Raw genomic sequence first — 144,179 nt, 5'->3', positions numbered from 1 at the left:
TGCAGGAAGAAAAATATAAGCCTGCAATTGGAAATCCTTGTGAAAGAGAATATGTACTTCAGTTCAGGAGGTAGGCACAGTTGCCATTATTTTTATAAAAGAGCGATTCTAAAGGAATATATATGTTCACAGTTTGGCTGTACAATAGAAGATCTCAGATTACTGTGCTTTCATACAAGCAAGAAAAAAAACTGACATTCTAGAACTTACTCAGTATTAAGCACTACTTTAGCTGTTTTGTAGGTTTAAATTTATATAATCTATGTATCAATCTCAATCCGAAACTGTTAAGAGATTGCTCAGATAGTAGAGGACAGAGGGAGATCTCATGCAGCTAAGAATGAAGTGAGACATAAAAGTAACAAACCAGGACTATCATAAAGTTGCCTTTTCCTGCTATACCATCACCATGCAGTGGACAGTAAGCCTGGCTTCAGTCTTGGTGTTCATTCTGACCGTAGCCCATCCCCTAAAGCAGTACAGAGATATGGAAAAATAGACCAAGTCCTTACCTGTTATTTTCTCAAACTCTTCCATAACCCATTTCCCACACTGGCTTCAAAAAGAATCATGAACAGAATTTCTCTCTACCTCATCCTGGGTAGTATAAGCAGTATCCAAAGCCTGGTCTCCAATGGAGCCTTAACATATTGAACTCCCACATTGAAATCACTGATGCATATTTTCATTTTTCAGTAGCCTGGTAATACCTTGATGACAGAGATGAATGGGACCTCAGAGACTGTGTGGTCTAATCTCATCTCCCCTCATCCCTTTAGAAACTAGAACCCAGAGAGGGTGAGAAATTACCCAAGGCATTCATAGAACTAAAACCAAATCTCTTTGTTCAGAGCTCTTTCTCTGTTTATATCTCTACAGATTTCTATCCCATAATCCATTTTGTGAAATCTTCTTGCATCATCATTCAGCTCCTAAAACAGTGGCTGACATGTAGTCGGTACTTGATAAATATTTTCTGATTGAGTGAATGAAGTTCTCATCAATCAATCCTGCTTTGCTCAGTACTTGGCAGCTGACTAGCTTCCTCTTGCCCTAGACTTGAGTTTAACTGGTCCCTCCTCCCTGCTGCTCCCAGAGACAAACCTATTACCTGCTCTTCAACTGATATTATACCAGAAAGGATATTATTTTATTTTCATATAAAAAATTCATGCATTCCTTTCTATATGGGAAAAAATTATCTCTACTTTGAATGACCATAGAGAATGTGCAAGCATTTCTATTATTTTTTAAAGGAAAGCAATTTTATCATTTACAAGTGCCTACAGCAAAATCCGACATGCTGTGACAAACACGTACTCTGGGATTGAGACCGTGTATGGAGAAATACTGTTTATCAACTTGTTTACTTGTAAGTGGATATTTCTAAAGGGCCTAAAAACTCGGTTTCTATCAGGGAGATTAAACTTCTTTGTTGGCAGCAGTTTAAACACTTGTTTGTACAACTACATTATTTGACCTACCAATACTCATTACATTAACCCACTAACTGGGATGTTCAGAAAAATATTTTCATTTATCCTATTTCCTGGGGAAAGGAAAGTAAGTCCTTCTCTGATTATTAGTCTCTTCTACTTTGAAAGCCTGGAACTGGGTTTAGGTATTTCAGAATGATTAGAATCTAACAATTGGTAAGTTAAGCAAATTTTTCTTCCAAATTCAAGACTTGATGGGGCCTCTGCATCCTTATTCCGGATATCTTTTGGCTTTTTCCTTCTTTGTTTTCTTATTTCATTGACCAAACAATATTTCTAAGCAGTTATTATTTGCCAGACCCTGGACTGGAGACTCAAAGAACCGGCTGAGCTTCAAGCACCCACTCCACCCCCATCCCCTGCATATTGATTCGCTTCCAGATGATGATGATATAGAACATGTGGGGAATCACTACCCTGACCACATCCTAAAATGAAACCAATAGGAAGGCAGAATGTCTGCTTTTCAGAGTTGCTCAGTTTAGATTAGCTCAGCACACATTTCTTAAGGGTATCAAAGCCTAGGCTATGCTCTGATGATGGAGCAGACTTGTCCTGAAGGGTTTATGAGAGATGCAGATGAGTAAGTAGACGATTAACCCTTGATATCAACAAGCAGAAATGTTATGAGGTCCCCTAGGAAAGGTGCCTAATCTAGACTGGAGAAGGAAAACTTCCAGTGTCAAGATAAAATTGAAGAAGTCTTCCTGGATGGAGTGGCAGGGATGAGAAGGAGTTAGCTAGATGAAAAGAGAGACATTTAGACAGAGCAAACTGCATGAGCAAAGATCTGAAATCTATGAAGGTATTTTTACTTGGCCTTGAAAAATGATGTTAAGGGCAGCAGTTGTAGTCCTGAAGCCATCCCAGCAAGGGATATTCCCAGCAAGGAAAATTTCTTTGCCATCATAGACTTTCTTCTGTGACAGCAGGGGGGTGGGGGGAGGCACCCTCTCCAAGAGTGCCAACATAGAGCTATTTTTTGCCTCTTGAAATGCATATGGCTGCTACCACAGCAGGGGCTCATTTCTTATTTTATGGATTCTCTAAAGCAGATTTTCACCAAGTGTAGTCTGAAGACCACATGAATCGGCATCACATGGGCTACATTTTTAAAAATTTAGTTTCCACCAACCATCATGTATACTGGCTGAACCAAAATCTCTAGTAGTGGGTGCAAGAATATGAATTTTTTAGCAAGCATCCAGCTGAGCATTTGCACACAACAGTTTGGGAATTACTTTCAATAAGGTAGAGCAGGGATTTCCAATCTTAAATGAACATTAACATCACTTAAGGAGGTATTACAACTAAGTAATGCCTGGTCCCACCCCCAGATTTGCTGACTCACATGGCCTTGGGAGTAAGTAGACACACATTTTTCAAAGCTCCACAAGTGACTTTAATGTTCAGCTGGATGCACTCAGTGAATAGTTTGAGAGTAGAAATGGGAGACACAATACATCAAAATGTTTGTAACATACTAAGCACGGTGCTTTGAAGGACATTTATGGCATTAAAGGCATGTGTTGGAAAAGGACAAAAGGTCTCAAACCAATATCTAAGGTTTTTATCTTTAAAAAACTAGAAAAGAAAGCAAAACAAATCCAAAGCAACCAAAAGAAAGGAATCTATACATGCAATGCAAGTCCAATCAAAATCTTAACAGGATTTTTATAGAAATCAACACACTGATTCTAAAATTTCTATAGAAGGGTAAGGGAACCAAAGAATCAAACATTATGTTTTTTAAAGACAACAAAATTGCAGTTCTCATAATACCTGATTTCCAGACTTATTATAAAGCTACAACAATTAAGGCAGTGAAGTAGTGGCAAAAAGATAAACTTATAAATAAATGAAACAAAATAGAAGCCATCATGAAGCCAACATATATGATCAGTGGATTTTGAACAAAAGCATAAAGATTATTCAATGGAGAAAGAATTATCTTTTCACCAAATACCACTTGGAACAATTGGTTATCCATGTGCCAAAACAAACAAACAAACCAAAAACAATGCCAAAACCAAAAAACCCACTCTTCCTATCTCACAGCCTATACAAAAAATTAACTTAAAATGATCATAAGCCTAAATGTAAAAACCTAAAATAACAAAAATTCTAGGAGAAAATCTTCGTGACCCTGGACTAAGTAAAGAGTTATTAGATACACATTGGTTCACAAACTAGCCTCCATATATGGAGGTCAAGGACAGACCATTTCAGATCAGTAAGGAACAGATTCAGTATACGAGAGAACTAACATACAAGGTTTATCTTGGGTAATCACAAGATGAGTAAATCCCTATACCCACCAGCCAGGATCTTCAAAGTTTACTTAGAGGCTTTAACTGGGTTCAGTCATATATTCAGTCCAGATGGTCTCAACAACAACTTACTTTCTCAGGTTACCTCCTTGAAACAGCACCTAGTGTGGGATTGGTGGGTGCAACCTACATCCCAAAGACAGAAGAGGGAGTAAGGAGCCTCTGATTGCCTGGGTCCAGCTGACAGGCCAACCACTGGTCATGTCCTCTTGATTGCCTCCCCCAACAATATACCATCAAGAATACAATCCATAAAGAAAAATTGATTTTTTCCCTCCCTTCCCCTATGTTCATCTGTTTTATTTCTTAAATTCCACATATGAGTGAAATCATATGATGTTTGTCTTTCTTTGACTGAATTATTTCGCTTATCATAATGCTCTCTAGTTCCATCCACATTGCTGCAAATGGCAAGATTTCATTCTTTTTGATGGCTGAGTAATATTCCATTGTGTATATATACTTTCTTTATCCATTCATCTGCTGATGGACATCTGGGCTCTTTCCATAGTTTGGCTATTGTGGATGCATGTGCCCCTTTGAACCACTATGTTTGTATCCTTTGGATAAATACTTAGTAGTACAATTACTGGGTCATAGAGTAGCTCTATTTTTAACTTTTGAGGAATCTCCATACTGTTTTCCACAGTGGCTGCACAAGTTTGCATTCCCACCAACAGTATAAGAGAGCTCCCCTTTCTCTGCATCCTCACCAACATCTGTTGTTTCCTAAGTTGTTAATTTTAGCCATTCTGACCAGTCTGAGGTGGTGGCATCTCATTATAGTTTTGATTTGTATTTTCCTGATGCCAAGTGATAAAATAAGACAAAAACAGAGAGGGAGGAAAGCCATAATAGACTTAATTCTAGGAAATAAATGGAGTGTTACTAGAGGGGAGGTGTATGGGGGAATGGGGTAACTAGGTGATGGGCATTAAGGAGAGCAAATGATGGAATGAGCACTAGGTGTTGTATGCGACTGATGAATCATTAAATTTTACCTTTGAGACTAATATTATAGTATATATTAAATTGAATTGAAATAATTTTTTAAAATAAAAATGGACTAATTGGACTTCATAAAATTAATAATTTATGTTCTTCAAAAGACACTTTCAAGAGAATGAAAAAACAAGTCACAAATTGAGAAAAAAGTTGCAAGTTACATTTCTGTTAAAAGACTTATATCTAGGCCTGGGTGGTTCAGGACGTGATCCTGGGATCCTGGGATCTAGTCCCATATCAGGCTCCCTACAGGGACTCTACTTCTCCCTCTGCCTATGTATCTCACTGTCTCTGTGTCTCTCATGAATAAATAAATAAAATCTTTTTAAAAAGGCTTGTATCTAGAATATATATTTAGAAAACTATCCATCCTCAAAAATAAGAAAATGGGGCAGCGCTGGTGGCTCAGCAGTTTAGCGCTGCCTTCAGCCCAGGGCATGATCCTGGAGACCCAGGATTGAGTCCCATGTCGGGCTCCCTGCATGGAGCCTGCTTTTCCCTCTGCCTGTGTCTCTGTCTCTCTCTCTGTGTCTCTCATGAATAAAAAATAAATAAATAAATAAATAAATAAATAAATAAATAAATAAAGTCTTTAAAAAAAAGAAGCAACCATCTAAAAATAAATAGATGGAAAAAATAGTTGAACAGATACTTTACAGAGATATTTTATACCTATGAATACGATTAAGATAAAACAAACTGATCATACCAAGTGCTAGTGTAGAAGTAAAGCAACTGAAATATGATGGTGGAGATATAAAATGATAACAGCCACTTTTGAAAGGAGTTTTGCAGGGTTTTTTAATTAATAGATTTTATTTTTTCAAATGGTTTTAGATTTATACAGAAATGGAACAGATAACACAGAGTTCCCTTCTCCTGCTGCAGATAGGCTCCCTTATTATTAATATCTTACATTAGTATGGTTCATTGGTTACAATGAACAAACTGATACTTATATATTGCTATCAACTATTCAGATTTCTTCATTTTTTTAATCTAATGTTTCCCCCACCCCATCCCAGGACTCTATCTAGGATATCACATTACATATAGTCATCATGTCTCCTAAGTCTCCTCTTGACTAAGAAAGTATCTCAGAATTGCCTTGTTTTTAGACCTTGGCTATTCTGAGTATTGGTCAAGTATTTTGTAGGATGCCTCTCTGTGGTATTTGTCTGATGTTTTTCTCATGCTTAGACTAAGGTTATGGGATTTTGTGGGGATGATCAAAGGGGAAAGTGCCTTTTTATCACATCATATCAAACCTATATACAATCAACATTGTTGACTATGGACTTGACCTTGATCACCTGCTGAGGGAGTATTTCTCAACTTTAAAATTACTTTTGCTACCCTCTTCCCTTTCCATACTATACCACTTTGGAGGAAATCACCATGTGCAGTCCATACTTCAAGGGTGCTGAGTTAGAGATCCCTTTTTTACAGTGGAGTATCTATACAATTTGTTTTAAATTCTTTTGCCAGAGAGATTTGTCTTTTCCTCCCCATTTATTCAGTCATTTATTCATATTAGTACAGACACTTGGATATTTCTTTTATACTTTAGATTATAATCCAATACTACTCTACTATTTGTGTTGTTGCTCATCATACTGTCCCAACTTTGGCCACTGAGAGGTCTTCCAGTTGGCCCTTATGCCCCTTGGACATACTCTTATCAGTGCTCCAAGCTCATATAGATTCTTTTATATTATATATTTCCTGCTCCAGTCTTAGAATCAGCCATTCATCCAAAGGGCCCTGGTTCCTTTTATTAGAGAATGGTATTATAAATCAAAATCTGGGCACTAGGTGGGTGGATTTTTTTATAGAGTTAAATATTCATTTACCATATGACACAGCAATCCACTTCAAGGTATTTACTGAAGTGAAATGAAAACTTATGTCCATACAAAACCCTCTGTGTGAATGTTTATAGGTTTTCTTTTTTATATTACCACCAAAATCTAATTCAGTTCAAACATAACCCAAATGTACTTCAACCAGGGAATTGATAAAGTACGGTCAATCCATACAATGTAATACCACTCAGCAATGAAAATAAACAAACTAGTTATACACAGAACAACATGTATAATTTTCAAAGGCATTATGCTGAATATAAGCCAGACCTAGAGTTTATATTATAGATTCTCTTTTTAAAAAACAAAAAACAAAAACTTATTTATTTGAGAGAGTGAGAGCAGGAGGGAGGGTCAGAAAGCAAGGGAAAGAGAGTCTTTTAAGCAGACTCCATGCTGAGTGAGCACTGCAGCCTGACAAGGGTCTCCATCTCACGACCCTGAGATCATGACCTGAGCTGAAACCAAGAGTCTGATGCTTCACCGACAGTGCCACTCAAGCACCCCTACCATAGATTCTATTTATACAAAACTCTTGCAGAACCAAAATTATAGCAACAGAAACCAGATCAGTAGTTGCCAGGATCTGGGGCTTGGGTGATTGCCTACAAAGGAGCACAGTAAAATTGGAGGGGGGGTGTGTGTGAAATTGTTTCTGTATCTTATTGTGGCAGTTAAGTGACCATACACACTCATCAAACTCACAAGAGCTATGCCCTAAAAAAGACAGAATTTTACTGTAAATTATACTTTAATTTTGAAAATGGAATAAAAACTGTGAAGAGACTATGTATTAACATGGGGAGGTGCTTGTGTTACAAAGTAAGTGACAAAGAAGAATGTGTCTTATGTTCTAAGCTACTGAAAAGTGCCCAGGCATTGAGGAAGGGATGAAAACCTGAGCACAATGATGACAATTACCTTTGAGTGTAGGATACAGCCATTATTCCCTTTTAGTTTTTATATTAACATTTTATGTTATAACTTTTTAATAATAGAGGCCAGCTTTTTGAAAGGAAGAGTGTCAAGTTGTCCATCAATGTGAGGGACCTTTTTAAATGGCTGCCCTGTAGCTCCCTCATGCATGTGCCCCCCTGGTTTCTGCCTGGTACAGAGCATAAAGCAGCATAAAGCAGGGGTGTATAAATGCAATGACAGCCCTGTGAACAGACAAGTCTCCCTCAGGAATGCCTGCATGCCCATCAGTTAAAAATTTCTTCAATGGGCTGAAAGTGATTCTCTTCCCTTTTATTCTGTCCCTGACCTTTAGTGGTCTTCTCTGTGCTGACGGGGCACTTGCTGGTCTTCATTATAACTGCTGATGAAGTCTGGCTGTGTCATGGTTGTGACCACAAGCCCAAGGCGGCAGATGGAAGATTGTGAGGCCCCTCTTTCACAGCTCATTAAATCACAGAAAGCTGGCCCAAGCTTAATGCCTCACCTGCAGGCATCAGTTGAACATAAATTTGCATTTCTTCCTCTGGGATCAGTATTTAACGGTACTTTTTAATATCCAACCTTGATGTGATCCACATATATCTGTTAAATGGAACTGGAAAAGCACTCATTTATTCTTACCCCCAGCCAAGTCCAGGTTGTAAGCTTCTATCTAAGAGGTCAGTATAATTCCTTGATCAGTACCCACTATGGGCATCCTCTGCTCCACTTCTTTGTTATTCACCACCAGCAATTATTAATTGGGCATCAACTATGGGACACAGTGTGCTTGATCCTGAAGAGGCTACATAGGATAAACAAAGTAGGTGCTGGCCCAAGGAAGCACACAGTCTAGTAGGAATATAGACATAGTCACACATACATACATACGATCTGCAACAAAATACAACATCCAGGTGCCAGCAACCAATGGCTAAGTGCTAGAGAAAGGTTCCAGGGTATCCATCCCAGAGTTGTGCACTCAGAGTAAGAAAGCCAGTAAATCATGTAGGTTATGGCATGGGAAAGTGGATTTTGAAGAGTCCTGATGCCAAGCCAATAAGTTCTGCTTCATCTTTCGGCCTTAGAAGGGAGCTGAAGTGTTTTAACAGGCTCATGAGTAGAGCTGTAAGTTAGAAATGTTATTCCAACAGCCTGGGCTGGATAGAGGGGGTGGACAGTGGACATGAAAATTTCAATACAACAACCATCAGAAGACAAAATTGCAGAAAACTCTCAGAGAACAAAAGAATACATAAAACAGGACAGTGAGGTCATAGACACCAAGAGAATTGCAAGCAGCAAAAGTGAGAAAACAGTTCTGTCATTCGTTGGGAACTGTATGCACCCCTATAGATCCAGGGGGCAGAAGAAATGTGGGGAATACCCAGGAAAGAAGGCCCACTAGGAATTTGGACAGTGATGGTAAAAAAATTTAAATGTCATAAAAAGAAATTTGGACTATTGGGTGGGTAAGAGGGGGGCATTAGAGGCTTTCGAGCTTAGGGATGGGGGTCAGGCACAGCTGAACTGAACTCTAGGACAGCTCGCTTCTAAGCAGGTGCAGAATGAACAGGACCATGACTGTGACCTTCTCACAGCCTGGTGGGTATTGGCACAGCCCTGAGGTTGCATCCCCCTCTGCATTTTCAGTCTAGCCTAAGACTTTCTGCTTTCTGTAGTCACCCATAAATTATGCCTGACTGGCAGAGCCAGCCGTCCTCCCCCACGCACACAGTCTGGCTCCATGTAGGCGGGAGAGTCATTTGTAGGAGTCATCAGGCCATCCCAGGCCCTAGGCACTGCGACCAAACCCATCCTTGAGCTCCCAGACGCTGATTCTGTCTGAAGCAGACTACCACATTCAGAGAATGCAAATTTTTGCCAGCAAGGAACCAAAACAAATGCCATGGAGGAGTGAGGTAAACTGAACACAGGCATCCTTGACTTCCAGTAGTCTTTGGATTCGGGGGAAGTTACTACTGATGCCAATTCTTTTTTTTTTTTTTTAAGATTTTATTTATTTATTCATGAGAGTCACAGAAAGAGAGGCAGAGACACAGGCAGAGGGAGAAGCAGGCTCCCTGTGGGGAGCCTGATGCAGGACTCGATCCCAGGACCCCGAGATCACAACCTGAGCCAAAGGGAGATGCTCAACTGCTGAGCTACCCAGGCACCCCTGATGCCAATTCTTTAAATTGACTATTTAGGCACACAGTTGTCAGCAGAGGGTCTGAGTACCTACTCTGTGATGTATTCTTTCCAATGTGGGATTTGCTTGTGTTTAAGAACCTTTTTTGTTGAATCCATCTGGAAAGCAAAGAATCCTTTCCTGATTTGTTTCCTAGATTTGAGTTTTTGCACATTAGGTTTTTTTTTTTTTTTTAAGTGACAAAAGATGTGAAGCCACATCATTACTGTATGCTGTAAGCCATGAAACATTTCTCAGAGAATGCAAGATGACCTAAACAAACAGAGATGCACCGTGTTCCCGGGTCGCAAGACCCAATATTGTTAACATGTCTATTCTCCCCACATGGATCCATAGATTAAATACAATCCCAATCCAAATCCCAAAGAGATTTTGGGTGTTGAAAGTGACAAGCTGATTCTGGATTTATAGGGTGATATAAAGGTGACATGTCAACTTGAAAATAAAGAGCTTCAATGAGGGGCAAAAGAGCGTTTATTTGGGATCAAAGAATTGCAAATCAGGGAGCACAGATTCAGCTAGAAACCCAAATAGTGTCCCCGATGAGGGGGATGAAAGCAAGGGGATTTTATGAGAAGGAGGAAGAAGGGCAATTATATGACTTATATAAAAGAGGAAAAATACTGTCAGTTGGTACTAATAGGCTGAGCCACCTTTGGTTACACATTGATCAACTATTTCATTGGTGTCAGCAGAGGAAACCATTCCTGATATGAATTTATTAACTACTCTGGCTTCAGAAAGTGCACAGCCAACAACTGTATGATCAGTCGGGATGCCCGATATCCTGCCCGCTTTAATGATTACTTGTAAAATAAATGCCATTTTGCCCAGTCCAAAGGTTCTGGCCCAGTTCAAATAGAGACAAGTAAGGCAGTTTCTTTCTGGGGCCCATTGGCTCCAATCACAGCAACTTTTCACATATACATAGTCATATCTACCTTGAAAAGAACAGAATGCAGCATTTATATTACCTGATTTCAAGACTTATTATAAAGCTATAGTTATTAAGACAGTGTGATGTCATCATAACAATAAACATATAGATTGATAGAACGGAATGGAGAGTTCAAAAACAGAGTTACACATGATAGAGACAAAGGTTCCTGCCTTTGAGAGGTTCAGTATCTACATAAAGATTCTGAGCTTGTGAAAAATGGTGATTCAATGGAATAAACAGTACTAGAGCCCCCATACAGGGTTTTTAACTGAACTGAAGGGATATAGAAAGTTTCCCTTAGGGACGTGGTATCTGGGCAGAGTCCTTAAAGATTAAAGTGTTTGCAAGATGAAGAAGTAAAGGAGTGGCATTCTGGGTAGAACATTTGGGAAAGGACTAAGGCATAAATGGGCATAAGGCAATCTGGTAACTAGATTATCCCACACATGCCAGAATGTAGAGATGAGAGACTATAGAGAAAAAACCAGCAGCCACGTTGTGATATGAACTAAAACAGGCAAGTTGGAATTTATTCCACAGATGATTGAAAACCTTTGAAAGATTTTACACACATTGGTGACATGATTATATTTGGATTTTGGAATATCACTCTGTATGGGAGAATAAAAAACAAACTAGCTAAATTGAGACTGGAGGTAGTAAGACCAGTGGGGATGCTATTCAAACATTCTAGATGGGACAGAGTAGAGCCTTAACCTAAGGTAAAGACAATCGGGTAGGGAGTATAAAGCACATTGGGGAGGTATCCAGAGTCACAATTGTGAGGCTGTGATAACCGATTAGTCTTAGGATGGGGAAGTGGTAGAGAAGAAAGAGGAAAGGACTCACAGTTGGTTTCCTATCAGCTGTAACAGAAAATCTGACTTTTGGTAGCCAATCCTATTCTAGAACAGACACTAGTAGAAAACAAGAAGGTGGGCATCTCATCCTAGACATCCAGTGCAACATCTCATGCCACCCATACCATAGTCAACTGCCATTTGCTTTGCCTATAGGGAGTTCTTAGGGCCTTCCCACCAAATGCATAGAAGGGCATTTATGCAATGAAGGTATAGAATGTACAATGCTAGAATTATGCTTTGGCCTCCATAGGGGTTAAAAGGGGAGCACATTTGGCCAGCAAAAGGAGATACCGGCCTACACCAATCCAAGTTCCCAATTTCCCTTTCCTGGTAAAACTGCAAGGGCCTTACTAGTCTGCAAACGATTTATCTGCCTCAAATCCTGCCAAACTTTGGTCCAGCTCTATCCAGACACGAGACCATAAATGGCTGAAGAAATAACAGGAAAGGAGCAGAGTTGAAAGGCCACTGGGCAACTGTTTTTCTTTAACTCTGTCTAAGATGAATAGTCAGCCAACTTGGGATCAGCCCAGCCACATCCATGCTACCTTTTATTACCCCGTAAGACAACTCATGTGACCTAATCTCAAAGCTGTCACCGACACTAGCAAAGTTCTCAAGAACCTAAAGCCTCACCGATTATATTTCCTAGACCCACCGCTACTGGTTTATGTCTTGTTAAGCCACAAAGAACATTCCGCTGTGCAAAGTCAATGTGTTAAAGTTTTTGTTTTTTTTTAAGGAGGGAAAAAAAGAGGATGAAAATACCAGCAATCTTTCATTTATTTGCCTGATCCTATTTTCACAGAGTTATTACTTACTAAAATCTGTATGTTTTCCTAAACTCCCAATCCCCTTGCAGTTGGGAAGGCCATATAACTAGTTTTGGTCAATAGGCATTTCAAAGCAAATGCATTTTAAAAATAGCTCACAAATCTCCAGCCCACTCTTGCTTTGTCATGTGAACCAGAAGTCATGTTTTCCATGTGGTACAATTGCAAGATGCAAGAAACTGAGATCCTTTAAGTCATCACTTGGGAGGAAATTATCCTAGAAAGCTGGCAGACTCGTGAGTAAGGGATGAGCCTTCATGGATCAAGCCACTGAGACTTGGGGGCTTATTTGTTATTGCACTCAAGCCCAGATTACTCCAACAGATAATGGGCAAAAATCAAGACAGAGACTTAGGCTTCAGATTATCATGAAACAACTTTAATCATTGAATAAAGGTAGAGCAAGAATCAGAGCCAGGTCAGAGCAGAACTAAAGCCAGCTTGCCTGAGTGCAGAGCCACTGGGCTCTCCGCCCTCCTGCCACCTTGGAGCTGGGCTACTCCCAAATCCCTGGATAGTTGTGAGCTGGGGATGGTGTTGAGTAGCCTAGAAGACGGGTAGCCTGGTGGAACTAGAACACAAGGGGGAACCGGCATCTTGCCAAGTGCCACACCAAGCTTTTCCATGTTATAGGAATCCTAAAACATAATCACTTGGCCCATTACTGGAATTGTACAGTCAACACACTCTTTTTGCCATGCAGTGTTCCAAGCTCTATGGTGGATATGACAGTAGCCGAGATAGAGCCTCACTGTGCGCTGAGCTTACATTCCAGATCCACTGAGGGTTAGGATGCCTAGGCTATAATTACAGCCTACCCTAACTATGACCTTGGGCAAGACCCCTCCCCTACCTATGTCTTATTTCTTTAACTGTAAAATAGAATATTTGGACCTGATAATATCTAAAACACTTTATAATGTAGACTATGGCTGAAAGGCCTACTTGTGGGGGCATAAGAGGAAATCTCAAGACTACCAACCATAGAGCCTCTGAACCAGAAAGAGTATGTAGAAAAGTCTGAATACTTAAATTAGAAAGCTTCTGAAAGCCTTGGCCACACCTCTTGACCCAGTTCTACAAAGCCCAATGACGCCACTGGTTCTTTAAATGCATTGTATATTCAAAATTTTCTTTCCCTTGTTCTCTCTGGTTAGATGTAGAAAAGCCCCCCAATAAGCTGGCTAAATTTGAAAATAATCATTCTTAAAACATACTCAAAGGAAGACACTTTGTGAAAACATGAGCTCTTTTCTTATATCAGATAATTGGCTTCAGATAACTGCTTATCTGCACTGAATGAGAATTATGTCCTCAAGAGTTTCTATACCTATTGACTAGGACACTCATCTTCAGGGATTTTTAAACTAAAAAACACATTGCCTCTGTAAACTATTATGCTTGTATTGATTTTTTTCTTCAATCTATATAAAATGTCCCTATTTCCTTGTCACTTGCTGACCAACCTGGTCTTTTTTTATATACCTAATATCAGATTAGTTCAACGCCCTTGCATTGAATTTTGTGTGTGCCCCTCAAAGGGAACATTCTGCCTTTTATTAAAGGATATTGCCTATGAAAATATAGCAAGGATGGCTCTTATAAATGATAGACTACCAAAATTCAATTCACATTCTGCCTGGTACCTTATCTCTCTTTAAGATCAGTGTACAGCGTAGGATGGTAAAAGGAGCACGGGTTTTGTTGTCAGACAAATCTAGTTTTTAATTCTCTCTCTCCTCACTGTTTGCATGGTGCCCTGCTCATGCACTAAATATCTCTGAAACCCATTCCCTCCTGTGCCCTTCTACATCCAGTGCTCTAGTTTATATCTTTATCATCTTCCTTTGGAATTACTTCCCCCATGCCCCTTAAGTGGTCCCGCCCTGGATATATGATGCCTTCCTACCCATCATCCACAGCAAGCAGAATAATTTGTCCAAAGCAGTTCCGCTCAAAATGTGCCCTCAGATGAATAAACAGTTTCTGAAGATGTGACAAAAGAAGAAGCTCATGCCAGAATGGGAATCAACTATATCATTATGCCTGTTATTTAATTCAGGTGACTTTTTTTTTTAAAGCTTTAAAGAAGCAGACGGTTGATGTACATCCTGACACAAGCTTCTTACATGGCCACAGATCACCACTTTTAATACCACTTATCTCAAAAAGCCCAGGTCCCCAGCGTGATGTGTGAGACTCTGTAAGATCTAACATCTGGTCTGTCTGCGGCCCCATGTGTCACCATTGCTCAGCCTCATCTCTTCTGCTCCAGCAACACTGACCTGCCTCTCATCCTCCCCTTCCCCCACCTACAACCCCCCTCCCCAAATATAGCCACACTTGTAAAAAATACACAGTGGTGGATTTCCTCCAGAAAGTCTTTCTATCATCATCATCATCATCCCTGCTCTACTTCCATTGTGTCTTACACATCTCATTTGCTATATTGATCATATTATTTTATAATCATTTATTTATATGCCTCTCCCTAACAAAAAGTTAACTCCTTAAAGAAAAGGTCTGTATTTTACTCATTTCTATTAGTCCAAAAACATAATATAGCTGCTGCCATAACAAATAAATTCTGAGATCTCAGTAGCTTAGCAACTTTTAAGTTCTTTGCCAGATCACACCAAGTCTATGCAAAGGACAGGCAGACAGCCATCCCCAGCGGCTCCCTCCCATGTGGTAATTCAGGAACCCAGACGTTCAGACATGGTGATGAAGCCTAGCCTTGGATGCCTTTTCTGGATCTTGGGCTTTCAGGTAGAGATGATAAAAGAGACCTCAAGAGTAAGATTATACAAGATTTTTTAGTCACCTGCAGGCCCAGGAGGAAAAAAAATAACTGTTCTATGAGCCCCCAACAGCTATAAGAGGTAGGTACTAAAGCAGAGCACCAAGAGAGGTTTCTGGAAGCCATGCTCAGGCTTCTTGGGCATTTGAGTCTGTCCGAGGCGTCTTGAAGAGGGATTTTTGCTACTTCCCTTGCCATTTCAGGCAATAACTGGGATCCTTGACGAAGAACTTTCTAAATCCTTCCCTCATTTATCTTTCCATTTACACTTTTCATTTCCAAGCAGCTTACAGAAGAAAAGTAGAGTCTCACGATCCGTTTATAATGACCCCACATTTTTTTTTCTGTGTGTTCCAGGTCCTTGGCAAAAATTTTAAACTGAGCTCAAGTAACTTCTCATTTTTTACTTAAACCATTCCCCTAAAATCTCTTGATCTAAACCTTAAATGGCACTCTGTAAACAAAACATAAATTCATGGCTCAAACAGCTTAACAAGTGTCCCTTTAAAGGAATAGTATTTAACAGTAAGAGCTAGTAAGAGCTGTTAAATAATCAATCCAAAGTTCAGAATGTTATTCCCTAGATGAGGATCTTAAATGGATCAAAGCACACCACACTCTTGAGGTACAGAACAACCCACTTTAAACACTCCCATGAAAATACAGTCTCTCAGTTAGAAGTTGGGTCAAAGTGTTGCTTCAGTCTGACCCCTCATTGAGGAAAATCACGACTAAGCTATTTGTAACCTGATGAATGTAGCATAAGGAAACATCCAATCAAATTATGTCCACCAGATAGTCTGTAGAAGAAGAGAAACTTTATAAGAGCCTGATTTTGTGGAAATACAGACTTGGAAAGCTATGGGACACAGAATCTTACCTCTCAGATTTACAAAGAACGTGTGAGTTAGGTAGTCCATCCAACTGCCCCCACACAAACCCCTTATCTATCTCTTATGGCTTCCACACCCTGGCTTCAGGCTCAGAAGGCAAATACACATCTTTAACACTACATCCTGACTGCCTTTAACATCTTTAACACCACATCCTGACTGCCTTTGACTTCAACAGAAGTTTATGAAACAAAGAATTGGACCAAAGTCCTCCAGCTGGCCCCACATGACAAGCTGGGACTGGGTCTCCCTTTACACCAGTGGTCTGCCCTACTCTCTGGAAGCCAATATTTAAATAGTTATTTCTACACACTTCATTAATTCACCAGTTTCTTCAATAGACTTTTGAGCACTGATTATGTTCAGGGTACTGGGCCAGCATCCTATAAAGGACTCCTATAAAGCAGAAAACACACATCAAGGAGCTTCTCATCTGATAAGGAGAAAAAAAAACCATAGACACTAATATTTGAAATTCAAAAATATTTACTGGATATCACTTCATGTCAGATATTATGGTAAGCCCTGAGGATTAAAAATAGATGAGATTGAGGCAGACCAACACAATAAAAAATAATCATGTGAATAAAATTTGTGTGAATGAAAGCACTAGGGAGGTATACAGGATAATGGTAATGGTAGTAGCAGTAATAAATGATAATAAAAATAAATAATTAGCACTTAGTAAGTTACTATGAGGTTCCAGGAAACTTTCTTAAGAACCTCATCCTCATTAGAATTTTATAAGTGATAATATTATTACTGTTATTATCCCTGTGATACAATTGAAGAAGTTGAAACACAGAGAGATCAAGTAACTTCTCGGAGGTCTCACAGCATTAAGTGGGATAGACAGGAGTCATATTTGACATCCTGATTCCAGAACAACATTACAGACGAGAAAACGATTGCTTCTGCTGGGGATGTGACTGGGAATGGAACCAGAGAGATGTCCACGGAAGAGATGATATTTTGCTAATTCTTGAAGAAGACTATAGGAAGTTGCAGAAAGAAAAAAGAAATTGCGCTTCCCAGGGAAGAGAAATATGACATACAAAGGCACAAAGGCATGAAAGAGTGTGCCACTCTTTCATGAAGAAGGAGGGTGCAGGGAGCAGTCTGCCCCTGGGTGCAGGCAGTGTTATCATGTGCTAGAAAGGGACCACCCTGGCAGTGATAGAACACCGCTCCCTATCAGGCCAGACAGATACTCCTACCATGCCTCTGGCCTTTGTTAGGTCACTGGTGCCTTCATTTGTTGGCTGGACTTCATGTGGGATGTGGCTTCTGCCTTTGCCATTTTGGTTGGCATCACATGTGGGCATGGGCAGAGATTATTGGGGCATGGAGGAGAACATCTCTGTTCTTCATCTTCTGCTGGAAAATCTTGACTCTTAGAAAATAAGTGTTGTTTACTGGGTTACTGAAAATGATTTTCTGGGAAGTACCATCCTGAGCAGTCAAATGGACAGTTGGCTCATGGATGTGTGTGCGTGCGTGTGTGTCACACCCAAATAACAGGGGTGAGCAGTCCATAACATTAGAGAGGGCTTTATTTTTATTTATTTTATTTTTTAAAGATTTTATTTATTTATTCATGAGAGTCACACAGAAAGAAGCAGAGACATAGGCAGAGGAGCAGCAGGCTCCCCACGGGGAGCTTGATATGGGACTTAATCCCAGGACCCTGGGATCACGACCTGAGCCAAAAGCAGATGCTCAACCACTGAGCCACCCAGGGGTCCCTAAGAGAGGGTTTTATTTATTTTTTAATGATAAATTTATTTTTTATTGGTGTTCAACTTGCCAACATACAGAATAACACCCAGTGCTCATTCCGTCAAGTGCCCCCCTCTCAGTGCCCGTCACCCAGTCACCCCCACCCCCCGCCCTCCTCCCCTTCCACCACCCCTAGTTCGTTTCCCAGAGTTAGGAGTCTTCATGTTCTGTCTCCCTTTCTGATATTTCCCACACATTTCTTCTCCCTTCCCTTCTATTCCCTTTCACTATTATTTATATTCCCCAAATGAATGAGAACATATAATGTTTGTCCTTCTCCGATTGACTCATTTCACTCAGCATAATACCTTAAGAGAGGGTTTTAAATGGAAGACTGGCATAATTACCTCTGTGTTTCACAGAAATTATTTTCATGGTCAGGAGAGAAGGATCAACAAGGTAGGAGCCTATTGAAAGAGACTACTTGGCTGGACAGAGAAAAACTTCCCATGAATATTCCATGATGCCTTTCACCTACGACCCTATTAAATCCATGAACCACAGGGGCCAGTCTCTAAGAAATGCCATGTGGAGGTCAACTTACAAGAAATAATCTTAAAGTAAGTCCACTCTTGACTTGTGTCAAACTGACAAACTTTTCTTTCTTCTCAACTTTGCTATGGCTTCTTTCCCAAGCGCTACACATTTGCTAAAAATCTCTAGAAAAATCTTTCTCTCCACCCTCTTTTTATGCTCCTTCTCTTCCTGCCTTCCTTCTCTGTTCTCTCCCATAGATTTTTGAGTATAAAGAGTAACTTTTTGGAAATAGACTGGGGGGTGGGTGGTACACTTGGCTGCCAATTACAGATTCTTTTTGGCAGAAGAAAAGTTTGAACTCTCTCAAGTTAATAACTGTTTTTTTAAAGATTTTATTTATTATTCTTGAGAGACACAGAGAGAAGCAGAGACCCAGGCAGAGGGAGAAGCAGGCTTCCCGCAGGGAGCCTGATACGGGACTCGATCCCAGGACTCCGGGATCACGCCCTGAGCCAAAGGCAGACACTCAAATGCTAAGCCACCCAGGCGTTAATAATCCTCATTCAATCACACATCCTTATTGGACCAAGTGCTAAGTGAACAGCAGAAAAAGCAAATGCTGTGGGAAATCTAAAGAGAAGATATCAATGTAACCTAATATATGTAGAGACTTATTTACACTTGAATCAAATTTTGTGCTCTTATTAAATACACAAGATATAGTTATCTTATTTCTGCTGGCCTGGATGCTCAAGTAGCAAATAATTCTTTTTTTTTTTTTTTAATTTTTTTTATTTATTTATGATAGTCACAGAGAGAGAAAGAGAGAGAGGCAGAGACATAGGCAGAGGGAGAAGCAGGCTCCATGCACCGGAAGCCCGATGTGGGACTCGATCCCGGGTCTCCAGGATCGCGCCCTGGGCCAAAGGCAGGCGCCAAACCGCTGCGCCACCCAGGGATCCCCTAATTCTTTATTTCTTGTGCTGAATTGTAAACATAAATGTACCAAATTGTCCTGATAACAGAGAGCACACATTTATTTTCATCAATCACTTCTGTTATTTTTTTAAAAATATATATTTTATTTATTTATTCATGAGAGACAGAGAGAGAGGAGGTAGAGACACAGGCAGAGGGAGAAGCAGGCTCCATTCAGGGAGTCTGATGTGGGATTCGATCCCGGGACTCCGGGATCACACCCTGAGCCAAAGGCAGATGCTCAACCGCTGAGCCATCCAGGCATCCCGGTCACTTCTGTTATTAAAACTAAATAAAAACATATACACACTTTTGGCATGCATGATTTTAATTCCTACTCACAAGAGGTAACTAGAATCATGTTTATTTGCAGATAAAGAAATTGAGGTTCATCAAGTTCACTGGATGAGAAAAGTGACAGAGTTAGGATAGCAACTCAGATCTTCTAAAGGCAAACTGTGAGCTCTGCAGACTCAAAGAGCTGTGGTTTTCCTACAAGGCATTTCCTGAGTCTTGATTTACACACACGAGAAGTATTCATTAAATACCAACCACATGGCATCAGCAAAAGCCGGGACCTTTTGATAGACACTTCACAAAGGCAGTAGGACACGTGACTGGGAGCTAGGCTTAGGACATATATTCATTCACTGGCATCATTTTAAGCATCCTTTTGGCCTGTCTTTCTTACTGGGACCAAGGGCCCCTACAAACATAACCTTTTCTAAAGAATAGGAAGAGGAGATTTTGCAGCTTTGCTCAAGCTTTACAGAGTTCCTGGAAGAAACAGAAAAGTGAGCAATGCTCATCCTGGCTACTCCTCAGAGGATTTACAGATAAATAATCCTACTGTCTCCAGTAGCCACTGGATGCAGCACAGACCTACTACTGTCTGTTCTTTTATTCAGCCCTTGCAAAAGCTTGGGTAGTTTCAATAGAGAACAAAACATGTTACATTCAAAAACTCACTTTAGGACACGCCGACACGCTGAACAAATAGAGAACAGACTGCTTTACATATTCAGAGCTGAGCTGGAACACAAAACGCACAAGAAGTTTGTCAAATGCATCATCATTTGTCTGTGGTGAGCAGCAGAAAACTGAGGATGGGAAGTAATCTTTCAGTTAACGGGTCACACAATACGTGCCTGAGCCTGGTTCACAATGATCACTCAAAATAATACTATTTGCCTTAATGGGACAGATGTCTTGAGAGCCTATTTGGGACCAATGTTAGTGTATCTCAATGCAACCCCCTCTCCAGGGGTGAAAATGTCACTGTGGCCAATGGCCTCACCCACTCAGGCACTCAGCTGGTGATATCTAGACCCATGGAAGCTGGGCTTGGAAGGGAAGGACTTTAGTAGCTCTGGCAGGAAACGATGCTGGGATGGAGAAAGGAGAAGATGGCAGCAAGGAGAGTCGAAGAAAGAGAGTAAATACTTTGACTCTAACATGGCCTCATTCCCTAAGCATCACTCAATAATGGGTTAACAGAGGCAAAGGAGTGATCAAATCAATTCCAAATATACCAAAATGTCAACACTGAGCTTTCTCTGAGCCCCTCCTCTGCCTTGATTCCCATAGCAAAGCAAAACCTCCCATACCACTGTCCACTTCTCCTTACTGATTTCATAGGGTATGTCAATTCAGGACTATCTTTAAAGAGAAAGAATTGTATAAACTTCTTATAGGGTGGCCATGCCAAATTCATCAAGTCCGTGATGGACATGGCCTTTTACACTTCTACAAGTTTCCATGGTATGTCAAGTTAAGCCAAGCCCTAGTTAATGGACAGAACATCTTTCTTTCAAATCTCATCTCTGCTTTAGCAATAGGGCTGGGCTTTCTATAAGAATCAATGCTGTTGGAGCCAAGTAAGAATTTGAACAATTAGGAAAAAAGATGGTTCAGCTTTATATGGCAACATTAGGGACTTCACTACATTCCTTTCATTCCAGGACCTCAAGATAAAGTGCTCTATTTGTCTGGTCAGTGTAGGATTCTTGAAAATGCATAAAGAGAAAGAAAGCCAGAGAAAGAGCCAGAGCATTCACTGCCCCTGTTCTCCTACCCTGAAGCAGCCACTGTCCATTCTTAGCTGTCTCTTGTATTTGATACCATACTTGCTGAACAACATGCTAATATGGCTACTTCCTGACGATTTGTCAATTTTAGGTACTATCTACTGACTTATCACCATAGAGAATGAAATGCTTTCTCCTCAAACAAGCACCATATGGGCCTACACATATCCCCCCTCTCTCCACCTTCCTAATACACTTTACCACACTTTCTGGTAAATTAATATTCAATATTGACATGATTATGACCATGGGAATGTTACTTACAGCTGAGACAGAGGTGTTCTAGGAGCATATTTCCTTTCTCACAGAACTTTGCAATTTTCCTAGAAAAAAAATAATTGCTTAGTTTTTTTTAATATGTCTTAGCTTTTTATGCCTATCATACATTTTTCCCTAAGTACTCCAACCGTGAGATGGCAGTGCTCCCAATGTTATCAGGTAGTCTGACAGTTTTCTTCCACACACACAGACACCTTTTGGAGACTTCTCTCCAGAGGCCTATCTTGGCTCCATATTCTGGGCAGGCTGCCTGCCTGCTGCCTGACGTGCATCTTGGGATTTCCCTATGTTGGCACTCTTTAAATGCCCTTCCTCTCTGCTGATAGAATCCTGTTTTCTTGATCACATATGTCTTTTTGTCTCCATCATTTAGTCCTTTATTTCTGTGAGGTGTGTCTGTCAGTAGCTTCACAATAAAGGATGCATAGGCATTAAAAGTATGAGGCCTTGCATGTTTAAAATTATTGGTAGTTTGGCCTCACAGTGATATTTTGGCTGGATATAGAATTATGGAAATGTTTCCTCAAAATTTTGGAGTTATTACCATGTCATCTTCTGGTTTCCCATTATTTTGAAAGAAGTAACAATTTTGATTCTATTTCCTTTTTTATGTGAATTGCTTTTTCTTACTTTTCTGGAAACTATAGCCTGTTCTGAGACAACAATTTGCCTCAATACCGGTCTTTCTGAACATCAGACTCAGCTTTATGTGGCCTTTTCTTTATTTCTTTATTTCTTTATTTTTTATTTATTTATTTTAAGATTTTGTTTATTTATTCACACTCACTCTTGGAGAGTAACAGGCTAGTGTTACTCCACCTAACTCTGGACAAGGGGGACTTCAGACAGAACCCCCACTAACCCAAGGTCAAATTCTAAAGTACCTGTTCCTTTGTTTTTGCAGCCAGAGATGGAGTGAGAGGTACATGACTCTGCTGTTCAGGAAGGTAGTATGGAGGACCTCTACTTCGTATGCACAGAAACCTTCCTGAAAGCAAGAGGAAGAGAAGAGAAAGATAGAGGCCTGCCTGAACCATAGGCCAGGCGAAGGATCAGAAATTACGTCACCTTAGGAAAACAATTCTCATCCTAAACCTAGGATTAATTTGAGCTGCCTATGAGCACTTGTGTGTGTCCTTGGGAGACACGTAAATGTGCATCTGAACACACACCCGTGTCTGTACTGTCCTCAGGTGGCCGGGAGCACGTATCTTCACCTAACACTAGCAGAGCCCTCGTAGCAGACCTGGTTTGCCAAGATCTTTCCTCCCTCACATACCAAGTTTGGGAAATGAACTATTATCTCTTATAAAACTGTTAAGTCCTCAGCCTCACAGATGGCTTGTGTAAGAGGCATTATGGACTACGTGTCTGTGTCCACCCAAAATTCAGATGTTGAAGTCCTAACCCCCAGTGGGATTGTATTAGAAGCTAACTAGGTTTAGATAAAGGGGGAGCCCCCAGGATGAGTTTGGCATACTAAAAGAGAGACTAGTGTTTGTTCTCTTTGTCATGTGAAGGCACGATAGGAAGAAGGCTCTCAGCAAACCAGGAAGAGGGCTCTTACTGGACATTGGATCTGCCAACACTTGAGCTTGGATTCCCAGGCTCCAGAATGATGAGAAATAAATATTTGTTGTCTAAGCCACCCAGTCTAAGCCATCTTATTGTAGCAGCCAGAGCTAAATAAAACCGAAGGGATCTGAAGGATAGATAACTTGAACAAAGCCAACTTCTGTGAGCAGAAGATGCTGATTTCCTTCCAAAGGGGAGCGATGGATCCCAGAGAGGTCAGAGAGAGGCTTCCTCTATGAAAAAGGAAATGAGGGATCCCTGGGTGGCGCAGCGGTTTGGCGCCTGCCTTTGGCCCAGGGCGCGATCCTGGAGACCCGGGATCGAATCCCACATCAGGCTCCCAGTGCATGGAGCCTGCTTCTCCCTCTGCCTACGTCTCTGCCTCTCTCTCTCTCTCTCTCTGTGACTATCATAAATAATTAAAAAAAAAAAAATTTAAAAAAAAAAAAAAAAAAGGAAATGAGATCCCGGGTGGCTCAGCGATTTAGTGCTGCCTTCAGCCCAGGGAGTGATCCTGGAGACCTGGGATCGAGTCCCACATCGGGCTCCCTGCATGGAGCCTGCTTCTCCCTCTGCCTGTGTCTCTGCCTCTTTCTCTCTGTGTGTTTTTCATGAATTAATAAATAAAATCTTTAAAAAAAAAAAGAAAAAAAGGAAAAGGAAATGAGATAGAGAAGCAAGGCAAAGGCAAAGCATGGGGGTGTGCTTCATGTGGGGATCTCTGTGAAGGATCAACCTTTTTCTCTTGCATTGGGTGACAGAGCAGGATTTTAACAACCAGCTTTAAAATTTCTTGCTATGTCCTTGTTACCCCAAATGTTTAATAAAACCCATTACATTATTGCTTCATATTGGTGGTGTTCTGAAAACTAAAAAAGCAAAAGCATCCTGCCCACTGGGGCCAGCATGCTGGAGGCAGCAAGGCAGTGAGGGGGAGAGAGATCCAGGAGAAGAGATGAAGCAGGAAATAATGTGCCAGGTCACCTGAGTACAAAACTCCATGTTTTGGTAATCTACACAGGATTACATGATCTGCCTTTCAATAAGAAAAAATAAGACTATCATTAATTCAAACTTGGACAATTATACTGTGCAGGCAGACAAATATAGTGGAAAGGTGATTAGTTTTAGAGTCAAGTGTTCTGGATTCAAGTCCATGCTCTGCCATATATATCAGCCACAACCTCTCTGAATCTCCTACATAAAATGGGATGATAATCTTGGCCTTATCTCTTCTCAAGGATTTTTGAGAGAATTACACAGGACGATAAATGTCAAAAAATGCTTCACAAGTTGTAAAGTGCTCCATGCATTTGCATGTAAGGGTAACAGAATGCAGAGATACGATGCGGGCAGGCCCCCCCCCCACCCTTGGGCCGGCCCTCTACAGTCCAGCAGCCCCAGGACCAGTGATGGGTGATGGTGGGTGGGCACTGCTGACTCCACCTTCCAGCTCAGCTGTACATCTCAGTGGACTGGGATGACTCAGGGAGCAGCTGAAGCATTTCAAATGCACATCCATCTCCAAATCAAATCTGAACTGGCCACCTAATCCTTTTGTTATCTTTCAGTTTGGAGCATGCTAAGAATGGCAATTATGAAATTTTAAAAGATTCATTGGCACCATTAGAATGAAATTCATCTTCAGAACAAAGACGACTTGCTCGCTTTTGCATACAAATAAAACCGGCACAAAAGCCTGGGATAAATTCCATTTTCCTCTTTGGCAGAGTTTCTGTCCTCTAGAAATAAAAGTAATTCTGAGCGGCAACATGCTTTGCAACTTTATTCTTCTCCACTGGAAATAGCTTGAGCACTGTGAAGGGGATATATGGGGAAATGCTGTATTGAGAATTAGTAGCACTTGTCAAAATAATAACAGTCATTCACTCAATGCCTACTAGGTATTTGGTGCTTTTTCTGGCAGGTCTTTCAATTTGGACAACAATTGTGTGAAAAGAAATGCCATCCCCATTTTATAGAGAAGACTGAGATAGGAGAAGTGAGTCATTTATCCACGGAAACCCAATGCTGAGACAAAGTCAAATACAAGCGATGACTACAAGCCTGGGCTCTTTTCAAAACACACATGGAACCTTCCCTTGAAAAGAAAGGAGGGAAGTCCTTGGCACTCCCACCCCAGTATGCCAGGGCCACGAGTCCTACAGTATCAGTAGGTGGGAAGGTTTGCTCCAAAGCCTTCAGCATCACCCAACCTTATCAGAACTGGCCAAGGAAGCTTCTTTCTCTATGACGCACAGGAAAATATTATAGGGCTTGACTGGGAACAATAGAAAGATGATCAGATTTTTTAGAACGGAAATGAGGTGCCTGCATTGCCAGAAGGGCACCCCATTATTTCTCCCCATAGGCATGGGTCTCCGCACAGTGGGGTGGTAGAGGTGGTCACGTTGATTTTCCTCTGCTGGGTAGTGTGCTTAGGAAAAAGAGCTCTAGATCTAGGGTCGAGCCCCAGCTCCACTATTTATTAGCCTTGTGACCTTTGGCAAAGCACTCAAGCACTCTATCTTAACAGGGCTCCTGGAAGGTTAAATCTGCTCTAACATGGTATCTAGCTCCGCCCGCTGCGTTGACCCCAGAAGCTGTCAGCAGAGTGAGCTTCCGCCACACCTCATTAGTTCACCCCATTTCCACAGCATCAAGGGTTTGATATTTCAAGGTGGTATCACTGAAGCCCAAAACCAAGCTCTGGCAAAATAATTCAGAATAGCATATGGAAAGCAATTAATCTCAGTTTTACTAGAAAGCATCAATTAGAAATGATAAAAGTGTTTGGAGATGCCTAAGCCATCTTAAGGGCACTTGAATGCAATTTGCCAACTTTACAATCGTTTCAAAATTAGAGGACTGCATTTTTGAGAAAGATGTTCAGGAACAAGGACAGACTCCACATCATAAATATTTCAGAGTGTTCTCCTTGCAGGATTGAAAATGCCACAAAAAGAGAGGGTTGCATATGGTCTTCATAGCTCAAGGTGTTTGGGGCGCCTGAGGGGCTTAGCATCTGCCTTTGGCTCAGGGCATGATCCCGGGGTCCTGGGATCGAGCCCTGCATCAGGTTCCCTTTAGGGAGCCTGCTTCTCCCTCTGCCTGTGTCTCTGCCTCTCTCTCTGTGTCTCTTATGAATAAATAAATAAATAAATAAATAATCTAAAAAAAATAGCTCAAGGTGTTTGAACTTACAATATAAATAACCAGTGACTGAGAGGACAATCAGCCTCTCACATATATGAGATGAGACTTTAAAATAATGAAACTGTTTGCAATGACATCCTTCACTGACTTAATCTCAGTGTTAGCAACAGTCTGGGCAGGTATGCCGTCTTCTGTTTTCCTCCTACAGGGGTGTATTGCTCCTCAGAGTCTCCACAAGAATGTGGCCAGTAACTGTCTGTACCCCTCTACTCTCCTAGGTCACAGATGAGACAAGGAGAGCCCTGGCCCCTTCTCCAGAAGGCACTGGGCCTGAGGAGGAGGCCCATGGCAGCTACAGCCCTTCACTACTGCTCCAGGCCTGACCTCATGCCCCACGTAAGGTGATAAAAAATCTGCTTTCCTTGTTATCTTAACTTCTTACTTTGATGTAATTTTAGACTTACAGAAGTAGTATAGGATAATACACTTCGCCCAACTAGCCCTCGCATTAACATCTTGCATAACCATAGTAAAAGTATAAAATTATAAAGCCAGGAAGTTAACATTGCACAACACTCTTCACTAAACTATAGACAGATACTTCACAATAGCAAACAGGGAATATGTATTTTCACATTGTCGGTGTCTTGAAAGTAGATTTCTGAAAGTGACATTGCCAGATCAAAAAGTGAGCGCATGTAGAGCTCTGTCCGGTGTGACCAAAAACCTCTCCAGATGAACTGAACCAGTTTGCATCCCCTCCAGCAACATGAAATCGTAGGCTGTGTTCAACTTTTTAATCTTTGCAAATCTGATAAGTGAGAAATGGTATCTTGTGATATTTTAGTTTTGATCTAATCATGAGTAATTTGAACATTTTTTTTCATATATTTGAGGACCATCTGCTTTGTTTTCATTGTTTTCCCAAGGATAGGCATGGAAGACACGTGTAGTCAAAGTAATCACCCATCCCAGCTGAGTGCGGGCGGAGAATAAAGGTCACAGATTCTCTGGTCCAAAAGTGGGCCATAGCCAGTCATTGCCCCTCTGCTGGCTCTCTGTTTCCGTGCCCTGAGAATGTCCCACTCAGCTAACATATACAAGGAGCCACCCTCTACCCAAGAAACTGAACCCATGAGAATATCATGGGCTTGGGGTCAGTTGAACCTGGTACTTCTTCCAAGGAATGTGGTTTTGGGCAGGCAAATTATTTCACTTTTGTCTGGGTCTCAGTTGCCTTATTTTAAAAATGGAGATCAATGAACTCTATCAATATCACATGGTTGTCACAAAGGTTAAAGGAGGCAATGGATACAAAGCTTCTCCCCCGTGGCCAACAAACGAGAGACCCTTGGGAAATGTTAACTCTCCTGAGTTTCTTTCTCCACCTACACAAGTCATGAAGTAGCCTTTCATTAACTGTAATGAATGCTCTCTTGCCTTGAAACACCTGAGAGAGATGGGTGTCCAGTGAAGTGGCTTGAACCCAGATCTTGCTTCTTTCCCTTGACCATGGAGCAGAACAAGATGGCTCTCAGATAGAATTTAGGTGCTGTATCATCAGATCTGGAAGATAATTGAGGTGGGTAGGGGACAGGGTTGCCAGGCACAGCAAATAAAAACACATATTATAAACAATAAGTTTGAATTTCACACTCTAGGTATGAAAGATACTCATGTAGGATGCTCTCTTAAAATTAGAGACCTCACAATATTATTTTAATCACATTCCCAAAATATGGAGATTTGTTAAGACTGGGGTTACAAGATAAAATACAGGACACTCAAATTTCAGATAAACAATGAATTTTTTTTTTCAGATAAATAGATCCCACATACTGATGTCCTGCATGGGATATACTTACACTAAAAATTATTTGTTGTTGATCTGAAATCCCAATATTTTTTTAAATTTCTTTTTTTTAATTTTTATTTATTTATGATAGTCACAGAGAGAGAGAGAGAGAGGCAGAGACATAGGCAGAGGCAGAGGGAGAAGCAGGCTCCATGCACCGGGAGCCCAACATGGGATTCGATCCCGGGTCTCCAGGATCGCGCCCTGGGCCAAAGGCAGGCGCTAAACCACTGCGCCACCCAGGGATCCCCATGCAATATACTTTAAAAAATGTATTAGTTATCTGAAACTCAAATTTAAGTGGGAATCCTGTATATTATCTGGCAACTCTAGTAGGAGAGCTTTAAATCTCTGAAAATCACTGCTTACTGCCCTATGTGAAAGGCAGGTATCTCTCCATTGTCCACTCTGTGGAGATCACTACACTAGCTTGTGCTACGAGATACCAGAAAAGTAAATGAGGTGGGCAATAAAACCAAATAGAGAAAAACTTCCATGGGTAGAATGTCTGACAGTTGAATCACTTAGGACGTGCTGGAGGCAAATCACAGAAACCCAACTCAACCTGGCATATATAAAAGGTAGACAGAATTGCTCCACGTACCTGAAAATGTAAGGGACACGACTGACTCAAGTGTGCCAACATGAAGGGGTCCGATGGTGTCGTTAAGAATATCTTTTTTTTTTGTTTTCTCCATCTCTCAGCTTTGCTTTTCTGTGTCTGGGCTTCATTTTCAGGCAAGCCCTCCCCATCTGGTGGCAAAGATGGCAAGCAGCAGTCTTAGCTCCTCATCCTTACAATGAATCATCCTACAAAGGGAAGGAGCTCAGCCTCTCTCCCAGTTGCATCTGCAAGAGGCTCATGGAGGACTCTTGAAGGTCTTGGGTCTTGCCCAATCCTGTCACTGCCAAGTGGAAGCAGTAGGCCCAGTGGAGAGCACATGAACGGGTTTCCCAGAGGAGAGATGGTCTTTGCCACCAAAGGAGGCAGGAAAAGGAAAATACACGGGGAATGTAACAAAAGCTGCAGGGACTACATCACTTATGAAAAGTTTGTTAATCCATCAAACCTCCAATACTAAAAAAAGAGAGATTGAGAGAGAGAGATTCTTGCTACTTGCAATGCAAGAATAGCAGGAGAAAGGGCTGGAAGCAGGGATATAATGGGTGAGTGACAACTATGGTTGTCTAAATAAAGCAGTTAGTACTTGTAGGAGTTCAGGGAGAATAAAGAGAATGAAAGGACTGTCTGCCACCCTTTATCAGTCTACCTGAGGTGACGGAGAGAGCCATGTGGGGAAAACCTCCATAAACAATTAGGCATAACAGAAAACAGCGTGGTCCTCAAGTCCACCAAAGATACTACCTGGAACTGTCTATATAAGAGGGGGCTGAGGGTACCTGGGTGGCTCAGCAGTTTAGGGCCTGCCTTCCGCCCATGGCATGATCCTGGAGACCCGGGATCAAGTCCCAAGTCGGGCTCCCTGCATGGAGCCTGCTTCTCCCTCTGCCTGTGTCCCTGCCTCTCTCTCTCTTTCTCTCTCTCACTCTCGCTCTGTGTGTGTGTTTCTCATGAATAAATAATAAAACATCTTTAAAAAGGGGAGGGGGGCTGAAGTCAGATTTAAAACCCAAGTAGAAAGCATCACAACCCCATCCACACTAGTCCCTAAGATGCCCTCACTCCCACAAACAGCTTCAGAAAAGCTGCCTTCTCATCTGATCCTCATGTCCCAGGGAGACCTTTCTGAATAGAAGAATTTGATAATTATTAAATGTTGCAAGCTTGAAACTATTTGCTTTCATGGAAACAACATTTCCAATGACCAATCATCCCTGAAATTAAACAAATAGCTTAATATGATGAGAAATGGGAACCAGGAAGGCAGAGAGGGGAATGCCATATATATATATATAATATATAATATATAATATATAATATAATAATAATATGTATTATTATATTATATATAATATTATATATAATATAATAATACATAATATATATTATATAATAATGTATAATATATATATATATTATGTGTTTATTATGCACTTTACCATTGATACAGTGTTGTTTTTTAGGTAGTCTCCACACCCAGCGTGGTGTCCAATGCAGGGCCTGAACTCATGACCCCTTGAGATCAAGACCTGAGCTGAGATCTAGAGTTAGATGCTTAACTGACTGAGGTGCCCAAGGAATGTCTCAGGAATGCCTTCCATCTTGCAGGAAATAGAAATTGGAACTTACAGTAGAATCCAGATAAGGGGATCTAAAATCTGATGTGCAGAAACCCCTTTCGAGAGAACAGGAAAGATGCCTGTGGCTCTTCTGATGGGAGTGTTGCAGGAAGAGGGAAAGTGTGGTGCAAAAGCCCCAGGCAAGTGCTCAGCAAAATGTGGGAACTCTCAGGTCCATCCCTGCTCTGCACCTGGGTCCTTCCAAGTCTTCCATGGTGTCTCCAACAAGGAGAACAGTTTGCCTCTTATGACATTTGACACATGTGATCTCAAGTACCAGGCCAAGAGTAAGGAAATGCACAAAAATATAACATGGGAAATATCATACTTTGCAATCAGAAGAATTATTACTGTGCTTATAAAATGTAATAGAGGAAAACCTGGGTGAAGTCATGCTGCAAGTTCTCAAGAAAGCATTATTCAAGGAAATATTACCCCTTTTATTTTTTTTAAATTTTTATTTATTATTTATTCATGATAGTCACAGAGAGAGAGAGAGAGGCAGAGACACAGGCAGAGGGAGAAGCAGACTCCACGCACCGGGAGCCCGATGTGGGACTCGATCCCGGGTCTCCAGGATTGCACCCTGGGCCAAAGGCAGGCGCTAAACCGCTGCGCCACCCAGGGATCCCATATTACCCCTTTTAAAGCTTGAATTCCTCTATAAAGGACAAAATTGCCCCCCTCTTATTTGTGTTTTTCTAAAGAACACATTTTCTAAAGAACCCATTTCATTTTTCCGGGGTCCCAGAGGAACTACCTTCACTCTAAATTTAAGGCTAAAACCAGGGAAAACTCAGAAAAACTGAAACTAAGGAAGTGTTGACTAGAGACATATCTGCTTGTCACTGTGATCCGTCTCATGCAGAGAGCATCAGCTCCACTCTGAATGCTTAGGGTGGCAGGGCTGAGAACCAGACAGCCCCTCCATGTACCCCTTCTCGCCCCCACCCAAACCTGCATGTGCGGTGCCTATGAGTAAAAGCTTAGCAAAGACAATTGACATCTGTCACCTCTCAAGCACTTGACGGAATGATGTGGGATATAAATAAAGAGGCATCCAAACTAAAAACATCGAAATAGCTGTTTCCTTAAACATAACAAAATCATGCTCGTTGTCTTCCAGCAAGGAGTGTGAGTCCACCAAGGAGCCCAGGCCAGCCTCCCTCCATATACTGATTTGTTCCTACCCTCACCAAAGAGCCTGGGTAGCAACTGAAGCTTGACCAGTTGATGCCTGACATGTTCTCAGGGTAAAATACTGCCTTCAACGAGCTTAAAATCTAGTGAGGAAAACCATACCTAGACAAATAATTGGCAATATCTGATAAGTATAAGGAGAAACTTTCATTGTGTTCTGCTCAGTCTCCATACCCTCATCTTACAGACGAAATTAATAATTTCAAAGTAATTTGCCCCAAGGTCATGCAATCATTTGCAGTTCTGTTGCTGGAATGTAATTTGTTAGCACCAGAAATTTGTATACACTTACAAAGTTAAAAACAAACAAAAAAAAGTTATATTAAAAGTTAATATAAACTAAATGAAAAACATGAAATATTAAGGTATGTACTATTCATAGACAACTTTCTGTACTTTGAGTTTCAGAAGCAAAATGCCAAAATCTTAGTTTCAACCACATTTTCATGACAATCTCTATTTACAAAAAATCCCCCAAAACGTCTCCTGCTCGTGGAGCCCTTATCAAACCAGCCCCTTCCTGTGAGCCGTAACTGGGTGTGCTGTCATTTGGCACACAAGTGGGTACTTGTATTAGACAGCGTGGGCTGCTATAACAAAACTGCACAGACAACAGATATTTTTTGCTCACAGTTCGAGAGGCTGAAAGCCCAGGATCAAAGTGCTGGAAGATTCTGTTCCTGGTGAGAACCCTCTTCCTAGTCTACAGAAGGCTGCCCTCCTGCTCCCCACATGACAGAGAGTTGAAAGCTGTTATCTTCTTATAAGGGCACCAATCACGTCATGGGTGCCTCACCCTTGTAACCTCATCTAAACTCTCCAAAGGCCCCATCTCCAAATTCAATCACATTCTTGGGGGTTAGTTTCAACATATGAATCTTAGAGGAACACAAACATTCATTCCATAATGGCACTCAATAAATTCTATCCACAAAGTAGCCAAAATTATCTAGTGTCATCAAAAAAAGTTCTGATCCTCTGGTACAGACAAGAATCACCGTAGCAATTTTGGATCTTTAAAATGTTTTCAACTGAGATTGTAAAAGAGGAGGGAAAAAACCATTCTGAAAGAAACACATGATTAATCTGAGTCCAAAAACCCAGCTGCTGGAGTCAGCTAGAGAGCACCCTAGGGAGGGTCACCACCGCTGCCCCAGTCCTGTCCCCCAACGGCTGGGGGCTCTGCTCTTCCTTTGGATCTGTGAGTCTCCCTAGTGTTTTCTAATGAATCCCTGCCTATTGCTTAAGTTAGCTAGAAACTGTTTCTGTTGTTTGCAACTCAAAGAGTCTTAATAGACATAGGGAATTCTGCTTCAAGTTTACCAAGGTTACTGGACTTCAGAAAATCAGCAGACTGGGAAAAAGAAGCAAAACGGAAATGAGCTCTTATCCCAAGAACATCAAGTTCAAATTCTTGCTTTTCCTTGAGAAGTTATATGTTGGGGGCACTTGGATAGCTTAGTGGTTGAGCATCTGCCTTCAGCTCAGGTCATGATCCCGGGATCCTGGGATCAAATCCCACATCAGGCTCCCCACAAGAAGCTGACTTCTCCCTCTGCCTGTGTCTCTGCCTCTCTCTCTGTGTCTCTCATGAATAAATAAATAAAAGATTTTAAAAAGAGAAAAGAAAAGCTATGTGTTATTATATTCCTTTGTGAGTTTCAGTTTCCCCATCTGTAAAATGCTAAATGGTCTCCAGAATGCCTTTCAGTTCTGACAGTCTCTGAATTTTGGGGAGCCCCTAATGAGCCAATGTGTATATTTCCATTTAAAGTCCCCTGTACTGACTGTTCCCCCAATAGCCTGCAATCCTGGCAGGACTCAGGGCCAACTCCAAGATTCTACCAGAAACAGAGCACAGTGAAGCAGTCCAGACACTTTCATTTGTTTATTTGTAAACCAAAATGTTGGTTTCCTTGAGGCATGCCTCTTCTTGTTGACCCATCTAATAAGACACCAATCTAACTGCGAAGACCTTGAAGAGTAATCCTGAATTTTAGTGAAGACTTTGAAGGAACTTAACTCAATTACTCCAATGTAACACACCCCATGATATCTTTAAAATCTTCTTTGAACATAGCCCTCTTCCCCCAGATTTGATAATCCAGGGCAGCTAGTGCATCTTTCACTCTCCATACAGAACCCTCACATCAAATGCCCAAAAGTCTCTGCCTTTCTACATGACACCCCCAACCCCGATCCTAGGACTCTATTGGTCCCACCAAATCCGTCCATATGGTTAGGATTTTCCCCAGCATGCCCTATATCTTTTGTTATCTACTTGCTCGTCTTCTTGCAAGATGAGGCTTCCTAGAATTTTGGTGAATAGATTGTACCTTCATTCAACAAATATTTACTGGGCTTCCCCCCAACCACCATGTCTACATAACTCAGAGGAAGGGATGCCATGAGGACGCCAAAATGCATCTCACCCTCATATTCCAGCCCCATTCCACGTTTCAGTTCTAAAGTTTAATGATTAAAAAAATAATAATTTTAAAACCCTAGTCCAGTGGGCAGTTAAAAATGGTCTTATATAACGCAGGCTGCACGTGACTCCCACTGGACCACTGCCATCAAAGCCTCAGGCACAGGTCCCCAGGGCTTAGGGAAGAGGAGTCTGCCACCACTCTCCCAGACACTGTTGCTCCTGGAGAGGGGCCTTCCTTGGTCGTTGGGAGCCACTGCTGATCCCCCTGGATAAAGATCTCAGGGCACTGCTAAGAGGGCAACTTCCTGGCTTGTGTGATCTGACTGATGGGGCCAGTGCCCATTGGGAATCACAGGAGACATAACAGCCTTATGTGGCAGCAAAGCACCTTCCTCAGGAGGATTCAAGTTAATTCACTGCATAAATTTCCTTGATCTGAGGAAGAAATGGGGCTCACATAATTGAACAGTCAGGTTACTCCCCTCAGAGAGGTAAATTTAATTACTTCAACACACATTGATTGACTCTTTGTAAAGTGACCTATAGCCCCCTCTGTTCTTGACAGTTATCGGGCATACTAACAAGCTGCCATCATTCCAAGCCTCTTAACTAACATCTCCACACCCCATTTTCTCCTCCCTTCCTATTCTCCACACTCTCAGACAAAAATGAAAAAAAAAAAAAAAAAAAAAACAACAACTTCCCATGTACTTGTGGGCTCGAGACCAGAGCCACTCAGCTGACCTACCAGGCCCAGCATGCTTTGCCCTGCCTCCTACCAGCCTCACTCAGGCCTCTTTCTTCTGTGTGGCTTCCACTTCAGACTTGTCATGGTCCCTTCAGTGCATGAGCTTCCTCTCACCAGGGCCTTTGCATGTGCTGTTCTCTCTCACCTGTCCTCTGCCCTCTAGCTAGGTGGCACATATTTTTCCTTCAATGTCAATTTAAATCTCACTTCCTGGGAAAAGATTTCATTTTATGTTCTCATACCAACATTCATCACAAATGCAGCTTCCACTTCTTTGTACAGTACTTTGATTAGAGTCAGTGTTTCCCACTAGAGTATAAGTTCATGAGACCAGAGGCTGGGACTTGATTTTTTGCTGACTTTTATTTTTTTCAGGAGGTAGCACAAGACACGGGAAATATGCAAATTAGGAAGGAAGGAAGGTGGGTAGAGGAAGGAAGGATGAGAGGGAAGGAAGACCTGACTTGGGCAGCTCTGGGCAGTGACTTCCAGGCCTTTGGTTGGAGTGACTCTGTGGATGGTGCTGCCATTCCCAGAAACCAACAGGACAGAAGGATCATCACCTTGGTGAGATGATGAGCTCAGTTTGGGATTTACTCTGGGATATCCCACAATGGGAGTTCCATGGGAGATTTCTTTGTTTCTCTGGAGCTTCGGGAATTAAATATTAAAATAAAAATGTCTGCGTCAACCCCTCCAGGTGGACAGGATTGCACAGAACTCTCCTTTCCCTAAAGGAGAGCAGTGGGCTAAAGGTAAGCTCGCACAGAACCCACCTTTAAGTACCTGGCAGAGAGTGAACACCCCTAAAGAAGACAGAGAAAGAATAATCAGAAAACTGCAAAAATCCAGACAGCAAAAGTCAAAGACGCTAGGATAATTCCAGAACAAGAGAAGGACCAAAGCTCGCAGTGGCTGGGAGTGTGGCTGACAGACCAGCGAGGTATGAACTCAAGTGCGCCATAGAGTAACTTTGATGAGGGCAGTTCCAGGAGGGCGATGTGGGGTGTTGGGGGAGCCACACACAGGGGCTGGGAGTAAATGTACAGAAAGAAAGAGAAGGCTGGAGTCATGGCAATTATTTAGAAGCTTGACTCAGGAGCAGAGAGTAAGGTGATAAAAAGAAGGAGGTGGAAGAGTATGGAAAAGATTTGAGTGTTTTTATAGGAATGAACAGCAAGAAAAGGAGGGGGCGTTAATGACAGGCCAGGGAATGACAGATGGTTGGAAGTCCTAAAGGCAGGTGGAAGGACTAGCATCAAAGGCAGGGGAACTGCCATTCCCCAGTGCCTGGTGCGGGGTCCAGGACCCAGTGGATGATCAATAAATAGAGTGATGAATGAATGACAAACATATAAACAGATAGGCAGGTGAAGAGGCTGGCCTTGAGAAAGGCTGACTTTCCTAGCCTGGAAAGAAAGCAGGATGGGTACAGATATAAATAAATTGCTACAGATTGTGAGTAGTATTGCAAAAAATGCTTTCCTTTTGAATGAACACTTACCTGAGAAGCTATTTGGATTTAGAGAGTGTTGAGAGGTTGAGGCACTTATTACACAGGGACCCCCAATGAGCTTCCCCACTCCCAGTTTTTCCAGGCAGCTGCCATGGATGCCACTGAGTGAACCGGAAGGTAGGGCAGTGTGGGCAAAACTGGCCTTTGAGTCAGGAAGACAGTTTTTAATTCTGTTTAAACTTAATACTTATTTAATTGGGGGAAATCATCTGACCTCTCTGTACCTGAGTTTGTTCTTTGTAGAATGAGGCTAACAATTATCCTTTACTCATGAGATTTTGGTAAGAATGAATATAGTGGGGATGCCTGAGTGGCTCAGCTGTTGAACATCTGCCTTTGGCTCAGAGTGATCCCAGGGTCCTGGGATTGAGTCCTCCTTCAGGCTCCCCGCATGGAGCCTGCTTCTCCCTCCACCTGTGTCTCTGCCTCTCTCTGTGTGTCTCTCATAAATAAATAAATAAAATCTTTAAAAAGAAAAAAAAAAGAATGAGTATAGTGTATCTAACACCATGCCTGGCACAAAAATGCTCATAAATTGAAGATATTATTGTTACTGTTGCTTGTGTTGTTGATGCCATTTTTGTTTTGCAGCCAAGAAGCAAGCCCTCTTGTGTCTAAATATTTCATTTAGCAGAAACCTGAGAATCCTTTATGAGATGATTGCCCTGAGTATGCCTGCACATTGTCCCATCAGCAAATTGACAAGCCAGCCAGTGACATATGGGAACCTCTAACTAACTGTGCATAAAGAAATCAGGATATGAAGTCAGGAGAGGCAAAAGCCCCAAAGCCAAGCTCCACACCTGAGTAGGTGAACCAGACATATATGCGAATGACAAAACCAGACTAGGTCGTCAATCATTGTGGGTGTGGGATGACAGATGGTGCAGGTGTCGCATTCTCCCGAACAGCACCTGTCCATATGGGGATTTTGGGGTCCATGAAACCAAGATGGGGTGCTCAAAGTCTTGAAAGAGCAGGGCAAACAGGGTTTTGTACACAAACCAGAGAACAGGAGCAGGATTGCAGGGGAATCTAAGTTGAGAGTCAGGGCAGAAGCCCAAGAGGAGCTGATTGCAAGCAAAGCAGGAGAAGCCAGATGATAACTGCAGAAAAGCACATTCAAGGTCTCAAGATTGCCCTTGCCAGCACTCATGCATGTGAGATAAAGGGTCAGGACAGATTCCAGGGGCCACTCGCTACACCCAGAAACTGCACACTTAGCATCTTGACTGGATTCAATTTTTCTTCTGCTAACTCATTTTTGTTCTTTCTCATTAATTTCCTGGCATTTTTTAAGCTTATAAGTTAAAGTCCTTTGGGGGGAAGCAGTCATGAATGCATATACCACAATTATTTTCATTCTGTCCTGAAGTATCCTTGTAAACTACTTTCAAACCCACCACCAGCAAATCAGAGTACAAATAATTAAATATATATTTTCTAAGTCTATAACTGTGCATGTTTTCCAATTGATTTTACAGTTGCCAACTTTTCTCCTCCCTATCTAATTCATTCTTATCTTCTTGTTTCTCTCATCTCTATTTCTACTGATCAAAGTCGGTAGGAGGGGTTGAAGCACGTTTGCTGTATGCTACCCCAATTTTGGGGGTGGGGGAGAAATAAGGTGGAATGTCATTAAATAAGTAAGCAAATAAATAAATAGAGCCTGTTTCTATACTAACAATAGATTTACCATTTACAGAGCACCTGCTATTTATTATTTTGTGTCAAGTGCTTTTCATTTCATGTAACCCCCCTGATAACTAAATTAGATGGATTCCATCATCCTCACATGATTGATGGGGAAATCAAAGAAGAAAGTAGTTGCATAGGCCACTCAGCTAGCAAGTGATCGGAATCCAGGATTACCAGACACCCATCACCATCACCCCACCCACCGCCAAGTTTTAGCTTTTTCCTCTAACATGCATGCAAGATGTGTACACGGGTACATACAGACAGCCTATAGAATACCAAATAGTGGAAAGTACTGTAATGTCACAGCAATGTAACCAGATCCCTTGACTTCTCCAGGGAAATCCCTATGCTCAAAGTCTCCCTCCTGGAACTCAGACATGGGGGACCACTACTTTGGGGTCCATCTCAAGGCCATTTCCCAGCTCAGACCACCAATTCACTGAATTGCACATCTCTTGAGAATTCACAAACAGGAATGATGAATACCCGTAGAAGCCTCAAACACACTTCATGCCTCCAAAGAGGGTGCAACCTCACCTTATGTCATCCTTGGCTTCAGACTCATGAAAACTGAGCCCACCATGGGAAAATAAACTTATTCATAGCCTTCTCTGGTAATGCTTATCTTCTCAAAACTGGTTCTAGGCTTGGATACATTGATCATTTTCCTTCATTGTGACCCTGAAAACTGAGAGGGAATATCAGGGAGCACCATCCACTTTCACTCCTGTGGACAGACCAGAAGGGGATGGAGCTGTGGTGTGAAGATACTATGTTCTCTGGCTCACTGCCTGGAATCCCACCATTCAGGATTCTTTCAGCAAAGGAGCCCTACAATCTCTTGGATCTTTATAAGGCCTCTCTGAAAACCAAAATGTTCTTGGAAGGAGAGAAGGTTAGGCCAAATGGCATTAGTTCCCCCCCCCCCCCAGTTTCTTCTAATCCTAATATTTAGCTTTGACTAATCCCCTATGAGAAAGGGATAAATGGCAGGGATGGGAAGTGTGCCAGGTGAGAAGGTAAAGAGGAGTTGGAAAAGAAGACAAGGCTATGCCCAGAGCTAGCCCTGCCCTCTACCTTCCTATTCAAGCCCACATATGATAGGAACTATGAGGTTATGATCTGCTGTGGACTCACTGGGACAGTCTTGACTTAGAGATCCAAAGATGCCTTTTTTTTCCTGGAGTCAATTGTTTTCACTCACTCATTGAACAAATATCCGCTGAGAACCTATTATCCACTCTTTAAAAATCCACAGTCTAATGGAGAAAGACACACCTACACATACATTTTATTGTGCAATGGGAGTAAATACAGCAAGATATAGATAGGTGATAAATGATGAATGAGAGGGAGGAAGAAATTCATTTAGGAGTATTAAGTTTAGTTGTTTTATTTGTAAGGGAGGAGGAGGTAATTTTTGAGCTGATTCATAAAAGGTGAACAGGAGTGAGCTAGTGAGAGAATGGGAGAGAAAGCTTTCCAGAGAGAGGGAGGAGTATAAGCAAAGACATGGAAAATCAGGACACAGTGTGTGTGTTGTAAACATCACTTTTAGTATGGCTGGTTAGTAGAGTATAAGAGGCAGGGAAGGGAAGGTGAAGTCAAAGTGGAGAATGAGGCAGCTCTCAGAGGTCATGTGAGCAGAGTCATGGAGTCAGAACTTCATCCTTGGACAATGGGTATAAGTGATGAATCAAAAGCCCTAGTGACACAATCAGAGAAAGAGAAGTCAGCATGAGCTAGGAGAAGGGAGATGATATGCCTGTGTCTAGGTGGTAAAAATAGGAGAATTAGAGATAAGGAGAACACAAATTGTGAGGTCAAGCCAGGTGCCAGGACTCAAATCCTAGCTCCCTAGTTACTAGTTGTGTGAGTTGTGTGGGCAAATATGATAACCCCTCTGTTTCTCGGTTTTCTCAATGGTAAAATGAGGATGACAGCAGCACCTTACCTCACGGGGTTGTTATAAAGATTAAATGGATGAATTCATATAAAGCACCAATGCGAAGCACAAGTGCAATATTATTATTGTACAGCTGCCATTCCAAATACAGCAGTATATTTCAATGGCATCTAAATTACTTTAAGAACTCCAGCTTTATTAGATCCACTGATTGCAGACAATTTCCTGAGATAGACTGAAACATTTAACCATGAAGAAATAAAGGACAGTGGCGCCTGGGTGGTTCAGGCAGTTAAGCATGTGAGTCTTGATTTCAGCTCAGGTCATGACCTCAGGGTGGTGAGATCAAGCCCAGTGTGGGGCTCTGCACTCAGGATGGAGTTTGCTTGAAATTCTCTCCCTCTCCCTCTGCCCCTCCTCCTTCTCTTTCCCTCTCTCTCCCTCAAATAAATAAATAAACAAGATCTTTAAAAAGAAAAAATAAGTGAAGGACACACTGCTACAGCTCTATTGTAGAAGTCTGATGCTCAGTGAGGGATAGAAACCCTTGCCAAACTTTTATGGTCCGTGGTGATGACTGTCAGCACTCTAATACTGCATTCATGAGGCAGTTATTTTGGGCCCGTGTTGTTTTTAGAATTCCTCGTTGACAGGCAATATTGGATTCAAGAATGTCATCAAGTCTGTAGCTGCTTAAGGAAGATCCCAAGGCTCAGGTGTCTCCTGCTGCATGACACATATGATCATCAGGGAAAGATGGAAAGGTTTGTACCAGTAATCAGTCAGGGATGGAAGAAAGAGGCTGCTCATGACCTCAGAGCAGCATTGGCATTTAACACCATGCTAATGAATCACTATGAATTCATGGTCAGGCAAAGGATGAGGTGGAGAGCAAGGAGACTGCATGCCTGAATCATCTGGTTTACTGTCCACACTATTCAGATTCACTCAATAGATATCAAAGGCTTCCGTTCATCTTAAATAATGAAACCTTAGCCAAGAGTGCCAGATTAGGGAATGGAAAGAGGAGAAAAGTAATGTCTATTGAGCATCTTAATGTGTCCTTAATGTGCATTATCTCAACTATTTAGGCTGTATTAGCTCCCTTTGAATAGTTGAGAAAAGAGGGATTTCAGAGAGGTTAAGCAACCTGACCATGATCACAGAGAAGTAAATAGTGAAGCCAGCTCCTCAACCAAGCTCTGTACCCCAAAGCCTATGTTCTTTTCTTGTTCTATCTTGGGCACCACAGCCCTAGATTCCCATTCTACCACACTGTGAGCTTCTCATGAGCAAGAGAGCTGTGTCCTTTTCATCCACATATCACCCATATATGTATATCTCAAAGTATATCCTTTAATAACTTTTTTTGTTGAACAAATAGAATTAGACATCAAGCACAATCATAGTAAATAATCTGGGTCCTACAAGGCAATTACCAAGAGTAAGCACTCCAGGATCCTTTCCTATCATGCTGGGAACCTGGCACAAATAATCAGATGAGTCCACAAAGTCCCTTATTGACAAGCATCAAAACCCACAGGGCCAGCTGCTCAGAAGAGAGGGCAATTCTACCAGAAGAAGCAAGAATGCACAAGAGAAGGTGGTCCATTTAAAGTCCTTTTATACATCATGCAATATCTTAGGTATGACTTGGGCTCCCAAGGCTGGTTTATAACTCTTGCTCTGAAATCTGGAATGAAGTCTGATCAGGCGGGCCTACACTGGTCACCAGAAGTCATGGACTCCAACAGCCTGAAAGGTCCAGGTGCCTCCCTATGGGGCTTGCAGCAGGTTGGGCTGAACCAGCTGGTTGGAGTTTAGACTTGTTCTAAGAGGCTGGCTAGGATAGACATTAAATATGGCCTGAAATGAGAAGACACATAGACTGAGGGCATGAGGGCAAACTGGAGTGAACAACAAAGCAATCATTTGCCAAGAGCAAAGGGCAGATGGTGAACAAAAGTGAAAGCTGAGAATCAGGAGCCAGATCATACCCAGATCCATTAGAAGCTAGAAGGGAGCAGCAAAGAGGGCCTGGGTCTCTGGCTGCCGATGCCATGAAGGGTTGGCAGCTCACTTCCATGGGCTGGCGAGGCACCCTAGCCAAGAAGCAAAGGGTATAGCAAACATGAACCATTCTCACCTCTGTCTCTAACAAAGCCAACCTACCCCCTTGAGAGCCTAGAACGGATGCAAAAGGGCTGACCTACACAGAACCCCCAGCAGCTGGGGTGAGATGTATCTGAGATAGCTCGGAAAGCTTTCTCTTGCGAGGCAGCAGGAGACATGAAAGTGAGAACTGTGAGTGCCGACTTCCCACGCCTCATCTGCCCTGTGACACCGTGGACTGCACACCATGACTCTACCCTTGCTTCTGGAATCTGCAGAGGTCGGCCCAGGGAAGGATGAGCCAAGTGTCAACCCAGAGCCTCACACTCTATTCAGCGCGTGATTAGAAGCACACATGCTGGAGTCATCACCATCTATGGAGAGAATCCCTTGCAGCAACAGATTTGCTGACAGAATTTCTGAATCCATCATTAGCTGTTCAGAACCGACGTGGCTATTTCTCGCCAGCGCGCAGGGATGAATGCATGTGCTGTGCATGCTGACAAACATCTTTTACAGTTTATAAATACCACAGCACGTGCTCCCTACTCCAATGGGAATATATCCGGTTTGCTTGCTGCCGACAAGGCACAATTTCATCAGATAATTGCTACTGGAAAAGGAGCTCTGTGTGTGCTTCATACATCTGGCCTTACAGCGCCGTGGCACTTTCCCATAAAATGTATATTCACGTTGGTACTTGGCAGGATTCATTTAGAAAGAAAGCTGTGTTCAAATAAAGCTACACAGTGCTTCAGGAACCAAATGTTCTGTTCATTGATTTTTTTTTTTTAATGATGCAGTAAAATTCATCGTAGACACAAGGGTAGCTGCTTCTTCCCTTTGTCTTTCCTATCAAGGATAGAGGGCCTCATGATAGCTTCTTACTATGAAGTGTTTATAAAACATATGTGAAGCATTTTTACATCCTTACAACCATGAACTCATCGTCCCCTTTCCATACATTGAAAACCCAGGGCTTAGAAAAGTCAGATGGCTTCCCCAAGGCGGGTCAGAGAGACATAAACAGATCTGGAATGCAAACAGAGGTATTCTGCCTCCACATCCCGGGCTGTTTCCTTTCTTCAAACTCATTATAATGTCTCAACTACATTATCTATCTTCTGGAAACCCTTACATCCACTTAAAAGCTGCTCCAACATTAAATGTGGTTCTTCTATTTTAGATTTATATTTCTTAATGTTAAACTAGCTTCGTGTATTTTCACACATTACTAATTCATAAATTACTTTCCTCCTGACACCTGTAAATGTCTTGACAGTCACCAAATTCTAATTTCATTAATGTACTATAATCGGACAGAAAAATACCTGGTCCTACATAGGTGCCACCTGAGATAAGCCAAAAGGAGTCTTGCATTATAATAATATTTGAAAAACCATTTAGGAAGTGCATGCTGTGTGCCAGGCACTGCACAAGATACTTTATATATAGAGAAAATTTATTTATTTTATATATATTTTTTTAAGTAAGCTCTATGGCCAGCATGGAGCCCAACAAGGAACTTGAACTATGATCAAGACCTGAGCTGAGATCAAGTGTCAGACACCTAATGAACTGAGTCACCCAGGCACCCCTAGAGAGAGACTATTTAATCCTCATACTATCCCTGTGAGAAGGTCCGTATCAACCCCAAATACCGAGGGTCAGAGATTAAAGAGTTTGCCTATGACCACAGACAAAGCTAGGATTAGAACTCATTTGTCTGACACCAAAATGCATGCTTTTTTTTTTTTTTTTTTGCATGCTCTTATCCATTCTTCCTTTTTCCTAACCAACGTGATGCATTTGTATTAGCCTACCATTAAAATTAAGGCTTCTCAGTACTGTGTGACCTGGGTGGAGGAAGATGAATATTGATCTCCGAAGATATCCAGGTCCTACCTCTAGAACCTGTGAATGTTACCTTATATGGCAAAAGGGACTTCGTAGATTTGATAAAATTGGGGACCTTGATATGGGGAGATTACTCTGGATCCTAAATGTAATCACAAGTATCCTTAGATGGAAGCAGAGAGAAGTATTACACAGAAGAAGGTGATGTGACTACCGGGGCAGACAGGAATGATGTAGACAACTACGAGAGGCTGGAAGAAACATGGGACAGACTCCACTCAAAGCGTTTCTGGAACGAAAGAGCCTTGGGCAGCCCGGGTGACACAGCGGTTTAGCGCCCCCTTCAGCTCAGGGCCTGGTCCTGGAGACCCAGGATGGAGTCCCACACCAGGCTCCCTACATGGAGCCTACTTCTCCCTCTGCCTCTCTCTCTCTGTGTGTGTCTCTCATGAATGAATGAATGAATGAATGAATAAAATCTATCTATCTATCTATCTATCTATCTATCTATCTTTAAAGAAAGAAAAATAAAGAGCCTTGACGGCACCCTATTTTAGCCCTGAAACTCAGTTCAAACTTCTGGGCTCCAGGACTGTGGAATAATAATCTTTTGTTGTTTTAAGCCACCAAGTGTGTGATAATATCACAGCAGCGATAGGAAACTAATACTCAAGAAAGTTTCTTAAACTTTCTACTAAACCACCTACCTTCTTTGGATGTTGGCCAAATTGAGTACCACCTAACAAATACTTTCCTTTCGTTCCTGGGGGAGAAAAGTGAATAGGCTTGAAGAACACAGACATTCCTTGTTCGGGGGCAGTTAGCAGTTGATTCCACCTTTAATGACGGTAACACAAAGACAAATGAACTCTTAAGCACCGTTGGCAACACTTAGCTTAAACTAAGCTTTAATGTGTTCTCTCAGCCTCCAGAGATCTCTAAAAATTGAGGAAAGGGATGCCTGGGTGACTTTTAATCAAGAGTTCAACTCTTAAAAAAAAAAAAAAAAGAGTTCAACTCTTGATTTCAGCTCAGGTCATGCTCTCAGAGTCCTGAGATCGAGTTCCATGTCAGGCCCCAGGTGGAGTCAATGCTTGAGATTTTCTCCGTCTGCCTTTTCTCTCTCTCTCAAATAAGGAAGTAAGTAAATAAATAAATAAAATCTTTAAAAACCGAGGCAATAGGAATCTGTTTCACATAATTTGAGGGTCTCAGCAGAAATCATTAGTTCTTGAACCTCCCACTTCCCTGTGATGGCTTAACATATAATGTGTAGAATTCTTTTACCTGAACCAGGTGTTCAGAAATGCCAAGTAACTGGAGAGTAGCGGTTATGCAATACCTTCAAAGACTGGATATTGAAAATAGTATTAAAAAATGATTAATTTGGGGGCACCTGGCTGGCTCAGTTGGTAGAGAATGTGACTCTTGATCTCGGGGTTGTGAGTTCAAGCCCCACATTGAGCCTAGGGCTTACTTTAAACAACAACAAAAAAACTTGAAAAAATGAAATTGTTCATTTTTAATTTAACGGCATTACATTTGTGTTTAAATTTTTTTAAATATACTTACTGAAATACTTATGGATTAGATGATATGACTGACATCTGCTTCAAAATAAACTGGAGAGAAGAGGAAGTGAGTTGGAGAAGAAAGGAAATGAGTTTCTAATTAGTTGATAATGTTGAAGCTGGGTGGTAGGCACATGTAGTTACATGATGCTATGCTTATAGCTTTTACATATGCTAGAAATTTTTCATAATAAATTGTAGGGAGGGAAGAAGACAGAGAGGAGGGTGGAACGCACTGTGCTGTGTTCCAGTCTGGATTTGGTCTCTCTGGATACCTCCAGGTCCATGGCTTTGGGTAAGTCACTCCTCTTCCTCATCTGTAAACTGGGGAGGTGGACCTGATGACCTCCCAGGTCCCTCTGAGCTGTTCCATTCATGGCTTTACACAGTGTTTATCCATCCTGTGTGCCTTCTTTCTCAGCTCACCCCTCCTCTTTCCTGTGTTCCTAAACACTTTGGCATTCTCCCTGAGAAGGACAAACTAGCAGATGCCAACAATGACCAAAGGTTAAGCCACCGAGTGATTTTCAAGCAAATCAATTTTATGAATCTATTGATGTTCAAGAAAACTTTTACCCACATCTACCCTCCACCAATTCTAGGGGCCTTTGCTCCTCATGACCAAAGGGAAATAAATGACTCTGCAAATGTTTTAATAACCGAAATTTTAAAGCAAGCTAATTCTCTGTGTCCTCAACAGTAATAAAACCCCATTGGTTAGAAATCTACTGACAGAGAATAAGAAAAATTAAAATCTGTTTTTGCTATACAAATTTATAATGTAAACAAAGTGAGAGGGGAACTAGCTAATTTGCAGAAAAGAAAGTGCATTACATAAATGTCTGAGATAGAAAGGATTCCGGTGATTATTACACTTAAATCCAACCTAAGAAAAGAAGCTCAGAGAAGAGTCACCTGGCCTCCTGATGGCACAGCTGGTGAGCTCTGGTGCTGATAACTCCTCCTGAGGCTACCTGATGTCCACTTCTTCCTTAAAGTAGATGTACAGACAGGACCAGTCACAAGTTTGCCTAAGAACTTGAGAAACACCTTTTTGCTAACATAAGGCAAACCCCCTTAATATTTCACTGAATCATATTGGAGCTGCTGTGATTCTAGACAAAAAAAAAATGATGGAATAATGACAATTTCATATGGTGCAAATCATCCTTTTCAGAATGTTAGAAAAAGCTTTTCCAACACTATTAAACAACTCCATAAAATAGTACAGGAGTCTCAAAGCACAGAAACCCCACGATGATGGCCCACCATGACCCTCAAGGTGGGCACAATACTAATTGCCCCCAAATTCTAAGTTAAATATAAGATCAACACATGGGGATGAGCTCAGGCATATAAAAAGCAACTGTGACTAATATGGGCATAGTTAAACCTCCACAAGGGAAGAAAAAATGGGATAATCACATTAAAGATGGAAGATCCTTTAACTAAAGAAGGGTGTTGGTTGGCAGAGGGAGGGAAAGAGAAGTCCCAAAGGCAGAGGTTCACAGTGTCTGTGGCTGGGACCCAACCAGTGATAGTGAAGGTGTTCTCCCTAAAACTGCATCAAACTCACCAGGATCTCAGACTAAAGTTCCTGAATAGCTCAGGTGCCACCTCCTCCAGGAAGCTCTCCCTGTCTCTCACACCTATCCACCCACACACATACATGTCAGCTGACTAATTTATCTCCCCATCAGCCTACAGTCTCCCTGAGAGCAAAGACCACATGTCCATCTTTCATTCCCGTGCCCACCTACCCTGAGCACACACCCCAGTAAGCACTGGGGAAAGGCCAAGTAGAAACATGAGCAAGCTGAGACAATCTCCAGTGGAGGAGGGCTGAGAGGGAGAAAATCAAGGTTGGTGAGATAGGTCCTTGGATGAGTCAATGGCCTTCCAAACCACCATAGAACTGCTGCTGAAGACGGTAACACAAATCCGAGGACATGGAAGAGGTCACAGGGTACAGATGAAGAGTTTGAAAGAATTAAAAGAGAAAACTCTCCCAAAGTGGCCTGGTCCTGCTCAGTGAACCCCAGTGTCCAGGACTGATCACACAGCAACAGGCAGTGCCAGAGGTAGGTCGGGTTGGCCGGCTTCCTCCCCTGCCCCGCAGTCCCTGCTCCTCTGCCAGCCCCCCTGTGCCAGGGGCCTTTGGCCACTGACTCAACCCTCTGAGAAGGAACTTGCCATCTCACCATATGGAATGAACAAAAGGTGACCTGTATGGAGAGAGGCAGAAATACCATTGCTAGTCTGCTCCAACCATAAAAACTCAGGTGAAGTATGTAGGATTTTAGCCCTCCTTTAGGTCCTACCAGCTGAGAGACATTCCAGAATTCTTGTACGACCATAGTTTCCCACCTGCCACTCAGGTTCAAGGAGACCCTCACAGTCTGCTTCAGCTTCAAGGGCATTCTAGAAAACTCAGCTCTGCAGACCAACATGCCTGCTTTGTGGGTCAGCGAAGGACAGGTACAGAGCCAGCATTTTCCCCCTTTCAATTCACATTCCAGAAAAATCAAAGTCCAGCAGTTTGTTGCTCTTCACCCCTCCAGGTGAACTCTGTCCCGATGTGTCCTTAAATCTACTCCCCAACACAGTGGAAGAGGAGACAGCATGATGCTGCGTTCAAAGCACGGGCATCCCAGGGTTCTCAGCCTAAGTTCATTACTCACTGTGTGCACTGGCACCTTTCTTGCAAACCTCAGTTTCCTTGTCTTAAAATGCAGACAGTAATAAACCCTTGCTCACAGCAGTGCTGTAAGCAATCGGTGAGATTATATAGGTTGTGCGCTTACATAGAAGCTGATTATTATCATTGCTGTTGCCCTTATTACTATCATCATTACCAAGGTCATTGCTCGTACTATTCTTTTCCTATTCCTATTTCTATAGAAGCAGTCTTCAGCTACTTCACTACTAATTGGGAAATCTTTAATAAAACTGGATCCCAAATTCTATTGCTATGCTTCAAAACTCAATTTACGCCAACATTTGGGGGGAAAAGGAAGATTTTTCAAATGGGCAGGGGATGCCACAAAAGCATGAATAAACCTCCAGATTTAAAAGTGACTATAAACCCTGTTCAGTTATATCCGTCTCAGAAGGCACAGAAACGTTAAAAGGAGAGATGAGTCAGAGTTCTCTTCATCAGATAACCTACAGGCGACGTCCTTCTTTCAATGAAATGCATCTGCAAACATAGGAAGTTGGGTAATAAATCCACATGGCTTTTTCATTCAAAAAGATCTCAGGGAAAGAAACTCAGTCTGACAGCATGAGTTAGAGTCACCATACATCTCCAAAATTAAGATGTGAGCTAAATTCTCTCCACATGGGATAGAATTGCTCTGTCCCTGCTCTGGAAATGAGTATGTATGTTTTCTTTCATTGTGAGGGGCTTTTATATAAGATGCAGACATTACTGTCTCGAAAGCTATTTTCAAACGGTGGCTCATGTTATAGTTGGTGGCATCACGCTCTCCAGTGATTAAAGCTTCACTCCTCTGGCCATAGTTAATCACATCTGTGTGTGTGTGCAGCATTTCTCCTTTCTTCTACTCACTGAGTGTATTGCTGCCTGTGAGTGTGGGGGTTCACTCTGTTCTGCGTAATTTTCAGGTGATGAGATGTTATCTCAGCAGGAGAAATTATAAAATACAAAATACATCCCGGAAGTTTAACTGTAAGGGCACATGCTTCATTCATATATGCTACCTTGAGTATGTCCTAAACGTGTACATGTTTAATCAGTTTACACGGGACAGCCTGGTTTTGTCTCAGACCTGGTCCTTCTCCCTGCCAACTACCACCAGTCTACTAAACAAAAGAACTAGCCCATCATTAAGGTTTACTCAAAATCCAGAAAAGAACAGAAAAGACTCTTGATACTCCAAAGAGCATGTCCCTTCCAAACCACTTGTGAACATACTCAATGTACTTACTTGACATCAACACATACAACCAAGACATTCTCCATACTGAATTAGGCAAGTTTATTAGGCTTCTAGTTTCCATGTCTAGAACATGAACATGGATTTACATGCATTGTCTCATTTTGTGGATCTTACATGCATGTAGTCTTCAGTCAGCTGGGCCTTTGATTCTACTTGTCAGTAATTTACAGTTAGCTCAATGTGAGTAGATGACAAACACAGAATGATACAGAAGCCGTAGCAATAAATCCCACCCGATACCGTTTACCTTTTTTCCAAAATCCTATCACAACTCTCTTGTAAAAAATAAATTTCAGAACAAGGCATTTAATTCACTTCACTGAGAAAAATAAAGAAGATTCTATCATTTTGGAGCAATGAATGTCCAACTATGGCTGAAAGGTACACCCTGAGAATTAAATGATTTTAACGAACCCATTGAGGTTTATAAAGCTGTGTTAACCTAACATTAGGAAGGGACACAAGATAACAGGCACGAACGTCCCCGCTCATTTTGCTGTGCAATTTTCCAAGGATGCTGTGTTATAGACATCCTCGTTGTCTTCAATGCTCGAAGCATCTGTGGAATCGGGATCGCTCACCACGATTCCGACAGAAGAGAGACTGGTAATGAAGGCGTGCATCCGCTGTGCATAAATATCCCTAATGTTGAAGTAAGGTAGCTCCTGACACTTCTCTGGTGGGTCCTCGTTGCACTGGTCCACGTCAATATCCTTCTGCTTCTGGTAGTACTTGGAAAACTTGTTGAAGATAATGGTGATGGGAAGGGCCACCACCAAGATGCCACAGATGATGCACGTGCTGGCGATAAGCTTCCCGGCCAAGGTGACTGGGTGGGTGTCTCCATAGCCCACAGTAGTCATGCTGATGGTGGCCCACCACCAGCAGATGGGGATGCTGGTGAGGCTGGACGTGTGCTCATCTTTCTCCACAGAGTAGATGAGCACAGAAAAGATGGAAATGCCCACAGAGAGAAAGAGAAGCAGCAGCCCGACTTCATGGTAGCTGTGTCTCAGCGTGGCCCCTAGAGACCGAAGTCCTACCGAGTGCCGGGCAAGCTTGAGAATTCGGAAAATCCTCATAAGCCTGAGGATCTGGACCACCTTGCCCATGTTCTCAATGTCCTCACTCTCCTCCTCCTTGGTGTCAACGGCCAAGGTGGCATAGAAGGGAATAACGGAGACGAAGTCAATTATGTTCAGAGGGTTCTTCCAGAATTTCTTTTGACAGGGGGCAGCAACCAGCCGAATGGCAAGCTCGCCAGTGAACCAAGCGATGCACGCGATCTCCACGCCTTCCAGCACGGGGTCATCCACCTCCCCATCCTCGTTCTGGAACTCCGACATGCTGTGGACACACATGGCCACAATGGAGGCCAGCACCACGCTCAAGGACGAGATGGCAATGAGCTTGGCAGACAGGCAGTGGGCGGGGTTTTCCATTCGAATCCAGATCTTCTTCCGGAGCTGACCAAATCGCAGCTGCTCAAACTTCTCCAGCTCCTTCTCAAACAGAGACGACTCTTCGAAGGAGGAGTCGGTACTCACGTCGTTGCTCTTCTGGTCCCAGTCCCTCTCGTGGTTTTCCTCCTTGCGCTCCTGGTAGCGATTACTGCAGCAGGAGTCGATGAAGAGCTCGTTGATGCCCCAGTACTCGATCTCCTGGCAGAAGGAGAACACGCACAGCTCCTCCATGACGTGCAGCTTCCCCGTGTAATAAAAATTCAGGACGTATCTGAACAAGGAGGGGTTCCGATCGAAATAGTACTCCTTGTCGGCCACGCTGTAGTCATCACACAGCTCCAGGATGGCCTCTTCCGAGTGGCAGGTGAGCAGCTTTCCCAGTCTGGTGTGCGGAAACCGCAGCAGGGTGCTTTGGTCCACGGACTGCTTAAAGCCCCCCACGTTCAGGTTGACAAGTTCCTCGTCTTGTCCGGGGCGATGGAAAAACTCACCAAACACCATGGTGGATACGGGAGGCAGGGAGCTGGACGGGAAGGGAGATGAGGCAGTTCACGCTGCACCTGGAAGGAGCACAAGACGGCATTAGCACTGTCCCACCGGGCCTTGCCAGGCTTATTTTTAATCTGCCCTTTCCGGGATGATGGGCTGCACGGAGAGCAGAGCAGGAAAGGGGACAAAAAGACAAAAAAAGAGTAAGGGATACAGCATTATGCATTCGGACTCGGAGGAAATCAAGACAAAACAGGTTGTTTTTCAAAAACTGGGCTTGGGAGATCCATGGTTTTCGGAAACAGAAGATTGCCAGATTATTTTCACGAACCTGAATTCCTCTTTTTTTTATTTTGCTAAGCATCTAAAAGTTACCACCCGCCTCCCCACCTCCCCCCCCTAAAAAAAAAAAGCAATGCATGGATCACTTACACAATACAAGCATCTCCAGTCTCAAGCACGAGGCTTCTGCATTTGGGAATGCTCGGTCCAGACGTGACAGGCTGGTTGCCGCCTGGCTCGTAGCTCCCCTCTCCCTGCGCCCAGGGCTCAATCATGCACCCTCACAAACAGCTCTCCCCTCTGCTCTGACCCCCACCCCCAACCCACGCATGACTGGGGGCTCGGCTCCTACAGCTTTCCCCTCTTCTCCCATGTGTCACTCCTTTAAGAGAAAGCCCTATCCCTATGTTTGGATGCGGACAATCAAGAGGATATAATTATCTCCCTGTCCTTAAGTCCCCTACATCTTAAAGATATAGTTACACTTAATGGGATGGTGTTTCAGGTACTTCCACAGGGAAGAAAGTGACTTGGGAAAACCTCCATAAGTTAATTGCACTATCAGTTTCCTGACACAAACGGGCTTCTCTCCCACCTGCTTCCTCTCTTCATAGACCGTCCCCTACACACTCCCAATTGCTCCATAGATACCAATTCTATACTGGTCCAGCCCATACTGCCTGTTTCTAGTTGTGACACAAACTGGGATGCACCAGATCTATTTCTCAGAGAGAAAGTAATAGCTTTTAACCATCACTCAACACAACGGTGCTTCCTCAGAGCAAATGGTGCAGATCAAAGGTAGGAGATTGTCAAATACTAAGCTCCTACAGGATACTATTAGATGCTTTGTAGACATGATATCATCTCATCCTTCTAACACTTTACAGAAGGTGTACAGAAAAATGGATACTCAGAGAGGTTGAGTCAAAGATCACAGGATAGATAAATGGTAGAGTCAAGATTTAAACCCAGGCTTGATTAGCCCCAAACCCATTATATTTCCACTACATACTCCCTCTCCGCCACTTTCTCCCGGATTATAATCCAGTAATCCAGTGTGGGAAGTGCTATAACAGAAATGAGGCAAGCAGCTTTGGCATTTTTGAGAAAAGAGCATTGACCCTTGTTATTGGTTATATTTGGCTCAAACGCTAAAGGTTCAAGCAGAGTTGACCACATGAGGGGAAAGGGCATTCCCAACAGCGGGCAAGAAAGGGTGGACAGAAGCCAGACTGGGAGGAATCATGTATATCAGTCTACAGAGTCTGGACTTTACCTGTAGGCAAGACCACTAAATGGTCTTAATCAGTGATTGAACACCGTCTTCTCTGTGACTGTGACCTAGAAAGAACTGCTGACGGCAGTGTGGGAATTTGCTGGGGGGGCAAAGGCCAGGGTCAAGGAGACTGGGCTGCAACAGAACAGATGAGAGGAAGGGAGAGGCCCCAACTCATACAGCAGTGGTGTGTATAAAGAAGTGACAAAAATCAAGAAAAGTTTCTAATGTTGACTCAGCAGTACTTGGTGACTTGAAAAATAGAACAGGAAAGTGGAAAGGCAAATGGAAGATGCATTTTCTACTCTGTGCAGGTGGCTGATGTGGTGACACGATCAGAGGAGGCAAAAAAGTCAGGAAGAAATTTTTTGCCCCTATGCTTATGAAAAGCCAAGGCTATAAGCGAGACAAGAGATTCCACCTCTGAGGAACACACCAGAGGACACAGCCTCAAAGTCCAGCCCTCTGTCATCCACCCGAGTAGGAAGCCTACTGTCACAAAGCATGCATGGACATTTGCTCTCGAGACACTAACTGAATGTGTTCCCATGAGTGTGTTCCCATGAAACCAGAGACCATAGCAGAGCTTGACATACCAGTTAAAAGGTTTGCTGACCTCTTCAAAATACTTGGGTTTTTTTCTGCCTCAGCTTTCTATTTTTAGCTAGATATCTTCTTTGAAGGGCCTAAATCAGAGCTCATGTCTTGGTCCAAATATTTATGGAACCTCAGATCCCTGAAAGCAGGCTTGTGCTCATGGCCAGTATAGTAGTAAACCGTTCCAAGGAGCTAGTTTTAGCTAAGCTGGCATGAAGATTTTAATGGACATTTTCTTCGGGTGGCTTATTTTTCATGGCGGCTATTCTGGAGAGCCACAGTGATAGAACACCAGTGTCTGTCTTCATGACCCACCTGCAGAAGATGGTCTCATAATCAGAGAGTGTGTCATCCATTTCCTGGGCACCCTGCAGTCACTTTTCGAAAGAACACTGTTATCACCCTTCATGTCAGTCTTCCTACTCTGTCCTCCTTGCTTTTTAATCATTCTATGCTGGTGAAAGAGAGCCCACTATGAGGCCCATTCATGTCACAAAGTCTAATCAGAAAAGCAATATACATCATAAAATAAGGGGCTGCTTGTTGTGGGGCCTTCAGCAGAGAGAAAAAAGGAAAGCATCTCTGGATCAGATCGAATGCTTGAACTCGGTGTCCAAGCTGAGACTTTCCAAGGCATGGTGGCCAGAGGCTGAGGTTGGTTTCCTTGCCTGTGTCTATCCCACAGGAGCCGACAGGGGGCAGGAAAGAAGGAGTTCCACCTCTACCTTCTGTAGCTGGGTTCCCCGGCATGCAGACCATTCCTTGCCAATTACAAACATTCCTTCTGTCATTTGGCCCTCACTACCACCCTGGGATTTTGCCAATGAGGAGGCAGGATCAGAGGAGATGAGTGGGCATAGTACAGCTCTTAAGGGTTAGATCAGAGGTGCAAGCCCTACCGACTCCAGGGCTTCCTACAGCATGCTGCCTCACACATCCAAAGTGACATAAAGAAAGAAAGGCAGATACTGAGCATCATTATTTCTATGATTCCTATTTCAGACCAGCATCTATTTAACAGCCATCCATTTACTCCTATCCAGAAAACATTTACTAGATCAAAGGTATATTTATACATACCTATGTATATTTATGATATATACGAATGACACATTTATAATTCATTTATAATATACATTTCTTTATATATGTAAGCATATACATATTTATATGTGTATTCATAAGTACATAAATAAACTTTAAAGACATTACAGCATTTTCTATATGCATGTTCATGTGATCTGTAATCCAAAAATTGAACTGCATGCTCTATTAATGAGTCTGTGGGGAAGCAGGGGAGAGAACAGGGGCAGTGGGATGCAAAATGAAGGAGAACCCTTTTGGAAGAGAATGTGGAGGGGAATTTGACAAGCAAAACTGTATAGGCACTTACCCTTTGCTCCAGCAATCTCTCTTCTAGAAATCTCTCTCAAAGAGAGACAGACAAAAATTCAAAACACTTGCATAACTGGAAACAATCCAAATATCCATCAATAGAAGACTGGCTAAATAAACTAGGGTCTATCTCTATATATGCAATGGAGAGATTTCTAGGATATATTACTTAAGTAGAGGGAAAATATGTGCGTATATATTCATCCATATACATAAACATACGTATACACACATACACACATGCTTACAAAGAGAAAAAGAAACAGCAGAAGGACAAATTGAAAATGAACAAACTGCTTCCCTGTATGGGAAGAGGGGGAATAGGGTAGAGGCGACAGTGTTGGAAGCTGGACTTGGGAATCGTGTAAATGTTTTACATAATTATGAAACAAAATTAAATAAAAAAGAAAAAGACAATCCCTAAAAATTTAACATTGCTGTGTATCAAGTGGGTCATTAACCTCAGAGAGATAAATTATTTGCAGATTTTTAAAATATAATTTTAATAATTTGTACAGCCATAGTGGTATACATTCCTAGGACAAATAAACCACAGAAATCTTGAGATAATTTTAGTATTCATATTGGTATAATTATTCTACAGCTTTTCTGCACACACACATAGGGCAAAGCAAATAAATAATTATGTTTATGTTATGAAGAACCTTCAAGGTTTTGAGTGCCAAACTAAAGAAAATACACAAATATAAAAATCAAAGAAATTAAATAAAAATCCAGTGATCCTAAATTTGAATTGGAAATAGCATTATTGGGGCACTTGGGTGGCTCAGTCAGTTGAGCATCTGCCTTTGGCTCAGGTCATGATCTCAGGGTCCTGTAATCGAGCCCCATATTGGGCTCCCTGCTCAGCAGGGAGTCTGCTTCCCCCTCTCCCTGCTTTTGTGCTCTAGCGCTCGCTCTCTCTATATATCTCTCCCCTCTCCCTTTCTCTCTCCCTCTCAAATAAATGAATAGAATCTTTTTTAAAAAAGGAAGAAAGATGGACAGCCCAGATGGCTCAGCGGTTTAGCGCCACCTTCAGCCCAGGGCCTGATCCTGGAGACCTGGGATGGAGTCCCACATCGGGCTCCCTGCTTCTCCCTCTGCCTGTGTCTCTGCCTCTCTCTCTCTCTCTCTCTCTCTCTCTCTCTGTGTCTCATGAATAAATAAAACCTTTAAAAAAAGGAAGAAAGAAAATAGCATTATGGACTGATAAATTAACTTTTCCTAAAAGAAAATTTTATTTTCACTGAAAGAGCCTAGAACAAAGTGAACAGCTCTAGGGGATGCTGTGAGGCATCACTTATATCTCCCCTTTAGGACTGAGCCACTCATTCTTACACCTGATGAAAGTGTTAATAGCAAAGGGCTCTCAATTAAATCCCTCTTTGGGAATCACTCTCAGCCAAAGAGAGCTATCTTGCCCAAGGTCATACTCTTTTCTCTGGTTAGTTCATATCCAGTGACTTATGTATATGAGGGGGCTGTAAAGACTCAGCGCCTTTTTCTCAAGGTAGGAACCCAGCTCCAGAATTCCCAGAGGATCAACTAAGATTTCTGATCCAACCTCGTCACAGTTCAACTCTTCTCCTTGCCTGATTCTCCTTCCTTCATTTCTGGCTGGTATTGGTCCCAAGGGCACCTCCTAACAAACCTACACATAAATCTCTGCCTCAGGCTATTTCCCTGGGAACCCAACTGAAGAGGCCAAGTCAAGAGCAATGAACATCTCAAGTTTGTGCAGATTGGAGCATTAAAATACAATTTCTCACTAAAACAAGGGCTCCTTAGAGAAATAGCCAATCCCTGGTCTGGGGTAAGAAATACCCAAGATAAGCCTGGCCTATCATGTTATATTAGAAAACAAGGAAGCTATCAACAAGGACAGGGAAAGAATCAAAAGGACTCAGAAAAAAATTTTTTAAAAATCTCCGATGGACTGGACTATGTCAAATATGTTAAAATCTCTGAGTTCATAATAATATTTTTTTAAAGAAAGAAACAAATACATTGGTCCTCTTTGGGGGCTATTAGAGTATCAACTCACTCTTCTGGAGTGTGAGGAGAAAAAAAGAAAATCAAACATTTATCCTGTTTTCCTGTATGAATTATACCTTAGAAGAACCATATAGTAGTTAAAAAGGGAAATTTTTCCTTACAAAAATATTCTAATAACTCAAAAATAATAGTAACAGAAACAATTAAAATAGTATACTAGAAAATATATATTTATATTGAAAAACACAAAGAGTTTGAAAGTAAAAGCATGAAAATTGTAATCAAGAGAGCAGCATTGACTATACTGATGCCACATAAAATAAAATTTAAGACAGAAATTATTACCAGAGCCAAAGAACATTTTATAAAAATAATCAATTGAGAAGACATAAAAATTATAAATATAGATGTACCCAGCAATTAAGTTCCAAAATTCTATCTCTATTTGTAGATGGCACGATCATGTATACAGAAAATCCTATGGAATACATAAAAAATATTAGAACTAATAATAAAGTCATCATTGTTGCAGAATATGAAATCAATATACAAAAATCAATTATATTCCTATACACTAGCAATGAGAAAGCCAAAATATGAAATTTAAAAAACAATTCCAGTTATAATAGCATCAAAATTTATTAAGAATAAATTTAACAAAAGTGGTAAAAATTTGTGCCAAAACTACAAAATACTGTTGAAGGAAATAAAAGAAGACATAAATAAATGTAAAGACACCCCCGAATAGCTGTACTCCCCAAATTAATTAGATTCAACACAATTCCTATCCAAATATTTGCTGCCTTTTTCTTTTCAGAAATTGACAGCTGATTATAAAATTCCTATGGAAGTACAAGAAACCCAAAATAGCCAAATAATCTTGAAAGAAAACAAAGTCAGAAGACTCATACTTCCTGATTTTAAAACCTGCTACAAAGCTACAGTAATTAAGACAGGGTAGAGTTGGCACAGGATAGACAGGTAGATCAAGAAAACAGAATTAAGAAATCCAGAAATAAGTCCATATTTACAGTCAACTGATTTTCAACAAGGATGTCAAGACAATTCAACAGGGAAAGAATAATCTTTTCAATAAATGGTATTGGGAAAATTGGATAGCCACATGCAAAAGAATAAAACTGGATGCCTACCTCACATCATATATAAAAATTAATTTATCAGTTGATCAGAAACCTAAATATAGATGCCAAAACAATAAAACACTCATAAGAAAACACAGGCATACATTTTTGTGACCTTGGATTAAAATGACTTCTCAGATATGAAACCAAAATCACAATGCAATAAAAAGAAAAATAGATAAACAGATTTCATCAAAATTAAAAAATGTTGTGCTTCAAAGGACACTATCAAGTCAAAGGACAAGTAACAAGAAAATGAAAGGACAACCCCCATGATGGAAGAAAATATTTGCAAATCATTTATCTGATAATGATCTAATAATAATAATATAAGCAATTTACTATAATGCAACCATTAGTGAGGATATGCAGAAATCAGGACCCTCCTATATTATCCAGGGTAATGTAAAATGGTACAGCCATGTTGGAAAACAGTTGAGCCCATTTCTGAAAAAGTTAAACACAGAATTAGCATATGATCCGACAATTCCACTTCTAAGCGTATTTCTGAGAGAACTGAAAACATATGTTCAAACAAAACGTACACATTACTGTTCATGGCAGCATTATTCCTATTAGCCAAAGAGGGAAAACAACCCAAATATCCACGTCCATTAACTGAGGATGTTGTTTTGTTGATCCATTCTATCCATTGAATGGATAGAATCTTATTTGGCCATAAGAAGGAATGGAACACTGAAACTACAAGATGGATGAACTTTGAAAACAGAAGACAGACCAAAAAACGCCACATACTGTATGATTCCGTTTATATGAAATATCTAGAATAAGCAAACCATAGAAAACAGATTAGCGGTTGCTAGGGGTTAGGAGGAAGAGAGACTAGGGTGTGACCAAATAGGTATGTGTTTCTTTTGGGGGTGATAAAAATGTTCTGGAATTAGATGGCTGTACAGCTTTATGAATATATTAAGAACCACCGGATTATGCATTTTATAAATTTTATTGTAAGTGAAGTATATCTCAATAAAACTGTGATTTTATTTAAAAAGGATCCCAGCTAATGAAGAAGGAATGAGAGAATTAAAATCTCTCTATTTTGCAAGTCATCAGGAAATAATGGACGTAGGCTGCTAAAACCCAGATAAAAAGCTGATGGGGCACTTTATCACAGCCACATCAGAATGACAATACCCCAGCCAGCTGATCAAGCCTCAAGTAACAGAAAGAAACAAGACATGACATGCCTCTTGATGGGAGTTTATATACACAATTCTGCAGAATTTCAACAACAACAAAAAATCAGGCCTGAGTTTTATGGAGAGTCTAGATCTGCCATTTGAAATCAGATAGAGATTTCAGAGGAACATGTGCGATGAAATCCACACAGCAAAATCCAGACTGAGGGAAAACTACAGGACAAACAGCACAGACCAGATAAGCGACGTACCAAATAGATCCAATGTGTGGGCTTTGTATGAATCCTGATTTTTAACTAGCCAAATGCTTAAAAAATATATATAAAAACAGGGACATTTGGGTACCAAAGAGATACTTGATAAAAGAATTATTGTTCATTTTTCAATGTGCTGATGGTATTGGCATTCTGCTTTTTAAAAGAATCCTTATCTTTTGAAAATATATACTACAATTTTACAGATAAAATTCTACCACGTTTGGGATCCATTTCAAAATAATCCATGAAACGGGGGTGACAGAGCCAGGAGGTAGGGGGTTGGGGGGCGGTGGGGGAGATGTATCTGTTCATACAAGATACGGTCATAAATTGATCACTGTTCAGCTGGGTGATGGGTATGTAAGTTTAATGTATTAGTCTCCCTATTTTTGTACATGTTAAAATTCCCCATCAAAACTGTTTCAAGAAAAATTTACTAAGCCTTTTTTCAGGCCACGTACTGTAGTAAGTGCTTTCTTATGCACTACTGTCCACCCTTGGATTCCCAGCAACCCAGGCAGTACCCGGGCACTAGGAGGCGATGAGAAAGCATCACTGAATGAACGAATAATTTCTTTTAATTCTTTAACAGTCCTAAGGGGTCAATCTTATACCCCATGTTGCAAAGAGGGACATTCAACACACAGAGTCTGACCAACATTATCTAGCACTCTCTCCACTATGCCTCGAATATGAGTCCTTCAAGTTTTTTAAGTGGGAGGGGGGCTGATCTTTGAATTTACCTCGTTTTTCATCATCCTTATTAAAGAGTGCTATAGTCTTTAGTAGGGGACTTGGTATCAGCATGCTGAGGACTCATGGGGTCTCCAATCAGGTGTGTCCAGGAACACAAAAGGCATGGGGCCACCAAGTTGAAAAATCAAATGCTATTTTCATTCTTTTTCTCAAGAAGATCATGGCTCACCATGCCACTCTCCCCTGCCTACTATCAACCCAAATTACTCATGGCGCAAACACTGTATACTGTATTTGGCCACCTTGTGCCTCTTGGTGTTTACAGGATTGAAAAGAAAAAGATGTCAAAAATCCAAGATATTCGCTGGCAGCTTAAAAGAAGAACTGCATTGATCTACTCCCCTCCGAGTGGCACCCTGTAAAAGGCTTTTTCAAAGCCATTAACCTCTTACTCACCTCTTTGTAGTCCACTTCCCTCCCTTTCTGCTTTATGCTCTCCAACTCACTTAAAAAATACTCTCAGAACTGTGTCTTTTCAAGGCTGACAAATATACATGCACACGTGTGCCTGAGTGGCTCTGCTAATGCTCTTGCTTTGCTCAGAAAAGTAACAGAAGCCTAACAAATGCAAGTCGGTCTTTTGATTGGTCAGAACCACCTCTTTCCATTATTGCATAAATGTAAATAAAAACCTAGACACCTTCTGCCCTCCCACTTGTCCAAAATCTGCATTAATCCTTCCATCAAATAAAAAAAAAAAAAAAAGATACGGCATTTTTTGGAATTAATAGTGCCACCTTTTTGGGACAATCTTCTAAGAGCTGCATTTCATCCCATTAAATTTAAAAGAAAAATAACTAATTTTTTTTAAAGATTTTATTTATTTATTCATGAGAGAGAGAGAGAGAGAAAGGCAGAGACACAGGCAGAGGGAGAAGCAGGCTCCATGCTGGGAGCCCAACTTGGGACTCCATCTGGTCTCCAGGATCACGCCCTGGGTTGAAGGTGGCACTAAGCCATTGAGCCACCCGTGCTGCCCCTAATGTTTTTTTAAAAGGGTAGGTCATGTTAAATTTTATTTCTACCCATGGCACGTGAGAATATTCCAAACAAAACCAAGCAGATGTTGGGGTACCTGGGTGGCTCAGCCGGTCAAGCATCTGCCTTCAGCTCAGGTCATGGTCCTGCGTTCCTGAGATCCAACTCTGCATGGGGCTTCCTGCTTAGTGGGGAACCTGCTTCTCCCTCTCCCTCTCCCTCTGCTCCTCCCTCTGCTTGTGCTCACTCATACTCTCTCCCTGTGTCAAATAATAAATAAATAAAATCTTAAAAAACAACAACAACAACAAGCACATGTAAACAGAATTAGATATCTAAAGTCAACCCACACCCATGGACAGAGGTGTTCCCACCAGGCACCTTCTCCCCATGCACCGGTGTGGCTAATGTGTAAGGAAAAGAAAACCTTAATGACAGGCCAGAGAAGAGCAGAGAGCATGGCGAAATGTCACTGGCATGGCATAGCCCACTCTATGTGGACTTAGACACAGAGATGCTGGTGTTCCCTGGTTCAGGCCTTCCTGCATCAATGTTGTTAGAGCAGCTAAAATAGTGCAATTCTAGGAAATGAAGGTCTGCTTATGAGACATCTAAAAGGTCACGCCCAGAGCCAGCATATAGAATACATGAAACTGGGCAGCCCGGGTGGCTCAGCGGTTTAGCGCCGCCTTTGGCCCAGGTTGTGATCCTGGGGACCCGGGATCAAGTCCCGCATCAGGCTCCCTGCATGGAGCCTGCTTCTCCCTCTGCCTCTGTCTCTGCCTCTCCCTCTCTCTCTTGCTCTGTCTCTCATGAATAAATAAATAAAATCTTTAAAAATATATATTAAAAAAAAAAAAAAGAATACCTGAAACTTCCAAGAGCCTTCTGGAAAAGAGGCAGCTCTCCTCACCTGGAACAGTATTATGATAGTAGTCATTCCCTATTTAGTGTGGCTGCTCCTCCCTAGAAACTCCAGGGATCCTGTCATTTATACAGCTCATCTCCAAGCAGAGGCCACTTGGAAGGCTAAGTGACTTGGTGAGGCAAGTGGCCAGAAATCTGCCCTATTTGTAAAAAGCAAAAAATCACAGATGGAGGATTTCCAACCTGAAACAGGAAAAATGTGGATAGACCACAAGAAGGGAGCCTTAACTCTCCTGGAGGTACCCTATAAGGAGTCACGTTATATGGAGGAACCCACAAACACATGCTCACGCTGGTGTCCAGGGGAGGGAGTTTTGGACAAACCCGCTTCTTCACCCCTCTCATCTTCTCCCAACAGTCCCCAGTACACAATTATTTTAGCACCCACCATCAGATAGTATAATGTTTTTACAGTTCTCCTTAACCCCCGACCCCCCAGGTCTGACTACTGCTGTCCTTTATACCCTCAGCTGTTCGATGGAAGGAATCGTGTATTGCCACCTCTACAGTCTCAGCCCCATATGCTAATTTCTGCCATAATCTAGTGAAAGATACTCACTTTTGTCCAGAAGAATTAAAAGGCTATCACTATTTTTGTCAAAAAGCTAGCAGAATGATCTGGACCCAACAAAGTGAAATGAAATGCTTCCAGCGGCGAAACAAGGAAGTTAAACAAATGAAGCGGGTTGGTTGGGACTGTGGTGAACTATCCAGAGGCAGAGGCCACTCAGTACCAGAGTCCTTTGCGGGAACCGAGAGCCAGTACACACGTATCTCACCTTGAAATCCTGATTTTTATGTGGGATATCTCAAGTTTAATTAGAATTGATCTGGGACGTGCAGGTCGCTCAGTCAATTAAGTATCTGCCTTCAGCTCAGGTCACGATCCCAGGGCTCAGGGCTGGGCTCACATCAAGGCTCCCTGCTCAGCGGCCAGTCTGCTTCTCCCTCCGCCCCTCCCCCTGCTTGTGCTCTCTTCTCTAACTCACTTTCTCTCTCTTAAATAAATAAAATCTTTTTAAAAATTTTAAAAATCAAAAAAATAATTAGAATTGATCCAACATGTGTTCAACATTATGTGGCCCAGACAAAATGTGTCTCCAGGCCAAGTACTTCCAAGAAGCCCACAATCTGTGACCTGAGCCAGACTTACCCACCTGGCTCCACGGCCCATTTTAAGCCAGAGTGACTTAAATGGACACGAACGAAATCATATCACAATTAACAGTAGTTGTTATTTCCTCAAGTTGGAGCCATAAATGTCAGAAGGGGAGGTGGGCAATGTGGACCACCGAGTCTTCCATAGCAGGCTTGGTGCATCCCCCAAAAGAATCCAACCTAATCCTTCCAGGCTGGCTTTCTCACCTTCTTCCTTACTCGTCTGCCCCAACTGCCAGTGAATTTTAGTCAGAATAGTCTCTCTGATGGGTGACCTTCATTTCTGTCACTACACTGTAAAGCTCATTCTCCCTTCCGATTAATAATGGTGCCAGAGGAAAGGTGAGTGGCAGCTCTTACCCTTGTGGTGTCGATGTCACACTCCCTGCCCTCATCCTGTCCAGTAGAATGTCCATCATCATCCAAGAAGCTCCGCCCTTTTTCCCTCACGTATATGTGTGGTGCACATAGGCATTTGGTGGCCAGAAAGAAGAGAAGAATCCTGTTTTCTGGTTGTATCAGCCAAAGCAATCACTGGGAAATCCACTCTCACCTGCAGAGAAAGCCATAGGTCAAGTTTTAGCTCCAAGGAAGAAACACATCTAAGACATTTTAACACAGACTCAGTGATCTGGGCATTTTACTGATTAGACCCATATCTTAGAGCCCCATCTCATCTCAGGGAGGGTGTGTTCCTCTCTCCCCATGGAACCATCACTCTCACTGGACACATGGATAGGGAGCTCCAAGACCTGACTTGCAATTGCTCTCAGGCTTAAGGACTCTTAAGTCATGACCACAGTGGACACTTGGAACATCTCCACTGACCCCAAAGCCAACAAAGCATGCAAAGATAAAATAAGGCACTGGAATTAGGACTACAGTCATTCACTTTCCACATAGTTTCTCCTAGGAGTCTTATTTTTCCCAGCTAATTCATCAAGGATATACTTATAAACCTCTAAATGAATACATTTTAATCCATTTCAGAGACCAAGTTCTGAGCGTGACTGCCCTAATAGAATTAACACTGCTGCTCTAATTTGAAATCAATAGGTTTCAAAGGCTGGCCAAATTCGATTTTGTCTTATTTGTCCATTGTTGTATTTCACAGATCAGAAATGACTACACAAGCCAGATCAGAGTCCTTAGGTGAAACAGGTGTGTGTCCATGGATGTGTGTGTAGTGTGTATGGGGGAGTGGAGGGGTGGGCGGGATTAAGCTTGTACGAGAACAAAAGGACAAAATTACATTTCTCTGTCTGAATAAATTAAGGAAAACAAAAAGTTTCCAGTTCCCAACAAGGTAAGCCTTGCCTCATGTCAATCCCTTCCCATAGATTTATACTAGTATCTAAGCATCTCTCCATTGATTTTCATGTTTTCCAATCAATGCTAGATCCTAAAGGGGGCCAGGGGTGGTTGGGGAGGAAGAAGAAAAGATTGATTCCAAGCTTCAGTAGGAAAATGAAGGAAATGCCTCCAGCTATGTCAGTCATTAAGCAAACATTCATTATCACTAAAGATATGCCTGGAACTATCCTAGCAAACAAGATGCCGTGCCTGCCCCCTCCTCCCCACTCCAGGAGCTCCCAGGCCCAGCACCAAATGAAATAAAAAGGAATGGTATCCTACCAACATCAAGGGGATGCGATAGAAAGGGAGTAAAGCAGGAACACACTGGTCCCAACAACGGCCAGGGTAACCCTTCAGTGCATTTTCACCACTAATAATAACAATGAAAGATTCAGAAAAAAAAAAAAAATGCAGCTCTACGCAAAGTAAATTTCTGAGATGGGACTCTGAGCAGAAGAGGTAGAGAAATCTCAACAAGGATAAATAAAATCAATTCAGGAACTAAAATCCTCCTCCTTCTCCTCCTCCTCCATAAGCTCCCAGCAACACATCATTGGGTCAGTCTCAAATATTTGTGTTCCACTGAAACACAGAAATGCTGCTGTGCCTTTTTTTTAAAGGGTAGAGCACACATGTATAGTCTTCCTTTGCCTATCAAATACCTTTCCAAATGTAACACATTTTAAGGGAAGGTAAGATTAATCTGGCTGGGAGATAATTAATTAACTGCAAACAGCTTTGATACGACTATATTAATTACTGAAGAAAAAAATTAATGAAGTACTTAGGCTATTTGGCACTTCTAAGAAACCCTAAGCATTGTTGGGCACTGGCTCATCACAGAAGGGCTGGCCCAGGGACAGGCTGTGAGGTGAGCCAAGTGTATTTTTTTTACACAAACTGGTACCTAGTGGGCCTCCATCAATGTCTGATAAATTAATAACATACCTGGCTGCCCTTCCTCTCCGCCCCCCCCCCCCAAACTCAGAATGCCAATGTTCCACCTCATTTTCCACCCCTATGACTCCTGTCCAAAAAAACCTAGATTTCTGGAAAAGATGTAATACCAGTCAATACTTCTCGTTGTGAATTTATGTCAATTCACACCCCTCCTAGGGCATTCATTCTAAGGGTAATCTTTCTACATAAATGACACCAGCATTTTCTGAGTCCCTACAATATGTCAGGAACCTTCCAGGAGTTTCACACACCTCATCTCTATTCTCAACCACTGAAAGTGCGAACTGTTGTGATCTCTATTTTATGAGTGGGACATTAAGCTCAGGGAAGCTATTTGTCCAAAGTCCCAAAACTGATGGGTGCCAGAGCCAGGATTCAAACTGGGGCAAGTCTGCCTGATTTCACTCAGCACAGAAAATCAACTTTGATCCATTAATTACTGAAGAAAAAAAATCAGTTGTTGGGGAAAGTTAAGGATTTTCCCAAACCAGCAAGGCTTTGGGAAAGAAAAATGTATACATCCAACGCAGTATCCCCTTCCTGCTTTACAATCCCACCAAATGGTTCCATGATCTATGTTCCTACCACCCCTATCAGTGTGTAACTGTTCCAAAGAAGACAGTATTGTTTGCAATTTAGTTAGGTTTCTGACTTTGCTGGTGATTCAGCACATCAGGTTCACTTAGCCTCTGTAGAATCCTCTTCATGATAAAAGGGGGCCCCCTCTGCGGCATCCTTCCGGTAGGCCCTCTAGCGTGGCTATACTTCCTGGTGGGTTGCCTATAGCATTCAAAAATGTACAAAATGACTTGCTCCATTATTGAGAGGGAAAAGGTGGAGATTAAGTGGCATATTGGCCTCTTTCATCATCCAGAGAGCTGACATCCAATCTTGGCACAGAATGAGGAAAATCAAACGGACAAGCAGACAGTATACAGCGGTAATAATAACTCCCTATGCCTGTCTCCCAGGACTCAGAATCACAGGATTAAGGTTGCTCTCCAAAAATTAAACTATAAAATCAGTGTCTGAGAGATCAAAGCAGACACTCTGAGTGACACTGCTGCATAATAGGTCTATGTCTTATGCACTTGCACAGAATCCTGAGTGCACCTGTTACTGCCCTGCTCACTTTCTTCTGAAATATTGTCACCTCCATCTACCCACTAGACCGGGCAGCCTCCAGTTAGGGACAGTGTTATAATGTCAGTCTTCATATTCATTATCCCTGTTACACAATGGTGCTTGACACATTTTTATTGAACCAATTCCTCTCCCCCAAGGCAACGAGACTAAAGAGTAAATTAACTAAAAAGAATCAATATGGATAATGAAAGGCAGTTGGTCAAAGGGAAGCAGAGGAGGAAAGTGTAAAAGATCAAAGTAGGTTACCAAGACCCAGCCCAGAACTTTGCAAAAGGCATCTCATCCTGAAGATGTAGCACCTCCCAGTCCTGATGGGTATATCCTGAGTGGCTTGTTAAGGGTCTAGACCCAGAGTTTCAGGTATCATTAAATACCCAAAAACCTCTCCTTATTCTGATTCCAGACTCCCTGAGGCATCTCCTGGCAATTTTAGTTCCCAGGCATCTCGCCAACGGGGAGCATATGAGCTGCCAACATGAGTGTCCACTCTGTCCACTAGTTATATTTATAAGTGGAATGTAATAAGGCAGGAAGAGGTTTATTTACTGAGTTTTCTGTGAGTTTCTATGAGTCAATTTGCTAGAGTTTGATCAACTCTGGGACACTTGAAAGTGAGTTTCTGAAGTTGCCAGGCTGCGAGAGAGCCTGACCCTGACCTGTGATAGAGTTACCAAGTAAATGACACCTTTAAGCACCACCCTGACAGCCAGCCACGTTCCCTGGAGACATCCTAACCTGACCAACTTCTACAGGAGAGTTTCCTCAGTCTTTACACTATTGACATTTTGGGGCCAGGTAATCCTCTTGTGGAGGGCTGTCTGATGCATTGCAGGATGGTTAGCAGCATCCCTGGCCTCGACCCACTAGGCGCCAGGAGCACATCTCCCCTCTATCCCCTAAGGTCATGACAACCAAAATTGCCTAATGTCCCCCAGAAAGTAAAACCATCCCCAGTTGTGAACCACTGCTCTGAAGTAGAGTAAAAAGACCTCAGATACCCATTTGGAAGATGGGAGATTGTACTAATACTCTGTCTGCTGACAGGAGCCGGGGATATTCCCCTGGACACTTGTTCTAGAATTCAGTCATGGCATTTCTGGTGTCAGACAAGCGAAACTTTGCAAGTGAGGAAAGATAAAGGAAGGTTAAGCTTTTGTTGAAACTCAAAGCATGCATCAGGCAATTTGAGTCTAGAGTAAAGGTTACTGATTTTCTTGGAGAATCTATCTGATATTTGCTAACATTTTTGGTGCCAGAATGACTCACCGTGCAATGCACTCATATAGTCTGAAAGATGTCTTACTATACTTCTCTGCATATAGGGGTCCTCCTGCTGACCATACCTGCCCCTGAACAAGCTCCAATCTTGTGAAAACTCATTGATGTCCCAGGAAAAATGCAAATATGTGTCAGTTTTGTAGTCTTGCCATTCTTTATCAATCACAGACTAATTTTCAATAAAATCCAAGAGTAACGAATTAATAGGAATAATAACAAAAGGTGAAATTTGACCCTACTTCTATCTTGATTAACTAATGAGAGTGGTAGTCTGGGGTTTTGCCTAAATAAAATTAAAATCTCACATTCAGGCTGCCATAATTAGATTTAGTGTACCAGAAAGACTGTACTTAAATTTAAATCCCATAATCCAAAGCAATCAGAATAATACAACACCTCCCAGTTGACTCAGACAGTAGATTTCTAAGAATATCCCTGAATTACTTCCTTTTTCCAGATTATCAAAATTTTGAGACATCCAATAATATGTGAAATCCTTGAATTAATAATGATTTTTTTTAAATTTTGCTCTGTCCACAGAAGAAAATGAAAACTTCTCAGGGTCTAATACATTCAGGGATTAAAAATAAATTTATAGAAGTTCTGGTCTTTCTTCGGGGAAGAAACCAGTGAGCACCTCCCAAAGCAAAGCCCCTAAATTATATTTCAAAAGTTAATATAAATTATATTTCTCTTGGCCATCCAGAATGAATAAATGTAATACCATCTCCAGAAATCCCTAAGGCTTGATTTCTCGGGTAACTAAACACCACTTTCCTTTCCTTGGGTTCTGTGTTCCTAGACAACCCTCCCTGGGGAACAGAGGGAGACAGCAGGCTGCTGCTGAGTCACTGAGTCACCTCCAAAGGCAATCTTCAGAGAGGAAAGTGAGGAAGAGCCCCGAGAAAGCGAAACACCGCAGCCACTGACCTCAGCACGGTCATCCCCAGGTGCTGATGGGGGCCCCAGAGATGGGAGTGCCCCATAGGGCTGTCACTGTTCCACCAGCCCCAGAAAGGAACTGCCCTGGCTCCCTCCCCCTTACAGGAACCCCCTGCAGTAGATCTGGCTGGAAGCAGGGGCTCAGGCTACAGCTAGCAAACAGACAGGAAACCAGCCCACCGAGGGGCTATAGATCCTGTGTCATCTGGCCCGTGGCTGATGCATCAAGCATCTGCACTAGCCCCATGATGAAACGAGTACCTGAAAGCAAGCAGTTTTATGGAACAGAGGAGAAAAAACATATCATGCCATGGTAACAGAGATGGAAACAGGCAAAGGGAAACCTTCTGGAAGATACTGTAGAGATGTGTATTGCAAAATCATGGTTTCACACTTGAGAATGTATCCCGAGGGGATGAATTAGATAAGTGTGCAAGGATGGGTATCCAAGGATGTTCATTGCATCAGTAGTTATATAAAAAGTCAAAGGCAATCTAAATGTCCATCAGTGGGGAAATATGTCAGGAGGTAAGGCATCTAATGGGATATTCTGTGGTCATTAAAAACTGAAATACTCATAGTAAGAACTATAGTAAGAGCTCCCGTATCCTGAATCAGATGTTTCAATACCCCTGGGCATTTGCATATCTGAACGCACCTAACCCTCTCAGCACTTGAACAAGTAGTATTTTTACTGGATTCACTGTACAGATGGAGGAACTAGTAAATAGAGAAATTAACTAACTCTCCAGGGTCAACAGCTATTAAGTGATGGTCTCAGAGTTGGAATTTAAACAATAAAGCTCTAAAGCCATTCTCTTAACCACAATGCTCTACGACCTAGAGATTCATGAAAAGATCATCACGATATGCTAAGTGAAAAGAGAAAATAATTATAGTACAATATACGGCCTGATCTGATCTTTATAAAAAAGGTCTAACTTTTTGTGGGGGAAAAAATCTCTAAGGATATGCTACAATGTTAAATGCTTTCTCTCCGGCTGCTGGAATTTGGGGTGGTTTTTGCTTCCTGCTCTGTGACTCTCAACATTGTGTGGCTTTCTTTGCGAGGATTCCAAAACACGCCTGGAATAGTCTTTTATTTTTTGGAAAAAAATAAAAGATCAAAAGTAGCCTTGGTCAGTACCCGTGGAGGGGAAGGGGGAGCCGGATAAATGCTAAGGTGATCTCACCCTACAGATTTGGGTGAGATGGGATCCTCCACCGACGGGCTCCTTTGTCAGCTGTAGAATCATAAGCTTCTGTGACATTCATGGCTGCTTTGTGGCAGGCACTGTCCTGGGAACTATGGCAAAGAAAAGATAACATGGCTCCTGCCCTCAATGCTTACAGGTACTTAGAAGGGTTATGGGAAGGCATGTAGGTAAATAAATAACGGCAGTACAAGCAGAAGATGTCAGATACCCTGAGAAGAGATACCAAGACGTGCCATGGAAGTTCACAGGAGGTAAGGGGTCCCTCCGGGATTGGGAAGGAAGGACAACTATGGGAACAGGTGGGATTTGAGCTGAGGCTGGAGGGTCAGGTCAGACACGAACAAGGAAAGAAGACAGGTAAGAGTGAGAAGGTGGTTCTGCAAGAAGAGGAAGGAACACATGCAAAGCCCTGCAGACTAGAAAGCTTGTGGTATGTACAGAGAGCAGAAAATAGTTGAGTCTGGCTAATGGAGCCCTATGACCTCCAGGTGTTCATGTAGAGTATAAAGAACTCTCTATACTTGCACTATCCACACCTTCATGAGCCAGGAATATAACCAAGGTGAGTCAGTGATAGCTTTACGAAAGAAGAACGGATTGCAGGTGGCCCAGCAGAGAATCTGCTGAAACGGGAACCATAATTCAGGTCTCTGGAACTACATAGCTACAAGGAACCAGTCAGAGAGACATAAAAATAAAATTAAATAAAATTAAAATTAAAAAAAAAAACGTCTCAGAGTTATCGCTGTTTGTGGAACATCTGGAAAACTAGAGGCTGATGTTGGGTACAGCAACCCACAGGAATGGCAGTGACCTAAGACAATGGCAAGGCCAGAAACGTGGGCAACATCAATCACATGAATTTACCCCACTTCTCTCTTGCACTTCCACCTAACAGCCAGAGCAGGAAAGCAGTGGTCAGTAGAGAGAACTAGGAGGTCCTTAAATTTAGATGCGGGGGGTGGGGGTGGGGGAATCTTGATTTGCACTAATCTCTAACTGAAATTCAGTAATTCCTCCCCGTAAAAATACGAGCAGTGCCCCAGGGCAGTAAGAGCAGTACCACTGACTTCAGTCCATTAGAAGTTCCAGATAATTTTATATTATAGCACAGTTGTTCTAAGTCTCAGAAAATAATCACAGAAGTTCACTGTTTCTTTAAAATCATAGTAGTTACAGACTTACTGCTAGATCACCCTTCAGGAGCTGATAAAGAAGTAAATACATCACTAAATCATACGTAGGTTTAAATATTTTGAGATATACATATTTCCATATACTTGGATTCCTTTACATTCTGTGGTTCTTGTTATTTGTATTTAAAAATGCTATTCTGAAAAGTGGTTCATAGGCTCCCTCAGACTGCCAAAGGGGTCCATGGCACAAAAAAAGTTAAGAATCCATTAGCTAGGTCATAGGGTAGCTCTATTTTTAACTTCTTAAGGAACCTTCACTTCCAGAGTGGCTGTGAAGGTTGCTTAAGAAGTTAAAAATAGAGGTACCCTAAGACCCCATTATTGCACTACTGGGTATTTACCCCAAAGATACTGACGTAGTGGAATGCTGGGACACCTGCACCCCAATGTTCATGGCAGCAATGTCCACAATAGCCAAACTGAGGAAGAAGCCACGATGTCCTTTGACAGATGGACAGATAAAGAAGACGTGGTCTATATATACAACAGAATATTACTCAGCCACCAGAAAGGATGAATACCCACCATTTGCTTCAACATGGATGGAATTAGAGGATATTATGCTGAGTGAAATAAGTCAATTGGAGAAAGACAATGATCATATGCATAGTCTCACTCATATGTGGAATATAGGAAATAGTGAAAGGGACTAGAAGGGAAAGGAGGGGAACTGAGTGGGAAAAATTAGAGAGGAAGATATACCATGAGAGACTCCTAACTCTGTAAAACAAAGGGTTGTGGAAGGGGAGGTGGGTGGGAGGATGGGGTAACTGGGTGACAGGCACTGAGGAAGGCACTTGATGGGATGAGCATTGGGTGTTATACTATATGTTACAAATTGAATTTAAATTTAAAAAAATGTAAAAACAAACAAACAAAAAGAATCCATTAGCTACAGATCCTATTAAAATGTAAGTCACATCATGTCACTCCTATGTTCAACTTTTCAGTGGCTTCCATCTTACTCAAGGCAAAAGCTCCCCTCCTCCCATTCCACTTATCTGATTTCATCTCCTTCTCCTTTCTTTCATTCCTGTCTGGCATAGTGGTATCCATGCTATTTCTTAATTATTCCTGCCTCAGGGCCTTTGCACTGGCTAATCTCTGTGCCTGAAATACTCTATCCATAGGAGACTGTATGGCTTGCTTCCTCGCTCTCTGCAGGCCTGGACTCAAAAGATATCTTCCAAATGAGGCCCTTCCTGGTTACCTTATCCAAAATATCCCCCACTCCCTACTTTATTTTTTCTCCTTAGCATTTATCACTCCCCAAAATATACTTACAGACATGTACTTTTTATTTCTTTATCATATTTATTATTTATTTCCTCACTCAGATATGAGCTCCATGAAATTAGGAATTTTTATCTGCCTTAAACACCACCATATCCCAAGTGCCTACAACCTCGTCTGACACACAGTAGGTTCAAAATTATTTATTGAATTCATTAAGTAACATTTGTCATATAGCTTGGCTGCTGGCTGCTTCCACTCCATGTCGAATTTTTTTTTTAAGATTTTATTTATTTATTCATGAAAGACACAGAGAGAGAGAGACAGAGACACAGGCAGAGGGAGACGCAGGCTCCATGCAGGGAGCCTGATTTGGGACTCGATCCTGAGTCTCCAGGATCACACCCTGGGCTGAAGGTGGCATTAAACCCCTGAGCCACCCGGGCTGCCCTCCATGTCAAAATTTTAAAGTCTCCCCTTCCCATCGTATTCATGGGAGAAAAGAAAAATCACGGCAAACCTACTTGTAAAATTGTGGCCACCAGAGAAGAAAGGTAGTTTAGTCATCAGCTACTGCAGAGAGAGATGCATTTTCTTCCTTAATAAAAAGAATTTTCATCAAAGATAAGATAGATGAGTTCTCTCTCTCTCTCTCTCTCACACACACACACACACACACAATATGTTATTGGATCAACAAATACAAAAAAGTAAATGGGAAAATTGGTATGTCATGTACATCCAGTAAAAGGCCCACTAACCCAGCTTGAAACAGAAGTGATGCCAGTTGATAAGATCATCACACAGATTCCACCTGGCAAACAGTAAAAGAAACGGACAGTAAACAATCACATGAGTAAATAAATGCAGGTAGTAAGTCACCACACAGGCACGGCTCAACTTAACCTGCTGCTGTGAAAATATACAATTGCCCGTTTTAAGGCACTGTTGCTCAAACTAGCAAAAATGCACTTAACATTGGGAAGATCTGAACTTGGCAGGGCTGCCTTCATACACATACAAGGAGCCTCATTCCATTCTGTACCCTGGAGCACTCTGTTTTAATAAAAACAACCTAAGTAAGACTGGATTCCTCATTGCTATAAAACATGAGTTGAGGACAAAGAAAGTACTCTTTCATATCACATACATCCTTATATAGAAATGATCAAGTCATTCACATATTAAAAAGTAACAAAACAAACTCTCCCAACCCCAACTGCTCTTTGCAACACAGCTTCTTAAAATCATTTTTTACACTCCCCCTTCCTTCTTCTTGTGCAACTCTTGCCCTAACACTCCACTAAGTGTTTTCACTAAGCACACCTCTCATCCGTGCGTGACTTACCAGCCCAAGGATTTGTCACTGCCCACCCCCCAACCCCTGGGGGTCACTGATGCCACCCGTCTGACTACTCACTCTTGGTTTCCAGTGAAACTCTGCTTCGTGTTCTGATACCTTAAATCTGGGATCACAAAATATCCAGAGGCCATGCAGAGGCCCCAAATGAATAAAAAAGGACATCTGGCTGCTGTGACAAGCTGAAGAGCACCGGCCCTGCCAAAAGGGGACTTCTGTCCCTTATCTGTGCACATCAAGTGGTTGCATTGCCCAACTTCTCAAGAACACCCACAAATCTTATTTTTATGTGAACTTTCCCAATTTTCTAAATGTTGGCAATTATTGGTTTTAATATTTTACTACTGTGAGCCAAATCAAACAAATCTGTAGCCTGGGTATAATCTTCAGGCCTCAAATGTGTGTGGATGTAACCCCATGGATTTCTCCTGTCCCTCCGCTCCTCTCTCCAGGAATTTCATTGAACTCTAGAGCCTGGATATGTATATCCTGCCCGGATTGCCTCCCTCCATTTCAGACTCCTATAACTGCCTACTGGACATGTCCATTTGAATGTCCCAGTGGGACCTTAAAATAAATGTGTCCACACTTTCCCTTCATCCTCTATTCCCAAACATTTCTCAAATTCCTTTCCTTTCCTTATCCTTCCTGCCTCTGCTTTAATTCAGACACTCTGTATTTTACCATGATTACAATCCACTTCTAATCGTCTTCCCTGCCCTGGATCTAACCCATCCCCTACCTTCAGATTCATTCTCCATGCCATATTCAAGCACCTTCTAAAATGTGCAAGCTTCAAGTCCCCTGACAGCTACCTCCCCTGCCCTTCCGAATGAACTCTGGACCCAGACTGCTTGAGTCTGAAACCCAGCTTCACCACCCACTAGCTGTGTGACCTTGGTCAATTAGTTGAGTTCTCTGAGCCTTGGGGGTTTTTGTTTGTTTTCATTATAAACTTTTTAGTGATTTATTTTATTTAAATTCAATTAGCCAATATATAGTACATCATTAGTCTTAGACATAGTATTCAACAATTTATCAGTTTTGTATAACACCCAGTGCTCATCACATCACATGCCCTCCTTAATGCCCAGTTACCCCATCCCCCTACCCATTTTCCCTCCAGCAACCATTAGTTTGTTTCCTACAGTTAAGAGTCTTTCATGTTTTCTCTCCCTCTCTATTGACTTCCCATTCAGTTTTCCCTCCCTTCTCCATGATCCTCTGTGCTATTTCCTATATTCCACATATGCATGAAACCATATGATAACTGTCTTTCTCTCATTGACTTACTTCATTCAGCATAATACCCTCCAGTTCCATCCACATCGATGTAAATGGTAAGAATCTATCCTTTTGATGGCTGAGTAGTATTCCATTTTATATATATATATGTATATGTGTGTGTGTGTGTATATATATAGAATCTTCTTTATCCATTTATAAAGATGTGGGACATATATAGATATATTTTTTCAATGGACATCTGGGCTCTTTCCACAGTTTGGCTATTGTGGACATTGCTGCTATGAGCATTTGGGTGCAGGTGCCCTGTACAGATCACTACATTTGTATCTTTGAGGTAAATACTTAGTAGAATTGCTGGGTTGGGACTTCATTAAGATAAAAAGCTTCTGCACAACAAAGAAAATAGTCAACAAAATTAAAAGGCAACCTATGGAATGGTAAAAAATATTTGCAAATTTCTTATCAGATAAAAGGCTAGTATCCAAAATCTATAAAGAACTTATCAAACTCAATACTCAAAGAACAAATAATTCAATCAAGAAATGGGCAGAAGATATGAACAAAGAAGTCATACAAATGGCCAACAGACAAATGAAAAATGCTCCACATCACCTGGGATCAGGGAAATACAAATCAAAACCACAATGAGATACCACTTCACACAAGTCAGAATGATTTTTTTCATTTATAAAACATGAATACTAAATGTCACAGATTACATAGAGCAGTCATGAAGATTAAAAATAAGATAAGCCCTGTGTGCTTAGTCCATAGCAAATGCTCAATCAAATGTTAACTATCATTATTATGATTCCTTATCCATTATCCTTACATTCCACAACACAACTCAAACTCTAGAATGATGAGGAATTACCTGAAATTCCCCCAAAGTATCCTCAACTTCTCATTCGTCTGCCCAGAATGCCTTTTGACATTCATATTCTCTATCACAGTCTCTAGAACCAAGCCCTGACCCCAGACCTCTCCCTACCCCAAATCCAGGCCCCCATCCCCATCCACCATTGCCTGCCTTTACCAAGTATTTAACCTGCTGAAATGCAGTAGAACAATTTCCTGGAAGCCTCCACCACTGCACTGTGAGCCCCACAAAGGCAGGGCCTACGTTTTCTTAATCTTTATATCCTTAATGCCCAGCAAAAAATAATGAATGGCTGGATGAACTTTGTTAATTCACAGATCAACCCAGAGAGGCAGGTTTTTATGAGGTTCAGAATGGCTTAGCACGCAGGGGAAACAGCAAGCTCAGAGCCCAAGCTCAGCTTTCTGGATGAGGCTTATGTTGGGGAAGCTGCTCACATTCTGCTCTTCATGGTGCTGCTTTGCTGTCTGTTTTTACACACTAGGCTCGTGTCCTTAAAACAACTTTTACTTCTGTCCTAGCTCCCTAAATGAGTGTGGGATGATACATATGAATTGTCATCAACTTATGCTCTTGCCATGAAGAGCTTCAAAATATCTAGAAAGGCCTTGTAGATACAAGTGACCAATAGAAGAGTCACAATTATTTCTATGCTTACCTCTAGAAAGATGTACACTCAGCCTTCTTTATAGCATCCATTACAAAATAATCTCTAGCAAGCCTCCTCTAGTGCTTACTTTGTACCAGGCACTGCTTTAAATACCTTATTTTATCTACCTTAAGGCAGATGCTATTACTATCTCCACTCGGCAGATCAAGCAACTGAGGCCAGAGACATTAAATAGCTTTCTCACAGTAAGTGGTGGAGCCAAGGTTCAAATTCTTGGATAAGAGCAGATTCTTACCTGGCCGGCCAGGATTCAAATCTCAGTTCTGCTACCTTCTAGTTGTATGACTTGGGTAAATTATTAAAATCTCTCAGATGTTTTCTCATCTGTCGATAGAAAGATAGGTAGATAGGGAGGGAGGGAGGGAGGGAGGAAGATACATATGGTATAGATAGAACAAATATATAATTTAAAATAAAATGATAGTACTTATCTCAGATTGTTGTGAGAATGCAATGAGCTACCATGTAGGCCACATTTAGAACAGTGCCCAGCACACAATACAAGTGCTACAGAAGTATGCGTTGACCCCACCAGGTAGACACACCTCAGAGGTACCACAGGCAGCAACACAAGGGGAGCCAGCCAAGCTCATCTGCAGGGCCTTAGTGAACTGTGTCCCTTTCAGTCCATTCTTTGCTCCATTTTAGCAAATGACATCCTTGCATTCACCACCACCCCCCACCACACACACATACACACACACACACACACACACACCTTTGAAAACCAGTGGAAAGGGCTACAAGATTAGTCTTTACACTCTGCTGTGAGATAAGGCCTTTGGATATTCCCACATCTTGGGGGGTTCTTGGGATACAAGCAAGAGATGCTGGTGTCGGCTAACTAAACAAATACAATTTTTGTCAGAAGGCAACTTGCAGCTCTCAGGGTCAAAGAGAAACTACTCACAGCAGAGGTCTGGGCAAGGAAGCAACTCCAGGCCTCTTCCAACCTTGAGTCACTCAATGGACAGAGCATGTGATAGGCTGAGCCTACACCACCTGCCCACCAATGGCTCTTACCAGGGCAGGGACCAGAAGCAGCTGGCAGAAGGAACCCATGGGGACATCCTTAGTGTTTGCTGTCCCATCAAGATAACATTCAAATGGGGAGGGATAATTATCCAAAGGTAATTAAGGGGTTTCAGGAATAGCAAAGCAACATGTGGCCAAAAACACCATTCACCTTTCCCAGCGAGTTCTCCATTCTTGAACTTAAAATATAACACATAGAGAATGTAGAAGCCTGAGAAATTTCGGGTATCAAGAAACAGACCAAGTTAATGACTGGGTGACAGAGACCCCTTTTTATACCCCTGAATTGCACTAGTAGACAAGTCAATGGCATGGTCTTGCCCCACTTCTAATTCCCTTTCCTCTCCACAGGCCAGAGAGACTTTTCTGAACTCCAAGTCAGGATGTGTCATTGCCCTGCATACACCTTTAAAAGCTCCCAGCATCCTGAGGAGAGAGTCCAGACTCCTCCTCAGATGTCAAGCAAGAACATCCTGTCTGCCCCTCTGGCCTCTGATGCACCAGTCTACTTCAAACCCTTCTGCCTCAGTCCCAACAAATTATTCACCATCTTCAACCTCACAATGTACTCTCCTCCCCAAATCTCCTTGACGCTCTTCCTTCTGTTCCCTTCTTTTCCAGTTAATCCCTTTGTCTACAAGAAATCTGCTCAGATATCACCTCTTTCAGGACACTTCCCTTTGATGTACCACACGTGAGCACATGTGCATACACACACACACACACCCCAGATGCTAAATAGGAAAAAAATAGTCACTTCCTCTTGATGCTTCCAGAACCCAATTTCTTTTCTTCTTCTCCTTTTTTTTCTTCAGGGGAAGAGGGGCAGAGGAAGAGGGAGAGAGGGAGTCTTCAGGAGGCTCCACATCCAGCATGATCCCGACACAGGGCTCCATCTCATGACCCAGAGATCATGACCAGAGTTGAAATCAAGAGTCTGACACTCAACCAACTGAGCCCATCCAGGCACCGCCAGTCCCAATTTCTTAGCAACCTCACCAAGACACAGTAGTTTTCAGTGTCTGATACACAGCGGACAAGTGGGAGATTTGAGTGCACGTATCACTAAATGAATGATCTACTTAAGGATAAAAGACAAGGATTTTCCTGCTCAAAATGGAGTAAAGGAGGCTGCTTGGGAGTTGCCTTTACATCATATAGGCCTTCCTGAGGCCTCCAAGACACTGGGATGAGGATGCCTTGCTGAGCTATTGCTTCTCTGTACCCAGTGGGAGCGTCCGACACATTATGACATTTCCAAAGAATTGTAGAAAAGTGCTTATTGCTACTTGAAGTAACAGAGTGCTTTTGCCAAACCATAAATCCTCAGTATGTTCAGAAGGAACTCAGGGAGCCAAGTGTCTACTGCTCTAGCAAGTTGCCACAGTGGCTATTTCATGGGGTGAAAAAAAAAAGTTTCATTTAGAATTTAAAAGATATAATCAAATAAATATGATCATTCACACAGCATCTAATCCATTATTTGAGAGGTAGAAAAAATGTTTTTATGCTTCACAAACATCCACATCCAGCTCCTAGAAGCCACCCTGGGAGGATTTTTTTTCCTTAACACTTTCCGCAGAACTATCTGCTGTGACTAACCGCATACTTCATCAACATGAAAAAAAAATTATAAAATAATGAGATTCCCCAGACAATGTGATCCATAAAGCTTTCAATTTGACTTATTAACATTAAATCTCACATCTCTCTTTTTTCCAATTCATTTCCTAAGTGCATCCTCCTCACAGGGTTTCCAAGTTTTCCACACAAGGAGGGAGGAGGGGGGACAGAGCTGGAGGGAAGACAGGGAGGTTCTCTGAAGAGCGAGGTATCCTCCTGAGAGGGCAACTCAAGGCCAAGACCCAGGAGATAGCTCTGGGCACTACCTCAGGACAGACTCCTCAGTAAACAGGAATGCACACTTGAAAAAAAAGGAAACTTTGCGTATCCTGGAGGAAAGCGTGGCTTTCTTTACCTGATTTTCACACTCAAAATTTTCCATGTCTTGAGCTTCGTACTCAAGTCAGGTTAGCAAAGGAAATTCAAAATCCTTTGAATTTGGGATTTAATCAAAATCCTAGACTAATCTGGTAGCTTCCAAAACAGTTAACAATGGAATGGTGCAAAGAGAGTTTTTTTGTTGTTTGTTATACAAACTCCGGGAAAGAATTATGGTACTTTTACTTTATTTTCAGGAGCCACCTAGGTCTTGCATTTGAATCACAGATAAGCAACACATTGAATTGCTAAAGTTCAAGTTTGGATAACATCTGATGAGAAGAGCTAAAAACTGTAGAACATAACAAAAAATTAATTTGGCTGCAGATTTATTCTATATCAGTAGTTCTCAAAATGTGGTCAGGAGAACCCTGGGATTCCTAAGACCCTTTAAAGAGTCTATAAGATCAAAGCTGCTTTCATAATCAACTAAGATGTGATTTTCCTGTTTACTTTCATTCATTCTCTCACAAGTGTCCCATAGAGTTTTCCAGCAAGTATATGACTTGTGGGATTATAGACTAAACAAAGAAGCAAGTCCAAGAATCCCACTGCTTTCCATAAACCAGAGGATAAATACATTTGTAAAAATGTAAACCAATGCCACTCTTGCATTGTTCTTGTTTTGAAAAAAGATATATTTCATAAAAATATGCCATTTATGTTAACATGTAATGAGGTTATTGTTATTTTTTAAGATTTTATTTATTTATTCATGAGAGACACACTGTGGGGGGGGGGTGCAGAGAGAGGCAGAGACACAAGCAGAGGGAGAAGCAGGTTCCATGCAGGGAGCCCGACCTGGGACACCATCCCAGGGCTCCAGGATCAGGCCCCAGGCTGATGGCAGCACTACACGGCTGAGCCACCTGGGCTGCCTGGTTATTGTTATTTTAAATGAATTAGTAATGCTTCAAAATTTGCCTATTTTAAGATTTTTTTAAGTAATCTTTACACCCAACATGGTGAATATTACAATTTACAACCCCAAGATCAAGAGTTGCATGATCTACCCAAGTGAGCCAGCCAGGCACCCTAAAATGTAACTAATTTTAATTTCTAATATATAATTGATAGATGAGAGTATACACTGTAGCAGCCAGAGTCATAGCAGGACAGGCATTTAGAAAGTTTCTTCCCCTCTTTTTTTTAAGATTTTATCCATTTATTTGAGAGAGAGAGAGAGAGAACATGGCAGGGTTGAGGGGTGCAGAGAGGGAAAAGCAGGCTCCTCCCTAAACAAAGAGCCCACCATAGGGCTTGATCCCAGAACCCTGGCAACATGACCGGAGCCAAAGGCAGATACTTAACCAACTGAGCCACCCAGGCACCCCCTTCCCCTCTTTGACCAAGTTTTAGTTGAAAGGAGTATAGCCAAAACTGTAACCAAAGGAGACATTATGCTTCTAGAAAAATCTCAAGGAAAAATATTACAAGCAACAGTAGTAGCTATTGGTTTAGGCTCTAAAGGAAAGTGTGGAGAGATTCAACCAGTTAGCATGAAAGTTGGAAATAAAATTCTTCTCCCAGAATATGAAGGTACCAAAGTAGTTCTAAATGACAAGGATTACTTCTTATTTAGAGATTGCGACATTCTCAGAAAGTATGTAGACTGAAATACATTATTATTGTAATGGTATCACCTGAAGCTGCCCTTTCACAATTGAAGTTATGAAATCTTTCATCATGTACATAATTTCTGTCTCTTTTATAATAAACTAATGGTATCCAAAAAAAATATGGATAGATAAAACCCACATTAACAGGAGCTTTCAGGGGGTTCTCAATAATCCCTAAGCATGTAAAGAATCTGAGACCAAAACAAAGGAATCTCAATTTCTCTTTTCCAACTTATTAATTGTGATAAAAATACACGTGACATAAGATTTACCATCTTATCTATCTTAAGGGTACAGTCCAGTGGTGTTAAATTCTTTCCTAATATGCAACCATCAGTACCATCCTTCTACCTTCTGTTTGCATCTTGTCAAACAGAAACTCCCTTTCTAATTGGTACTTCTATGGTTTGTCTACTTCTGTGCAATCCACGGAGCAAACCCCAGCAGCGAGCACTCTTTCCCCTGTAGGGTGTGCATCTGTGTGCATGGTGTGTGGAGTAGAGCCCTGCTTTCAGCAGAAGGAACTGCACCTCTCTTCTACACCACACAATCGTGGCGTTCCACTAAGAACCATCTGGCTTCCTACTCCTTCTGACTTACCTCTGCATTTGCGAGCATTCTGAAACCTAACCCCAGTGCCTAATAACGTTAAAGTAGGATTTATTTCTGAGTTGCTGACACTGACTTAGGAATGAAGGGTTGTAAAACAGGGATTGCAAAAAAAATTTTTTTTAAAAAAAGCATCTGAAAAAACAGGGCTTGCTTGGGTGCTTTTAAATGATGTGGATGACAGGAGTGACTGGTCAAAAACAGCTAAAAGCAAACCCATTAGAGTTTAGGGCCACATTACACAACTGTATCTTGTACTCTTTGCTTCAAAGCCTCCTCACGTAAAGGACACTAGATGAGAAGGCAAAATGCACTGCAGTGTCCGCATTTTAAGTCGTGGGGGGGAGGGGGGTGGCTGGGAGAGAACTCAGTACACATCACCACAAAGATGTAACCACACTGTCCTCTGCTTTCTAATTAGGTCAGGAAGTCTGAAGAAACTACATAAAAGGTGAAGTTCTCAGGCATCATATGAACTTTCATGAGATTCCTAGTTTTGCATATCCAGAGAGCTTACCCTGTGCATTTGTGGTTTAAGGAGATCATAAAAGATAAGGATACCGATACCTTTCTACTCTTTGACAAAGATGAGCACCTGGGTGGCTCAGACGGTTGAGTGTCCAACGCTCAATTCCAGCTCAGGTCATGATCTCAGGGTCTTGAGATGGAGCCCCAAGCTTGTCTCCACGCTCAGCAGGGACTCTGCTTGAGATTCTCTCCTTCTGTCCCTTCCTCTGTTCATTCTCTCCCTCTCTCTCTCTCTATCTCTCTAAAATAAATAAATAATTTTTAAAAAGAAGATAGATGGATGGATAGACAAAAGGACACTGACAAAAGGACAATGACACTTTTCATTTATACCTTTAGCCTGGAGGAGAAAAAGGTTCAACCCTGAAACATCATTGGAGCTAAATCATGGCCAGATGATGTCTTATCACCAAGAAGAGGAGGGGAGGAGGAGGTTTGATGTAAGCAGCCTCATGAAGGTTCCACTCTTAGAAAACTGAGATCTTAAAAACCCACAAGAAAACCCTGCCCAGAAGGTATGATTTATTGACCTCAAAGATAAGAGTGCTGACCTCACTTTTTGCCAGAACCCAGGCACCTCCTCTCAATCCAAACCAACCAACCACAGTCTGGCTGCCAAGTTCACCTACCACTCTGGCCAAAGAAATTATTTACCTTAAGTAAACCCTAGGAAATGCTTTGAGGTTCACCGTGGCATGTCAGAGTTTAAGAAAATCACACCCAGTCTGTAAAAGAATGAGAGTTTAAAAAAATGTGGGCATCTTCAAGCCCCAAATTTTAGTCTGCTGTCATTCTTTTATCTCACCACAATAATTATTTGTGAGGAGGAAGTCTGAAAACTGATCTTTGGAGTAACTGCCAGTTCATGGTCCTACCTACGTCCTCATTCCACACAGCTACAAAGGGATCACTTTTCCAAGGCCCCATTAGGCTATGTGTCATATTCATTATGGATCTTTAGGCTGTCACATTCTCCCAAACGTGTGTCCCCAAATGACAGACCAGAGGTACCTCTCTTGCATTCTTTTATGAGATATCCATGGATAAAGAGGAATAGTCTTATGTGATGAGGAAGAGTCAGTAAGGAAGGATTCCACTAGGACACTTAGCCATGCCTAGAGCTCTCCACCAGGCCTCACCCCCACAGAACTCAGCGGAGCTCAGCATCTCCTCACCACCAGGCTTATCGCTGCTGCTGTCTCTCCATTTAAGGCAATTCAAAAGCAGCTTATTGGTAATCATCAAAGAGCAAATGCTTAGAAACTCACCACAAATGTTCCACATACCCACTCATAGTTCTCCTAATTCAATTTATAAAAATGATCCAAATTAACACATATGAATGACACTATTGAAGAAAAATATTCATAGACAGATTACCTACTTTTTTCAATGATAAAATCAACAGGCTGTGAGGAAAATAAGAACAAAAACAAAGATGATTAAGAGATAAGCTCAAATTTCTCCAGCAATTAGAGACAAAACCAGAGCTAGGATTCAAATGTCTTATCTTCTAGAAGTGCTAGATATTACCCCAAGCACAGAGATGTGGATGTGTTGACTCAATGAGGAGCTGGACTCAGCTCCCTAACCTCAGCCAGGACTGCTTGCACATAGATGGGCATATCCACACCCCCTGTCTGGCGCCCACTCTGCCTCTCTGATCCCTTCCAGAGCCAACCTGTATAATTGTGGCCTCTACTTTCTCAGCTCCTATTCATTCCCACTCAGTCCAATCTGGTCCCAACTCTCCAAAGTTCCAGTTGAGGAGGCTCCCAACTGCCATGCCTGAGCCTCTCCGATCTATTCTTCACTGTCTTCATGGACTATCTTGCAGAAATGTAAATTGGCTCCTGACACTCCCCTCCTACAAATCCAAGAGATCCTTCCTGCAGCCCCCAGGATACACCCAAAGGTCTCTAAGCTGACATAAAGGGTACAGCAAGGGGGCACGTGGGCGGCTTGGTGGTTGAGTGTTTGCCTTCGGCTCAGCTTGCGATCCCAAGGTCCTGGGATCGAGTTCTGCATCAGGCTCCCCGGTGCAGAGCCTGCTTCTCCCTCTGCCTATGTCTCTGCCTCTCTGTGTGTGTGTCTCATAAATAGATAGATAGATAGATAGATAGATAGATAGATAGATAGATAAGGGGGGAGAAGTGTGCAGCATGATCTGCCCTTTCCCTCCTTGCCAGCCTCCTCCCAGCCATGACCCCCACCTCCAGCCCCACCCAGCTCTCTGGAAGTCCCTCCGAGGCTCAGTGTGCATCCTTGCCTTCAAATTCTCACACTCCATCCACAGCCTGGGATTCTCTTCCTCCCACTTTTCACTTGATAAACTCCTGTGCCTCCCTCAGATTGAAAAGGGCCTTCCTCAGATCTTCCCATCTCCTGCACCTAAATGAGTGCCCTCCCCACCCTTGTTCCTCTGCCCCCAGGAAGTTCTTTAGAGCACCTGGCACTATCTAATGTTTGCATTTCTTTGTTTAATGTCTGTCTCCTCATCCACCACCTACTACTCTGTGCCCGTTTCCTTCACCACAGTACCCCAGCACCTAACAGTATGTACCCCCGGGTAAGTACTCCAGTCCTTATAGAATGAATGCTTGTACATATTTGTATATGTATAGGAGATTTATATATATATAAATATACATTTATATATATGACCACATAAGTTACTCATTAAGTCAACATTGGTAAGCATCTGCTAGCTGCTTAGTTGAGCTCAGCTGATCTGCTCAGGATGATGAGCAGGAGGCTTGCATTCAAGAGGGACCTCAACAAGCACACTGAAGCCAGCTGCTGTCAACATTAACTGCTTATCTATAACATTATTAGCTAAAAGCAGATGTTAGACCTTTATCATTCAACACTTGGGCAATTACGGATAATTTTAAAGGGTGTCTACTCCAAGCAAATCATGGTGCCAGGCTCTGCAGGATTCCAAAGAGAGCAAGAGCCCCTTGCCCACAAAATGATAAAGAGGAAAGAAAAATGATAAAGGAGGACACGGATGGAGCTTCTTCTAAATCAGGTTCTACATTTGACTGCATGTTCTAAACAGTGTTACTGAATTCACCATAATTGAAATTTCTCTCCACGTTTCACATACCAGACTCCTAAATGCAAAAATGAAACAAGAGCGACAAATACTTTCTCCTCCCCTGCTCCTCCTGACTAGCCAAGAGCAGTGACTGAGAGCCAGCTTCAGGATGAAATTCAAACTGCCAGCTCCGAGGACCCTCCACATCCACCCCTTCCTTGTGAGACAGACAGATGATGATGTCTTTGGAGTCAGAAGACCGCTTGCCATGGCTAAAGTCAAGTGGCTCACTCTGCCCTATTTCCTTATTCCTTTGCAACATGGGCTTCCAACCACCACCCTGCCCATGGCCTATGGCACTGTTACTAGGAGTGAAATGAGGTTACCTGTGAAAGTTTCCGCAGACTATAGTAGGCTGTACAAATGTGACAGTTTGTGACTTTTATCAGGACTCAAATATTTAGCATCTTGTATTGACCTGTCTAGTGCTTGTTAATCTCGAGCCTCCAGGTCCACTGTATATTCAGGCTCAGAGAACACACGCCTTACAATCTGCCTGCCGGTGGTGCCTGCAGTACTGAGCACATGGCACCCACATAATAAATTCTTGTAGGTTGGTTACTTGTTGGCATTTTTGACGGATTTGACTCAGAGTACAAAGTGTTCCATGACCTTCCTGGGTTTCTCATTGATAATAAGCACTTTTTCTGGAAATAGCCATACTGTTTATCTAGACAATAATCTTTATGATCTTTCTCCCTTTTCCCCAATTATATTGGAAAGAAAACATTTTCGGCAAAAGCATAAAGAATACTTTTCCAGTGCAATTTTCAAGGTTCCTTCTAAAGATGAGATAGCGGCCAAAAAGTCACTTGGTAATGGCAAGCCACTTCTACTACTTGCTTTTCAACAAACCCAGCCTGAGTCCTCCTGAGCATAGGGCACAGTGTTGGGGCTGTAAGGGTAAACAAGGTCAGCAGAATCCCACAATGGGTCTGCAGCCAGACTGCCAGGGATAGAATTCTGGCTTCACATAGTCCTACCTGCCTGATTTTGCACAAGTCACCCGGTTTTTCTCTTTTTTCTCATCTAAAATAGGGTAATAATGGCCACACTTACCATGGTGAGCACTGTGTAATGTATGGAATTGTCAAATCACTATGTTGTATATCTGAAACTAATAGAATATTGTATGTCAACTATACTTCAATAAGAATAAATAAATTTTTTAAAAATAAAATAGGGTAGTAATAGATCCCACCTCCAAAGGTTGTCTTCAGGTTGAACTGAGTCAATACAGAGCTTTTAGCATAGTGCCTAGTATAGGGTAACAAAAATATGAACCATGTAAATCCTTGTAGCTGAACAGACTGCGATTCAGAGAAGCAAAGTGACTTAAGTCAAGGAGCCATAAAGAGATTGCAGTGAGGGCTGGAACCCAGCTCCTTGTGGGTATTTCACACAAGTGGCACTCCAGAGAGTCCAGATAAGCTGAAACCTGATAAGCGGGGACAGTAAAGACACCTACTTCTACTATCCCTCCAACTACCCTGCACAGCCACCCTTGCCTGCCAATGGGACCCCAAGTCCGGCCTTGCCCTTTTTGTTCTCCCATGGGACTCAGAATATACCTAGAAGGGTTCCATCTACTGCTAGCTCCGCCAGAAACACTGTGATGAAGGAAAACCTCACTCCCTCATGGGGTGGTTTTGTAGATTAAATGAGATAATGCTTGGAAAAGTGCCGAGCAGAGTAGCTGGCATATGGTATGCAGCCAATAAATGTTGTCTATTAAAAACATTAGTAGTGCCTGCTCTCTAGAAGCTGTACACATTCCAACCCCAAATGCCAGACACAGGGCAGACTGAGAGCTCACTTGGGTAGAAGAGAGGGACACAGAGTCCATGAAGAACTACAGTGAAAGGTGAGATTCACTTAAGACAGAGGAAGTGTCCGGAGTCCCACTCTTCCCTGTCTTTCTTTAAGAAAAAAATAATAATAATGATGATAATAAGGGAAAAGGAAAAATCTTTAGCTGGTGCTTTGCTAGCAAAACCCAGTATCTGAGCATTGGATTTTTAATATTTTAGTATTTCTAAACAGAGCAAAGACGGCTTCCACTCCCTATTTGGTTACATATACTTGCGCAGCAAATGCTTGGCTTTGCCGCATTGATGAATGGGCTTATTCAGGCTGATTTTCCAGGTAAAAAAAAAATGGCTCAGACACAAGACTGAATTAAAACACAACCCACAAATCTCCTTAGAATATTCACGACATGCTGTGGATTCAGAGTTCTAAAGCACTTCCGTATCACCGTCTCCCTATCCCAATACTGACAATCCCTAGTTGTGAAAAGATAAATTTAATATTAGAACAGAAGGAATCTGGTGGAAAAAAGAAAAATGAAAAAGAAGGACAGGACTAGACGGGGAGCAGAAACTGCATTTTGTACTGTGTATTCCCCGGAGCAGAGCCCAGGGCCCAGCCCCAGAGGAACGGGTGGCAAATGCAAACTGCCTGGATCCACGTCCCCACGGAGTTTGCAACCCAGGTGAGGAATGTAACCTAACTATTACACCAAGTTCAACCACAAAATCAACTCCACCCTCGTCCAGCCTGAACTCCGTGGGGCAGGTGCTCAGGAAAATGCTAGCTTCCTGTTTACCTGGGCAGGTATTTGCAAGGAGTCTAAGGGGCGGGGTGGGGGTGGGGGGGGGATGTATACAGTTCTAAGCAAATGGTTATGCAAATCACTTAAACAAATGCATGGAAAAGGGAGGGGAAGGTTTCTGATCTGGCTTTCCTCACCTGCCCCACTCTTCGGAGGGTAGGATGAAGTGAAAGGTCCAAGAGCGGGACGAGCCGCAAGTCCGCTGTGTGTGAAGACCACGCACGACCCCGCTCCACCCGCTCGCGCTCGGGCATCAAACCCGAGCCCCCGGGTTATTCGGGCGGGAGGAGGTGGTTCTTTGCTGTCCTCCACCCCTGCCGCGGGGCCGCCCGAGTTACACCACCGGCTCAGTCTCCCTAGCCGAGAGGTGGGTGACAACCAAGGACGCAAACGGTGCTCCTTTCCCAAAAGAGACGGGGAAAGACAGAGCGCAGGAGGGATGGGGGGGCGACCGAGCCCTGCAATGCGAAAGGCGCCCGGCCCGGCTCGCCGCGGCCCCTGCAGGAAGGTCTGGCTCGCCCGCCAGCCGCTTCACCTCGGGAGGTCCGGCAGGCACCCCGAGGGGCGCGGGGAGGGAAGTCCCCGACCTCCGCCCCCACCCCCGCCTCCACCACCGCGGATGCAGACGCGCGGAGCCGGCGCGGCTGCACGGCGGCCCTGCAAGCCCCGCGCCGCTCCCACCCGAGCGCCCGGCAGTCCGTGGGCAGCGCCGCACCAGCACCGGGCCCGCGTGCGCTCCGCTCTGCGACTGTCGCGGGGCGCCTGGCACCGCTGCAGGGCAAAGGGGAGGGGGGATGACCGGCAAGAAGGCGGAGCAGGCGGCCCGGGAAGCACTTACATTCGCCAGGAAAGCGCCTCCTCTCGAGGAAGAGAAGGAAAGGCTTCGCGGCGCAGGAAACGCCCCAGGGATGCCCCCGGCGGAGTGCCGCCTCTCCCCGCTCGCCCGCTCTCCCGCCTGCAGGCGGCCCTGCACCCCGCCGCTGCCCACCCCACGCGCAACAGCGGGGCCCAGACGCCCCCCCCCGAGGCCTCCCGAGGGGCCCAGCCGCCGTCCCGCCGCCCGCCGCTCGCGCAACAGGCGGATCTGTAGGACTCCAGCGACGGCGGGCTCCGGGCACCCGGAGGACGGGGGGCGCCGCCGGGCAGGCGCCCCGCACAGCGCACAGTCCCCGCGGGCTGTGACCGGGGCCGCGACCGGGGCCGCGGGGCTGCAGGGGCGGCAAGACGCGGCGAAAGTTGCGGGGTCGCACGGAGAAGTCGCCCGAGTGCGCGCGGAGGAGGGGACGCGGGCAGGTACCTGCGGGATCCCGGCGCCGCGGGCTCGCTCCGCTCGGCGACGCCGCCCGCCCGCCCGGCCGCCCGCGCCGCAGGGATCCGGCCTCGCCGCGCGGCCCCGCGCCCGCCACGGCGGCGGCGAGGACAGCCGGTGGCCCGCCCGGGTCCGTCGGCCCGTCCCGCCCGGCGGGAGCGCAGCGCGGGGCAGCGGCGGGCGGGGAGGGGCGGGGAGGGGCGGGGCCGGGCGGGGCGGGCTGCTCGGCCGCCGCCCCATTGGTCCCGCTCCGCCAGCCGCCGCGCCTCGGCCCTCCGCCTGCGCTCCCCGGGCCCGGGGCCAGGCGCCCCGCCGCCGGCGCTGGCAGGTTGCGGGGCCCGCGCCGCGCCTCCGGCGGACGCACCGGAGGACAGACCCCCGCCCCCGCCCCGAGCGCCCCGAGCGCCCCAGTCCCGCAGCCGCGAGCCCCGACCCGCTGCGAGCAGGAGCGCGCCCCCCTGCGCTCCCCCCTGCGGGGCCCCCCGCGCCCCCCTGCGCCCCCCCCTGCGGGGCCCCCCGCGCCCCCCTGCGCGCCCCCCGGGCTGCAGCCCGCGCCGCCGCCGGACACCCACCAGCTCCTCCGCGGTCCCCGGCGGCTCCGAAAAGTCGCGGCCCTAGCGACGCTCTGCACATTTGCCGGGATCCCCCTAGGAAGTACCGAGGCCCCAACTTGTTTTAAAACAAAGTGCGAAGGAGGAACCAGCCGCGCTCCCGCCTGTTACCCGCCAGCCCCGCTGCCCGAAGGCTCGTGCACTGTGCAGCGAGACTGCTTCACGCGCTCCGTTCCTCGACTTACCTACCGAGGCGCACGCAGCGAGCGGAAGGCGACGAGTCGGGTCTCCCTCCCGAGGATGGAAGAGGAGGTCAGAGGGAGATGCCCGCAGCCCGAGGCTGAGGAACGAACCCGGGGCGTCAGCTAGGGCGCCGTGGGGTCCGGAAGGCCTGGCCGGCCCCTCCGCAGTGAGCAGGAACTCAGTGAACCGCCCGGAGCAGAAATGGGACGCTCGGGGACCCACCCCCGCGCTCCCCCTCCCGCCCCCAAACTGCAGATTTTTAAGTTGTGCAGACTTGCAATAATTCCTCAGAGCCAGCTGCTCCAAGCTGTAGGCGCCGGTGTTCCCGCCCCACAGCACGCAATGGGACAACCGCCCCCCACCCAGCGCCTGCTGCCCGCTGGCCTCAGACGAGCACCCAGCAGGACCACACAGAGTTAAGTTCCAGGCCCTGAGCCGGCACGTGGGGGGGGGGGGGGGGGGGACAGGGGCAAAGGATGTACGGGAAAGGTGAAAGACACTTTTGTCTGACCTCATCCAAGGACCCAGTGGTGTCTGGATTTTCTCATTGTTTTTGTTTAATCAAAACCCACGTTAGGAATCAGAGAAAGGGGAGCGGTGTTTTACAATGTCTGGTAGGCTTCTAAAGGGGGTGAAACCACCTTACAGAGAGGTTGAGCTAGAAGAGAGGACAATAGCAAGCAGGAATGGCAGAGGAGAAGCAAAAGCACAGCAGAGTCTTCCCTCAGACACCAGCATTTTCATTTGGCTCATGGAAGGCAAGGTGGGGAGGCAGGTGGCTGGGAAACAGGTGTTTGGGGGCCCTCTGTCCCTAATCCCATTGTTGTTTGGCTCTCCCAGGCCTGTCCCCTCTCTTATGAAAGAGGATCCAAAGCATTTGTCTACACTGCTGTTTGCAAGCCTCTGAAGAAGGTAATTTGCATATACAATAATCATCTTTAGTGTAAGATCTAAGATTATTCTAAAAATATGCTTATATTTTATCAGCACCTGAGAAGAATGCTTCCAAATCTCTCCCAGCAGTTAGCTCTTTAATCATTTCAAATCATTAAGTAACCTGAAAAGTCCAGCATTGTTTACTTGAGAATGAGATATGTTCAGAATCTCCATGCACTGCAGAGCGCATCTGCAGTGCAGAAGAGCCAGGAAGCCAGGGCCTTCTCGCTGGTCTGAATAGCACCTGGGAACTAGAGGGAGGCACCCATGGTGGAGTTCCGAGAGGACCCCCACTTGGCATCTGTGAAAACGGGGCACAGAAAGGACAGGACTTTACTGGGCACATATGGGGGTGTGGTAGAAAAGGGGCTCAGATTTAAGAGACAGAGACTGGGGTTCTCATCACGCTGTACCCAGGGGGAGCCCTGTGAGCAAGTCACTTAGTGGTTCAACATGATGTTTCTTCTTCTTCACCTTCTGGGGTCATCAGGGGGATCATATGAGGCAAATGGAATAATCAACAGGGGAGCATTGTATGGGCCATAAAATGCATGTCTGTTCCCCAGAAATTCACCCCTGACCATTTACCAAGGTTGAGTCAGGCAAGGTGGTAAATGCATTTATACACACACACACACACACACACACACACGGAGTCATGCTCTCACCCCGTGTGTCTAGGGCATCTTCCCCTAATCTCTATCATTGCCACAATGCCTGCTCTGATCCATTTAACTGCCTCCTTCCTCCCACACGCCACCTCCTTTTTTCCTCCCTCCATTAAAATGTCTTTATGCCACATAATATGGCCCATCCCCTTTTCATTAACCATGTGCATAGAAAAACATCTGGACAAGCCAGACATTAACCTATAAGGGGTTAATCATTGGCTGACAATAATACTCCCTCCTCCATGGTTTCCAGAACTCCCTGGGTCAGTGGAAACATCTCAAGCAAATGCGGGCCTCGGTGCATATGTCTTCCAGGCTTCTATAATTCTTGCTTTGGACACTCTTGGTAGGTTCCCCCTCTCTTACCCACTTACCCACAGGTCCATGTCGTCCCCCCCCCCTCCCACCCTAAACCTGTCTCTGACCCTTCATTCTCTCTAAACTCCAAATGACAGAAATCCAGTAAGGTATCAATTTGCTTTTTAAATGGAAAAAGGTGAAAATGAAGGTGTTCTTATCTCTGACAAGGAGATGGTGAGTGAGGGAGTATTAGTAACAGGGGTGAACATTTGTTCCACTGGTTCCTTTTGTTGGCATCTCTTTAAACAGCAGCCTGAATGTCACAGGAGTACTTGAAGCATTTGCAATTCCCCACAGTGCCAGCCTTTTTCCTGTCTCCCTGCACTCACCGTGATCTCCCTCTGCTTGGAATATCCTTCCCAACTGGAAGCCTTTGTTTGCTCACCCAACTCCCTTTCTCTTAGGACACCATGCAGTTGCTGGTCACTACCCTCTGGAAAGCCCCCTCGCCTATCCAGGAGTCTGTACCTCCCCTTCACACTCCCTCATGCTTTCTGCTTCTCACTTAGGTAACACCTACCATATTGGATTTTCATTGTTTATTTTCAACTTGGCGCTGAACTCCTTGAAGGCTGAATTTCTAGACCCTTTAATAGGGTCTACGTGTTTATGAGGTGAATTACTGAAGACTCTACATGTGCTTCTGATAGAAATTGATATACTTTATTTCTTCCATCAGGTAAAGAGAAAACATATCAACCATCACATCAATCTCTGCTTGGATGCCAGGCAGGTCGAGATTAAATCTAGTTATTTAGCTAGAATGCTTTTATCACAGACTACTGCTCCAATGATCTCTCTTCTTTGACAAAACTATTTGTATGCTTATTTAGAATGCCCTGTTATATTATTTTTATATTGAAAGTCCCTTAGGGGCGCCTGAGTGGCTCATTCAGCTAAGCCTCCAACTCTTGATTTTGGCTCAGGTCATAATCTTGGGGTTATGAGATCAAGGCCCTGGTCAAGCCTTGCGCTCAAGTGCAGAGTCTGCTTGAGATTCTCTCTCTCCCTCTCCCTCTGCCCCTCCTCCAGCTTGCATTATCTCTCTCTCTAAAATAAATAAATAAATAAACAAACAAGTAAATAAATTCTTTAAAAAAAGTACCTTAAATATTTGTGGTCTTCAAGTCCATAGACTTGAATTCTAAGCTATCTCTGCCTCTGATCAACTCAGTGATATCTCCTCTCTGGCTCTCTAGACTTGACAAGATGATCCCCAAGGTGTTTGCCAGTTCTAAAAGCCTTACAGTTCACAGATAAAAGGACATTATTTATAAATTATTAAATTTAAAAAAACCTTCTGTAACAGAATATGGCTTAAGTCTCCAGGCACAAAGGAATCCTCTCTTCAGGTCGTTGGAGATGTCCTCCAAGGATCCTTGAGCATTTCCCAATTTGGGTTCCATGGAACACCTGTGTCAGGTCAGAAGACTTTGGACAGGGCAGCCCCCCGATGGCCCAGCGGTTTGGCACCACCTTCAGCCTGGGGTGTGATTCTGGAGACCGGGGATCGAGTCCCACATCAGGCTCCCTGCATGGAGCCTGCTTCTCCCTCTGCCTGGGTCTCTGCCTCTCTGTCTCTCTCTGTCTGTCATGAATAAATAAAATAATAAAATCTTTAAAAAAAGACTTTGGACAAGCACATACTATATTCCACCAATGCCTGGCCCATGCTTCAGCATAGTTAGGGCTCTGTCTGAGAGGTCAAGCCATGAAAATACTCCAAGGAATGGACTTCCAGAGTGCTCACAATTGGACTGAAACTTACCTCTTCAGTCAATTTTGGGCTCTTCACACTTTTCTCCCTGCCTCACTCACTCCACACATCCTCCCCGACCCTGACACACACATTGCCCACTCTTGCATTCCAGCCTGACACAATAGATCCATCTTTCCGTTGTGTTCATGTATATTCTCTGAGCCTTGGCCTTGTCCACAGCCTGTTCCTATATGTCCCCTTCCCTACCTGGCAAATGCCAACTTCACCTGCAATATCATTATCACCCATTCTTTTAGTTTTCCTTGAGCCACGAATAGTTTTTAGTAAATCCTTCTACTGTGTCCCCTCATACTTCGTACAAGCCTCTAGTTATAGTTATACTCTTACAATACGGGCACCTGTTTAGATTGGATCTTCTCTATTAAGTTGCAGGCTCCTTGAAGGCAGACATTATGTGGTTTTGCTCATCTCAATATCTTCAGAGCCTGGTGCATTACAGATGTTCAGTGACTACTTCAAGAATAAAGAAGTAGATGATGGATGGATGGATGGATGGATGGATGGATGGATGGATGGATGGATGAATGGATGGATGGGTCATTGAGTGGATGGGTGGATGGATAGATGGATGAACTAAGACCTTAGTTCAGGCTTCAGGGAGAGTACAGGAAAACAACTCAGAGGCACCAAAGACCAGATGGGTCAACCTCCTGTTTTTTCCTTCTCTTGGAGAGTTCTGCGCCTATTTTAATAAACCTCCATTCCTGTGATGGAACTTGGGGTCTAGCTTTCATTACCAACTAGACAAGTGAAAAGTTTCTCCATGGCAGAAACCGTTAGACACAATCCCATGATCTTTTCTGATTCTTCAGTAAAAATATCCCCAATGGTTACCTGAATCATAAGGTGACCAACTCTTCCAGGTTTTCCTAAGATTGTCCCACTTTTAAAAAACTGAAAGTCCAGTGTCCCAGGAACTTCCTCAGTCCAGACAAACCAGGACTCTGGTCATCCAATTAGATACACTGAGGCCCAGGATAAAGCCTACATGTCCAAGCCTCCCATGCCAACAGGGGAGAGCACATGACTGAGTTCTTTCAAATGGGGTGGCAGTGGAAGAGGCCTATTCAGTCTCTGGGACAGAAGGAATTTTCTATTAAAATTTCTTTTGAAAAAAAATCACAACTTCTTACTGCAGTGGTAATAAGGAGGAGATTGTATTGTATCAAGTTACAATGGTGAGAAGAAACCAAAAGATCTGTCTGGAGGAGCAAGACAGAAAGTCAACACCCTACTGTCTGCTGGGAGATCACTCTCTCAAATGCACCCCACTCTTCATCCTTATTTTTTTTCACTCTTCATCTTTAAATGCAGCTGCAAACACCCATGAGTTTTGGGTAGCTGCACTGACTTCATGTCTCTTGCCTTTTTCTTTTTTTCCCCTTGGTTGCAAAGAATTAAATCACTCACCATCCCTCGGGTATGGCATATTGTCAGCAGCAGTATGCACAAAGCCTCTTCCTGTTTTTATTATTTATTCCTTTATTCCCCCTTCCACACTGGCATTCCCAGCCCACCCTCCGTAGGCAGCCGTTCTAATGAGTTTATTGATAACCTTCTGTTTCCCTGTGTCCTTGTAGAGGGTTGTTTTGAGTGCATGCACTTTTAATTTATGCAAATGGAAATTTGTCCTTTATCTTCATCTTCTTGAGTGTTTCACTCCACTCGAGTAGTTTTGACCCCCATCCCTGTTTGTTGCTTTGTGTGCATCTGGTCTGCTCCTCTTTTTTTTTTTTTATTTTGCACACCATCTCCTCCCCAGTGGCGGGTGCTCAGAATGCCCTACATTCTCCACCACTACCACAGTACTTGAACAGGACATCTTGCACGTGCCCAACTTAGGGACCTGGGAAGAATTTGAGAGGGTCATACGTACCCAACAGCAGCATTGCTGGTCATAATGTATAGGCAAAGCTGAGAGAAATATTTAGATACTTATATGCCACTTGATAAATAGTCCTGCCCTGCCCCAAAGCTCCCTGAGCATCCTTCCTGTTGTCTCAGCCTATGTCCAGGATCGCCCAGAACTTCCCACCATCCTACAGCCGAAGGGCCAATGCCTGGCCCAGCTACAGCTGACAGTCTTTCCAGCAGTTGTTAAATGTTTTAACTATTGCCCCTGGATATGCACACACCTGACTCGATGGTCCCAGTCCTTATTTCTTCCTAGAGCAACAACAACAAAAACAAACTTACCCGAAGGACTCAGTCCAATCTCTTGGACTTCTCAGGACTTGGAATTCTCAGAGCCGCAGAATCCCTGCTGATGTTTCCATCTGCATTACTGGGGTTGCGTCCTACCCAATGCTGTGCAGAGACGTGGGAGCCAGCAGCCTGTGACCGCTCTCCTGATATCAGGGCCAGCACCCAAGGCAGCTGTGCCAGCAAGTGAAGCACCTCTAGACTCAACCTCCTGGGTTTGACCTTGGCTCTGTTCCTCTCTAGCTGTGTGACTTGGAGCATTTCCTCTCTCCCTGACCCTCAGCCTCTTCATTGGCTAGATGCTCCCTGACAGGGTGGGAGTAAAGTTCAAATAAGATAATGACGATACAGAACAATATAGAGGAAGGAAAGAAAAAGCCTCTTGGTATCCAACTCAGCATAAAATTATCTGTGTCGCCTTAGCCCTCACTGTGTCTCTGTGTCTCCCATGTAAAATGGGGATCATTATCCCATATTGTATCCCTCGATTATTGTGAGATCCCATGTGCTGCCTTGACACTTTTGAGGTTCACAGGACTCCTGGAGGCTTAGCCAGGAGTTCTCCTGCTCTGGTCAGATGTGCCCCCCCAACATGGGGAAAGTCTCCCCTTCTGGCTATTGATTGGACCAGCTGCACCTCACCTGGTCCTCAACCTAATGGGTTTTGCCTCCGGGCCAGCCTGTGGAATTATTCAAACAAGCCAATCACATTCTCCTGCAGGAACCAAGAGTCACCCCCATCTTCTCATCACTACAAGGCCTGCCTCCTTGGAGCCTCTGCTGGTTCTCTCTGCTCCCAAGCATTCCCAAGTGGCCTTGTGCAGTGTGTGGCATCCCCCTCCCCCTGGCTATGAGTACACGGGACTAATAAACTGCTATTGGTCTCATCTGTCCTGGGTCGGAGGTCATGTGTTCAAGACTCATCCTATTTATGGGAAGAATCCTCCTTCACCAACCAGGTGACTAGGAGGTTATCAGAACAGGTACCTCTCTCAAAGAGTTGTGAATCTGGGGCCTTCACCACTTCATGGAGCTATCATATAAATGAACGCTATATGTTGCCAATCACTGCAATTCTTTTACGTGAGAGAAAAAAAAAATATTTGTGTGTAGGTGTGTGTATGTATTCAAGTGATCTTAATCTCAGCTGTTATGAAAAATGCTTAGTATTAAAAAATATTACATACTATTTTATTTAGCTCCTAAAGGCACCAGGAGGTTTTTTAAAAATTGAGATGCTTCAAGGATTTTTTATTTTTATTTTTTTAGCTTCTGAAATGTCAGGTTCCGTGGTGGTGCAGCAATGCATTACAGGTATTTTTTGTAACTACCTTTAGGACATCCAAATCCATGTTCAGGCTCAGGTCATTCTGTGGCTGAAAAGTATGGAAAATTCTATCTTCTTCTGAACTAACAGATACATTTCTAGGAGAGCAAATCTGTTGTACAAGATGAAGGCCCACATGCATCCCTATTTACACATGAATACGCTACAATGCACACACCTGCATGGGTGTGCATACACCGTCAGGAAGCTACAGATGTTTCATCCACACACACAGACGCACACGGGTACCCCCTCGCATCCACACCCAGCGGCACTTGCCAGCAGTTCCCTGAGATGTGAAAGCCCCAGATTTCTCCTTCATCAGAGCACTAAGCTATTATGAGTTATAATTTTATTTTTTTATTTTTTTAAAGATTTTATTTATTTATTCATGAGAGAGAGAGAGAGAGAGAGAGGCACAAAGACACCAGTAGAGGGAGAAGCAGGCTCCATGCAGGGAGCCTGACATGGGACTTGATCCTGGATCTCCAGGATCTGGCCCTGGGCTGAAGGCAGCACTAAACCGCTGAGCCACCCAGGCTGCCCTCATTTTAAAGATGATAATACCATCATTTTCAATGTATACTAGGTTGGATGTAGGATGCTGAGTCATAAAGAGCAAGGGCAAGACAGCTTGATCATTAGCCATGGAGGTACACTCAGGGAGATTCAGGAAGAAGGGGATCCCCTCCCACATGCTGATTCAGGGTCAGAAGAAGGGTAAATTAAGGGTGGATTAAGCTCCTACCCTAGCCTCTGTACTCTTCTCGCGGCTGCTCCTCTCGACCAGTTTATCAATTGACTCAATCCCTGCTTGTATATCTTGATGTCTCTTAGATCTCAACTTCTACCTCTAATCCCAGTCCTCTGAGAGGCTGCTCAGAGCAGCATATTGTGTTAAGGACTTTGGAAAATGCAAAGATAAAGAAACAATCTCTGCTCTCAAGAAATGAGCATTCTATGACTTAATTAACTGAGAGATAAATTTTAAAAGCCAGCTCTGAAAATGTACAGATAATTACAGGAGTTGACACAAATCTCAATAACACTTACTACCTGTAGAACCTTGGGAATGAGAACTTCCACCCTCAGAAACTTGTGAGATGTTTATTTAGGGAATCTCTTCTGGTGCTAGCAAATCTTTCTTAGTCAACTTCAATTTGTTTCAACATTCTCTATAGAATCCCATTCAAGTCTCCATCTTAAGCCCTGGAATGTCTCCATTCCAACACAATCCTCGGGTCTCATCCTTAGCATGTAACCTGACCACCTGCTTACCGAGACAATAGAGGTTACAGGAACTATGGTCCCTTACCTTCCATCTTGTCCACCTCAAAGTCTCTGAGGCTTATACATTTTCTCTTTTTATACATTTTCTTGCTTTGAGGAAAGATGCTTATACTCATGTACTTTGGAGAGCCAATATAATGGTCACCAAGAGAACAAGAGAAGCAAGACCATAGAGAAAGAGAGGGATTTTTTAAAAAGATTTTATTTATTTATTTGAGAAAGAACACAAATGAGGGAAGGGGCAGAGGGAGAGAGAGAAGCAGGCACCCCACTGAGCAGGGAGCCCAATGTGGGGCTTGATCCAAGGATCCCAGGATCATGACCTGAGCTGAAGGCAGGCACTTGATCGATTGAGCCACCCAGGTGTCCCAAGAAAGAGAATTTTATAAATGATCACCAAGGAATAGATTACAATCTTAGAATACATGTCATTAAAAAAAAAAAAGAAAAAGAATACATGTCATTGCATAGTGGAAATATGTAGGTTTCAGAGCTGTATCAAGGCTCTACCACTTACCACCTGTTTGGGTTTGAGCATGTGACTCAACTTTCATGTATGAATTCCTTCAACCAACATTTGAAGATCTACTGAGTGTCAAGGGTACTAACTGCAGCTACAATTCAGCTATTATAAAATGGAGGTAATAATGCTACGAACCTGAAAGCTTGTCTTGAGGCTTTGGTCCCCCATCAAGCACAGGAAGAAATGATAAGTGTGAATTATCTTCCTTCCTGGCTTGTAGCACCCCTGCTCCTATTCTGTATATAAAGAGGAATTCCTCATAAACAAAATAAATTTCTAGTTGGCTAATGAGAAGCATCAATATAAATCCCACATATACTTCGAAGTATACCTTTCTGTTCTCACAATAAAGTTCTAGGTTGTAAGCAGCTAGTTGAACAACATTCTCATTCGACATAAATCATCCCAGGATTGAGGCTGCAAGTCCTGCCAGATGATGACAGGAAGGACCCCTTAGGCCAGGGGGCTGGCAGCACAGCTTCCAAATATGCTCTCTTTGATGATCAGAAATGCAGTATTGTCATTCATTCATTCCCTGGCAACAAAGGTTTTCCAAACATTATTTCCACTCCAGGATCAGTGCAAAAAACTGGGATGGTTGAATGTGAATTTCAGGAATTCAGATTTACAGTTGCACATTTTTAAATATTCTCTATTTCTCTATCTCTGACAGCTCTTGAGAATCCATTTCTGTGTGGCAGCAGAAAATACCTTTGGCAGTTCCAGGTAAATCTGGTGATTCCTAGAGTTAAATTGTGTAACATCAGCCTTCCCTTATTTTCTGGAACACCTGTGATCTGTGGAGGCCTGTGTGCATCACCTCAGAAGTGAGGGTAAGTGAAGGAATGCACCTCAATGGCCTCTGCTGGACTGGACTGCCCAATGCCTGACCCCCATCCTATCTGGTCATGCATTACTGGTTTCTATGTTTCCACTGGGCTTGTTGACTTTACTGTTCTCATGGTCCTGACCTTCATGCTTTGGGTCCATCACTCCACCTTCAGCACAGCTGCAGCCTCTCTGCAGGGTGTGAAACTCCCAGCCCCATTTCCTACACCGCATGGAGTGTGTGACACCCTGCAAGATACACGTAGGCCCGCGTTCCCCAACAGCTTACTCAGCTGCCACTACCCTGTCTCAAACACCACGCTGGGAGCAGATCTCTCCATATGGCTTCAAATATGGACACTGGTATCCTTTGCCTGGGATTCTTCCAAATTGACCTGGACTTTCCCTCTCCCTCCCCTTCTTTGGGCCTCTACCAGCTCTCTCAGATCTAAGGTCCATAGGTCTTCCCACCATCTCTCACCTGGCTCCAACAACTCTAGGAAAACTGGCTTTTCATGTATTTCCTTTCCCATTTACTGTTTGTTCTACAACCTTGGCTCTTGAGCTTCTATAATGAATTCGTTTCTCTCGAAGTTGTTGATATGAGTGTCAAGAGCCTATTTTGCAAGTCAAAAATGAAACCCTGACATTTCTTCCTCTTTGCATTCCTATAATCCTAATCCTGGCCTCTAACTAAAAGAGGAGAAGATTGTATATAAAATCTATGGGAAGGGGAAGCACTCTGATTAATATTTTAAAACATCATCTCACCACATATTAACCACACATGGTCCCTGCCATTGAAAGGCTCATAGTCAATGGGAAATTTTCATCAAACAGCAAACAGGCCCATTGACCATATCTAATATAAACTCCAAAGACTGGCTGTAATTATCAAACACTGGTTTGTAAACTAACCCGTGGATTTAGCTCTGTCCCTATCCTAACATTTGTGGGGCTATGACAGGAGCACAGGTAGAGGTCCCCAGACCCTTATCAGATACTCTTGCCTTCCCATTCTGGTTCCTTCCAACAGCATAAGGGAGCCTCACACTTATCCTAATGAACACATCAGCCCACTCATCCAAGATGTCTGTAAGGCCTGGTTTTAAGCCTGCCGTACCAAAAGTTTTTTGTTTTCTCTGGTGCATTATCATCGGAGACCATGTTTAGGTTAATGGCATGAAGTGGTGGTTCTTTGGACCATAAAATAGTGTAAATACAAATCCCAACCCTAATTGTGAACGTAGAAAAAAAATTATTCCACCCAGAATCCAAATTGAAACAGACAAGCTTTCTTGTCAGCTCTATTTATCAAAGGGTGGACTTTTTCTTTTTCTATTCTAACCCTTTCCTTAGTACTTAGTCTGCTGTGCATCCAGGCTCTATGGAAGGGTAGTAGTTACTTTCTATATTCATTGGATTTCTGAGGTTAGAGCAAAAGATGGGTGGGGGCAGGTCTCAGAAAATGCCAGGGTGATAATCCTTCCTCAAGGAATGGGAAAAATATAACTGCATAGGAATAGAGGAGACTTCTGCTTGGCCAATCAGCCATCTCCCAAGAAGGCAATGCAAACATGGGGCAAGTGGTGAAGTTGGTTTCAGATAGTAGTGGTGGTGGCTGTGGAAGCAGCCATCCAGAATGGCCTTGATTCTTGCTCATCCCCAAGTACGATCCTCTGGATTCTCATGAACTCTGTGAGCTCCCAGGACATTACTCTTTGATTAAATGTATCAGTCATATTTCAGTTACTAGCAGCCAGGAGTTCAATCATATCCACCACCAGAAAGGCCTGGTTCCCCACCCCCCATCATTCTGCATCTTGGAATCTTCTCAATGAGTAATTTGCCAATCAACGTTCTTCTCTATCTTGGGCAGGTCTGAGTGACATAACTGTGACTGCTATATGCCCAGTCTCCTGCCTGGGTGATATCCCCAGGCTCTCAGCCATGGCTCCTTCTTCAACAGATCAGTCTGTTTGCCATTGCAGATGACCCATGGTCTTCCACTGGAAGTGATGCCAATGGTCTGAGGGTGGGACTGGCAGTACAGGAATCCTAAGACTCTGCACCCATACCAGGCTGGAGCCTAAGGCTGCCCCACAGCACCCAACTTAGCCATGCTATGGATCAAACAACCTATATTATTACTAAAAGCTCCACATAGTGATCAAGGCATTGGACTTTGCCTTTAGATGAGCTCTGCAATTTTCACAAATACCACAAAGGCTTTTCCTCATCTTCTCCTCATTGAACACCACCTGAAAGCCTTTGAAGTAGGTATCATTGTATAATTTGAAAGGCTCATCAAAGTCACCAAAACTTAATGTAGAATCCTTGTCTGGCCATTCCATCAGAGTTCAGAAGGTTGAATTCCTTCAGGAGAGAGGAGAGCTCTTTAGCAATATAGCAGAGTTGGTAGGAGGACATGAGTGGCTTGGAATCACTGGTGGTCACATTGGGACCTTGGATAGGTTCCAGGGCAGTGGTATCGGATGCTACCCATTCCCTACGAGTTTGCTTGCTTAAGTTGGGGGTAGGGGTGGGCAGGGGCCATGTAGGGAATGCACTGGTAGGAGATACATTGCTAAATTTAGCAAAAACCTAAAAAGGTATATAGATACACACAGGTATGTGTGTGTGTGTGTGTGTGTGTGTGTGTGTGGTAGCCTTGGGCTGAATGTTCATGACCTCCCAAAATTCATTGCCTCCACAATGATGGTATTTGGAGATGAGGCTGTTGGGAGGTAATGAGGTTTTGGTTGGATCCTGAGAGTGGAGCACTCATGATGGGATTAGTGTCTTTATAAGTGTCACACTCGGGGATGAGCTCTCTCTGTCTCTCCAAAACACACACCAATGAAAGGCTACATAAGCACAGAGAAAGAAGGTGGCTTTACAGAGGCCAGGGGAAGGGTTCTCACCAGGATCCAAATCTACTGGACCTGAACCTTGGACTTTCCAGCCTCCAGAACTGTGGAAATAAATATCTGTTATTTATGCCACCCAGTCAACTTTCTCTAAAATACCCATGTTGAATAACGTGCATTGGTAAAACTCTCTGCATATATCAGAAATTTATTTCTCACAATTCTGGAGACTGGCAAGTCTAAGACTAAGGTGTCAGCGGATTTGATGTCTGGTGAGAGCTGGCTTCCTGGTTCACAGACGGCTCTCTTCTTGCTGTGTCCTCATGTGAAGGAAGCCAGGTAGTTAGTGTTAGAACCCAAGTGACTTATGGGACACCTAGTCGGTGTCCACTGAGAACTGGAGACTTGCTTGCAGTGGAAAACCCACACATTTGGTATCAGAACTGGTATGAGACTGAAAACTTATTCCTACAAAGAGTTCAGAGAGCAGAAACAGTAACTAAAGTATGTGCTTCCCTGTGATTTGTTGTGTCAGGGGTTCATGGTTTCTCTGAGCATCAGGCAGACACTAGAGAATGTAGCTCAGCTTGGGCCCCCTTGCAGGTGCGCCCCATGATGGGGGGGAAGCTGCCCACCTAGCCCAGGGGGACCACCAGCAAGAGGCCCTAGACTGGGCACTGGTGGCCGGAGCTGAAGAAGAGTGGAACAGTCAGGTCTTCCATGTGCAGGGACTGAGCAGTGGGGATCCTGGAGGCCCCTAAAGCCCACAGAGGATATCAGAACCTACTGATGGCAGCCAGAGTGGCAGAGGCAGCCAGCAGAAGGAACACTATCTGCCCCCACCCCACCCCCACCCTCAGGTAGTCTAGTTCTTTATCCTTCATCCAGGGATGTGCTCACTGCAACTCACTCCACCTCACACTGGGTCATACCAGTTCACCTCAGCTTGAGAGAGTTTACACACCTCTTCCCAATGCCATGTCCAGCAACATCACACCAGCAACTTGAAAGCAGCCATGGTGGGCCATTTACCACACAGAAATAGGCAGATGCTACAAATTGGGGAATCTTTTCTGGAGAGCTGGTCATTCAACATTTACCAGCACACCACTGCCCCCTTTCTACCTCCCTGCCCCCAACATTCTGCTGGATTGAAGACTAGAGGAGGCAGGAGAAGCAGAAGGAGGTGAAGGGGAGGAGGAGGAGGTAAAAGAGAACATGCTCTCTCCCCGCTCCAAGGCTGTTGAGCGTGACAGTGACCTCAAACGGCCAAGGAGAACAGCTCTGAATCTCACATGAGCCTGGCATCATGAACTGGGCGGGGCTAACCTTAATAAAAGAAAATCAGCAGAGTCCATGAACTCTGCCCAGGACAAGGGACCTGGGACACTCTCTACTCCCAGGTGTGTAAGACTCAAGAGGGATGACATGTTTCCCAGCCCTTTCCACCCCCCTTACTCTTCTAGGACCAACTCTAGCAGAGAGGAGAGAAGGAGGGGGGAAAACAATCATTGTGTGTGTGTGTGTGTGTGTGTGTGTGTGTGTGTGTGTGAGATTTGGGATCCTTTCTTTATTTTTAATGAATTGGCCACTGCTGTGCTCCTGTGAGTGGTCATGGCTCCTTTGGTTCCCACCAACTGGCCAGCAATGCTCTTATGTGCCAAATGTCCGATGTGGATGGAGAGGAGAGGTGTGCACACCTCAGAGGACCTGACAGGGTCCTTCCACACATGCCACTAACATGGGAGACTCCAGCCTAGATGGCTGCCTCTTCCTTCCCTACCCACTCTTCCCCCAGCCACTTCCACTCACGCTTGAAGACCCTCCCCATAGATGGCCATCACAGAGGGCAAACCTGCAAGCCCCAGGGCCCTCCATGGTATCCAGCAGGCCATGGAAAACTCATCCTTCTCATCACACCAAAGGGAGGCAGTAGACCCCCTCCCCACCCAGGGCTCTTCCTGCTTGCTCAGGACAGCTCAGCGCAGGACTGCGACATCCCTGCCCAGGCAGGTGGCCAGTCTCACCTTTATGCCATGTCCTTCCTGAACCTCCTGGAACTTCCCACTTCCGAGCTTGTGGTGGGCACTTACCTCTGCTGGGGCACTTGGTCCTTCCACTCTGGGTCCCAGAGGTACATAAGGGCCAAGGGGAAAGCAGGAGGGAGGCCTGGGCTCCTGACCCCAGCCACACACCCTCAGACCTGAGACTATCTTGCTCAATCCCAGTCTCATTCTAGTATGTCGCCTTCCCTGGATAGGGCCAACTATTGTATAAAGGGGGGCTTAGGGCATGTTTTATTTCAGGGGGGCCTTCCAGCAACTAAGCCAGTCCACAGCTCACGGGGCTCTCATCCTCACCTGTGATTCTGCGGCGCCTCCAGAAAATCATTCGAGAGGCCCGGGCGCCCCCCTGTGACCTGCATTGGCCATTGCACCCGCACAAGATTGCTGCCTCCGGACAATTCTCGAAGCACTCAGGCCCTCCCTATGCACAGAAATGGTCACATTACCGTCTGACTTCCGGGAGGCTTCCCATTAGCACAGAAGGCATGCGGATGTATATGCCTCTTTTTTCATTTAACCTCCCAAGACAATTTAATTTTGCTACTCTTGGGCATTTTTTAATGTAAAAAAATTATTGCACAAAACTGTGAAGGAATTGTGAAATATTGAGAAATAATCACTTACATGACACTCCATAATTCTCTCACCGTCTGTCTGTGTGTCTGTCATGCACGCACGTACACACCTACACATTCAGAGAATCTTTATTCTTCCAGGTAGGAGTTGAGGATGGAAAGAGAGAAGGGAACTTCTTGCATGTTTTCCTGAGTGTGTGTCCATCATTTCCAAAGGTGCTTTTTACCTGAGAACCTTGTGGTGCAGGATCTTCCTACTTTACTGATAAGGAACCTCAGTTCAGAAGAGTTAAGTGACTTTCCCAAGGTCACACAGCAGGGGACGTCAAGACCAGGAATCAAGCATACCCCTTCTATGACCCCAAAGCCTTGTTCTGTCTGAGATCCTGGACCTGTCCAACTAGAGCTTTCTGCTACCCCTGTGCAGGGTGTGTGTGTTGGGGGGGGGGGGTGTCTTTGAACAACCTCAGCTGGGACACCTTCCAGATTTGTTGTCACTGTCGTGGTTGATCAGTCTCACACATCCAACCAGAATGACTTCAGCTCTTCCTCATGCCCCCCCCCCCCCCCAAATGGGCACTGAGTCGTTCCTGGGCTGTCTTCTCCTATTCCCATTAAATACTCCTCAGTTGGCTTAGGGACATTCCAAACTCTGAGAATTCTCCCACAGTTGTACTTAAATAAGCTCCTGTTCCAGCAGATGTGACCAGCCAGGAAATCCCAAGGTGAGTGAGGAAATCCCTCTGTGCCCCCTGTAGTCCCCAAGCCCTGCTGTATGGCAGCCAGATGCCTCCACCCCATCCCACTGAGCCTCTGCCCATAGCTGTAGTTCAGCCACCAGGATCCTCATGGGAGGAAGCGTCCTTTAATGAGAAATCACTCTGTGTCCCAGCTCACAGGGCCTCAGAGATCATCCAGCCCGACAAGCTCCTTGTACTTACAAGGACATGGAAGCCCAGCAAGGAGAGAGGACTTGACCAAAGTGCTCAGCAGGTTAGGGCCAGAGGCAGCTCTGCAGCTAATCGTGGATCCTAAGAGAGTGTCTTCAATGTGAAACAGAAAGAAGGCTAAATTTCCAGTTTTTGGCCCATCACTGGCAGCAAATTAAAAATCAGAGGCTATAACACACTGATCAGGACAGCTGCTCCTTCATCACCCACAGGGCTGTAGAATGGGACCATCACCCATGGACTGTCCTCTGAGCCTTTTCCCCCCACTGGATGCCCAATTGGAGTTAGCAGCCGAGTAAACTAACAGAGAGAGCTGATCAGTGTCTCATGAGCCAGGTCTGTTCTCGAGGAGGTCATCGAGAGAGTGTGACTGCTGGTTGACCCTCGAGCTTGACCTGGACAACCGCCCTTGTCTGTGATATGTGCTCGGCCCACTGTTCCCACACGAGGAGATGGTTCTAAGGACACAGACTTGAGAAAGCAATGGGTTGCTGAGAGCTTCTGGGCAATATATGTGATTAAATCCGGTTAAGGCCTCTCTCTATAAGATCCTGGCGGATGTCCTGGTGGAGATCTCCCCATCCAGTGGTGCCCGGGAGAAGCCTTGTATGCAAGTTCTCTTGTGTAAGTACAACCACCACCTAGCAGTCTGGAGTGGCCTTCCTCTCTCCCTGCCCTCTGCATACAGGGCCAGTTTCAGATCGCACCCACGAAGTTCCTGGGGGTGCACGCCAGCCTAGTGGGGGCTAGTCACCATGAGAGCCATGAGCATTCACCCCTGCAACCCTGGTCTCTAGCACAATCCCTGGTAAACAGTAGGTTCTCATTTAAAGGGTTTTAATCCATAACATATTCTTGCCACAGAAAAGTTCTCATTCCAGTGAGGCTTTGGTGTGCGTGTATTCCCAATTACTCACGCCCTCGCCAATGTCGCCTAGTCTCGGTCAAACATCACACGGGCCTTTCCTAGCAATTATCCATTTAACTTGCACGTCTGATCAAAAGTGGCAGAAAAAAATTTTGGAAAAATATATCTATTCTAGCTCATCCTAAAGTTTTCCTTTTCAGCTCAACAAAACAAAGATCTTTTTAATAGAGATGTCAAGTTTAGCAAATAAATATAAAGGATGCATTGCTAAATTTGAATTTCAGATAAACAGTGGATAATTTTTTACTATTAGTGTGTCCTAAATATTGCAATATTCTGAGTCATATCTGCAATTCAAAATTGACAGGGTGCCCTGTATTTTATCTGGCAGCCCTACTTTGGGGCCTCCACCTTTGAGTGTTTGTGGAACATTATGACAGATGTGAAGGCAAGCCTTAGGAAAGAACCAGAGAATGTGGGGCCTCCTTATAGGACAACTGTTTAGGGTCCTGTCTTGTTGCTGCGAAGGGAGGAAGGGCAGCTCTAATGGTTTCTCCTGGTGATTGCAAGCTCCGCTGAGGGCAGCTCCATGCTGATAGGCCAAAAAGAAAGCAGAACTTGTCTGCAGAGATAAAAGACCAAAAGGCTGGGCTTCTTGCTATAGCGTGGGCTGCATCTTATGACGTGAGGGATCCTACCAGGCTCTTACGATGGTTCTGAGAGAGCCATAGGCCTCAGGGTTCTGATCATCTCTCTCTCTCTCTCCGTGCATGTCTATCTATTTCTGTGTCTCTGTGCATATATGTTTGTGCGTCTCTCTCTCCCCACACCCCTTCAGCTCCTCTTTCTCCTGCTGTTTGGTAAGCTTCTTTCAATATGTCTCAAAGCAGAGAGGGGAAGACATTGGTGTACAGACTCAACAGTAGGATTTGTGCTTTTATTGCATGTTAATTCATCTAGGAGCTTTAACTTTCAGACATGAAGCCACTACTACAGGTAGGTGATAAGTTTCTTCTTGTCCACATGGACATAGAGGAGCTAACAGTGGTATTTAGGAGGCTCATCACCCCTCTTCATGTTGTTCCACACACGCAGATGTAACCTTCATGACTCTGGAGCGTGTGGGAAGCCTCATGCATGTGATCCTCGAGGTCCCACATGGCAGAGACAAGTAAACTGACCTTCTTGCAGTTGACGAGTGCAGCTTTGACCCCTCTGGATTCTCATGGGGTCTGGGGCGGTGGGGGGCATGGGAGTTCTCCTTGATTTTAATCATGCCAAAGGATTGCATGTTTTGAAGGTAGAGCTCAAACTCCTGTTTCCCGTAAATCCCCGATACCTTCTGCCTTTCTTAGCATTAACCAGCCCCGTTTGCCATCTGAAGACTATTATTTCACTGGGACCTGGACCTCTGGACCTCTGGGCATGGGATGACTATAGATTTCACATTTGAATGCATGCAAGCATGTAAATAGTTGACTATTACCATTAAGAAACAACTGTTTTGGGGTGGCTAGCCCTTCAAAAAGGAGATACACATCTTCTAGAAGCCACAAATGATTATGGAGAGTGCTTAGACTTGAGTTTGACCCACCTATCTTCTTCACCAGCTGTGTGACCCTGAAGAGAGCTGACACCAGGGCCCTGCTGTGAGTGGTGTTCACAGCCCCTGTAGCCCGGGAATCAAAGGTGGGTGAATTTCTAAATCTAAGAATATTTTTTTCTTCTGATGAAAGCAATTTATGAATTATGAATGAAAACTTACAGTTTTTCTCTCCCCCACAAAACTAACAAAGACTGTTTTTAATGTTAAGAAGACATTATAAAGCAGTTCGAATTCATTACGAAATTCATATTTCTTGACCTTGTGATACCCCTTAAAAGAACATGTGCATAGATTGACTATAGAAAATATGATTATATAAATATTATGGCATCGTTAAGGAAGTTGGAAATCTCAAACTTTAAGATGGTTTAGACTATGGTGTCTTTTCATCATTAAATAGTCATTAAAATACTATTTAGTCAAAGAGGTTTTCAAATTACAAGAGGCAAAATGCCATTTGCAAAAAGAAGCAGACGCTTTTTTCCATAAAGTTCTAAGACATATATTTTGCATAGAGAATGCAAATGGATTTATTTCATAACCACTCAGCAATATAGCTTAGCTATTACAGAAACAAACTTTAAAACAAATTGTCAGGATCCTTGTGGTTCTTGGAGGATTCGAGGCATTACTTTTTTCTGTTAGAGCAAACATTTCCTCCAAACAGCACTCGACGATGTTCATGGCTGGCACAGCTGCAGCCTACCCTGTGGGTAACAGAAAAGGAGCTGTTTGGTAGCACATGAATATCCGGGGCTTTTTATTAGCCTGTTGGACTACGTAGGGACTATTCCTGCATTGGGGCCCTTGGTCGCAGTCAACAGATGCCCTGTTCTAAATAGGCCAGTGAAAGTTCTTCATTCAGGAAACTGAAAACTTCAGAGTTAGAGCTAGTCTTGGGGTACGCCTAGCTTGGCCTTCCTTCATCTTCATTCCCAGATAGACCTTCCCGGTTGTGGCAAAGATAAACCTACAATAATTTGGAGTCTTCTTTACCTCCAATGATAAAGATGGCCATTTCTATGCTTGGATGCCCTCAGGCCATGTAGGTGGTATACATGTATGCACCAGGGGCAGCCCGGGTGGCTTAGTGATTTAGCACAGCCTTCAGCCCAGGGCGTGATCCTGGAGACCCGGGATCGAGTCCCACATCAGGCTCCCTGCAGGGAGCCTGCTTCTCCCTCTGCCTGTGTCTCTGCCTCTCTCTCTCTCTCTCTCTCTCTCTCTGTTGCTCATGAATAAATAAAAAATCTAAAAAATAAATAAAATAAAATAAAAAATAAAGTATGCACCAGGTTGAGTCATGGATATATTGCTTTCAGAAGGCTCCAAACACAGTTCCATGACTAAAAATTCATGGTATAAAACATACTGAATACTGTTGTAAATGCTGTTCATCAGTTTTCAGTTTTTAGACTTGACCTATAAGTAAAGCACAGAACAACTCACTGTAATTAGAGAACAAAATGTATATGTTATCAATTTTACTGATGTGGGGAACCTGGGTGGCTCAGTCAGTTAAGCACCTGCCTTAGATCCTGGGATCACCCGCTTGGGGCTCCCTGCTCAGCGGGGAGTCTGCTTCTCCCTGCCCCTCGCCCCTGCTCCTGTGCTTGCTCAATCTCTCTCTCTCTCTCAAATAAATAATAAAAGCTTTTTTGAAAATAAAAATAATAAATAAAAATCTTACTGATATTAAAAAAAGGCATTAAGAAAAATTAGGAGATGCAGTGCTTGAAACAGGTAAATGCCAATTTATTTAGCTTTCATAAGGCAATCTCTAGAATAAAAAAGTATAGTAACTGTCTATAAGGAAAGCTAGTTCTACTTTGCATTTTCAGTTTGTCCATACTGTTTGACCTTTTCAAAACATTTTTGTTATATAATTAAACACTTAATAATTCCATCATCTCAAGACTGAAATAAGGGCAGCAGCTTCTTTCTGTAGTTGAGCTGGGATCTCTGTCTCCAAGATGGATCATTTATAGTGAGCACAGTCTCTGACATTAGGGGGCCACCTACCCCCCCCTGCCAGCCCCCCCACCACTGTGGGGAAAAGTCATGTAAGGCTAACTCTCCTCCACTAAGCTTGCTGATTTACCTTTTTGATTTTTTTTTTTTTTTTTTAACCAGAGCTCTTTGACTTGAGGCGAAAGAAACTAGCATTTACTCCATCAATAGTTGTGCATGGAACTTAATGGCATCATCCCATTTAATCTTCACACCTGGCCTGGGAAGTAAGCTCTGCCCCCATTTTGCAGATTAAAGACTTCATGAATTTTGTGAGTTTGGAGACATTGCTCAGGTCCTTCCCTAACCCACCACTTCTCACTGTCTCAAGTTCTCAGGCCACAGAACTGGACCCCCACGGCTGTTCCTCTGCCTTGGTACCCAGTCTGCTCAAAGCCTGGCTGGGAGCAAGGGATGTCACCTTGAAGCCCAGGAGCACGACCCCCAAGGTGCGTGCTGGAGCATCCCCGACTCTCCCATTCGTTCTGCTCTTGGCTCTCTTCAGTCCAGGACCATGTCTGCAGGATTGCCTGCTCCAGCCAGAAATAAAGTTTCCTGATTGGATTCTTTGGTTTGCAGCCAGAGGGCCTCCCTAGCAGCCCAAACATCTGTCCGTGGCCTTCACAGTGAGCCTGAGTTGTGGGGTGACCTAGAGCAGCTGGATCGAGAAGCAACGGCTGGATGCTTGCTGGCTTGGGAGACTTACCTGCAGCTTTGTTCCCAAAGAGGAATGGCAGGGCATTCCCGAAGGGGGGGAAATAGCATCTGCTTCCAGCTCCTGCTTCCACAAAGCTGCTACCAGGTCCTTGGCATTGCGAGACACGCCTGGGGCTCTGGAATAGGAGCTGCTATTCCCTCCTGGTATTTAAAATCCACACACACAAACAAACAACAAGGCCCTAGCATTTCTCTGACACCTTTTGCTCCTTTTAAGTAGAGCCCTTTATAATGGCACCTCCTGGTCCCTCTGTCCCCCCAGGGGCCCGCTTTGGCACCTCCAGCCTGGCTATCCCCCTGGGGGGAGAGGTGGACAGGGAAGCACCAGAGTAGGATGGACTGAAGGGGCCTTGAGAACCAGAGACCCAGGGAAGTGACTGGGGCAACTTATTTGGTTTCCTAAACTTATTCAACACCGCCCCCCACCCTGGGATTTTTTACTAGATCCTTCCCAAACAAGAAAACTGCGAGATCAAAGGCCGGGGAGGCATTTGTACTTCCTTAAATCAGCTATCAACAGAGCAAGAACTCTGTCCCTCCCCCTTTCCTGGAATGTTTCATTTTCAGTGTTAATCACAGATATTTCCTGTGTTCAGAACTGTCCCAGACAATCAGTCGTTCCTCCCGTAGGATCATCATGCTCTAGTTTTACACTCAGGTTCTCTGTGTGAAATGAGGGCAGCGCCGCTGAGAGGCCCAGGTGAAGCCCTTTACTAGCCACAGACCCCAGGCCATTTGCTTTACCTCAGTGAGCCTCATTTTCTCATCTGTAAAACGGGGATGATGGCAGCTACCTCACAGCCCTCCTGGAAGTATTAGGAAGAGGCAGGCCCAGGGTAGGCGGTCTGTTTGTGGCAAGTCTTCACTGAAGTGAACATTTCAGAAAGAACAGAATGCTTGGGGACTGATCAGTATTTCAGAATGATGTCTTTTGCACTAGCTTTTCCAGAGCTTTCCAAAACGAGGCCCACCATTTCCTTCTCACCACTCCTGGTCCCTCCTTCACTCTACTCCTCAGTTCCTGTAAGAATGCTCTGCCCTCACTCCCTTCCCACCCCTGCAGCCTCCGTTCTCACATCCTGTAACCCCTCAACCCCTCCATCTGTGCTTCCAATTCCCAGAGTTCCTGCACCTGTGCCACTGTCCTTTCTCCTCAATCAGGAATGCCATTTATATCTTACCACTAGATCTAAGATCAGAGATCCTGCCTCTCTCCCAGATACCAAGTGCAGGCCAGGAAACATGCCATGAACTCCTGAATTCTTCTTCAGTGCATAAATTCATCTTTATTGCCTACCCTTAAAGAATGAGTCAAGCAAAAAATAAAGGTATTTTCTCCATTCAACCCCTTAGCTTGCCATTTGATCCTTTACAATCTGTACCCAAACACCCATAGCCCACATGCCCACGTGCTGTGCCTCTTGCCATTCCTGCTTTAAAAAAAAAAAAAAAAAAAAAAAAAGATCTTATTTATTTATTTGAGAGATAGCGACAAGGGGGGTAAGAGGTAGATGGAGAAGCAGACTTCCCGCTGAGCAGAGAGCCCAATGCGGGACTCCAAGATCATGACCTGAGCCAAAGGCAGACACTTAAACCAACTGAGCCACCCAGGCGCCCCCATTCCTGCCTTTGTACCTCAACTTTGCTGTTCTTTCTCCCTTGACATGCCACTCTGCCCCACCGAGATCCCAGTGACCCATCTAGGTTCACATTCAGTGCCAGTTTACCTACAAGGCCAGGTGCCCCATCCAACAGAACTCCTCTCTCCTCCCCTTATTCCCACTGATTTGGGATGCCTTTGTAAAAATTTCTTCTCTTTTTATATTTTGCTTATAATATGCTTATTTAGGGATAGATCTAGCCCCAGCTCCACTTAAATATCTTGAGAACAGAGACCACATTTTGCCCTCACAAGATTATCAGAGGGCTTGAACAAGATCACATAGGTCAAGAAAGATCACAGTGTCACTTGTGTTTAAAGTTGTGGCATCTTGACCACCCTGCACTTGTTTGTTGCCGCTAGGCCTCATACTCAGCCAGCTACACGTGTCGTTCATAATCTGCAGTACCCAGATGATCAAAAGAGTGAAAGAGACCTCAAGCCAGTCCACATGAGTGCTGTGCTCACAAGTGGATAGGATGACCATTGAACGAATGTACCCCGCAACTAAAGATTCTGGCTTTCTCTGCTTAATCTCCCCTCCCTCCCTAGGCTGGGCAGGGGTGGCACAGAACACAGGGAGGGCCAAGTACCGAAGGATGGGGACAGTGGGGAGAGGGAAGGGTGAAAGACAAGACTCATGTGGGTACAACTGGGGAGCAATTTTTTGCAAAGTTTGAAATAAAGGTGCAGCAGGGGCTGTGAGATACAGAGGAGCCAGGCAGGAGAAGAAAGAAGGTTTGAAGCATTATCACTCTAGGCTGGGTTTCTCCTTTGTGGGTAGGAAAGAAGTACAGAGTGAGAAGTACAATAGGAAACCCTTGAGCATTTAGTAAATGAGCCACATGGGACACTGCCCATCATTTATTCTACATGTGTTATGTTCAACACCTGGTCTTTTTTTTTTTTAATTTTATTTATTTATTTTAGAGCAAGAGAGAAAGAGACACAGAGAGAGACCATGAACAGCGGAAAGGGGACAGGGGGAGGACGAGGGAGGACTCCTTGCTGAGCCCCATGGGCACATCTGGAGTGGTGGTCAGGGCCAGTGTGGAGCATGACTGGCGAGGAGTGAATCCTGGGTTTGCTGCTACTAAGTTGCACAGTCTTGGATACGTTTTCACCTCTCTATGCTCCAGAGAGGCATAGTCCTTATCTTATCTTATAGGGTTGTTCGAGTAGCTAGCTCTTACATCAGAGGGGTTAAAATAGCTATTTCATGTAAAGTACTTAGAACGGTGCCTTGCAGCACCTGGGTGGCTCAGTCGGATAAGTGTCCATGTCCTACTTCAGCTCAGGTCATGACCTCGGGGTCCTGGGATGGAGCCCCTGTGTCAGGCTCCCTGCTCTGCGAGGAGTCTGCTTCTCTGTCTCCCTCCTCCTCTTCCCTTCCCCTATTCGTGCTCTCTCGCTCTCAAATAAATAAATATCTTTTAAAACAGAAAAAAACAGTGCTTTACCCGAAGTAAGCACACAGTAAATATTCATTGTTATTGTTATTAGTATAACTGCCATATTAAGCTTTGTTATTTCATGCCTAAATGAAACTGAAGGAAAAGAGTGTGTAAACTGTAGTCCCTAAAAATGGGTATTTCTTGAAATCTAGTTTATGCTACCCCTGGAGGCATACACTCGCCCCAAAGTTGTTACAAAAGCCCCACACGTTTCTCGCATTCCATTTTACAAGAGAGAGAGAATGATCATGGTCCATGTCGTGTAGGAGGAGACTAGAAAGGGTATCACAATTTAAAATACGCCCTGATCTGCGTAAATCCTAATTAGTTTGTTTGGACCACGCAAATGCAAATGTCAACTTTTCCAGATGGGAGCATGGGCTTGTGGGAAAGGCTCGAATGCAGAGACTTTTCTTTTCTATTGTTTGCTTGCTGCGTTGCTGGCACATGGAGTTAGAATTGCCAAAGGAATGAGTCAAGCGGACCTGATGGGACCCTGGGCTCGGCACCAATTATGTGACCTTGGGCAAGGTGACTTGACCACTCTGACCCTGTTTCTTTATTTACAAAATGGGCTAATAATAGCCACGTGCTATTGTTAGCTGTCAGGTTTAAAGGAGAAAAAGTATGTAGAGACCTTGGCCCTGAGCCTGACATCTCAGATGATGAATCCACAATGTTGTTGGCTCTGCTGGGAAGAGCCCAAGATGGTGGTTTCCTACAGCTTCCCTGACCCCAGCCCTCCCCTTCTCCCCACTTCACTTAATGAAGACAAACAGAAGTCAGTAGAGTTCACTTGCAGAGGAATTTAGTGGGAGATTATGCTCAAGGAAGGAAGGTCAATAGTTTCCAAACCCAAGAGGCAAATAATTATCTTTTTTTCTCCCCACTTCCTCAGAAGTTCTTTGCTTTCTTCCTTCTCACAGTTTAAGGGCCTTTTTGGAACCAAAATATCAAGATCGAGTCCTGCCAGCTACTCTAAGAGGCACAGTTTGGGCTTCAAGATTTCATTCTTGAGGTAGAGAACTCTCAGATTCTTAGAGAAGGACAAGAGGAGGCTGCCCCAAGCTCTAGTTGTCCTCAAGCCAGTCTGGGGTCAAGGCCCTGCCCTTTCTGCAGCCTGGAGCGTGTCAAGGAAGCAGATGACACCTCAGAGCAGGCACATACCAAGCTACTGGAGCAGGACCCCAAAGGCAATGACACCAAAACTCACTCGCATATGCATCTCCTTTTGCTATTGATTTTTTTAAATATTCAAAAGTAAAGGTGATTCCATCTACTTGTCGCTTCACGAAGGATCTCCCCTACCCCTGCCCTGGCCTCTCTTCCAATTCGCTAATGCGACAGAAACCACAAGAAGAACAAAGAAACCGCAGCCTGGTGTGAATTGTGGAACACTTTATTGAACACAAATGAACAGAAGTCACATTTCCTCAGTGGTCAGTGCTAGGTGCCAGCAAGGAAGTAAAAGGAATTTCAGAGGAAATGTTGGGGACAGAGGTAGAAGTTCAAAGGGAAATAATTTAGAGAACAAAATCAATGACAGCCTCATCGGAAATGCTTCTGATGGTTGAGAGAAATGAGGGTCCCAGTGATGGGGAAGCAGAGAAAGGGTCGAGAACCCCCAGGAGGGAGCGTTTGCCCAGAAAGCTCTCCACTGCCCAGCCCACGGTGTCCTGGGGCGAGCTGGAAGGAAAGACAGCAGGACTCAGGAGGGCCCGAGCTTTGGAGTTAGAGCTGAACTCTTGAGATAACCAGTCAACCATATGCCACTGGCTAATCGTGGTGCTTTGTGCTACTGAGCTGGCCCAGATCTTGATTCCCTCATCCTCAAGATGGGACCAATAATGCCCAGCTCCTGGGGTTGTTAGGAGGATGACTGAAATAATAAATATGAACAAATCTGACCACCACATAGTAGACCCACACAAATTGCAGTTCCCGGTCCAAGCACCAGAAATAACTTCTTCCTATTTATGACTTTGCCTGGGGCCAGCTGCTTCTAAATGCTCCCTAGAGGAATCAGGGACCTGATCCAGCTCTCCTCCCCACTAGGGAGGCATCTTCCCTGAGAATTGCTGCCGGAGTCAAATGTTGATGCACAGCTGCCTCTCCTGGACAGGGCTGGAGCTGCACAGCCAATCTGGGGTGGACTGCAGCTGTGCCAACCTGGGGCCTTGTCTGTGTGATGAGGTCCAGAGCCAGAAGCTGTCACCTTCTCCACATTTTCCAAATGCCTCCCCACCTGTAGACACCTTAGGAGTCCTGAGGGCCAGCCCAGCTAGTAGATGAGTCTGTGGCTTTCCAGATTTTTGGAGATGAGGACAAGCCACTCCAATTCATCCACAGTACCTGGTCCCCAAGGCAACCAAAATTACCCAAGCTATTTATAAACCATTCTTAATCCTTGAGCTTGAAAAAAATCAAAAGCCAAGAGCATTTGGGTCCCACTTTTAAAAATGGCAAGGAAAACAATGATTAAACTAAAACCTGATCAAAAAAATAAAAAAATAAAAAATAAAACCTGATCAAAGGCTAGATATCCCCTTCCCCAATTACTATTTTCCCTAATCCTCCTCCCCAACACATGAAAACACACACACACATGCATATACACGAATACATATACATGTGCACAAACATACACTCTTACATGAATATCTATACATGCATAGGGCAGAGTCCCTTAAAGAAAATCTTGATACTGTCCAACACATTCTAGTTTATTCTATAAAGCAGCGGCAACAAATATATGAGAAGTTGATGAAGGTTTGCATACATAGAACGACATTTTAATGACTGTGCCTCACCACAACCTACCACCTCTGATGACAATGTATTCTTCAGTTATGAAAGCACTAATCAGAAATAAAGTTAGATTCCTTCTTTGCACTATAGATAAAAATAAAATGCAGGTATGTTAAAGATACACATAGAGGCGCCTGGGTGGCTCAGTTGGTTGAGCATCTGACTCCTGATCACAGCTAGGATCTTGATCTCAGGGTCATGGGTTCAAGCCCCATGCTGGGCTCCATGCTGGGGATGGAGCCTACTTAAATAATAGTGCAAAATATGTTTATATTTTTAAAAGATACTTATATAAGTAACTATAACAAATTTGAAAAACTCAGAACATTTGAATAGGCTTGGAAATGGGAAAAATTAAGCAAAAGGAAAAAACACGTAAGCCATAAAAAGGGAGAGTTTTGATCATATATAAAAATGAAAAACTTCATAGAACAAAAAGATACCATAATCAAAATGATAAATATATGATAATGTAAGCAAGGATTATAACAAAATGATAGATTGAGAGAAAACATTTTCAATATGTATAACGTACAAAAGAACTCTCCCAAATTAACAAGACAAGTAACACAATAGGAAAATAACAACATAGACCAACAAATTACAGCAGAGTAACCAAAATGAATAAAAGTTGCACAAAATTAAAAAAAAAAAGCACCATCTCAAACAGTAGATGGGGAAATTAAAGTTAACACAACAGTAACCTAACCATTTTTTTAATCCATTGAATATTTAGAAGATCGGTCATATCCAGTGGCAATGTAGGAGAGCTGGTTCTGTTGCATATTGTTAGAGGGACTGTAAATAACTACAACCTTTTATAAAAGTCATCTAATAGTCTTCATTTCAATTTAAAATGTGCATTTACTCTGATCCAAGAATACCATTTCTGGGGAATTTCCAGGTTACTTAAAATATCCGTGGATAAAGCTAGTTGGCTGTGATGTTTGTTACAGCACTTTTTTGCTAATAAAAACTGAAACAACCTAAATATCATTCAAAAGATGACTCTAAACAAATTATGCAGCACCTGAGCCATGACACATTGAACCTCTGATATCCACTGCACGCTTCACATGTGTAGCTCAGAGCAAGCCTGTGCTTCCATGTCCTCCTCTGGAAAATGAAGTTGACAATGGTACTTCCATCCCATATTAATCGTTGGAAGGACTTTTATTATGTATTGCTAAGTATAAATTTTTTTAAAAACAATTTGCGGAATTAAAAGCATTTTTAAATGTGTATATGCCTCTATTTATTTGATGTGTTTATATCCACAAGGGCAAAAAGTGAAGGAGTTCTACATTAAATTGTGACACATCTACTGCTTTTGTTCATGGGTCATTACAAAGAATAAAAAGCCCTAATAGGAAAAGATGTGACTGGAAACATTAACAGACTACTCATTGAAACAAAAATGCAAATGGTTAATAACCATTGGGAGAAAAATGCAGCCTTAAAAAAAAAATCTTAATTCAAAGCCCACTTTTCAATGCCCTGTGCCACTCACATTGGCCAAGCTGAGGGCATGCATCACCTACGCTGTGAAGCAAGAGTGTGTGTTCCTGTATAGGTGCACATGGGGTGGTGAGGGGAGGCAGGGAGGGGAGGATGTGTGTGGAAAGGACCCTAGTCTCTAAGGGATTCGACTAGAGATGGACCTGAATTCTAATCCCAACCCTTTCACTCATATATAGAATTAGATTAGTCTCTTACTCTTTCTGAACCAATCTCTTCACTTGAGAAATGAGTGAGCGAAGGGATTCAGTGAGGTTATTTTCATACCAGGCTGGGCACAGGGAGTGCCTGCCCCCCCCCCACCCTGCCCTAGGCCCACCCTATGGTGCTGAGTCCTCCCCCACTTCCTCCTCCTTCCTACCCTTTCCCAAGCACCCAGCAGAGCAGCCTCAGGTCCCCTGCATGAAGAAGAGGCCCTGGCCTTTGCTTCACTGTATCCCAGTGTAGCCTGCCTGCCTGTGCCTTGCTATTTAACCATGATGTTAATTCCTTTTGCATTTATGTGATTTGGATTCTTGCAAAACAAAAGGCATGATTTTAGTTAAACACATACACACACATACACACACGAGCACACAGACAAAATAAAAACAGGAATGCTGTAGCCCTTTACTTGATACAAATCTTTCTAGATAAGAATCCAGCTGTCACACTGGAGGCTCTACAAGACAGGGGTTCCGTCAGCCACAGAGAGCAAGCGCAACACCCCCCGCCCCCCAAAACGGAAACTGGGAGAGAAGATGAATGGTAACAATTTCACATTATTGACAAAATGCATCTCAAATCATTGACCCTTTAAGATACCTCGGAGGGGCAGCGGAAGGCAAAGTAATCCACCTCTTGGCCAAGGGGCTGGGCTCCCGACAAACCGTGGAAAAACTAGCAGCCAAATAACCTGCTCCTCTGGCTGTTGAGTGTTCTGGTGGTTCCAACAAGTCCGGTGGGAATTCCCTTCGAACTTTCCAGGCTCCAAAGCCCCCACGCTTACTATGTGTATAGATATATAAAGAGCCCCACTGTGCGCTGTTGGTCCGCGAGCTAGTCCAGGTCTCTAAAGCGGGGGGCCCCGGCCGGTGGGCATCCGGGGGGGCCGGGCTCAGGCGCTCTGGGGCCGAGGCTCCCTCCCGCCGTTGAGGAGGTCCGTGAGCTCCCCGATGTACTTGATCGTGTACTTCAGGGTCTGGATCTTGGTGAGCGGCTGGCCCCTCTGGCTGTAGACGGGCGGCAGGTAGTTGCGGAGGGTGTGCAGCGCATCGGCCAAGGTCCTCATCCGGAGCTTCTCCCTCTCGCTGGCCTTGCGTCTCCGCTGCACCGACATCCTGACCTTGGCGCCCTTCTGGGCCTTGGGGCCAGCAGCGCCCTGCAGGTAGGCGGGCGGGAAGGCCAGCATCTCGTAGGCCACCTGCACCCCGCCGCCCCCGCCCCCGCCCCCCGCGCTCGGGGCGCCTCCCAGCCCACGCGGCAGCCCCGGGGCAGCGGGCGGGGGGGAAGAGGAATAGGACTCGAGCGACGGGGCCGGAGACAGGCTCTGGGGTGGGGAGGCCTCGCTCAGCTCGAAGGGCCCCCCTCTGTGGTCCCAGTCCCAGGAGGACAGCAGGCCCGGGCTGGCGGAGGGGCCCAGGCCCTCTTCGAGGCCGAGGAAGGGCTCCCGCAGGGTGTCCATGCCTGGGGACAGACGGCTGCAAGTGAGAAAGCAAGTCGGGCCGGAGCTCCCTTTTATGGGGGCGGGGGGGGGGGGAGAAGTGATGAAGTGGGAAAGGGGGCCGGGTGGGGGCAGTTCAAAGGACACACCCGAGGACCGCGATGGAAGATGAACTCTTCAGGTGCCACTTTCTCCTCATCGATAATTAGCATCTTCCAGCTAAAATGTCTTTAAACAAAAAGGCCTCCGAGAGAAGAAAAAAGGAATTATCTTGTTGTAACTAAACCAATTAAGGCTGCATAACTAGACTTAGCATTGTCCTGTGGAACCCATTAATGAGGGAGCCAAAGAAAACAAACCTGGGGCAATTTGCAGCCCGGAGGGGGCGGCCCAGGGCCCTGGATGAGAGCGGCCGGGCGCCCCAGAAGGCCTCCACCCTCGCCAAGACCTGGATACCACAGAGCAGATGGGGTGTGCAGGCAGAGAAGGGGCACGGTGCTGGGGGACAGGTAACCCCGCTGGGCTTGGATTCCCCAGCCTGTCGAATGCAGACCCTGACAGCTCTCACTTCCCAGGGCTGTCAGGAGGAGGGCACACAGCAGGCCACAGTGAAGGCCTTTCCCCCTCGCCCTCCACTTCTGCACACCTTCCTGAGTCTGGTAGGGTGCAGACTCCTGCCTCCAGCACGCCCACACTCAGAATGACAAAGGCCAGCACCCCCAGTCCACCGGGAGCCTCAAGGAGCAGAAAAATATCCTTCCAGAAGCTCAAAGCCCTTGCTTTAACTGAGCAGCCTGGGATTCCCCACAGCAAACAGGCACCATGAAAAGGAAAACCCTTTTAAGGCAGGGAGTTTGCAGAATACCTGGCATTTTGCCTGCCGAAGGTCTTTTAAAAATCCAGCTGCAGTGTCACACCTTGTTTTTTGAAATGTATAGAGGAAGTGTGAAATTAACTGGGGAGCCTGTTTTCCCCACCATCGCTCCAAATGCCGCTGAATGTGTTAAGTTGGATGGGCCTGCTAGTTTGCTTCACTTCCTACCGTGCTCTGAGATAGACCCTGTGTGTTGGAACGAGGTCTCAGATTCTCCATTTGTCCCATGAACGTAACCTATTCTCCACGTAGCTAATTCGACAAATGAGTATTAACATCAGATCCGAGTGAGTTATGTATCTGAGTAGTAAGCACGTGTGCGTTAACATGGTTACGTCCCTTTGCAATTACTGAAAAGAAATGTCAATGGTCCAATTAGAACATTCACGGTATTTTTTAATTCCTTGGGTTCAGGGGAGAAAAAGCTACAGCAGATAATCCATAGAAGAATGCTCTTGAGTTTCCCATTTACTAAAGGACCCTAAGCCATATCTTGAAGAATGAGCATTAATGAAACATAATAAGTGTAATAAATAATCTCTCCTCCTTGCCCCTCTCTGCTCTTTCTCTTCCTTCAATTCTTATGGAGAAGCCTAGGATCTGCTAATACTATTCAAGGAAAGTGACATATATTATAACTAACCTTTATATATATATTTTTAAGTCTCATTTTACAGATAAAAATGTGGAGACCCTAAGAAGTTAAGAGACTCAGTTAAGATTTCCGTGGTAGGAAGTGATAGAGCTGAGATTCCTGGTAAGACCCCAAAGCCCACTTCTTAAAATAAATAAATAATTAAAAGAAAAATCAATGTTTTCTATTTTAGTTGATTATAGTATAGGCAGGTGACCTGAATGTGATTCAAAGGGAAGGAGAGGGGCAGTCGGGTGGCTCAGCGGTCTGGCGCCACCTTTGGCCCAGGGCGTGATCCTGGAGACCCGGGATCGAGTCCTACGTCAGGCTCCCTGCATGGAGCCTGCTTCTCCCTCTGCCTGTGTCTCTGCCTCTCTCTTTCTCTGTTTCTCATGAGTAAATAAATAAAATATAAATAAATAAATAAATAAATAAATAAATAAATAAATAAATAAATAAAACAAAGGGAAGGAGACTCTCAGGAGACCGGAGATGGCTGTGATGCTTCTAGTCCTTATGTTCTAAACTGTTGACAGTTTTCTAAGGTAACACTACTCCTGCTCTCAGACTCAAGTTCTTTTTCTTTTCTTTTTTGTTTTGCTCTCTATAGCTTCCTTCTAAAATTGCTTGTTTCTTTAAACTTCTATTTTTAGAATTTTCATTTCCTAAGTGAGACAGTAGCTGTCAAATGTTTGGTACATTAGAGACACTTAGTAAGTCTAGGTGTGTAGGCTTTGCTCTTGTTGGGACTGTCATCCATGGTCAAACTCACTGGTATCAGAATGAGTTACTCTGCTGTGACTTCTCCACCCCTGACCCCACCTCCTAGCAATGCCACTTCCTGGAAACCTATGGTTAAAGCAAAGCAAACTGCTTGGTTTCCATGTTCCTCAGTGTACACTCTCTGGTAAGAAATCAGTTAGAACTAAATGTGCATTTCTCCTGCTAGTCTCCATAAAGTGCTATATGCTCCATCTGTGGAAAATGGAGGTGCAGCACAGTAAACACCATACGGTGGTTGGGCACACACTAGCTAGGTGTTTTTCTATTTCAATGTCCTTTGAAAATAAGGCAGTAAACTAGCCAATGCTTGACTGGATCCAGCAAAAGCTAGTTGAGGGTGTGGCGTAGCAGACAGATGGGCCAAAGTTCACCTCCTTTACAGCACATGGTTCAGCCTCTCAGGGCTCTTGTATTTTACTTTGTAAAGGAAGATAATAATATCTGTCCTGCCTTCTTTATGAAGTGCATTTCTAAAATAAGGTGTATGGAGCAAAGGATCATCAAACTTCCCTTCCAGGTCTAAAATGTGATGAAATGTGTTACTGTGTGAATGTGCTTGATTAAAAGAGCACCCACCATACCAGCATGAATAGAGACAATCGAGTCTATCATTTTATCTGCATTCTAGAGATGACAATGGCTTGTTTGATGTCACACCAAAAAGCTGTGCCAGAGATGGGAATAGAAAGCAAAATTGTCCAACTCCTAGATCTGTCATTTTTCTTCCCTAGAAACTGTACAGATTTAAGTGATGCATAAGCTTTCCTGTCAGACCACACAGTTCCCACATTACTAAGTTATTAGGATAAATACCTTAATATGCATTTAAAGGTTACTCAGCAAACACTGATAAGCTATCTGACTACGGTTGTAACACATTGAAAAGAAGTCCCCAACCCTGAGAGGTATGCTCCCAAGAGGGCTTGCAAAATGTCCTGGTCCTATTTTCCAAAGAATAACATGAAGGTACAGGTTGCCTCTCAAATCCCAGGCCCATGAGAGCCTTTCCATTGCAGCTCTGCCCTGTGAGGAGGACCCAAGATTTGCTACACAGATTCATAAGTGGCGTTGTATCTAATTTTCACCATGCTAAGCTTGTGAGGGGATGTCCGTCATATCCCTGATAACAGTAATGACAGGCATGGACAACTGGGCATTTTATAGTAGGCTTTAGTTGAGATTGTAGAGTCAATGGTAGACTCTGGAACTGGTCAAGAAGCTGGGCAGAGCCACTTATGACAAATTGACAAATACTGCTCAAAGAATCAACAGAAAGCAGAGGGCAATGGCTGCTTTGATGCTTGAACCTATAACCAACCACCCGTAGTCCCAGGTCACTGCCAGCCCATAAGGCACTTCTGTGCAAATTAAAAAAATCCCCAGCTTGGGCTCCTTTGAGCCCCCACTGACCTCCTTGGCCAGGCTCCTTATTCAGGGCTCCCTGGTGGTCCCGGGGAGCCCTCTGTGATGTGTCTCCTTTGCAATATTAGCATTTTTCATACTTAGGTGACAGCCCAAACATTTTTGGGCAGATAGAAAGTGGCAGTAGTGGCAAATATGTGTTCACTGGAGTCATACTAATCTCACATTAGCTACTGAGTAATTAATTGTGACCTTGGGCCTGTTAGTGAATCTTTCTTTGCTTCAGCTTTGTACAATTGCAATACTCATACTTACACCATAGAGAACATACTTTTACCAGGTCTGTACGTTGTAAGCTTTAAGTGTGGCAACTAATATCGCCTTAAATATAAACCATGTTCGATTAATTCTTTCTTTTTTTTTTTGTTCAATGAATTCTTTGATTCCTTGAGTTAAGAGAAGTTAGAACCATAGTACATGTGGCAAAAAATACATCTCTCTCATCTTTTTTAGCTTCAAGTCACTTTTGCTTAGAAATCAAAATTCCCTCCTTTAAATGAAACCGTTTTTCCTTTCTTTTTTAAAGATTTTATTTATTTATTCTTGAGAGACACAGAGAGAGAGGCAGAGACATAGGCAGAGGGAGAAGCAGACTCCCTGCGGGACTGGATCTCAGGCCCCCCAGATCATGACCTGAGCCGAAGGCATGCTCAACCACTGAGCCACCCAGGTGCCCCATTTTAATTTTTTTTCTTTTCAAACAAAACCAATTTAGATAGAGTTCTTTACCAAAGACCATTAGTTGCCCAGTGCTGGTGGTAGGAGCCATCAGCCTCTAATGTAGTCAGTGAAGGGAAGCATTGCCTATGGATTATAGGAGAATAGTGATAAAGCTGACTGAGTGTTGGTCTGTGTCTATCACTCTGCAGAGCCAACTCTAAACAATGACAAAAATAAAGCGAACACTCCTCACTAGGAGAGAGCACTCCCACCACCGACTTATCCTTGGTAGTTAGTGCCCAAGAGAATTTTCAACTTCACTCAGCAGTTTGGAAGTGTGACTCAGGGCACTCCAATCCGAGTCATAGTTCTGACCCTGCTTTACTATGGAACCTTAAGTGAGTCATTCAACCTATATGCAGCTCGGTTTCCTCATGGGGCAGTTAGGGTCACCGTGTACACTGTGTTGCTAAAGAGCTAAACAGATTTAAAACTGAAGCTTGCCTTTGGAAAGTGGAAAGGGCTATAAGAATATGTTGAGATGTTTTCAAGATCGGCAAAAGTAACTACTGTCACCAATGAAATCATCTGCCCCAACCCCGGCAATTTTGCCCCATTATATAACACCAAGTAAATCAGCATGGAAGCTGGCTCTGTCAAAGCCTATCTTGTGAGAAGTAGCCCTATCCCCAGACTGTTGAGACACATCAAATGGAAGGTCTATTCCCCCTGCAACTTTCTCATCCCTGAACCATGTGAAGCAGTTTGCGTGGACCATTTGCTCAAGGTAGAAGGGGGGCTCCAGTGAATTTCAACCTCTCATGATGCTGCAGAAAATCCTTCAATAGATTGATAAACTAAAAAAACTAATCCTGGAAGGGTGCCTGGGTGGCTCAGTGGGTTAAGTGTCCAACTCCTGATTTTAGCTCAGGTCATGATCTTGTGGTTATGGGGATGGAGCGTGGAGCATGGGACTCCACGCTCAGTGGGGAACCTGCTTAAGATTCTCTCTCCCTGGGCTCCTGGGTGGTATAGTTAGCTAAACCTTTGACTCTTGGTTTTGACTCATGATCTCAGGGTCCTGGGACCGAGCTCTGGGTCAGGCTCTACACTCAGAGGGGAGACTGCTTGATTTTCTCTCTCCCTCTCCCACTCCTGCTCATGCTCACTCACTCTCTCTCTAATATAAATCAGTCTAAAGAAAAAAAAAAGATTCTTCTTCTCCCTCTGCCCTGCTCTCCCTCTCTAAAATCAATCAATAAACAAACCTAATTCTGTAGTCTAAAATGAGAGCTACTTTTTTGAATTCCCACCATGTCTGAGAATTAAACCTGTCTATTTTAGATTTATTAGTTTATCTTAATTTTCATACATCTCCATATGGTAGAGGTTATAATTCACACTCTCAAGAGGAGAGAACCTGTGTTCAGAAAGGATCCCAGCAGACACAACAAGAGGACGGAAAGGCAGGATAGTGCTACTGAAGCCTACATGAATGCCACATCCAAGCCTCCTTCCACTGTATACCCTGCACTCCAGAAACTGTCACCCATGTAATGTAATCACTGATGGCATCTGTAAGATGCAGGGGTTGGTTCAAATCCCACCTCCTCCAAGATGCCCTGCCTGCCTGCCTCAGCCCTCAGAATCTCTCCCTTCTCTTATGGACAGTACAAAGCTATGACCCCCATCCATTTGACACCAATATATACTGCCTGATGTTCTGGTTATCTATCCACATGAGTCTTACTTGCTTGCTTACTTACCTACTTACTTGCTTACGTTACAAGTTCTTTGAAGGTATGGATGATTATTTTGCTGGGTCTCAGCATGGTACACAGAGCTAAGAAAGTGGCCATCAATTAGCATGTAAGTTTTTATTTGGTACCTGGTGAGTGCCAAGCACTGTGCTGGGTGCTGAGAATAGAAAGTTAAATTAAGAAGCTTCTGTCTTCGTGTTGCTTAGAGTAGTGAGGGCGGAGATAGAGAAGTAAAAATACTGATGAAACAATGTATATGTGCTGTGATAAATTTAACACTAGGGCACATGCATGACTGTGTGTGACAGCCCTGGGAGTCCCCTGGAAAATGTCCCCATTACAATATTAGCACTTTTAGAGATTCAATGGCTCTCCAAACACCAGTTGGATGGATAGAAAGTGATATTAGTGTCAAGAGGAGAGCCTCTAGAGGCAGAGTAAACCTGAGTCAAATCTTAGAAATATTTACACACAGGGCAGCCCGGGTGGCTCAGCAGTTTAGCACCGCCTTTTGGTCCAGGGCGTGATCCTGGAGTCCCGGGATCGAGGCCCACGTCGGGCTCCCTGCGTGGAGCCTGCTTCTCCCTCTGCCTGTGTCTCTGCCTCTCTCCCTCTCTGTGCCTCTCATAAATAAACAAATAAAATCTTTTTTTAAAAAAAAAGAAATATTCACACACAGATGGGCACACAAAAGAATCTGGAGGACTTTTCTGAAAAACATGACTTCTACAGTTTGCTTTTTTAAGTGACACTCCTGTGGATTCTGAAAACGATGATCCTTTAGAAGCAAAGCTGCTTTAACAAGGTAAAAGATTAGGGAAGCTCTTTCTCAGTATGGCTTGAAGTTTGGATATAGCATGAATTTGCAGAGAACCACTAGCAGCCCCATGTCTGCAGGGGATCCAGCCAAGGCTGAGGTTGAAGAGGAAAGCCTTGTCTGTAAGGATAAGGCACTTGGATTTTACCAGGCAGGGCACAAGGAGCTTCTGGTCATCACAATTAGGTCAAGGCAGAGGCGGGATGGGCCAGCACAGCCCTGGAACCACATACTACCTGCTTGTGGAGAACATGCTTAGGGGTCAAGGTTATACCAGATATTATTCTAGGTACTTAACTAACTCACTTTAATCTTCACAAAGCAGGTGCTAGTAATATCCCTGATTCTGTTTTACTAAAAACAAACAGAGGCATAGAGGGGGCTCCATGACCCCACTCAAAATGACTAGAGCCCCAGGATTCAAACCTAGGCAGACTGCCTGGGGTCCAGGCTTTTACCCACTGGCTAAAACAACTGAGAACAGTTGGGGGCATCACCATGATGATCCCTGTAAGGCTCTTGAAGTCAGAACTCAAGCTTGAACTACAACTCAGTAAATATGGGAAGACTGATTGGTGCCATTCAATCACATAGCCAATGTACACAGTCCCTGAGATTGACCCAGGGTACTAGGCATCGCGGAAGCCAAAAAGATGTAGTAGATTTAAGCTCTCTATCTTCATTCCTAAATTAAGCATCCACAGAGCTCTATTCTGCCCCAGTGAGTGGGCTGGCCTCATTCTTATAGTCTAAGGAGAGTGCTGTGTATATGGGTGTGTGACCTGCAGAGGTGCCCCCTTTCTTGCCCATACCCAGTGATGATAACAATAACAATAATAAAGCCTTGTGTGATTTACTTAATTTAAGTCTTATAAAAATCCTTTAAAGGAAGCACTATTTTGTTCCATTTTATGTAAGAAAAAACTGAGGCTTAGAGAAGTTGCAAAGTTGCCCCAAACATGAGATTAAAAGGGGGAAGAGACATGACTTAGTCCCAGGTGGTCTGAGTCCGGAGCACCAGGCTCTAGGGGGTGATTTTACACCATGAGGGAGGACATGAAGGAGGGAGGGTTTCGGAAGGGGCTCTTGTCACATGTGGTGAGGACTGCAGCTGTTTTATAACTTTGGATTCACAGTTCGAGAATAGAAGACATCTGTCTCCCCCTTCCACTTTCTAGTACTTTCCCTGGCCCCAGGCCATGGAATTATCTTTATCAAACAGCAGGTAAGGTTAATATTTAAGCATGTTTTCTTATAATTGGAAATTCAGAGAGAATGTCTTATTATTTTGTAAATAAAACACTTTTCAGTATTAATGTCAATGACAACAGTGATAACGTTTTCCTTTCTTGAAGACTTACAGCACTGAGCCTGTGCTGGGCTACAGATGAGAGCCTCAGATATGCCATCTCATGTCATCCTCACCAGTCCAGTGAGCTAGATCGACATCATCCTCAGTTTACAAGAGAGGAAGCCAAACTCAGACGCTAAGGACCTGGCCCAAGGTCGACAGAAGCAGCTTCTATTTGCAAGGCCACACCTTCACCGGACAAGCCTGCAGCTGGCACACCCAGAGTCAGTTGTCCTAATGCATCCAGTTCCTGCTTCCTTGCCTCTGGCTCTGTGCTCAGCATGGGACACTCAGAGCGCCCTAGTTCTAAAGAGGTGCCTTAGCCTTTGGGGTTCCTACTTGCTCTGGGCTCTACACGCTCCCCTGACCTCTGTATATCCCTCAGTCCCTTGGCCCAGCAATAGCGACACACAACCAGCCCCTGGCCATCCTGGTAGGCAAGGGAGGCAGCCACTGTTTGAAAACAGGACTAAGTTGAAAACCTGGATCTTTTCACCTCTTCACACAATCTTGGCACTCAACTGAAACTCAACAACAACAAATAACCCAGATAATTCTTGTGGGACAAGGGAATATGGTGTGTGTTTGTGTGTCTGTCTCTATGTGCATGTGTGTTTGTGTGTATGTGTATCTGTGTGTGTTAAGAGAAAACACCTAAGTGCTATGTGATATCTTCCTATGTCCTTGAGCTAGTAAAGAGAAGTAAAAGTAGCAATTTCCTATGCAGTTAGGGAGAGAGCTCCTGTGTTGTCAAGCTCGTGAGAGTTTTAGCAAAGCCAGGATGAGGTACTTCGGAGGATTACTTTCATGTCACTGCCATTACTTTCATTACCAACCAGGGAAGTAATAAACATTTTTGGCTTTCCTGATTGGAGTTTGAAGCTCATTGTAAAGGTAAACAATAATATTTTGGTCTTAGTCTTCATAAAAATAAATTATAAAGCATCATGCAATAAATGAATAGATGATTTTCACAGGCTGAGTATTTGACCAGGACAAAAGAGCAGGAAAAAAATAAGAATAAAATAATTTGGCTTATTTCACGGGTGAGATGAAAGATAGAAGATTGATATGCTGAACTACAGAAATCTTTTAGAACAGAAAGAGAAACCTGCATAAACCTCTTCATTCCCAGGAGGATTCCTTGACCTGAAATTAGGTTTATCTTTACCCTGTTGCTAAGCCACATCATAAGGAAGGATAGCATCCTCCTTCACAAGCATTTATAAGGCTTCGTTTCTCCTCCAGCATTTAGATAATCTGAGCTCAAGATCCTAACTCATCAACGCACTCCGTAGTCAAGCACTGTGCAAATTTTCTTTGCAAAATGAATGTAGATAGAAGCCAAGGTAGTGTGGCCTTCTCTCAAAAAAATCCATTCCCAGGAAGCCATATCCTTTGGTGGTCTCTACGTCTCTTTCTCTTTTGAAAATATAACTAAATATGTTCACTTGGGAGGAAAAAGCCCAGCCACCCTGTGTGTATAAACTAGGCATTTAGGTGGAAGACAGGAGGGTTGTAGAGAGGGGGCTGCAACATGTGGGTGGAGAAACATCAGAACAGAGTAAAAGGGTAGTAAATAGAGGAAGTGAAGCTAATTCTCCCTTGAGAGCAATGGGCAGGATGTGTTGACTAATCTTAGCTCAAGAGACTATGAGCAGTTCATCTTGGTTCAAAAATCTCATGTCAACAGTTAGTCCCAAATATTTTAGGTTTTCCCCACAGACCAAGGAGGGGAAGCAGCTTTGAGTGCTTCTCCATTGCTTCTTCAGCAACTGGCTAGCAAGATTCAAAAAAAAAAAAATCCCATGTGTTACATTTACACCTACTCCCCTTTTAAGTTGGGTTCTTTATTACCAGCGGTATTTGGGGTGGCGTTTTAATACCCATGTCAAAAAAGTTGAAAGCAATTTGCACTGAGGTTGGTCTCTAAGGGTTTGCCTCTGTTCTTACCAGCCCAAAGAGCAAAAACGTGTGAAATTACTTCTTTAGTCCTCTCCAATGCCAGAAATTAAGACATCGGAGCTCCTGGTATTAAAATGAATACTAAAAATTTTTACGAGGATAGCTGCATAATGACCCTGCTCATTTTCAGAAACATTAGCCTCTCCTTTGGACCATTTTAAATTTAGATTTCCTTATTTGCAAATTGATTGGCACCTAAAAAGCAGATACATGGCAAAGATACAAAGTTGGGGAAATATCTCTCATAAATAGAAGGGTCAAAAGGGTATTGTTCTGAAGAACTCATACAGATAAAAAAACACAGGCTTGCATTGGGGAAATGAACAAGGGAATGAATAAACAGTTCACAGAAGAAGAAGTACAAGGGACTAGTAAACACAGAAGGAAAGATCACCTCCATGGTGATCAAAGACATGTAAATGGAAAGAACGAGAGGTTTTTCACCTCTCAAATTGGCAAAGTTGGCAAAAGGGTAAGGAAGTGGTCTTGCCCACAGTTTGCTTGTAGAGGACTAAACTAGCTAGCTTCATTTTAGTATTTTATTTATTTTTTTTTAAGGATTTTATTTATCTATTTGAGAGAGTAAGTGAGAGAGAGAGCACAAGTAAGGGCAGAGGAAGAGGGAGAAGTAGGCTCCTCGCTGAGCAGGGAGCCCATGTGGGACTCGATCCCCGGACCCCAGGATCATGACCTGAGCCGAAGGCAGACGCTTAACCAATTGAGCCACCCAGGTGCCACTTGTTTTAATATTTTAAAATATCCAGAATGCATTTCAGATTCAAGAGTACCTTTGGCATGCGAGCTTTATTTTATAGAACTAAACAAAGTTGCAGTCAAATATTTCTAAACAGGAATATTTATTGGAATATTATGATAGTAAAAAATTAGAAATTACTGTGATATCTAACAACAAAGGAGGGATACATAAATTATGTCCTCTCCGTATGATGGAATATTACGTAGTTGACAAAAATTATATTTGCAAGGAACACATAATACAGGGAATATAATCTAACAGGAGAGTTTTTAAGCAGGATATATAAAATTAATGCTTTGATCCAATTACATTTTTTCATAGGGAAATGACTAAGGGTTTAAGAGTGGTTGTTTCTGGTAATAGGAATTGAGGGTAATTTTCTTTTTAAGATTTTTTATTTATTTATTCATGAAAGACACACACAGAGAGAGAGAGAGAGAGAGATAGGCAGAGACACAGGCAGAGGGAGAAGCAGACAGAGGGAGAAGCAGGCTCCATGAAGGGAGCCTGATGTGGGACTTGATCCTGGGACTCTGGGATCATGCCCTGGGCTGAAGGCAGCACTAAACCACTGAGCCACCCAGGCTGCCCTGGAATTGAGGGTAATTTTTAATTATTCATCTTACTTTCTTCTCAAGGAGGAGTCTAGTGTATGGTTTGAAGCAAAAACTGTCAACCAGTGTTCCCAGATTCAAATCTTTACCTTTCTTCATTTATAACTATGCAATCATAAGCAGGTAACTGAAACTCTCTGTGTCTCAGTTTCTTTGTTAGTAATTTGAGGGTAACAGCAGTACCCACCTCACAGGGCAGTTGTGAAAATTCATACATGTAGAGAAATGCCATGATACTTGGCCTTGGATATAGTGAGAACTCCATCTGGTAGCTGCTATTATTCCATATAATATTTTCTAAATTTTAAGAAGTTATTAATTTAAAAGTCAGAATTTTTCATAGCAGCAATGTCTACAGTAGTCAAACTGTGGAAGGAGCCATGATGTCTTTCAACAGATGAAGGATAGAGAAGATGTGGTCTATATATACAATGGAATATTACTCAGCCATCAGAAAGGATGAATACCCACCATTTGCTTTGATGTGGCTGGAACCGGGGGGTATTATGCTGAGTGAAGTAAGTCAGTCGGAGAAGGACCATCATCATATGGTTTCATGCATATGTGGAATATAAGAAATAGTGAAAGGGACTATAAGGGAGAGGAGGGAAACTGAGTGGGGAAAATTAAAGAGGGAGACAAACCATGAGAGATTCCTAACTCTGGGAAACGAACAAAGGGCTGTGGAAGGGAAGGTGGGTGGGGGGATGGGGTAACTGGGTGATGGGCACCAAGGAGGGTACTTGATGGGATGAGCCCTGGGTGTTAAACTATATATTGGCAAATTGAATTTAAATAAAAAAATAAAATAAATAAAATAAAATAAAAGTCAGAATTTTTAAAGCAGTGACTAGGTAAGGATGGCCGGACTAGGTCCATATGTAAAGGAACCACAGTTACCCTCAAGTTCAATCAAAGCATCTGGGTATTACACTTATTTTAAAATAGAAAAAGAAGGAAAGAAGGAAAGGAAGGAAGGAAGGAAGGAAGGAAGGAAGGAAGGAAGGAAGGAAGGAAGGAAGGAAGGAAGGAAGGAAGGAAGGAATTGAGGGAAGCACTCTTGTAAAGACAGTAGGACCTTGACAAGGAGGCTACTGTAAGGAAGGGCTGCTGAGCCGTTGCTGGAACTCTGTGTACCATATGCATGTCATATAGCTCACATGTACACCTTCCCACACTTGCATCACAACAAGATCTCCTAGGGAAAGAGGAAGAACAGTTTTTAAAAGAAAGATTCCCAGGCCCATCTCCTGGAAATTGATTGGATAAGCCTAGGTTAGGGCCAGGTAATCTCTTTTTTTAATAAGCAAGGAAGTTGGAAACCTCGGATTTGGACAGATAAAAGACCACCAGGGGTTCAAGAGCTACTGAGTCCGGCACCAGGAAGCCCAAGAATATGTCCAGCACAGTTCTCTCTGTCTAGATTGGTAAATAGACATAAACCACAGGACACAGGGAGCAGGACTGGATGACTTCTGGGCCTTTGTAACTCCTTGACTTTTTCGTCTGATAACTTCTGCTGATAACTTCTCTGCTTGACATTTAAGGCTATCCATGCCCTGGCCTATCCTGACCCTTTGAACTTTATGTACCTCCCAGTCCTCAAGCACATTCTCTACCCTACTCCACAATGGCTCTACACTGACTCTAGACCGCAGTTTCTATTCTTGGCTTTTGCCTGGGTTGTGCCCTCACCCAAATGTCCCTCTCCCTCCCTTAACCTTTCCGTTCCTACCAGTCCCTCCACGCCCAGGCCAAAAGTGTCCTCCAGATGTCCTCTGTGCCCTGTCCAGCCCCAGTGACATCTATAATAGACAACCCAGCTCAGGTTATCATGCTGCCCTGCATTGCTCAATAACTTATTTCACTTGTCAAACTCAGGAAGACGGACCTTGGTCATAACTAATGCAGGAATATTGCCTTAGTCTGTAAAAAGATTTTCATATCTATTATATCTCTTCACCACAACCACAGGAGGTAGGGAATGTTATCACTTCCATCAGAGAGTTGAGGAAACTGACGCTTAGGGAGGCTTCTTGCTCGCCTATGGCAAAGCTACCCATAAACAGCAAAATAAAAAGACTATACCACTGGTAAAAGGAATAGGGGTTCCCCCACATGAAAATTTCCGATGTGGAGGGTTAATGAATGCCTCTCTTTGTTGTCCAGACTAGGGAGGCTGGGGTGGAGGCCAAGCCCTGAGGTTTTAAAGAACAGCTGCATCTCAGGGCTGAGCCTGTGTCATCCACAGACTCAAATGGTAGGCTCATGATTGCAGCTGTCGCTGGCTTTAGGGAGCCCCACAGCTGTTACCAGAGAGGGACTCAAAGAGAGCAGGGAAATAGAATCCTGCAAAAATAATTGTGCTTATGCATATGCGCGTAACACCCTCCCTTCTCAAAGCTCAAAATGTTCTGAAGATGTAATGTCATTATTCCTTATAGGAAGACCGGGTTTGGCAAGTGCAAGTGAGAAAGCCGGCAGAGAGGAGGTAAGTGTCTTAAACTAAGCCTTTCCTGGACGTTCTTAAAAATGGAGAGCAGAGTGTTTGAGGGCACTCAGCGCACACACTTTTCAATGATCAGCATTTGTGATAGGCCTGCAGAAGAAAGTTCTTAGCAGAGCAGGAGCCCTACGGTGTCTGTGCTAAGGAACAAACAATGGGATTGGAGATAAATGTCTTGCTCCCCTACCCTTCCATGCCTTCCCCACAATACCAGCTGCTGCCATCTTATGGATCTTAGTTAGCATCTTTGTTGATGCCCAAGGGACTGTGCCTGCTGATGAGCCCTTACTCTGTGTTCTCTTTTGATATTCTTATTACCTGTCTTACTGGTACCTAAACTTCCTATTCCTTCCCCACATTTCCCATCCTCCAACCTAGACTTATCCTTCTCACTCTCCTGGAAAGACAGGCTGCAACTCCCATTGCTATTCCTTGGCTAGTGTAGGTTTTCTGCCTGGGGTAAGTGGTGCCACCCCACTGCCTAGCCAAATCCTAAGTGTCCTTTCTTGCCTACCCTGACTACCAGCCACCAATTGGGTGGCCTCTGTTGCACTTACAGTAGGTGGTATGCAGGCCAACACAAGGTGTGGTGAATGGATCTGTGGCCCCAAAACACCATTCTTTTTCTTTTCTTTCCTAGTTCCAGCACCCTACATCCCTCCCTAATCTATAGTACTGCTTCTCTAGGTGTGAGGCAAAAGCCATGGGGGTGGGAATCCAACAATTTGTTTTTATAACCGATTCTTCAGATGAGTCTTCTTAAGACGGCTAGATTTGAGAACAATTGGTCTAGTGCTTAGCAATCCTCGAGGTTATTTTCCAGGCACCTGATCCAGTTCAGGACATCCCACGGTATTTCCCTTGTCAATGCTTGTCAGCCTCATTGGTCCCACCATCTCTCATTTCTGCAAAGTGAGCACTGGGAGCTCTCTGAGCTGTGCACAATCACTCAATGCCATTCTTACTGGGATGGGAGAGCAACTACCTCCTTCACAGGGTCACCAAGCTAGCTTTGCTCTCATGAAATCACTTCCAGAGTGGTTAATGGGTTCAACTTGCAACACACATTTCCCAAATACTATATTAATTGTGTACCAGAGACCTCAGTACTTTCTGGAGATATACCAGGAACCAGACAAGGTCCCTGTACTAGGACACTCACTTTATAGTACAGTGTGGTAGAGGTCAAGAATAGGCTTTGGGGTGCTAAATACAGCACACAACAATGATTGTGTATGTGCCCGTGTATAATACACTGGCAAGGAGAGCTATAGATTTCATAAAGTGTTGAAAGTTTTGCATAGCTCAAAAAGGGCTAAGAGCTACCAGATGGATAGATAACGATGATGAGTACTTTCTAAATAGAGAAGATGTCGTCACTGGCAAGCTACCAAAATGATGTAGAGTTGAGATCTTTAGTAACTCTATCATTAGCAGGTCAATTATTTACTCCAGGATGGGTGATATCAAGATGCAGAAAAATTTCCTTAGGTGTCAAGGTCAAAGGTGTCCATAGTGGCATGACGAAATGCCACAGTCTCTCCTCCTGATAGTTATATGTAGGTATATCTCAATCTAGAGGAAAATGAAGTTAGCGTGGATGATGGTCAAGAAAAATGGTTTGGGGCAGCCCGGGTGGCTCAGCGGTTTAGCGCCTGCATCCAGCCCAGGACATGATCCTGGGGTCCCTGGATCGAGTCCCACATCAGGCTCCTGGCATGGAGCCTGCTTCTCCCTCTGCCTGTGTCTTTGCCTCTTTCTCTGTGTGTCTCTCATAAATAAATAAAATCTTAAAAAAAAAAGAAAAGAAAAGAAAAATGGTTTGGTAGAATTAGGTTGCAAGTCATATCTTAAGAGCAGTTGGAGTTGGGCCAGGGCAGCTGGGTAAGATCTGAAGCTGCTAGACCAGCATCATCTCCTCCCCTGCTCTTCAGAACAGTGGGACCCACAGCTACATGGTCAATGGGGAATCATTCAGAAAAGAGCTTCCTTAGGAGCAGCCCAATCCGCACCAGAATCTACCCTTGGTGCTCAATAGGGGAGATTTCTGCTTCTGTAGCCATTCTTCCTGGCAGGAACCTTAACAAGAGCCATGAGTTTGGGTTCTATCTGAAAAGAGCAGAAAGGATGCCTCAGACTCTCAATCTGACCCCCAGCTCACCACAATCCAGAGGCTTTGACAAGGAACTGCTGTGGGGGAAGGGAGGAGGCATTCCTTCTCTGGATTGGAGAAGGGATGGGGAGTGGAGGTGGGGAAGCTGCGGCTTGAGCTTTGAACGTGATCTCTCAACCTCAACAGGAAGACCCAGCACCAGCAACAACTTGCTTATGGCTCCCAATTTGGCACTTCTAAGGCCCCCTCTTTGGAGGTGGGGGATGGATTTTCCAAGGAAGAGGGGGACTTGCAGAATCTTCTGACCTGTAACAGACAGCTTCAGATAGTGTGGGGAGAGCCTGCTGTCCTTGATTATCAGAGTGGGGGGCCCCATTGGTCAAAATCTTAGCCAGGTTGTTGGTGAATGATTTTAGGTTACAGACCTGACCTCGAAATGATTGCATTCATCATTTTGTTCTGTTGACTCTTCACTCTTCAGCACAGGAGCAAATTTCCTTGGCTGGTCACCGCCACCGGGGTATTATTCATGCTCTTCTTAACCCCCCCTCTGCCCGCTGTCGGAAAGGAAGGGTCTGTGTCACCTGCAGTGCCCGAGTTCAGATCCTGGTCCCGCCAGGTGCTAGTTAAGAACATTAAGTCAGTTATTTCTCTAAGCCAGGGCTCATCTGTAAGAGGATAATAATTAATTATATCTCACTGGGTTGTAGCAAAGATTAAATAGGACAAAGCACCTAGCACATAGAAGTGTTAATGGGATTTGTTTCCCTTACCTTTTACTTTTTCTTTTAGTGTAGTTGACACACAATGTTACATTAGTTTCCGATGTACAACTCAGTGATTTGACAAATGTATACATTACACCATGTCACCACAAGTGTAGCTGCCATCTGTCCACTTTTAATATAGCAAATATGTAGTATTCTAACAAATCTGGTGCCAGTTACTTTGCACAACTCATTCTCTGAACCTCTGTCTCCCAGCTGGTTTTTAGGATCCCCTCCAGCTGCAGAAATGTAATTGTCTGAGATTCTGGGTTCGTTTCCAACAGGCTTCCAGGGGCTAGAGAGAAGCTGTGGTCAGCAAATCCTATGGGGCTGCAGACGATGGTTCTAAACCAAGGCTTGCAGCTGTTGGGCGGCAGTGATCTGTGCGAAAGATGAGTCGAAGCAAAGGAAAGCTCCAAGCCCAAGAAGAGCTGCAAAGGAAAAGGCAGCTGCCAGTTTGTCCCGAGTAAATCAAATTGTGACATTTATTGGGCTATTTCCAGAATAACACCAGCAAAACTGGAATGCAGGATAATCTTTTCCGAGAAGGATCTTAGCTAAGAGCCTGCAAGAACCAGCCTTGTCTACTGGAGTCCGCCTGGCCTACTGGAAAGGTCACAGGTTAGAACACACAGACCTGGATTTTAATTCTGTCTCTACCACTTCAGTGACTTGAGGCAGGTTATTTAACCTCTCTCCTGAGCCTCATTTTCTTCCTCCCTTAACAACAACAACAAAAGGTAAATCATAAATGAAACTTGCAGGGAGATTGTGGTGATTAGGAGTTAAGAAAAGCACTTGATAGATAGTGGATATTCAATAAATAGGAACTGTGTGACCATGGGCACACCACACCAGTGCACCAGGGTCCTCTGGACCTTGGGCCATCATTTCTTAGGTTTGTACCTGGTACAATGCAGAGAATTGGGTGGGGGAGGAGGAGGCAGGCAAGGTTGGGGGTGGGTGGTAAAGGGGAAAAAGGAGATCAAAAGACCTATAAATATCTGTCAAACTTTAAAATGCAAATCCTTTGCCTGTGGCCCTGTTGGGGCCAAATCTTCCATTATCACCTTTCTGGGAAGAGTTCAAGAGGGAAAAGAAAAGATTAAACATAGTTTTTCCCTTTACAAAGTGTTTTGGTTTGGTTTGGTGTGATTTTGCAGCCAAGGCTGGATATGTGATAAATGTCTTCATTTTTTTTTTAAGATTTTATTTAATCATGAAAGACACAAAGAGAGAGAGGGAGAGAGGGAGAGAGAGAGAGAGAGAATGAGACAAAGACACAGGCAGAAGGAGAAGCAGGCTGCATGCAGGGAGCCCAACTGGGGACTCGATCCCTGGTCTCCAGGATCATGCCCTGGGCTGAAGGCGGTTCTAAACCTCTGAGCCACCCGGGCTGCCCAAATGTCTTCATTTAACCCAGACCTGCAAGCATAGTAGGAAGTTAAGACACTAACTTCATATGAGTTTCTTTGTGGATAGACAATGAGTCCCTGAAGAAAACTCTCCCCCTTACTATACACCCTGTAATCTGCATGATACTTGACACAGAGTACCTACTTGTTGGATGGATAGATGGATGGATGGATGGATGGATGGATGGACGGATGGATGGATGTTTATTCTGAGCATACTAAGTCATCTTCATAAGTTGGTGACCTAGTTCTCAAAGATCCCCTTGCTCCACATTTCACTGGGAGCCATTGTTGGGGTTGGGGGAACCTCTTCTGAGGGGCAACTGTGGCCCTCTGGCAAACTCTTGGATGGTCTCTCCAGTGGCCAAGGCTCTGTGCAACTCCATACCTGGGTATAAATGATGCTACAGAGCAGTTTTGCCTACCACTTGCCCCCAAAGAGTTGGCCTCTTATGTGTTCCCACTGTTGGTGACTTATTTTTGGAGAAAGCATAGAATTCCAGGTGAATTCCACAAAAAGGAACTTCAAGGAGAAGAGAACCAATAATTATCTGACACTCACTGTGTGCCAGGTCCATCCCTCCCACCTCCCCAATCACAAGTTAGAAATAGGGAGCATTCACATCTTTTCTCCTTTCCTCTTCCCTTGCTGGCATTGTTTTCTCATGAAACTGTACTGGTATGTAATGGGTGAGGGGTTTTTTTCTAAAATGGCTCTAATAAATGTCTCCAGTCTGGGACGACCTAAAACACGTGTCATTGTTTAGACTGTATCCCGGATAAACTCACCAATGCTAACTAAGCCTTATCCAAGAACCCAATAGTCTTCCTCTCCCCTTTTCAAATTGCATCCATCATGCAAACCTCCTACCAGCCACTCACCTCTAGAAAATATCTAAGGACTGTCTGGGTCCTCACTGACCACTGCAATCTGATGCTCCCAGATGCCACTGCCTTCATCCAGGTGGTATTATTTTTATCCCAAGAACACATGATTTTGATATTACAACTAAATTATAAACATCTTGGAGGGAGGGATCAGATTTCACTCCTCTATACTCTGCAACACGCCTAGCCCAGGACTGAATCTATGTTAAAAATTCAATTACAAATGGCAGCATGTTGGTGGTCAAAGCATGGGCTTTGGCTTCAGGCAGATTTGGGTTCAGAGATTAACTTCATCCATTCATTCATTCAACAAAGGTGTATTAAATGTGTGCTACATGTTAGGCACTGTTGAAAGCTCTGGGAATTCTTCATTATGAAAGAACAAAATGAAGTTTCTTCCCTTATGTTTTTATTCTAGTAATAAGAACCAAACACAAAAAGATCTAGTAATTTGTGAAGAAAATAAGGCAGAGTAAGAAGTGAGGATGAGAGAGAGTGTGTCCAAGCAGGTGGCTACTTAGCTAGGATGGCCACAGAAATCCTAGCTGAATGTGGATAAGGAGCTTACTGTCCAGAGATCTGCAAGAAGTCCAGGCAGAGGGAGAGCAAGTTCAAGAGCCAGAGCTGGATGGGTTTCAGGAAATAAGAGAAAGTCAGCACTCCTGGAGCAAGATGATGGAAGGGCAAGAGGTTGGAGATAAGGTCAGGGAGATAGGCAGAGGTCAGCCCTCGTGGACACTTTAGGCTGTGTCAGGGACTTTGGAATTTATGCAGAGCATGATGGGAAGTTTTACATGGGTGTGGGTTGGGGGGATGTTAGGATGTGAATTTCAATTTCAGTAGATTTATTTGGCTGACACATGTGCTGTGAAGGGCTCGAGTACTTTGAAGCTAGAAGACACTTTGAAAGCACTTTTGGTAGTTCATGCAAGACCTGCTGGTATCTGCCCTTTGGAGGCACAACACAGTTGGGCGGAGACGTGTGTACTGTGTGACCACAGACATGTTGCTTTACTTCCTTCAGTTGCTTTCGAGATTAGTAAAACATGCATTTATTTGATTATAACAAGGTCTGGCCCATTGCAGGCACTGTGCAAAGGTGATTAAAGTTAGAAACAATGGCTAAAAAGGAGATGCTCTTAACCAATGCTCCACTGTGAACTTGTGGATGACCTACCTTGAGGACATTTGGCCCTGGTGGTTAGAGCTTTGAAGGAAGGGGACGAAAGCTCTGGGAAATTCAGTGTCCTTCTGTCCCTCACATGCTACTCCTTCCTCAAACACCCAATTCTCCAATCTCCCCACGTGTTGACTTTGATAGTTATTTTTTAATTCTGAAAATTAAAGTAACTTTCATGATCCTTTCCTGAACATCCACAACACTGCTTCTTTCTAGGACTGTGAACTACTCTGATTTAGTGGCCAGTTTTCTATAAATCAAATCAGTACAGGTCATTGTAGCTCCCTGATGGGTGGTTTCTTGAAAAGTGCCACAGCCTTAGATAAATGTGGAGTATAGAAAAGCCTAATTCTTGCCAAAGAATCTTTAGAGATAGACTAGTTCTGGGCTTAAATGCTGGTTCTGCTGCTTACTAGATGTGGACCTTGGATGAATTCCTCAGCTTCTCTTAGCTTCATATATAATAGAGGGTAAAAGTGCCTGCCCTTTGGAGTTTTTTGGGACATATTTGGTGGAATTTGAAGACTTAGTAAAGTGGGTGGACACAGTAGTAAACAATCTCTGTCATTTCTCTTCTACCAAGATTCACTAATGTTTTACATAAGAGACTTTTTTAAAGATTTTATTTATTTATTTGAGAGCGAGAGAGAGAAAGAGAGAGAGAGGGAGCACAATCAGGGAGGAGGAGCAAAGGGAGAGGGAGAAAGAAAGAAGATTCCCTGCTGAGCAGGGAGCCCTTGATGGAGTTTGATCCCAGGACCAGATCATGACCTGAGCTGAAGGCAGACACTAAACTGACTGAACCACCCTGGAGCCCATTGCATAAGAGACTTTTGAAACTAGAAAAAAAAAAAAAAAAAGACTTTGAAATTGTGTGAACCTATTAAACTCTTCAGTGCCCAATATACTCAATCTTGTCTTCCTATGTAAACTAGAGTAATTACTGTGTCAAAAAGAATCATACGGGTTATAATGGAACACATTTTAAAGATTTGTGGTTCATCAATGGATTTGGGATGCCCAAATCAGTAATGCTGACTTTGTACATTAATATACATCTTTCAAGAAGCCATTCATCCCTAATATGTAAATGATTGTGAATAAAGGAGGAAGTATCATTCTCTCCCTACAAGAAGGAAAAAACAAGCTGGAGACTGGGAAGGTGGTTAGTCTCTTCGGAACTAGGACCATTACTCAGACCACTGCCTCTGAGGTTAAAGAGTGTCCTTTGGTCTGTTTCACAGGATGTAGACCTGGTTGTACCCAGTCCTTTGACACCTCCCATAGAACTATCCCAGCTGTGAAGTCTTGGGGCCTCACAGGCCCTGGAGAGGAGATGCCTGTGTTTGGACAACCTGTAAAATAAGCCTTCTGGGATCTAGCATCCACAGAGAAAGCATGCTCAGTTCAATAGAAATAGAGATGATTTTAGCAATAATGATTACAGTGGCGCATTACTGCAACCAGTATTAGTTGAAAACAAAATAAAACAAAAAGGGAAAGCGTGTGTAGTCTACCTTCCAATGGACATTGAATAAATCACTTATTCTTGTATCCAGATTCAAAAGGAGACAGCCCTTTCCAACTTCACTCACAGCTGTTGAGTGGTGGATGAAGAGATCTAAGTCATGAGGATGCAAACACTATAGAATTTTTTCAGTAGGCCTTTTATCGAAGAATTCTAAATACACAGACAGTTTTGCCATTTGGGAAGGTCGACATTTACCTTTCCCAGTCTTGGCTCAGAATAATGCTGAGGAAGCTCAGATACTTAATATCTATTAAAGAAGTTCTGCTTCGGTGCTTACAAGAACTCTTCCAAACATTAGCAAAATAGTCAAAGTCAGTCCGCCCTCACAAGGGTCAGCTTATTTTGCTGATGACCCTCCCCTCCACTGCCAAACAGGCAATTTATTGAATTTATCTGGCCTGGAGATAAATAAGCCATCCATCCTGACAATCATCGGAAAGGATTCCACTTTTTTGGACTCTGACAGGGCTGACTCTGCAGCATGTCAATTTATAGGCAATGTGGCAAGTCCTTGTAAGAGGCTGATGCAAGCTGTTAGCTGAGCCTGATAAAAGCTTTTCCTGGCTAAGGAGGTGATAAACATTGCCGGGTTAATCTGCAGATGAAAGGAGGTTGCCTTCAGTGATATTATTTATACTGTTTCACCCCAAGTGCTACCAGTGCAACAGAAACAGTGAATAGTTGGTTCAGCCTCCCCGCCTTAGGAAGGCAGGCATCTCACTACTATGGCATCTATAAAATGACTAAGGGGCCTGCGATCAAGCTGATGAAAGGAAGCATCCAACCAGATTTGATCTTTATCCATGGAGATTGGAAGACCTAAGACTCTGAATTCACCACCAGGCAATCCACACCCATTCACTGAAGCTCTCTGTGTCAGCTTCTCTGCTAGCTGCTGCAG

The 144,179-nt window shown here is 43.7% G+C and overlaps 3 protein-coding genes, 2 long non-coding RNA genes and 1 other non-coding gene across 13 annotated transcripts; 4 read left to right on the top strand and 2 right to left on the bottom strand.

Annotated features, from left to right (window-relative positions):
* Positions 1-49,619: 49,619 nt before the first annotated feature.
* On the bottom strand, positions 49,620-90,797 carry KCNS3 (potassium voltage-gated channel modifier subfamily S member 3). 8 transcript variants are annotated; one of them, XM_038560830.1, is made up of 3 exons: positions 90,583-90,797; positions 63,846-64,038; positions 49,620-51,627 (listed from the first exon to the last, which is right to left on the bottom strand). In XM_038560830.1, exon 3 carries the CDS (start codon positions 51,566-51,568, stop codon positions 50,093-50,095), a length of 1,476 nt encoding a protein of 491 aa, XP_038416758.1. In that variant the 5' UTR covers positions 51,569-51,627; positions 63,846-64,038; positions 90,583-90,797; the 3' UTR covers positions 49,620-50,092. The 8 variants fall into 8 exon arrangements, with proteins under 8 accessions (XP_038416758.1, XP_038416761.1, XP_038416762.1 ...); XM_038560833.1 differs by having other exon boundaries at positions 90,587-90,797; XM_038560834.1 differs by lacking the exon at positions 90,583-90,797 and adding an exon at positions 90,359-90,495.
* On the top strand, positions 81,085-81,623 carry LOC100685171 (10 kDa heat shock protein, mitochondrial-like). Its single transcript, XM_038562393.1, has 2 exons — positions 81,085-81,137; positions 81,335-81,623. Exons 1-2 carry the CDS (start codon positions 81,085-81,087, stop codon positions 81,621-81,623), a joined length of 342 nt encoding a protein of 113 aa, XP_038418321.1.
* On the top strand, positions 90,361-94,121 carry LOC111090508. Its single transcript, XR_005372148.1, has 5 exons — positions 90,361-90,995; positions 91,421-91,492; positions 92,441-92,533; positions 93,057-93,226; positions 93,870-94,121. It is a non-coding gene; the product is annotated as an uncharacterized LOC111090508 (long non-coding RNA).
* A 14,999-nt stretch (positions 94,122-109,120) lies between these two features.
* LOC106559904 lies at positions 109,121-113,538 on the top strand. The gene is made up of 3 exons (XR_005372149.1): positions 109,121-109,515; positions 111,566-111,669; positions 111,774-113,538. It is a non-coding gene; the product is annotated as an uncharacterized LOC106559904 (long non-coding RNA).
* Positions 113,539-118,213: 4,675 nt separating this feature from the next.
* TRNAR-CCU lies at positions 118,214-118,304 on the top strand. The gene has a single exon. It is a non-coding gene; the product is annotated as a tRNA-Arg (tRNA).
* A 1,761-nt stretch (positions 118,305-120,065) lies between these two features.
* Positions 120,066-121,262, bottom strand: MSGN1 (mesogenin 1). Its single transcript, XM_038560587.1, has one exon. It carries the CDS (start codon positions 121,260-121,262, stop codon positions 120,696-120,698), a length of 567 nt encoding a protein of 188 aa, XP_038416515.1. The 3' UTR covers positions 120,066-120,695.
* Between the last annotated feature and the right edge of the window lie 22,917 nt (positions 121,263-144,179).

The sequence above is a fragment of the Canis lupus genome, chromosome 17 (genome assembly GCF_011100685.1).
Source record: "Canis lupus familiaris isolate Mischka breed German Shepherd chromosome 17, alternate assembly UU_Cfam_GSD_1.0, whole genome shotgun sequence".
Taxonomy (NCBI): domain Eukaryota; kingdom Metazoa; phylum Chordata; class Mammalia; order Carnivora; family Canidae; genus Canis; species Canis lupus.
The sequence above is the reverse complement of the archived record's forward strand: the minus strand, read 5'-3'. Positions and strand labels throughout refer to the sequence as shown.

Excerpts from the sequence above, each read along its gene's own strand:
- KCNS3 (XM_038560830.1), bottom strand. The coding sequence starts at position 51,568 with ATGGTGTTTGGTGAGTTTTTCCATCGCCCCGGACAAGACGAGGAACTT.
- LOC100685171 (XM_038562393.1), top strand. The coding sequence starts at position 81,085 with ATGAGAGTATACACTGTAGCAGCCAGAGTCATAGCAGGACAGGCATTT. Across the intron at positions 81,138-81,334 it reads GCAGGACAGGCATTTAGAAA|GCACCCCCTTCCCCTCTTTG; the intron begins GTTTCTTCCCCT and ends TGAGCCACCCAG.
- MSGN1 (XM_038560587.1), bottom strand. The coding sequence starts at position 121,262 with ATGGACACCCTGCGGGAGCCCTTCCTCGGCCTCGAAGAGGGCCTGGGC.